This window comes from Archocentrus centrarchus, chromosome 9 (genome assembly GCF_007364275.1).
Source record: "Archocentrus centrarchus isolate MPI-CPG fArcCen1 chromosome 9, fArcCen1, whole genome shotgun sequence".
In the NCBI taxonomy this organism is placed as follows: Eukaryota; Metazoa; Chordata; class Actinopteri; order Cichliformes; family Cichlidae; genus Archocentrus; species Archocentrus centrarchus.
This window is the reverse complement of record NC_044354.1, coordinates 6756582-6900760: the sequence shown is the minus strand read 5'-3', so window position 1 is coordinate 6900760 and position 144179 is coordinate 6756582. Positions and strand designations below refer to the sequence as shown.

The 144179-nt window shown below is 40.6% G+C and overlaps 5 protein-coding genes across 9 annotated transcripts in view; 4 read left to right on the top strand and 1 right to left on the bottom strand.

Moving 5' to 3' along the window:
* The first annotated feature begins 52616 nt into the window (after window positions 1-52616).
* gpat2 (glycerol-3-phosphate acyltransferase 2, mitochondrial) lies at window positions 52617-96974 on the top strand. 3 transcript variants are annotated; one of them, XM_030737940.1, is made up of 23 exons: window positions 52617-53013; window positions 56786-56892; window positions 61163-61270; window positions 61512-61582; window positions 61677-61787; window positions 62217-62339; window positions 65482-65581; window positions 67944-68077; window positions 68272-68371; window positions 71102-71281; window positions 72492-72590; window positions 73282-73364; window positions 78407-78537; window positions 78647-78717; window positions 78988-79148; window positions 79237-79340; window positions 83086-83267; window positions 83808-83885; window positions 84382-84507; window positions 91866-91986; window positions 93176-93244; window positions 93611-93666; window positions 96446-96974. In XM_030737940.1, exons 2-23 carry the CDS (start codon window positions 56818-56820, stop codon window positions 96560-96562), a joined length of 2400 nt encoding a protein of 799 aa, XP_030593800.1. In that variant the 5' UTR covers window positions 52617-53013; window positions 56786-56817; the 3' UTR covers window positions 96563-96974. The 3 variants fall into 3 exon arrangements, with proteins under 3 accessions (XP_030593800.1, XP_030593799.1, XP_030593802.1); XM_030737939.1 differs by having other exon boundaries at window positions 52618-53037; XM_030737942.1 differs by having other exon boundaries at window positions 52690-52708.
* A 3851-nt stretch (window positions 96975-100825) lies between these two features.
* On the bottom strand, window positions 100826-108734 carry fahd2a (fumarylacetoacetate hydrolase domain containing 2A). 3 transcript variants are annotated; one of them, XM_030737833.1, is made up of 8 exons: window positions 108478-108734; window positions 106859-107130; window positions 106403-106619; window positions 104461-104520; window positions 104203-104365; window positions 102756-102864; window positions 102159-102246; window positions 100826-101271 (listed from the first exon to the last, which is right to left on the bottom strand). In XM_030737833.1, the coding sequence occupies exons 2-8, from the start codon at window positions 107128-107130 to the stop codon at window positions 101209-101211; spliced, it is 972 nt and encodes a 323-aa protein (XP_030593693.1). In that variant the 5' UTR covers window positions 108478-108734; the 3' UTR covers window positions 100826-101208. The 3 variants fall into 3 exon arrangements, with proteins under 3 accessions (XP_030593693.1, XP_030593692.1, XP_030593694.1); XM_030737832.1 differs by lacking the exon at window positions 108478-108734 and adding an exon at window positions 108431-108472; XM_030737834.1 differs by lacking the exon at window positions 108478-108734 and adding an exon at window positions 108352-108460.
* A 226-nt stretch (window positions 108735-108960) lies between these two features.
* On the top strand, window positions 108961-118448 carry LOC115785735 (putative aminopeptidase W07G4.4). Its single transcript, XM_030737552.1, has 16 exons — window positions 108961-109061; window positions 109935-109976; window positions 110065-110155; window positions 110628-110776; window positions 110891-110999; window positions 111628-111755; window positions 111829-111928; window positions 112125-112200; window positions 112298-112383; window positions 114367-114471; window positions 114720-114795; window positions 114871-114989; window positions 115074-115157; window positions 117282-117339; window positions 117677-117858; window positions 117963-118448. The coding sequence occupies exons 1-16, from the start codon at window positions 109051-109053 to the stop codon at window positions 118095-118097; spliced, it is 1551 nt and encodes a 516-aa protein (XP_030593412.1). The 5' UTR covers window positions 108961-109050; the 3' UTR covers window positions 118098-118448.
* A 2027-nt stretch (window positions 118449-120475) lies between these two features.
* Window positions 120476-123162, top strand: pcna (proliferating cell nuclear antigen). Its single transcript, XM_030737314.1, has 6 exons — window positions 120476-120865; window positions 121994-122091; window positions 122183-122250; window positions 122338-122532; window positions 122839-122962; window positions 123052-123162. Exons 1-6 carry the CDS (start codon window positions 120645-120647, stop codon window positions 123126-123128), a joined length of 783 nt encoding a protein of 260 aa, XP_030593174.1. The 5' UTR covers window positions 120476-120644; the 3' UTR covers window positions 123129-123162.
* An 18801-nt stretch (window positions 123163-141963) lies between these two features.
* kcnip3b (Kv channel interacting protein 3b, calsenilin) overlaps window positions 141964-144179 on the top strand; it is a 126375-nt gene continuing 124159 nt past the window's right edge. The window contains exon 1 of the mRNA XM_030737992.1: window positions 141964-142094. Coding sequence (XP_030593852.1) covers window positions 142089-142094 — 6 coding nt within the window. The 5' untranslated portion in view covers window positions 141964-142088. The remainder of the gene's footprint in view (window positions 142095-144179) is intronic.

Below are 144179 nucleotides of genomic sequence, written 5' to 3'. Positions count from 1 at the left end.
CTCTGTTTGACTGGATTTCATGGTTGCACCATGATTGCACCATTCTGCTACACACAGCATGCGTTGTTAAAGTGCTCAGTGTGTGCATGTGTGCGCCTATATGTCTGTATATATCTCAGTGGAACTGTTCTTACAGTTTTCTGTAGCAACACAACACCTTTAATTGCTTTCAAAGCAGCACGTTTTGTTGTGCTCTTAGTAGTTCAAAAGAGTTCAAGAGTACTTGGTAACAGAATCTGTGTTGATTTTACACAACTTTTTATAAGTTGTCAGAATAGAAAAAATCCTCAAACTGGCCCTGGTGTCAGACCTATGAGAGTCAGAATAAGTTATGAAGGACCAGAGTTTCATGCAGAATTTATATTACTTGGTCTTTCACTTCCTATTCTCTTTGGCGTTGTAGAGCAAGATGCTGAGGTATGGAGAAATGCTGTCATGGAGACTCTGTCCAGGAGCTGGGCTCAGTGTCCACTAAAAATTAATGTTCAATGATAGAATATATATGCTGTATACTGTAAAGCTGAAGTTTTAGGAAGTGGGTAGGACAAGGACCCGATCTGGACTTTTTAATGTCTGTGTGTCATGGAATCATATTTCAGTATGTGGGGATTTTAAAGATTTGTTGTCCGTGCCCAGTAAAACCGTCCTGAATGTTGTTTGGAAGAAGAGTAAGAGGAAGGGTCAAAATCTTACTGTAATGATCGCATGTATACTGTATGTGTCTGTATGTATCCTATCGCCTCCTTAACAGGCCAAGAAGAATGGGATGTCACTCAAGTTCTTATGCATGTGAAGGAAGATGAGCGAATGCTTTTGGCAATATAGTGTATATAACATTGTTATATGTATATGTCATTCTGTTAAGTTTTTGTCATCTGACTATATACAGTGGAATAAAGAAGATATTAAGAATAACAAGATAACTTAACTGTACATATCTGTGCCATACATGAATAAAGCGAAAAGGCGCTGCAAGTCCTTCAAAACGATAGAGCTTGGGAAAACAGCTTTTTGTAACACTCCATCAATTTAAACTCAGTATAATACGTATAAAGAGCTAATCATTTATGATGATTATATAGAACACCATGTTAGGTGATCTTCTCTGTCTAAAAGACATGGTAGGAATATGTTACTGTTCATCCTTAAGGCTCTAATTGGGAAGCTAACATTTTACATCTCTGCTAGGTGCTCTGGGCCACATCAACCCAGTCCTGCCTGGTTATCAATGCAAGTCCTTCAATTCTGTACAGAGCTTGGGAAAACTGTTTCTAATATCTATACTTCAACCACTTGGAACTCTTTGCAATGCATCCCAAAAATGAATTTTTTGGTAACTGTTGATTTAAATTTAAATTTAAATTCATGATTACAAACCATTTAACCTCGGTCTTTATCTGTTTTAATTTGCCTCTTATCTCTGGATTTAGTGATGCCTAATAGTGTATTTATATATATTTTTTATTAGTATTTTTTATACTGTATCTGTTATTTTCTGTATCCTTTGATTTAATCTTAAATACTAAACATAATCGAGTTTTTCCATGTTCAGTTAAATTATTTGAAGGATAATTGCTCAGGTTACTACAATATGTACAGCCATGTGAAAAAAGTACACCCTTACTGCTTCCTTAGGAATTAAGAGGATAAGTAGTAGGTAGGTGCTGCTAATCAAATGCACTTGACTAATTGGTTATCAGTGAGCATGAGCACCTTTTATAAAAGAGATGTTTTGATAGTTTGTGTGTTGGGAGCATTCGGGTCTGTAATAACGCAATGTTGCAATTTGCAGGGAAGTCCACTCCTTCCCAGCAAATTCACCACAAGGTCAGATAAAGCATATTAAATGTTAAAGTTTAGAACAAAGACTAAACAAGTATGGCTTGTCTGGAAGGGTTGCCAGGAGAAAGCCTCGTCTCTCTAAAAGGAGCACAGCAGCGCAGCTTAGGTTTGCAAAGTTGCATCTGAATGTACCACAAGACTTTTGGAACAAGGTCCTTTGGACAGATGAGACCAGAGTGAAGATGTTTGGCCTTTAGCCAGGGTTTCTCTTACATGGAGAGAACTTTAGCTATGTTAAGACTGTGACAAAGGCAGTTCAGATCCCCTCAAATGTGTTTAATGTTTATATCAGTTTCATTGTTCATCTCTATATTCATGTTAAACATTCATACTTTTGGATTCTGGCTGTGTTGTTTAATTTGACTGTGCCTCTCCAGTAATAGCAGCTGTGACTCATAAAATAAACTGCTGTACTGGTCTATAGACAAATGTAGAGCATAATGTATTGTAGTGAACTTTTGAGTTGCCTAAATATACGGTCATGCATCCAGTGTCATTGTTGCCAAACATGAAGCAACAAAATCTAATGTTGCCCTGTAGACGACCACTCTCCATAAATTTAATTTATGCACACTTGACCGCATTACTGCTGTCTTCAGCCGGTAGATTGCTTATGCTAACAGAACATCTGAACGGTTAATAATTCTCAAATATGTCACAGCCCAACAATTAAAACAATTTCTATGGTATAGAGCAAAGCTGGAAGTGTGCCAGCACCAGCCGGTGGATGTCTAGAGTGAAACGCCGCTATGAAAGAAAACACTCTCTGCATGAAAGTCTGAGAGAGGGAGAGAGAGCAGAGAGAGTGTTTGTGTGTATATAAGTAGGAAAGAAAGAAGGAGAGAGCAAGAGTGAGACCCAAAAGCTTGTAGATGATCTATAAAAAGTGAGTCAATATAGCTTCAGGGGGCATACTAACTTGGTTCCCTGTGGCATCAGTCTAATCATGTCATCATTTTATATAAACTGTGAACCCTGTCAATGTCTATTAGAGCACAGAAGGAACTGAATACACGTGAGGCACCCACTATCAATTACTCCACTGGTCATTGGATCTATAGGAGCATTAGCAAATAGAAAGGTGTTAAAGCTGTGGGGCTAGATTATGTTTGTGTGAGTTTGCCAGCATGACTGAATATTGAACAGTGGATGAAAGCAAGTGCTGAAGAATTAGCCACATTAGAGTCTGAACATTAGCCTAATGAGCTGGAATTGCATCTGTACTTTAGGGGAAATGTGACTCATAACTAGGACCGGGTAATAAGCCGGAGGTCTTTTTCTACGCTTGGGTAGAATATTGTAGTAACCATTTTAGCCTTTATATAAATGGCATCAAAATGGCATAGGTTCAGAGCAATTTACTGTATTATGCTGATGATGATGCAGAGGCAGCCCACCATCTCAGTCTAATCATGTACTCCTCACCTCAGTGAAGAAGAGAAATCTTTGGTATAGAAATAAAACGCATAATTGATTTATTTAGGAACCATTATCTGCAGAGACGAGCAGATTCTGTAGTTGCGAAACATTTTAAAAAGCTGATGGCTGTGTACTGTTGTTAAATCTTTACTGGAGAAACTTACTAACAGGACTTCAGTCTTAGTTCTTGATCTTCATCTAGCCATCGATTTATTTATTCTCACTTGTAATTTATGGCTCTTTTGATGGTAGCAGGCGTAGAACGGTACCCTCAAAGTCTTGGTCTCCAGGCTTCTCCTAGTGAATCCTAAGACGTTCCTTAGGTATGCTTTGGGCATGGTTTGGCAAAACTTTTTCCCTTAGAGGAATGAATCACTGCCAGCTAGTACAAAGTTCCTCTGAGTGATCACATTTAAACATTTCATCATAAATTTTACTACATTTCTTTCAGAGTCTGAACTAAGTGTGAGTTTGCACAGATATGGATACAGACTGCAATTTAATGACCGTAAGGTGGTTATTATAGTTGAAATTGGCGGGCGGGCCTTTATTAATGTATTCAATGTGAATGACACATATGACAACCCTACAGTGTGAGCATAGACGTTGCAGGTTCTGGCCATAAAGAAAGACCACTTTGCCTTCAGAATTGGCCAAATATCACAATTTGATTATTTGGTAAAAATAACCAATATAGAATCGATATCCCCACACACCCCAAGGCCTTAGTTTTGGGAGTGTTTAGACACAAGCTTCAAACATTAAACTAGCTCATGTATGTTAGATTGCAGTTACTGTTAACCATTATTTCCACATGTAAAAATAGCAGTCGGTATGACAAAATAATTTTTCAAATAAAGAATATAAGAATCAGACAAATATTCAGGCTTAAGACTGTTTGCCTTCAGTAGCTCAGCTGATAAAGGTCCATCATCTGTTGGACAAAGATACCTTTTTTGTAGTTTTACCTCCGTACACCATCACAGTGGATTTATAAATTAAGCAATCATTATGTGATTGAAATGCAGACTGTCAGCTTTAATTCAAGGGGTTTTACATACATTTTTCATTAAACGGCTAGGAATTGCAGCATTTCTGTTTATAGTCCCCTGTTTTCAGAGTCTCAAAAATATTTGTACAGTTTACAGTTTCAGAGCCACGTAATGCTTGTCTTGTTATTTCATGACAAATGAAGCAGACGTAATTTGTATTTTATAGCTTTTCACTGTCATTTTAAATATGAAGTGCAAAGAGATGTCAGTGAAAGTAAGGGAGGCCACCGTTAGGATTCAAAAGCAAAATCCACCTGTCAGACAGAGAGAGAGAAAACTTTAGGAGTGGGCAAATCAACAAAGCATGAATACTCAGACCAGCTGTGCAGCACACACAACAAAATGCTCAAAGACCGCAGAAGACAACTAAAATACATGAAGACAGAATTATTTGCATAGTTAAGAAAGACAGCATCACAACAGCAACCAAGTGAAGAACACTCAAAGACGTAGGTGTGTCTTTATCAAAGTCCACAATAGAAAGAACCTTCATAATTGGAAATACACAGGGTTTACAGCAAGGTGCAAACCACTGATTATACCCAAGAACACGAAGACCACATTAGACTAAAAAGAAACTTCTAAAAGAGCCTGCAAAGTTCTGGAGAAATTCTTTAAACAGATGAAACCAAGACTAACTTGTACCAAAATAATGGGAAGAGAAAAGTATGGAGGAGGAGAGAAACGGCTTCAATCTAAAGCAAAACTCGGTGGAGTCGACGTTATGGTATGGGCCCATGTATGGCTGCCAGTGGAAATGGGCCAGTAGTTTTTATTGGTGCTGTGACTGCTGATAGAAGTACTAGGATGAATTCAGAAGTGTGCAAGGCTATACTCCCTGCTCAGATTTAGCCAAATGTGTCAAAAGTGAGTGGACAGCGCTTCACATTGCAAATGGATAATGACCCAAAGCACACTGCAAAAGCAACCCAAGAGTTTCTCAAAGGCAAAGAACCAAATGTTCATGGATTCTAGATTTCATTCAGTCACTGACTGTAAGGATTTTCATCTAACTCTTAAAAAAACTCTGTAGTTTGTACAGTTACTTTTGAGCATGTGAGGACTATAAAAATGGCTATAATTCCTGAACAGTTAATGCAAAATTTTCATAAAATCTCTTGAATTAAAGCTGAAAGTCTATACTTGTTTGCTTTAAAAATCCACTGTGGTGGTGTACAGAGGCAAAACTACATTATTTGTGTATTTGTCCAAAAGATTATGGACTTAACTGTATCTTGTGGGAAAATACTATCAGTCTTGCTTGGGTTTGCCACAGGTTTTCCTGAATTATTCAATGCATGTACAGAATAGCTTCACATAGAAGCATTCAGTGCGTATTCTGGTCAGATGCCTGAAACCATGCGTCATCAATTGGTTGTACAGATGGGTGACTAATTAAAGAAAATTTCTGAATGATCCCTTGGCATCTAAAAATGAGACAATCCAGTGGCTTTGTTACACTGTGCGGAGAATTTTTCTGGCAAGGTTTGGGTCCACTTCTTCCCTTAGAGGGAAGGTTAATTGCAAATCAGCTGCAAATTGAGTTATCACAATTTATCCACAATTTATTTTAAAGCCAAATGAGATGTCTTTTGTAGGAATCGAGTAGATCCTTAGAGAATTTTAGAACAAATTTTAGCAGTTTAAAGCTGTTCTGGACCAACACTTTACTAACAGAGATGCACCAATCCAATCTTTTTTTTATTCCCAGTGTTGATATGGATACTTTGGCTTCGGGTGTCTGACTATACTGAGTACAGTTCTGATATCAGTCTTATTAGGAAGAGGGGGAGGTCTGTGTCATGTCATGACATCACAAAACACAGTTTTGTCCTTAAAAATTCATACATTATAAGCACTTATATTCCACAAGTGCCTAAAAGTAATTTTTCTGGGAGACCATGTTTCTAAGGTTTTTTTTTTCCTGCATTGAATTTTGGATACCCACCTTGAAACTGATGATTTTAAAGATCCTCTGTGCTCCTATGTTGAAATTGTGCTTAAAGTATTTTTTTTTTCATCATTGCCTGTAATCATAGCTACAACTTTATCTTAATCTGCTTTATTTGCCAAGTATAAATACTTACCTTTTCACTAAATTACAAAGTCTTCACTACATATGAGTCTAGAGAGTTATGGAAGTAAACTGCAACTTGAAGACATAGAACCACAAGGAGGTAAATCTAGCTGAGTAAGTTGCACGTTCTGGCCATGAACCATGCAGAATGTAAAGTCTGGGCAAACATATCGAACCGTTTCATGAAAATTCGCACAGTGTTTGCTCAGCTTTCAAGGTTAAACCTGTAAGGATTTTAACTGACAGAAAAGTTGGAGCTGGTACTTGAGAATTTCAGTTCTGTGAGTGCAAGTCTGTTGAAATATTGCTTGGATCACAAAGTGTTTTTAAAAAACATCGTGCTGACAAAAGATGTAATATTTTTTCAAATATTACATGGTAATATTGGCTGGCTCAGTTTCCTAACAGCTGTCATCAGTGGGGTTTCTTTTGTTTTTTTCTGGCAGCACTGATGGGCTTTGGCTTTCCAAATATTTTCTAGTCACAAAATTTGTCTTTCAATTCAGAATCTCCCATTTGATCCTTGGCCTTCGTGGGATCATCACCATCCATATTAATGACCACCAGACTGTTTTACTTGGACTACATTTCCTTTCTGTCTGATCTTCCATCTCTCTGCTCCCATTCACCTTCCTTCTCCAGCTCATCAGGTGACTTTCATGCACTGTGATTGTTGGCTGATCATAACAAGATAATTTTCATTTAGTTCATGCACTCACTGCCCAGGCAAAACCCAAATACACTGTTGCCTATTCCATATAGACTGAATTCTTTCTATGCCTTTATCCTGCTTTTTATCTCTGCTTTTTGAACAAGAGGCTAGTCCACAAATCCACAAAACCATGCCAGGAGGAGGTGAAGCTGGCCAGTTAGACACAGGTATAAGTCGATGTGTCTTAGGTCCTCATTTTAAATAAAAGGGGGAAAAAAAGACATGCGTCAGAGTTAAAAAAAAAAAAAATCAAAGAATATCAAAATGATCATACATAAATTAACAAATGGAAAGTTGACTTCCAGACAGGAAGAGATTATGTGCATCCAGAGATGATGAAATCTCAGTAAAATTCAACAGCTTGTAGTGACAACAGGTGAAATAACCTTAAGGTGAATGACTGAAGAGACTATCAGTGGGAGTAAAGGATACCACTGACATGAGTGGGTGGTAAACACATTCAATGGTTAGCTACTATTTGCTTTCTATAGAGTTGGGAAAAAAGACAGGATTGTGCACACCTATGAAAAACTAGCTTGTAGAACCACCTTTAACAGCAATAACTTAAAGTAATAATTTTCTATATGATTTTCATCAGTTTCTTACATTGCTGTGGAGGAATTTTGACCCACTCTTCTTTACAATGTTGCTTCAGTTCATTGAGGTTTGTGGGCATTCGTCCTACCACGGCATTGATGTCTGGGCTTTGACGGGGCCATTGCAACAACTCGATTCTTTCCTTTTTTGGCCACTATGCTGTAGAATTCCTGGTGTGCTTAGGATCATTGTCCTGTCTTGTCGTCAAGCCATTCTGGCATCTTCTTTGTAGGGAGGTAAGGTTTTCTCCTGGCAACCTTTCCAGACAAGCCATGCCTGTTCCTTTTTTTTTCTAAACTTCAACATGTAATAGCTAAGTGAAGCCTGTGGAGTCTGAGATGTAGCTTCTGAGGGTTTTGCAGTTTCTCAGAGCATTGCACAGTCTGATCGTCAGGTAAATTTGCTGGTATGGCCACTCCTGGGAAGACTGTAGCATTGTGCTAACACACACACCTGAATGCTTCAGACCAGCAAACTGCTAAAAGTTCTGCTTTTATAGAGGTGGTGACGCTTTCTGATGATCAATTAATCAAGCACATTATCACACCACTGTATGTGGACAGAGCTTAACTCCTAAGTGTAAATGAAGCTGAAAAGAAAAAAATATATATTGCACAGAAGAATGTAAAAGAAAACTGCACAGGATTTGTAAAATATTTAAAACAAACATCTAAGACTAGAGTAGCCTGTAAAGCTAAGAAATAATTTGTTTTTAGACAGTTTCAGAGCTTTCTAAGTCAAAAGTGTTGTGAAAAATGCTTCATGGTTATCACCGGGTGGTGGATTAAGTTTTCACCCCCATGTGCACAAACAAAAGATGATGTGTCTGTCAACAAGAGCAGATATCACTTTCCATTAACACTTAGGTGGCTGATGAAAGCCACAGTATAATACACTTGACATTGTTATCAAGTTTTCATGCTGAGTCCACGAGTCCCGTCTCCTGCAGTGTCTAAGGCTGCTACTTAAAAGGCATAATCTCTTAGCACAATGTTACTTGGTGGGGAGCTGTGTTTGTCCATGCAGGCTGTGGCTCCTCACACACCCACTCAGTTAATCCAAAGGTTACCAAACAAAGTGTTTGTTAGTTTAAATTGGGCTCATTCATCAAACTTTTTGTATTTGTACATATTGATGGTGATTCTACAAACTGTGGCAGTTCATATCAGGTAGGTACAAGTGGTATGGTAGCAGGATGCTGTCTATAAAATCCACTTGACCAGGTTATTCCTATTAAGCTTTAAGCATGAATTACAGTTGTGGTTAAAAGTTTGCATACACTCATCATCGGCATTAATGTTGTGGTAATTTTGGCCTTTTAATTATTTCTTTGAACTGTTCTTTTTTCGGGTTGGAATGACTGTATATGATACATCTTTAATGACAAGAATTGGATGTACAAGTTTGAATTTAGTTTCGATTTACTCTGATTGATGTACAATCAAAACTATACATGCAGGCATGTTTAGAACTACAAAATTAATATGGCAAACTTACAGAAATTTAAATGTAAAGAGTCTTGGATGGAAAAATTTTGCAGCCGATGTATAGATGGCTAGAGCTTTACTGCAGCCACCTTCTGTTGCTGTTTGTTTGTGGGTCTTTCTACATTCAGTTTTGTATTTAATATTGAAAACGCATGCTCTATTAGGGTGAGATCAGTTGACTGACTTGGCCATTGAAGAATATCCCATCTCTTTGCCTTGAGAAACTCTTGGGTTGTTTTTGCAGTATGTTTTGGGTCATTATCCATTTGCACTGTGAAGCACTATCTGATCAGTTTTGCAGCATTTGGCTGAACCTGAGCAGCGAGTATACCCTGTACACTTAAAAGTGAATCCCGCTACTTCTATCATCAGTCAATTCATCAGTAAACACTAGTGACCGCAGACAGCTATAGATGCTATAATGCTCCTCCACCATGTTAGACTGATAATGTGGTGGGCTTTGGATCATAAGCTGTTTCACTTTTCTCTTCTCACTATACTGGTACAAGTTAACCTGGGTTAATCTGTCAAAAGATTTTATTTATCTTTTTTTAATTTTTATTCCTCCAGAACTGTGTCGGCTCTCTTAGAGGTTTTCTGGCAAAGTCTAATCTGACCTTCCTGGTGTTGACTGTAACAAGTTGTTTGCACCTTTTTGCAAACTCTCTGTATTTACATCCACCTCTTGATTTTAGACTTTGACAGTGATACAGTTGGCTACTAAACAGTATTCTTGTTTTGGTTATGTTGTTAAGATATTTTTCTTAACATGGAAATAATTCTGCAATCATCCACTTTAGTAGTCTTCTGTGGTCTTTCAGGACTTTTGGTGTTGCCGAGCTGGTCAGTGCATTCATTTTTTTTAACAATGCACCAGATTGTTGATTTGACCACTTCTAAGGTTTTTGCTGTCTCTCTGATTGGCTGAGAAACCCAAATAAACCTAACAATGTTCTACCTCACTCGCACTAACATCTATTTAAAATTACAGTGAAAGGGTATAGAATATAAATTCAACACTTTGAATCAACTTCAGATATTATGTCTGCTTTGTGCTGCTTGTCCCATTAATTTTGAACCTCTGAAAATGGGGACTGTGTATAAAAATGGCCGTAATTCTTAAACAGTTCATGCAAAATTTTTGTAAAACCCCTTGAATGCACTTCATGCATCCAAGAGTTAATAATTTTTTTTTTTGGCTAAATATAGCAAAGAATTTACTCAAACATCAGCAGAGGCTATCATAAAGGGACTAAGCTACTGGTTTGGCAACTGTAAGATCAGTCAGCTGCAAGACTGTTAAAAGATTCTTCTGTGTGGTTTTCAGCCTTCAGGGGAAACTTTTACACAATGGTCACAGTGTCCATGTTGCAGGCAAGATTATCTGCACAATCAGTGCCTAAGGGTGGACTATAAAAGGTACCAGAATCTGTTATGAATTCAATAGCAGAACTCTTGTTATGCATATACTATAATCTAAATATGCGCCTTGAGACCAAAAGGACACAAAAACAAGCCTAGCTGAAGCCAGCATCAACTTAAAATTTATATACAGGTTGTACATCATGGCAGAAACTCATAGAAATATTATGATTATAACATTTTAAGGAAGACCGATAAAGAGTTTTCTGTATTCTAGGGACAAAGTGGGACAAAACATATAGCAGAGTTTCTTCAAACTGAAATGGTATACGATGTTCCATCTTGTGTTATTTCTCTTGACTTTGCTGAATCATTGTGTTTTATGTTTTATTTTCTCATTTTTTTTCACAAGTCCTTCCATGCATAACATTGGAAAAAGAAAAGTGATGCTCAGAAATATGGAAAACAACTCAGATCTGAGGATTTACGTGCAAGCTATATTTTTTTTTTTTTTTTTAAAAACCAAGAGAAAAGGTGTAGTCCTGCCTTTTAAATGAATAATGGATCAGTCTCCACAGCTTAATGATGGCATTTAAAAAGAGCTAAAGAAAAAGGTGAAATTCTTTCTTTGGGATCTCTTTAGAAAGTTTGAACTGTGTTCAAAAGATTAAGTTGGTGAATTTAAGGTTGTCTTAAGTTATCAAAAGCCATTGTCCTAGGACATTTCTCCGATGTCATGTCTATTAGCTCCAAGGTGAGTCTGTCAAAGGACCTTTCTAATCCTTTATCCCTCAGTCTTACATCAGCAGTTGTTCCCTTCCTTTGTGTCTTCTTATTGTCTTTGACTTTTAAGCTGATTGTTCTGTGATCCCTGGAGGCTCCTTATAGATGAGTGATGTATGCCTTTGAGTACAAAGGTCATTTAGGTATGTTCAAGAGGACTAAATGCTGATAGGGATGAGTATTATTAGAATTTTGTTAGTAACAGTATTAATACTTTTACTCCTTCTCAATTAATATTTCATTATCCCTCCCAAGGGGGGGATTTCATTAGTGCCATTTTTTTGGATGTTTGTGTCACTGTATGCTTGATAGAATTTTTCAGTCAAAATCCTTGATACTTGACGAAGTGGAGCTGGGTAAGAAAAAGTAACCCATTTAAATTTTAGTGTACTTTAAACTTGTAAAATGGGGCATTGTCTTTCCCAGCGGATGCTCTGTCAGAGAGCCCTTTTATTTATTTATTTTTTCCGCCAATTTAGAGGGATAAAAATGTACAACTTAGTGTGCTCAATTTGTCCTTTATCCATGTAATTGTTAAAAATCACAGATTGATCACTCATTATCAGTCTGAGGGTATATTACAATGTTGCCACAACAGCAGCTTATACTAGGGAAACAATGACTTTTTTTTTTTTTTAGCCATGACCTGAGGTACAGTCACATGAAAAAGAGTTTTCACAGGAGTTTATGCTGTCCTGTGCAGACCTGTGAAAAACCAAGTACACCCTTAGTGTATCCATAGGAATCAAGAGGGCAAGTAGCAGCCAGATGCTGCTAGTAAAGTGCGCATGATTAACTGATCATCAGCACCTCGATAAAAGCAGAAATTGGGGCAGTTTGCTGGTCTGGCTCAGAGAAGACTTGAATCTCAGACTCTACAGGCCTCAGTAAGCATGTTAAAGTTCATGACAGTACAGTTGGACAAAGACTGTACAAGTATGGCTTGTTTTTCACAGGACTGCATAGAGTTCTGTGAAAAAGCTTTTTCATATTATTATATATGGCCCAAAACAAGAAAACACTAAAAAAAAAAAGTCACATTTCAGAACAGAAAATTACTTAATGCTGACAGAATAATACAGCCAGATTTTAACTTTTTTGCTGACAGCACAACTTTCTGAAATTAATGTTTTGATTTACTGTCAGTATAATCTTGTAAAGATAATTACTATAGAGTTGTTTCATTTAATAAAATGTATCTAATGAGTCAGAATGAGTGCGATCTGTACACTTTGCGATGGCATTATGTAATAGAACTTTAGTAGCAATAGTCCACAATTACATGCAGTTGTTCACATATGTTTGTCTGTAGCATCTGTTACAGGCGACCCCCTTAGGCTGTCCAGTGTAACCGTCTGTATGTAAACATGACAACAAAAGAGTTGCATGACATGTCAATTTTATTTATATAGCGCCAAATCACAACAGTCACCTACAATAATTACAGAGAAAACCCAACAGTCAAAATGACCCCCTATGAGCAAGCACTTGGTAACAGTGGGAAGGAAAAACTCTCTTTTAACAGGAAGAAACCTCCAGCAGAACCAGGCCCAGGGAGGGGCAGTCATCTGCTGCAACTGGTTGGGCTGAGGTGAGGGACACAAGACAAAAGACATGCTGTGGAAGAGAGACAGAGATTAATAATAACTAATGATTAAATGCAGAGTGGGGTATAAACGGAATGAAGAGAGGTGGAGTGGAAAAGAAATACTCAGTGCATCATCAGGGGAACCCCCCAGCAGTCTAGGTCGATAGCAGCAGAACTAAAGGATGGTTCAGGGTCACCTGATCCAGCCCTAACTAACTATAGATATCATCATCCCCACACTCTGAGATTGGGTACCAAGACCCAAAAGCAGCTGGTACATTGAATGCCAGAGCAGCTGACTTAGAAGAGAAGATCATAACTAGGCTGACTGTGATCTTTGAGATGCTATAATATGAACAGCCACAAGGAACAGTACCGTCCAGACTAAGATCAAGGCAGCATGGTGGGAAGACAGTGAGCTATCAGAGCTGCAGAAAGGGGTGCCTAAGAAGTACGACAAGATGTCCATACCTGAGGCCTTAGAAACTGCCAAGCAAAGACTCACATCCTTGGCTAAACACTTGAAGAGGTATACCAGAGACATAGAAGCCAGGAGAATAAACCAGGCATTCTCCACTGAACCATCCACGGTGTACTCTCAGTGACGGGAATAATATGAGAACAGCCTGCCACCAAGGCTGGAGACAGCGCAATACTGGAAGAGCATATGGGAGAACAATGTAACACACAACCCCAATGATCAGTGGCTAGTGGACCTAAAAGCAGACCACAACAACCTCTCTGAACAGGATCCATTAACCATCACAGTGGCAGATATCCAGGAAAGAGTCTTTCATATGAAGAGTTGGACAGCACCTGGCCCTGACATGATTCACACCTACTGGCTAAAGAAGCTAAAAGCACTCCATGAGGGCCTGGTAGCACAAATTAACCAGCTGGTAATGGATAAGAAGCACCTGAAACTACTATAGGGTAGATGACCAACTATAGGGTAGATGACCAACTATAGGGTAGATGACCAAAGGCCGGATAGGCCGGATCCCCAGAAGGGACTGATCCCATCAAACCGGCCAATAACCTGCCTCAGCACAACATGGAAGCTCCTGCCAAGCTTCATAGTGGCTAAGACAAACAGGCACATGGCTCAATACATGAGCAGGACCCAGAAAGGAATTGGCAGTAACACCACAGGAGCAGTCACTTGACACTGTAAGACCAGACTAACCAATGTGTTCACATTGACTTCAAGAAAACCAATGACTCAATGCCTCACACATTGATCCTGGACAAGATCAACAGGACCCTAAGAGCTTTCATCAGGAGTTCAATAGGGATGCGGAAAACAACAGTGGGAGCACACTTCAAGCCAGTTGCACAGGTCACCATCAAGTGTGGGTTAGGGTGAGGGTTAGAGTCCAAAATAGATAGTTGTGGATGCATTACGAGGTTAAACAGTGATCTTACAGTCTACACTCACTAGATAAGCTGGCCAGAGCGTTTGAGGTGACTTGGGATTAAAACGTAAAATATATAATGAACACATATTTTTTTTATTCCTTATTTATTGCTAAGTGTTTATTATTAAAATATGTCAAAATATAGAGCATATGAAAACATTTTTATAAACAAACACTATTAGAAACATTGGCCAGCCACAGTTGTTATGGAGAAACCCAAGACAGCTGGTGGCCACTGTGGGGTACAGAGGGTTAATCAAATGGCTTTGTAAAAGAGATGTTCAGGACTTTTAAAGCTGGAGTACATTTCACTGCAGACAGTGGCAACCCATGTGTAAACTGTAGGCAGAGCCATATACTGTAAAGGAGTTAATTCAGTACACCAGTAGTGCAGAAAAATAGCTGATTGTTGCTCCTGATACAGTACAAGCTATAGATTGTACAGCTATAAAGCCCAGGAGTCAATTTCCCAGATTTCTTCACAAAGAAATGTGCTTTTAATTATCGGGTCTCACCACAATTAACCTTTGCAATGCCTCACTACAACTAAAAAACAATAAAGAGTTCCTTACTTTTATTGGCATTTTTAATGGCATAATACACACCTGAATGACAGTTTGGAAAGACTGGTTTCATTTGCTCAATCCATTTAAGGTCAGTGAACAAAACGCAGTGGGATTCTATAGTGATTAATCATTGCTTAAATTTTGCTGTGCACGTGGCAGCAATGAAAAGTGTGCTTCCCACTCACAAACACACACACACACACACACACACAAACAACAGAAATTAAACACCCAGCCAAGGCCAGAGGTACGTGCAGTGGTGGGTGTGTGCAGGCTTCTCTACTACTCTCATATCTTAAAAAACTTTGAGCAACAATCAACTCCTGGGGCTCCTGTTTGTATCGAGTCCAACTTGGTAAACTGACACACAAATCTGCGTCACTGACAAATAGCAAACCCATCTCGACAGTGCTGACCTTTGAGGGAACACAGAGCTGGAGACTGCAACATCAGGGAAGCTCATTGTCTGTATTTTACAAGGAAATTTTATGAGGCTGCACTACTATAGGGTAGATGATTAAAAATGGCATGACTGTCCAGCAGTCGGTCTGTTTATTAAATAAACTTTGTGAACTCACTTTGTTTTGTCACTCTTTGATTGACGATGGCAGCCAGGTCCTGAATGATTTATAGCATACAGTATATTCCTACTGTATTTGGTACAGTGGTTAGCATTGTCACCTCACAGCAAGAAGATCCTGGGTTTGAATCCAGTATGGGCCTTTCTGTGTGAAGTGTGCATGTTCTTTCTGGTTCTCTCAGCTTCCTCCCACAGTCCAAAAACATGCATGAAATCAGGTTCTAAAGTGACTGTAAGTGTGAATGTGAGCATGAATGGTTTGTTAGCCCTGTGACAGGTTGGCAACCTGTCCAGGCTGTACCCCACCTCTTGTCCTATGACAGCTAGGATAGCCCCCCACCCCCCTTCCCCATGTGCAGGGGCACATGTTTATATACGTTTCGCGTGGAAGACTGAGGCCAGACTGTAAGCAGAACTTGTTCCAGTGCAGCCAAAAATGAATTTTTATACTTAGATGCACATTCATTAGTGGTTTAAACCTTTGCTCTTCATGCTCTCAGCCCTTCTCAGCAGCACTTCAGCACTGCCCGTCATCAAGACTTGGACCTCTGCTAAGCTGGTAGTCAATCAGATCTGGTAGTGCTCTGGCAAGTATGTGAGATATGCAGTCTCCACACAGGGGATTTACCAGAATGCAGAAAATGCTGTCAAAACTTTGTTGTAGTGAAAGTTTCATAGCTAGCATGTATTTATTATTAGTTGCAGCTTGTTGACATTTTCTTACATATGTATAACTACAGAGAAGTTTTGGGGGGAATTTTTTTTCTTTTTTTTTTTTAAAGCACATTTTTAGGCACCATCATTCCTGTCTTCCAGATACACAATATTAAATGTTAAATACCTGAAGGTAAGAAAGCAGCACTAACACAAAACTTTAGGAAAATGTTTTATGAGTACTTTGTATTATCTAATATCTAATAGAAGCTTGCTATAAGGCTGATTACCCCCCCCCCCCCCCCCCCATTAAAAACAACATTTGAAGACCTTCCCTGTGCCCTTAATGACGAGTTTTGACATTTTAGTATATATCAATCAAGACGCGGTTTGACACCCATTAGAATAGGTTCCCGATTTTCAGAAATATTGATCATACGTCTTTACCTACAAAACACCAGTCTAAACATCAACAGTAGAGGAAGTCCTGGATGCTGGCCTTCCATATTTGAGGCTGGCCAATAAAAGGAAATGATTAATATGAGCCATGTCTCAATGAGACAAATGGAAAAAACGAGGATTTCCCTTGGTCTCTGATCCCATTTTACTACCTCCATGTCTGACGCCATAGTTCTCTCCCAGAAATCTGATTAAATTTGGAGAAGAGTTTTTAACTCAGTCAATGGAGTTTAAGTATCTAGGGATCTTGTTCATGAGCGATTGTAAAACAGAACACAGACAAGCAGATCAGTGCAGCAATAGCATTATGGTTACTGTTTACCAGTGGATCCACTGTACTATGCAAGTCTTGAGTCACCCCCAATTTCTTTGCTTCCAAGGAGCCAGACTTTATATTTTAAAGTGATCTTGAGTAATAGCTCCCCAGACCTCCTGAGGGTCTTTCTTTGGACATTGGCTGCTTTACACTTATGTTGTAGCTGAGCATTTTCAGAGGAATGTTTTTGATTGTTTGTAAGTCACGTAACCGACCTATGTGTCATAGAAATATATTTAAAAAAAGCAGATAACCTAAGGGATGAACCATTATTATCTATACATAACAGACAACTTGGCAAAGAACCAGTTTTAAATTGTATCATTTGGCACTTTTGCTGCTAGCAGCCTATCTCAAAACCAGATTTGTTTCAGTTTCTTCATTTGAATGACGAAAAGGCTGAAGTAAGGCTGAAGGCTGGAAATCAGCGGCAGTGGGTCTTATGGAGTGATGAATGCATATTTGAAATTTTTTTGTTTCAAGTCATCAAAACATATGAAGGAAGTCAGGAGAGCAATACAACAATGAGTGTTTACAGCAACTGTAAAACACAGTTGAGGTTCTGTCATGGTTTGGTGCTGACAAGTTGGGAATCTTGTCAAAATTGATGGAATAATAAACATAGAAAAGTACGGTCAGGTTTTGATGTACCATGCAATACCATCTGGAAAGTGTCTGATTGGCAACAGCTTCATTTTTCAGTATGACAATAATCCTGAACACAAAGCACTTTTCAATGCACCTATTTCTTATTTTCTTTGCCAAATATAAAGAAAATGAGTTGCGGCTCAAGACTTGTGCACAGTACTGTATGTTCCAACCCTCAGCCACGGTCATGAGCTCTGGATGAGGAGTTCAGCCATCAGGAGGGATTTTGGAATAGAGCTGCTGCTCCTTCGTGTTGGAGGGAGCCAGCTGAGGTGGTTTGAACATCTAAACAGAATTCCTCCAGGACTGCTTCCTTTGGAGATTTTCTGGACATGCCCGACTGGGAGGAAACTGCAGGGAAGAACCAGAACTTGCCAGTAGGATTATATATCTTCTTTGGCCCAGGAGCCTCTTGGGGTTTCCCCAGAGGAATTGGAAAATATTGCTTGGGAGAAAGACTATAGAATATCCTGCTTAGCCATTGTGATCTGACTTAGGACAAGCAGAAGAGGATGAATGGATGGATGGATGAATGAATGGATGGATGGATGGATGAATGGATGTCATGTCTACATTTCTTATTTCAACTCACTGAAAAAATTTCTGAGTGACCCCAAACTTTTCAGCAGTAATGTATGTGTTCATATCAGCACCACTGGACTTTGGCCTTTAGAGGAAACTCATAATTAATAAATCAGAGAACGTTGCAGACCTGCTCTATACACGAAAGGCTGGTGTTTGATGTTATAACTCCTGTTTCACTGAGAAGAAAGTTTCCTTGTTCTCGTAGCCTAAAACCACAAGTGACCAAATTAGCAATATTTAATTAAAAGCAATAGTTTAACAACAAGCTGGAGGAAAAAAGTATGAACTTGTGCAGTAGGACAGTGTTTTTGAAGCTCTCAAAGCCAGCCACTGTCACACATGCTCCATTACTGCCTGTTAAAGGAGATGCAGAGAGCTCTTCACAGCCTGCCTAGACTGCGAGCTAAAATTGAACTGCATTTTTCCTGAACCCCCAGATGAGATTCATGGGTGCAAAATCAGTTTTCTGAGCTAAGTGGTCATGCTTCGTTGTTTAAGGAGACACAAAAGCTTAAAACTATTTTTATTATTCAAATATTAGATGACACTGGCTGTTAAGTAACACAGTCTCATCCTTTCTGAGTCGGTTATATAGCAGATGGAATGCTGGTACTTGAATTATTCCCCTTCAATTAAAACAACACTCTGTCCCACATTTAGCCTTCTGATGACATTCATTAAAAATGCATTAGCGTCTGCATTCATATTGCATGTGTTTGCATAAAGTATCGGTGGGAATAACAGCAACCACAAGTTCTTCTGGGTTTGATTGTCCTCTTCCACCACATTTCTAGTACACCCACTTCTTTTCTCATCAAAGCCATCATTATGAATTTGCCATGATTCATTCTAGATTTTTTTTTTCTTTCGTGCATGGATTTATGCAATTTTAAAAATTTGGATGGCTTTCCAGGGTTGCAAACAAATAAGGTTGGTGGGAATCTGAAATAGACTGGATGTGAGGGAGTGGGCGACAGATGGGAAGCATAGACTTTGGTCTCATGTGAATGAGCTCTTGCTGGAATTATTGGTCAAATCAATCTGAAGGCTGGGGCTGTCAACCTGCAGGGCAGGAGTAGGAGTTTTATTATATCATTCACCTAGAAATGGAAAGACATACACACATACACGGATTAAACTGTACTTGCTTTTACCTTGTAAGTTCTCTGGTCAGTTGCAGTAGTAGGATTGTACTTTGAATTAGTGCATTGTTGATTTTTCGGTCAGAAAGTGTGTCTTACTGTTATTGTACAGCAAATGAAAAATTATATATAAAGGCTTTTTGCAAATTGTTATCTCCATCATTGAATTGGATTACCTTGCCTTGTAAATGTGCAGTTAGTAAATTAAGTTAAACTGGTAAAGTAAGTTAAACTGGGCAGTCAGCATTCTATATAAGGCAGTCTTTCTCAACACTAGTGCAAAGTGCAGCATCAGAAATTACCATTTACCCGAGTCAGCACAGTTATGGTAGCAGTCTCAATAAAAACCGAACATCTTCAGGTGATATGAGGTCAGGACCTGTTGTGTTTCATTAGATTGTGCGGCTCTTATGTCTCATCTGATTATTTTCTGTAAGTGTATTTTTTTTCTCTTACCTAGCTGAAGCATGCCTCCTGTCTGGTTTTTGTGCTGTGTTCTATTTACAGGAACACATGAAGTTAAAAATTCAATAATGGTTTCTGCATTTTCAGCAGAAAAGAAATGCATTTCTTCTTCTTGTATTAAAAAAGTAGCTTTGAAAATAAGTTCTCCCAACGTCTTTTTACCATTATAGTCACATTCAAAATGTTTTTAAATATGTAAATATTTATTTGATAATACAGTTCAGTGTTACTTTATAATAGACTGTTAATTAATGAAACATAGATTTACTTTGTCTATTGAAACAATCCTTAACAGTCTGCCTGTTATGTTTTTTAGCTTAGATGCAATGCTACTTTTTGGTGCTGCTGTTTTGAAACAAAGTCAGGATATGGCTTTGAAAGAAATCTTTGGAAGAATGAGTCCAGTTGGATTTGGTTTCATTCTTTGTGGCACGGTATATCTGTCATCAGGAGAAAAGAAAAACGTGTTAACAGGCTCTTCATTCAATGTTATCTTTGGCCTGGTTCTCTGTCGCTGTGTGTGGAGGAGCCTTTCCCACAGTGCAAGTTCGGCACAGAAGCAGTGGGACCAGAAAACAAATCTTGCTTCTTAAAACAAAAACAAAAAAATTCCAAGTAGCAGACACGGCTTTTCTCTTTGTCACAAGTTGTTTTAGCGCATCTCTGCTCTTTTTCCTCATCCTCCATCTGTCTTTTCTGTTCTTAAATGTAGTCACAGAGCCCTTCCCAGTTGTTAATAGACTGTTATGCTACCTAGCTAGCTAGCATTACCCAGCATGCATTCTTTAATTTTATAAATATTCAGTTATATGCATGAGTTCATCTCACATGCTTTTTGGCCACACTAATACCCCTGAAGTCTATGTCCAATGAGTCCAAATGCTCTACTGCGCTACGTCGCTGTGTTGTACATTGGCCACCACCTTTTACTGTCAGTTTTTGGGTCCATCAATCATCGGCCCTCTCACCACTGCTCTTTGGCTATTACATGGATACAGCAACGGCCGACCTCCAGCTGCCTCTTCCATGGAGCCTGCTGTACACCAAAGACATTTTCCTAGCTGAAGATGAGTGGCATCACATATGATGGTGGAAGGCCCAGACGGACATGAATGGCTACATATCCCAAAGGCCAAATTCTTGTGTGCCTTTAGATGAGTAGGCATGGCTGTGTTGCCTGCAGACTGATGGGACAATTACTACTGTTGGACTAGCCCTGAAGAAAATAACGGTATTTAAATGTCTTGACTCAATTATTCCAGTGATGGTGATACCCCCAGATGCACAGGCCTGGTTGAACACAGCATGGATGAAGTGGCGTCAGTTCACTGTTGCCCTATGAAACTGATGGATGTCCATTCACCCGAAATTGAAGTCGAAGATTGTCATGTGCCCTGTACCCCTCTATGGAGCTAGGTGCTAGCCGGCAACAATGAAGCACAAACAGGCTCTCCCCTCAGTGGAAATACACTTGATTCAGTGAGTCCCAGATCTTACTCTGTGGGAATGAAGGCGTCATAAACCAGAAGAGGTGTCATGGCATAATCGCAATTTAGATGGTATGGACACATGACCAGATGTGATGAAGATTTGATGACGGAAACTCCCTTATGCCTCAGTCCCCAAGGACAACTATGCTGAGGGAGACAAAGAAGTGGTGGATTAACTGGCTTAAGGAAGACATGCAGCATCTGAATGTCGCACCAAACTATGCCTTTGATCGGTCCCAGGTGGATACGGATGCGCAGTGCAGTGGACCCTGTGCTCATGTAGAAAATTGCTAAGAAGAAGCAGCAGTTATTAGTGTTATATTTTCTATTACAGTAATACTAATCTGGTAATCATGGAGCATTAAGGTGGAAACGAGAGGGTAATAAGAAAATAGCAGGTTATTACCACTTAATCACAATGTAGTATCCAAATAATAACCAACTAGTGAGCTTTTATCAACAGTGTTTATAGAAACACGTTTTTCAGGTCAAAGGTGAAATGTAGCAGAAACGTGTAGTTTTGCATTTTGCAGCCCTAATTGCAGGTTATTAACCAAAAGCTACCCGATGTTTCCAGGCAGTCAGCTGATTCACATGGAATCAAATAAAAAGAGGCAGTTTTGAATTTTACATTCTTGACTCCTGGTTAATGCACAAAAACTACCACGTTTTCAGGTAATAAGCCACAACATTAAACATAATATTTACGTTATTATCGTCAAAGAGGGCTGCTAGGGGCATAAGGTAGAATTAATTCCAGTTAATATGGTAATAGTATCCTATTAGGTTACATCATCAACCAGTACTACCTTATTATTAGATTACCACCAGAAGTCTGTATATACAAATTCTAATGCACAGATATTACCATTTTATTGCTAGCATGTTGTCATATTGTTACCAATATATTACTGTACTATTAATAATTGTTTTTTGCCTCATAGGCAAATGTTTGTTTCCACATTACCCCCAGTTTCTGGCCTGTTATATTTAAATGTAATACTACTCAGCTCTATCCACTGGAGGCAGTTACTGGGATATTACTTTGGTGAGTAAGAGGTAACAACTTGCCTTTTCTCATCTTCGTGTTTCCACTTTATCACCCCACATTATTAAAAAGCAGGAATAGAAAGTGTTACCAGTTTTACAAATCATCTGCATTTCATAAATTGCATGCCATGATGTTTGCCCTGTTTAGAGTTTATTGGATTATTGATGATTGTCTTATATAATTTTATATCCTTTGATTAGAATTGGGAGAAATGAGGGAGCTCAGTCAACACAGGGCCCCACTCATTACGTTCAGCAGCACTCCTGGTGGCCCCTTTATTATAATGCATTTATACATCTTGAAAAAACTTTAACATTGACTATAACTTGAACAATGTTGTCTAGGATGTTCAAATTCACACCATAGATGCATACTGTTCAAGCTAGACCCATCAAACTTCACACACTCGTTTACTGACTTTACTACGTATACCTGCGCTTTAACCCCCCACCCTTGTTATGAATCCAAAACAGTCGAGTATTGGCACCTGCTCAGCTGTGCTCTGTTTTAACTAGTATAGTGGTATCTGAAAAATCTGTCACGAAGTCAAACCCGGACAGGACTGTCAATAAACCAGTCGATCTACTTGTTTCTGTATTTTTACACTCACTGCATTTCACATTTCATTTTATTTTTAATGTATTACTGGGATAAAATGTTTACAGTACCGCTTGAGACTATCTGGCTCTTATGGTCTTATGTGGTCTATCTTGGCTCTTACATTAGTCCTGGATATTTAAGGAGCGCAATTGCGCTCGCGCACCATAGCGCGTCTAAACCTTCATTGACAAGAGTGCAAAAAATCAATCATGCTGAGTGAGTGTGTGAATGTATATCCCCCGGGGGGGGTTGCTTTAAAGGTTTGTCCATGTCCTCCGGCGTAGTAGTGTGGCAGTTCTGTGACATATTTTTCTGCTTGAACCTATCAGACAATCCAACATTTAAATGACGCGGGTAAGCAGGTGAAATATAATACAGTTGAGGAGTGTGAATTTTCACGCACCTGCAAAATATATAAATCCAGGACTGTTACATGAAAATGCTCAAATAGATCTCCCGTTTGCAGTCACTTGTTTTAAGACTTTTGTTGTTACTGTCAATGGTTATTCGATTAATTTGTCAGTCAGACAAATTGATGGTGAGCTAACCCCGACTGCAGCTTGGACTCTATTGATTAAGGCAGGATGAGTTAAATGTGCTGAAACAAGAGAATTAGACCACATTTCAGTAACAATTCTCGTATCCAATGATCGTTCAGTCTGTCAGCTCTTGGTAAGCACCAGAGTAATCCTGGGAATCTTGCTGATGTTGGAGAGCCACGGTTATTGAAGATGATTTGATTGGTACTCTCCAGAAGGAAACTTCATGAATTAGAAAGTTATGGCCTGAATATCACATAAATTGCCTATTAAATAGATTTTACTTTCTTGGCAGTCTGTGTGTGCTTGACTTATTTTTGTATGTGTGTTTGTGTGAAGTGAGACAGTCAAAGTGAGATCTATTCAAGATAACTTGCTCATCATTACTTATATCAACAGCGCAGATAATGTTTATGTGGTTCTTTTATTACCGTCATCAGTTTTATTGCTGCTGTTAATACTATGGTTTTTTCCCCTGGCGCACTAATGCAGAAGAGATGAGTGGATCAATCACAGCTAGATTGGCTCCTGGAGGAGCAATAACCAGCAGGAGGCACACGGAGAGTTGGGTAAAGTGAGCCGCAGAAAGAGATAAAAAGCAATAATGAGAGAATCAGATGATATGAAAGAATGAACAAAATAATTGAACAAACAAATGGGAAGAGATGAATAATTTGTCAGGAGAAAGGAACTGAGAGGGAAGGATCAAGGAAAATGGGTTGTGTGTCCTCTGTGGGCTTAAAAGTGATTTTTAACTTAAGAAAAGATATAACAAATGCCCACTCAAAGTTTTTTTTTTTTTTTCTTGAAAGTGAAAGAGTGAGCTTTTGCAGGGAATGAGAAGTGGCAAGACAGGAATTATAGAAAGGCTGCGAGAGCAAATAAAGTGAATGCTTTGCTTTTGTCGGTGTTGCTGAATAAAGCGCTATCAGCTCTACCAGGACCAGAGTCTCTGTCTAATATTAATACAAACTGCTGTGTGTCTCCTGCTGTACCTCAATCGTTTCATTGATGAAACCTTGGCAGAAGGCAAGATGTGTTGGATTAGGTTCTGTTCTTTGTGTTTTTGACACATCGTTTCATCATTATGCACTTTAAGTACTCTAAGCTAACATGGTCAATTCTGTCTCTCTAAGGGTTGGGAAGAACATCAATACAGGGAATATGTTTGTTTGACAAAGGGTTTTGCAAAGATTGAGACTTAAAATGCATAGTCATCAGTCTCTGTTCATTAAACCGTGTGACTAAACTATGGCAAGTTGAAGATAAACAGGAGGCTGTTCAATCTGTCGAGTTTTAGTCACTGCTGCTGCTCAGAGATAGGAATGCAAATTTAGACTTCCATGATAACAACTGATCAATATTTTAAATAAATGGGTTATTGTGGAACATTTTACTAATACTACTACTTTTGGCTGCTCCTTTATGGATTGCTGCAGAGCATCATCTGCCTCCATCTCATCCTCTTTTGTCACACCAACCCTCTGCATGTCCTCTCTGACTACATCCATAAACCTCTGCTTTTCCTCTTTTCATCTTACCTTCTGTATCCAACATCCTGTTTTTTTACCCCTGACATGTAAAAATTAAATGGCAAAAATCGACATTTTAATTCATGTTTATCTATAATCAGCCCGTAAATTTCTAAAGTATTAAATGCAGAAACCAACCTGCAGTTTTTCACAGTATATAAACTGTAACTTCATAAATATTCGTCTGTGTATGAGCTGCTGCCAACAGATGATCAGCTGTAACAGATGTCCACAAATGCAGTCACACCAACTTTTATTAATCCAGGAAATCTGTCATGGTTTACTGCCATCTCTAAAATGTTATAATACATCACTTTAGTTTTAATGTTTTTGGAAGCATGCGTAATCAGAGTCCTGCTGCTGTTCCTAAACTTCAGCAGCGTTAGCAGCTAAAGCTAATCTCTGCTGACAGAGACTAAGCTCCTGGCCTGTGTTAACATTTGAAAATCCGAGTTTAGTGTGAGCCTTGGGTAACCATTTCAACTGGACAGGGTCTCATTTGGAAATGGAGATTTAAATGGGCTCAGCCCTTCAAAATGAATCACTGGAGAGGTTGTTTTATGCTGATAAGAACATTTATTAAAGTTTGGATGCACGACTCAACAGCAACCTGTACCAACTGTTATTCACTGTAAGTTACTTAATTATACTGTATTCGTAAATCAATCAATAAATAACAGAACTTGTTGGTGATGCAGTAAGGGAGGACTGGAAGTTTAGATCTACTGCAATTCTTACAGTTTTGCAACCACACAGTGCCACAGGGTTTGAAGAGAAGACAGAAAATTGGCTACAGAAAACATGTTGACACTTCCTGCTCTTTCTCCACATTTGTAAAAGGGTGACTTATAAAACTTTGATAATTTGGAAAACCTGTGAGGAGATCGGCCCAGTATTTTTGAGAACTGTTTTATTAAGAAACTGCAAAATGCTTACTGAATGTAGTGCAGTAATGTGTTCCTGTGACAGCAAAAAGTCATGTGCTAACAGTAATGCCTTATTAAACATGATATAACTTTAAGAGCATAAATATTTGCTGATAAAATATCCGTCCGTTAAGGATCCAGTCACACAGGCCTAGAGACCAGTCAAAGACCTCTTGCCAACCACAGGTTGCTAGGGAATAATATGTATTTGCTGGCCAGTTGCAAATGGTTGCTGGAGGTTCCTGGGAGTTGCTAGGTGAAATAGGTTGCAGAATCCTCCTTGTGATTGCTTTAGTCACTAGCAAATATCTGCTGTCACCCGTAGTTACTGGGGGTCGTTGACCGGTATCTAGGCCCAACTAGTGCAGTGTGTGCAAAGGTGGCTGACGAGGCCTTTCCTTGCACAAAATGAACGGTGACTGTGTGCGCACATAAATGGTGTGTTCGGTGAACGAGGATACAGTAGATGAGTAGGCATTGCTGGCGCTAGGTATTGGATTAAAGTGAGGATGGGTTGCACTGTGCCAACCTCATTCACTCATTCAAGATGCATGGTTTTTAGAGGCAGGATGAGGTTGAGACAACAGAACATGGAGTTGGGTGCAGTACATGTCCTGGAAGCCTTACGTGCCACATCCAGCCCTGAGCGCCCCACAACGCTTGCTAGCACCACCCAGACACCCATTAGAAGGGACATCCTCTGTGTGGTAAGAGTGGTGACTTCTGGGCATGACCAGACTTTTGCATGCATGAGGTAGGCATTCCCTATTGTTTTCTGTTAGGGTTGACTCTCTTAGCCTTAGGCTATTCCTAGCCATCCATAAGGCAGTGGAGCTATTTGAGCCATAGCTGACACTGGGAGAAGTGACAATTAAGGGGCGACTCCACGCTCCCCAAAGCCCCATCCATCCATGGCTGGAGCCTTGCCACCAGATACAGTTTAATGTCATACCCAGGATCTTCCCATTTCATGCCATTATTATTACAGTGATGGATGCTCATATTAAACATGGCCAAAGTTTAAAAGGTCAGCATATGTGCAAGTAATTCCTATGAGTCTAAAGCTCAGGTTTCAGATGGCTCTAAATGCAGGGTTGGAGACTGTATTTTTTTTCTACTTGTCGCTCACTGAGAGTGGCCAGTCAACTGGAAAAAGCTGGTTTTAGGGGATGGGAAGACAAGCTCATTTCAGACAGTAGTTGATCTGAGACGTCATTATGAATTGTTAATTAGGCAAAACTACTTCAGTAGAGTCTAAGCCCCCCCTTTGTCATTACAAGTTAAAGTCAGTAGTGTTTTTAGAGTGGGTGCTTGTGCAGATTTCTGTTAGCTTCCTGGAAAAAAAAAACAAAAAAACAATCAGATATTGGATGAACTGATCCATGACATGAGAATGTTGATATGCATTGGCACTAAAAGCCTCAATCAGGCACCCTTTTTGAAAAGATGCTAAATATTGTATCAACTTCCTCGCCTAGTTGCTGTGATATGAGTAGAAAATCTGAGATGGTGGAAAAGAGGAAAGAAGACGACTGTTATTACCAGGCAGAAGATGATGGGGGCAGATAACCGACAGAATGATAGCAAGCAGGGGGAAAATATAATAAGAGGAAAGGCAGCAGATGATAGAAAAAAAGAAAAGACTGAATTTTAGAAAAGGAAAAAAACAGATGATGGGAAAAGAGACTCAATTTAGACGAGTTTTGCTCTGTGTTTTGCATTACACAAACAAATGAGGAAACATGTTTCTTTAGCTCTTTGTTGTGCTGGTTAAAATTCAAGAGAAGCAAGAAGAGAAGACTTGAGTGCCAAAGTAGTAGAGTTAGGAGGAGCAGAACAGAGAGAAGGATGACAGTAAGACAGAAGATGCTTAGGCGGTGTTTTGTGGTGTAATTAGAAGAGCTCTTACCCCGAGCTGTCATTGGGGATGTTTCTTTTCTCCACTTGAGCGCCTGGTTGTTTATCTGCACAGCTGGTTGAGAGAGGGAAAGGGGCAAGGAGGGAAAAAAAAAAAGACTAAATATGCAAGTTGGAAACCGAGGAGTAAAAGCTTGGGGTGTTGTGATTTTGAAGAAAATATGCGCACACCTGTGGAGCTGCTGTGTACACATTCATTTCACCATCAGTTGTGCATCCTAAGATCTTCTGTATATGCACATAGCTGTATGTGGCCCTATTAGCTGCATTATTGCATTTTGATAGTGACATGCACGGTAAGGTAAAAAATTCATATTAATTGAGAATTGCTAGGTCTCTTGGGAAAATGGTAAATTAGAGATTATAGAGTTTGGACCTGACATGCATATAATTGCTTTTCAGCCCTTTTTAATTGTTACAGATCTTCTTCAATAGAGTGACACAGTAGTATAACTTCAGAACCCTTAGGGCAATGGGGATTGTCTCTACAAGTCTTTTATATAGTCACATTAAACCTTTTCTTTACTTTCCTGATGGTTTTTTTTTTGTTTTTTTTTATGTGTATAGCAAAACTGGAGGCATGTTAATTGGAGCGCTGGCTGATGTTCATCGGAAGTGAGTTGACTTTGAATTTGCTGGCTGTAAGAAAAAAGAAAAAGTCAGTGTTTTCAAAGACCTGTCCATCAAAGGCTGCCAGTACCACACCACACAGTTTTCAGCGAGAGTGAACAAAGAAATGATCTTTATTCGCGATGAGCTAGAAAGACCGGCAGAGGGGTGTGATAAAGTAAGTGTCAAGTTGTTCAGATGAGAAGTATTCTGCACAGAGTAACTGAAGTCACAAAATCGCATCTTTATTTCTCATCTCAGCATCCCCTTTACCTTTATTTTTCTTTCTTTTTTTTTGCAGCAGGAAAGAAATGGAAACTGTATACAGTATAGAAACAAAGGTCACTTTGCCCTGACAAGACTGTTAATTTGTTAGGCAGGGAGCAGTGTTCATGACTTGGGTATCTAATATCTAAAGGTTATATAGCTCAGAGCACGGGGCTCACTGCACACTAGAAGACAAACCCAAACTACAAATTCAGGTCCAGAAACTCCACAAAAACAGACGTGATATAAAATGAAAATCTACTGTTAAAATTTTATAGCCAGTCCAGTGCCATACCTGCACACAGTATTGCCGGCCTTCACACAGAGCGTGCAATTTCTCTGGCTTCTCACAGGAAGCAATTTAAGATTTGAAATCGGCCGAAAAGTATTCTCATGTGGTCGGTTTTGCTGGAAAAAGATCTTTGAGGTGAAGGTATTGTTGTCCTTGCTTGCCTGTGCTTTTTCTGCTGTAGACCAAATGGTGGACTGCTCACACCTACTATTACACGCCTCCACTGCACCAAACAGACAAAGAAAATAAGGGCAGCTGACAAAAACACCTCGATGCGAGCAGAGGAGGTAATTCATTCATTTAAATGCACACTTGGGTCTCTAGGATTAATAAGTAAGTTGCTGTTGGGCAGTGAAATCCTTTTATTACAAAATCTGTAAAATCTATAAACCTGTGGAAATGTCTAATCTCCTGACTGACTTTCAAGCTTCCAGTGATCCCCAAAACACTTTTAATTATGAAAACACATTTTATTTTCTATTATCATCATTTCAAATGTAACACTAATTGGGAAAAAAAAACCTAGCATTTGACCCGATCAATGCAGCTGTGGGTAAAGTCAAAATCTATTGAATTTGGGCAAAAACCTTCAGAAGAGGTGAGACGCCTTTAACTACCTTTTGCTTTCTTTTTCAATTTCTTTGAAACTTGCAGGGACTGATTTCTAAGCATCTGTGCTGTGCTGGAGACTTTTTTACTGATCAAATGGATTTTCATCAAAGGAAAAAAAAAAAGAGATGTGTGACAAATAAGTAAGAAAACAACACAGTTGCAGGTGATACAAACCAAGTGCACTGCATGGAAAGCGAAAGACATTAATATCAAAGCAAGACATTCAAAAATTATGAGCTGGCCCAAGTGATTCAGATTTTTCAAAATGGCAAGAGGAAGAGATCAAAGTGACTTTGAAAGAGGGTTCATGTTTGGGGCAAAGGTAACAGAAGCTTTGGTCACATAGTCTTGTTCAGCTGGCTAGTCTTTGAATCGTAACAGTGAATAAAGTGACCTCTGCACTCAGATCTATGGGAAAGATATCAGTGAAAATAGTCAACAGCGTACACTCGGTGACAGTGATGCTGATGTAAGTATAAGGAAAAACAGAAGCGTGATTCTTCCTCAGGTGACTGAATACAAAAAGGGGGGGGGGGGGGGGGGGGACTTGATTAGACTGCGTCAGTGAGAACATTACAATTGGGTTATAGTGCACAAACCCTTCACTGCAACTGAAAATTCAATGATGCAAAACCCACAGAGGTCTGCAGCAATGAGTCATCCTTCACTATATTCTTGACAAGTGGGCGAGAGCATGTGTGATGCACACCAAGAGAATGGTAGAGGCTTGAGTGCTTTAGTGTAAGGGGAGCTAATAACTCTGTTAATCCTGTTGGTGATAGATTGCTGACATCATTTAGGTCCACTTGTCACCTTAGAGGGATGGGTCACTGCAAATCAAAACAAAGTTGTGAGTGATCACCCTTATGAAACATTTCTACCCTGGTGGAAGTGGTTTCCTACGGTCTATAGGGCATGAGACATCACTGAGGGGGTTTTAATGACTATAAAAAATAATGTGTATTACTAGATCTACTAGGAGATCCCAACCCCACCTGAAACCCTATAGGGCATTGTTTGACATGTTTGATAGCCTGCCTCGATAGCCGGGGATTGGTCCACCAGGCCCCCCTGCAGTGATGCAGACACTGCACCGGTCCATTGTAGTGAAGGAAGCATAAAAACAAAGTCATCGATTTACTGGTCAATCTACATCCCTACCGTCACTTATGGTCATGAGCTTTGGGTAGTGAGCTTCCTCCGATGGGTGGCTGGCCTCTCCCTTAGAGATAGGGTGTAGAGTGATGTCATTTGAGAGGGTCTTAGAGTACAGCTGGTACTCCTCCACATCGAAAGGAGCCAGTTGAGGTGGTTCGGGCATCTGACTAGAATGCCTCCTGGGCGCCTTTTGGGTAAGGTTTTCTGGACATGTCCTACCGGGAAGAGGCCCCAGGGTAGACCCAGGACATGCTGGAGAGATTATATCTGTCAGCTGGCCTGGGAATGCTTCAGTGTTCCCTTGGATAAGTTGGAGAAGGCAGCTGGGAAGAGGGAGGTCTGGGTTTCTCTGCTTAGACTACTGCCCCCATGACCCGGCCCTGGATAAGCAGAAGAAAATGCATGGATGGATGGATAGGTGAATGGATGGATAGATGGTTCGATAACCACCTTAACCATTACAATCAAACCCGAAATGAGAGAATGTCTCTGGAAATAATAAAACTCCACTGCACCAATACACGGTCAATGCCAAGACCCACTTTACATTTATGCTAGCATATGGTGGCCAAACACTTACTAAAAGTATTTAACCCCCTAGTACTTGGGGGTTACATAGGCTTTAACCTCACTTAGGATTTTGGCTTTCATGGATTATGAAAACCAGGTAACCAGCAAAAATGAATTTTTAATTTATTTTCACTACAAAGTTCTTGTTTTTTAGCTTATCTGTCTGAAGAACCAATGAGCTTATGTGAGTGCAACACATTGGTAGTTAGTGAAACTTGCACAAAATGATTTCTTAATGGTTTTTCACCCAAATTGTGCCCATTTTGTGAAAATGGACACTTTCCCATTTTCACAAAAATCACTGCTCCTTCTAGAGTACTGGTTATATGAAATAAGATCAGTTTGTCCTGGAAATGACTGTGTGCAAGGGTCAGTGAGATCTATCGGGAGGAAGTAAAATTTGCAAGGTTTTCATAGGAAGGATTATTAATGTAATTAATGTTGCCTCTCACCTAGTCCACGTTCAGTGGTATGTGACAGTTGGCTGTCAACTTCGACTTCTGAGGCACACAGGTCAGCTGCCGCCTGGGCCTCTTTGGCTGTCTGCCCCACAGACATCCTGCAGTGGTGGCAGGGGCCTAACTCCTCATATTGGGTGAACCTTAATCCATCTCTTTTTTTCACATTTGGTTTTGGTTTTGATTATATTTTAAATTTAAAGACAATCCTATATAAAACAAAGCACTTGTTAAATAACTGAGGTTTAAGTTCAGGACTAATCGTGTTAAGTAGTCTAGATTACAATATTGACCAAAATAAGTGTGATGCCTTTCATAACTCCATCAAGAAGACCTCAGACAAACTGAACTTGGTGAAAGCAAACTTTTTTTTTCTTTCTAAAGCAAGGTGTGATTTAATCTTAGTGTACAAGGCCATCAACAGCACCAGAGCACCATATAGCATTGTGTAGAAGGCTTCTGTGTTGGGTATTTACTAGGCTGTTCCCACAACCAGCAGATAAGATCATGCACTCTACAAAAAATCCCAAGTAAAAAGGATATTGATTGCCTGTGTCTTCACAAAGCCCTCCTGAATCGGTTGTTTTTACCTTATATCAGCTGAGTTTATACCCGACAGGATCACAAATACGGCAAGTGCTGGAGGCCCTTCAGGTTAGATTTGAGCAAGAAAAATCAGCTTTTAGGTGGAGTACCCTGGGATACATGCTAAGCTGTGCTACAGTGAAAGAAAACCTTAGACACAAACACGTTTAAACCTTCAAACACAACTTTTACACCCGAGAGGTTGGTCAAACCATGTTTACACTGCATAAAAGATACTGGGGCAGACGCGCTCACATCATCAGTGACGTAAAGGCGGGTGATACACAGTTGAATGCCAAACAGAAGCCTTTGAGGCAACTAACAAGGTTCAGTGAGGCCAGATTATCTGTGTACTACCTACAGGTGCATCTGCTGACTTCTTAAAGACATCTAGAGAAACATATTATGGTTATAAATCATCTGATTATTTTCTCACCTAACATGGCACTGCTTGACGTCAGTGTAGTCAGTGGTTAGTTATTTTTCTACCCTCTGGTTATGGCTGTTAATAGGAAACTTTTCTTTTGCTTGTGTGTTTCAGCAGCCCGAGTTGAAACACTTTAATTTGCAAGTTTTGGTGTGAATCATTCGCAGTTGCGTTTTCAAATTTGCTTTCCAATTACATTTCCTTGAACAAATGAAGGTTAACACATCAAATGGACCCAAGCGTGCCGTTCAGTTGAAAACCAATTTGTAGTCCTCCCCAGGTGACATCATTGGGGGCAATAGTGTCACTGACAGAACAGTCTGACTAGGCCGTTGCTTGTTTAATTTGTTTCCTGTTTTAAAAGAAACATTTGTCACTGAAATTGAAATGGGAGTGCTTGAAATGTAAGCACCCTTAGTACTGTAAAACACTTTGAAGAAAACTACCCTTTTTTTTTTTTCTTTTCATGAAATCACATGAATGCGCCCCAAAGAGTTTATATTTTGTTAGTGACACCCATGTGACATAATTTGTTTTACAGCTGTAAATTTCCTGGAGCATTCGACAGCCAGATTTATCAGTGTGTTGCCCCTACAAGCCCCTAACGTCCAAGATGCTGTGCGAATCCGCGCTGCTGTCCATTTTAGAGTATCCTTGGGGCATTGAGCAAGCTTTATACTCATTTCAAACTGCTTGTTATGTGGTCAGATAGCTTCAGAAATCTTCCACACCTTTCCAGTGTCAGATAAAGGCTTGTCAGTGTCCGATTTCTGTAATTTCACATCCTCACCCACTTCACGCCATGTTTGGCCAGCTGTGAAGAGTGAATTAGAAGCCAGGCATTGTACTTCTTCATGCTGTTCTTTTTTTTTTCTTTTTCTTCTTCTTGGTTATTTGCAGTAAATGTGAACAACAGAGCTTGAAATTTCTTCCTGGAGAGACTTTCATTAAAAGTTTTAAACAGTATCTGTTAATATCCTCAGTTCTTTGGCCAGCTTTTCACTCAGGCTTTGGGTGTCATTAACACACTTGAGTTTTCATTTTTTGGGTTTTCTTTTTTTTTTTTTTTTTTTTTTTTTGAACCACACATTTTCCACAAGTCCCATGTCTGCCTTTGGAGAATTACCAGGGTTTCCATCAGTGTATTAAAAGCCCAGTGGCCCATCTGGTCTTAGTTAACCCCTCATGGGCTCGAGCATTGGAGGCATGAAAATGAATATAAATATGTTGACAAAAGCTGCAAACATTAAGGTCACAGTCACAGAGACTAAGAAAGTAGTCAGCAAACCCTAGTTAGTCTCCGATCACTAGGGAAAAATGTGCATTCCCCAACTAATTGCCGAGTTGTTACTGGAGATTGCTGGCTTGGTTGAAAAACACCAAAAAACTCCTTGTGATTGCTTTGGCTCCTAGCAGATCACCACAGTTCCCTGTAGGTTGCATGAACAGCACCTCAGTCTACAGACGCTGCGCAACTGCTAGCTGCGCAGTAGTGAAACTTGAAACTGAGAATGTTCACCTTTAAAGTAAAAGTTGTCCCTCAGCAGTGCAACCAACACATTTGAAATGGTGGCCACAGCAATCTGTTAGTCACCAAAGCATGATAAGTGTGAAATAAACTGCCTGGTTGCACCTACGCCAGCACAGCTCAGATGTTTGGACTATGCCTCGTGATTAGCATTATAACATTATATTGCTAGTGCTATACTAAATAAGTGCAACATTAACTTACCAGTTGAAGCTTCTGGGGTTAACAGCTTTTCTAGCATAAATGGTGCTCTGCTGTATGCTGTGTTAAATTTGTTCCAGTACTCAACGTTGGCTTCACCGTCCTTTTCTTTATTTTCCATTCTAAATAAAAGTCTTATTTACTCATTATTTCCCAAGGGGCCCGCCCAGCGGATCCGCATGTTTGATTTGGCACAGATTTTATACTGGATGTCCTTCCTGATCCAACCTTCCCATTTATCCAGACTTTGGATGAGTACTGAGAGTACATTAGCTTGTGACCCCCTGAAGCTGGGTTTGTGTCTCCTCCGGGTCTCGAGCTGGGAATCTTTCACGTGTAAGGCAAACCTCTACTTGAGGGTGCATTTATTTACACCGCAGCATCGCACAGATATGTTGTTTGATTGATGTGCGTTCTCCTAGACACCGACTCCTTACTAAAAATAATTTGATAGTGACATGCACCTTATTCTACAATATCAATCTGTGGCATCCAGTGGTCTATTATTGTCAAATGGTAACTTGGATCAGTTGTCAACTAGTGTCAATACAGAGTTTTATTTCACCTTTTTATTCATAATGCTATGAACCTGTTAACCTCATAACTTTGAATCAAGTAGTTAAAATACTGAAGACTGTTGGGTAAAAGCTTCAGTGTGTCAGCAAACCACAGCTCATTTACAGATGTTACTGGTTCATGTTAATATCAGTTCATTTATTGGCTTCCACTCAGTACTGTACTTTCAGATCTCTCGAAGAGCTGCGGCTGGTCACAGATACAGAGTTGTAATATTTTAGAACTTGATGTTCTTGTAAATAAGAAGTGTACTAAATTTAATTCAGTAATGGATTTAAAAGGTTCTGCATTTGAAACATGGGTTCAATAAAATGCTGGTTTCAGTAACTGAGGGCAATTAAGGCCAGCTGGAAATAGCACTAATTAACACTATGTTTACTTACTATGCGTTGACTGCTACTGATGTTACCGCTAAATAAATTACAGGGTTTGTGCCACCAGCTGCACAGTTTAAGAAGCAATTGCTCATTATTTGAAGACTGCAAATACAATGTAACGATTTCAGACACTTCTTTAATTGAGGGATATTCGTGGATGGCTTGAAGGAGATCGGTGTATCTCTTCATGTTTTATCCATTTTTTTTAAACACATCAGATAATACACACCCCCTCACTAGATGTACTGCTCTTGCTAATTATTGGGTACAGTGTGATCAATCAGTCAATTACCTGCTGAGCTTAATCAAACTCATAACACATCTTGTTATCAGTGTAGTTACTGGATGACAATTGAAACAATCGCCTCACTTATTAAATAAGTGGCCTGCTGTGTGGCGTAGCGCCAGTGCTTGTTTTCCCTGCAGCTTAATAAGACTGATATTGTATTTCATGAAAATGTTACACTTCCTCATGACATTACGTTGAGGCAGGGTACTGCTACTATAAACGCTCAATGAAACCTTGGGGGCAGATAGGCTGTATTAACCTTTCTGCAGCAGCAACAACAGCAGCTTATTTTCCCATCCTTGCTTTAATCTGACAAAAGTAAGTTTCTCTTTTGTTTTTGTCTTTTGTTTGTTCTACATATTCTAATAAATGCAAACCTAACAAGGTTTTACACAGAAAGCATGTTGATGTTTGACAGGAACGACTCCTAGGAGGAGAAAGCTCCATCAAGACTAAAGACTAAAGTCTAATTTTAATCTATGGTAACAAAAAGCAAAATATTAATTTCCTCATGCCTCACATCTTCTCACTTTGCCTCTCCGTTTTGCCCGCCTCCTTAGTGAAAACATTTTTGTTGGGTGTTGTTTTTGTAAGAGTCGGATAACTTGTACACTGTTTTGAGAACAAGCCTTACAGGAAGGTTTGGTATTTTTCACTTTGCAGAGAAGTGATAGAGGCTGGCAGGAAGGCAAACAGTAACACCAGTGTTTTACTGAAACCATGCTTCCACAGTGAGGACGAAAAAGAGAAAGAGGGGGGGGGATAAACATAGAAAATTCACGCTTTTGGGCTCCAGTCAAGCCCACCTAATGACCCTCACATGTCTCCATCTCTCACTATGACATACAACCACAAAGCCCTCAGACCTGATTGTATTAGTTTATCCGCTGTTAGAGATGCAATCATGAGACCTTAATAAATTGCCTTCTATCTTTTTTTTTTTTTTCAGAGGTCTTCTAAGCCATGTGGCAGCATTGCATGCACATTCACATTACCCCTTTTAGTGGTTGTACATGCACACAAACCCGGCAATATTTAATGTTACAAACACCTAAAGAAAGAGGGGAAGATGTGCCGTACAGAATGTGCGCCCTGGGGCGGATGTGATTTGTGGTATTGGCTTATGTAAAGACATTTGACTTTACTTTGATATGATGGGTATTAATAGCATATTGTGTTAGTCATGTGGAAAGGCCTTCAGTCTGAGAAGGCTTCTTTTAATCTTAAATAAATTAGATCACACTGAACATAAAAGTCGAGCGAATGTGAGAATTCCCTAATCAAGGAGTTTACTTAACACTGAATAGTAGTTAAATATTTTATTATATTTTTCTTCATAATGCATACACATCTTATATTTAAAGAAGTACTGTGATCAGTAATACATCACCCTTAAAAAAAAACAGTTAAATTCTTCTCAATGTCATCTTCCATAGCATCTGTGCACGGTGTGGCGCAGGGATCATCTCAGTCCAGTCCAATACAGTGTCCTAAAAGGAAAATGGAGCACCGCTCAAAACGTCAGAAAGAGGACATCATTAGGCGAAGGAATCTCCAGGTGAATGGCGATGAGTCATTCTCCTCAACATATTCAGACAGCTGACACAGTGTGGGCCAATTTGGATTTTTTATTTATTTATTTTTTTTAATGTCAGTTTCATTGTAACCTGTAACCATTTTTCAGTTCAGTTATCCAATGGCCGGCACTTCGCGTACCTTATTTATTTATTTATTTAGTGTGCCTCTTAGGGGGGGAAAATGTCGTTCACCTCTTTTTGTTAAAATCTGATAAAAATCGCTCTGAAAATGTAATTTGTGTAAATTTAGGCAAAGTTAGGCCAAAGGGTTTTGATTCCGGGATGTACTTGCACCAAGAAAAGGTTTATAGCATCTGAGTTTTTTGTTCTGTTGCACAGCACCTCTGCATTAGTGTTTCATGCTGAAGTTTAAAAAAAAAAAATGCCACAACACAGGTTTTGATTCTAATTAACACCATTTATTAACAAAATAAAGGTCATATGTGTGATGGATGAGGAGGGAGCGAGATCTAGAGACCAAGAGGGTGAGCTGAGAAGGAGGTGAGGTGGCTTCCTATTTAAGCCTAATTGTGGACTAAAAAAATTTAATGAAGAACTCTATTCTGAAAAATTTCTTTTAGAAACAGTGACTAAACCAGCTGCAGTCAAATTGTGGGGCATGGAGCCACTGGAGGTGGGGCATGGGCATGCAGTTGTTAAAATTGTTGCCTCGAAACAAGAAGGCAAGAAGGATTTGAATCCACCAACCAGCTGGAGTTAGTGGCTTGTTCTTCTTGTTCCTTAGGGGGTACCCTAGCTTCCTGCCACAGTTAAAAAAATAAATAAATGCATGTTAGGTTAATTGGTGATATCTAAGTTGGGCATGGTTGTGAATGGTTGTCTGTCTCTGTGTGCTAGCCTTGCAGTAAACTGACAGTCTGTCCGGGCCGTACTCCACCTCTGACCTAGTGACAGTTGGGATAGGCTCCCTTGTGACCCTGAATTGTATAAGCGGAAGAGGATGGATGGATATTGCTATTGTCTGGGCCTTTAACTAGAATTGATGTTGGACCCTTGGGGGGAAAAAATATAGGGAGTGGGGCATTAACTTTTTTTGGCTTCTGAAGTGAGGAATGCTACACAAAGTTTCCGAAATGCTGCTCTAAACCAAAACTTATTCAGAACTCAACCACGCGGTCTTCTAACAAAGCCCAGGCACTTTACATAAGTTTTACCTTTGCCACAGAGGCTCCCAGCAGCTATTAGAGTTAATGGTTTGCATAACATTTGCTTAGCCTCAGCTGCTGTAGTAGAGAGCTCACCTAGGCACATGTCCTAGCCTGTGGCCTCCAATAGTCCAGTGCTGTCACTACCAGATCTATAAAAATGCAGGATGCAGCCCCTGTGCTTATTGCACAGTAAGCACTTTTTAAAAGCCAGAGTATAAATGTACCTTTTACAGTACAAACTGGCCTTCAGAGTAACTCTCCTCCCAACATCTATATCTACACTTTAATGTTTTATTTTTAATGTTGTTTCTTTCTTTTATTGCTTGTTTTGCTTTTGCTGTTGTTTTTATAATGTACTTCTTTTATTGCACCCTGATCTGCAACCAATGCATGACTTAAACTTACCTGTATATTTAGTATGCCGTTTAAGCAGTACAGCTGAAAAAAAAAAAAAAAAAAGGCGTGTCTGCACATGCTGGTTACAGTAATGCAAAGCTGTATCGTGATTTTGAGGGTATGATTTTCTTCAGTAGTTTAGCACATCAAGGTCAGCCACAGAGTGTAACTGTTGGTGATGTGCACTAGAGAAGTGGGATATCTTAAAATGATTACAACCTGCGTTTTCTTGGGTTGGTACATGAACCCTTCAGTTTAGATAAGATAAGATAAGATAGTGTTTATTTGTCACATGCACAGTTATACACAGTACAATGCACAGTGAAATGTATTTTGTACCTGCAACCTTATATACACACACATATAAATAAGAAGAATAAAAATAAAAAAAAGTAATTCACACATATATATACCACATCATATGAGTGTTCAGTGAAATTCAGTCACCCTACTGTGATCTCAGCCTTTAGCGAATTATCATTTCACTCACGTGTAACTCAGTTATTCTCTCTTAAAACTAATTACAGTTTCACCACGACAAATGTCTTCTTTGTGATGTGTTTGAGCTTTGTGCAGGTCCAGATTGTCCTGTTTCTTTTCCAATTTAACATTGCTGTCAACCTTCTTTTTGCACACCTTCCGTATAACTCCTGTGACCGTGAATACAAATATAGATAATTACACACCTCTCTTGTCTGCCATTATTCAGCTCTAGGTCAGACATCACTGAAGAACACAATGTGTGTGTGTGTGTGTGAACACACACACATATGCACACACTCAAAGATGTCCCTGCCCATCAGATGAACTCAGATTCTTAGTCTGTTCATTTGATTATTTGTCATAGTGCAATCACGCTGCCATATCTGCCACATTTATCATATCTGCTTGAGCTCTAAACCTCTGAATGTGTGTGTGTGTGTGTGTGTGTGTGTGTGTGTGTGTGTGTGTGTGTGTGTGTGTGTGTGTGTGTGTGTGTGTGTGTGTGTGTGTGTGCACATGCACGTGTCTGAGAGTGTGAGTGTGATCAATGCTTTTAAGTGTGCAGAAGGATTATGGATGTTTTAGTGATGTGCGACAATTGAATGCACTTTTATCATCCAGTTGGAGCATTCATCTGGCTGCGTGTTTGACTAATGACTCAGTTATTGAATTATACACATCATCAATAGACTAAGTGTCCACCTGAACTGAAACAAGATGGTACCGGACAACAACCACCTCACACACTCTCCTGCATGCTTTCTGAGACTCAGATTACAAAATTATTATCTCTGAGTTTTGTACTTTTGCTGAAACAGGAGAGGGCTTTAGAATATACTTTGACCTCTCCAAATGTGATGGACATCTTTTGCATTTGCTTTGCTCTGTAGCGCTGCATCACATTAGGAGAAACAGTGGTTGGAGACTGTGGTACATCCAAAATTATTGCGACTGTTTGCAGTAAACATGCAATCTCGTTGCCTTTGAAATGTCTTCTTTCAAAACAGGAACCAGGTCTGTAACCACTTGCAGTCAACTGCCATCTTCAAAGTGACTTTGGTGTGTCAAGACGGCAATAAAACAGCAATAAGACAGAATCAGTCTATCAGGATGCAACTGATTGGGGTCAAGTTGGTAATTACATGCAATTTGCATGTAATAATATGGTGATTAACAGCGATTAATCAGCAAAAATTGCAAATCTGCTGCTATCTGTTGAAAATATGTTGCTGTCTGCACACACAGAAATTCTTGTTAAGGACCTCATAGATTTCAAACAGAAATTCCTTCACAATAAGTTGTTCCAGGAGGGCAATTTAACTGCAAAATGACACTCAGCAACCTTGCTTTTATATTGGAATATAACCAGAATACAACCAGTTGACAACTGGTTTAGTTGAGTCCCCTATAGCAAAGTGACATGTTTCTCACCTGTTACACTCCTTGGTGCAAACTAACTTACTGTGATGTGTCGGCAGTTTGCCATCTAATTTATAAATGCAGAGAACTATTTGCAAACCTTTGGTAATCTGTCTGAGAGTGACTGCAGTCAGACTGAGCCAGACCACGACTGTTTGGAGACAGGTTGCCTTCCAGCAGATGGTCTGTGAAGTCCCCTTGGAATTGAAAGTGGTCACCACAACTAATTGCACTTGGTCTCAGTGCCAGTCACAGATTTATTCTAGTCTCAGAGAGGTTCCCGTCCTGTTTTTACTTTAGTGTTACTGAGCCATACTCATTTTATCTTACACTGGCTTTAAATAAGTATTCAAAAGAAAGCCTGTTTGCAAAAACAGCCAGTTATAGGTCATTTCTGAAGATAAATGCAAGCAAAAGAATTAATATGACCTTGATAAATTCACGTTTGATAAGTTGGCAGTTTTCACCTTTTACAGGAGAGTCTTGAACACTGGTCGAAACAGAAAAAAGAAAGAGAGAAACTAAAGAAAAGAAGGGAAATGTGGTTTTATTATTAACTCTGGTTTCTCAATCTAGTATGAAGACAGTTATAATATTTGAATTTTGTACTACATACAAAGCAAGGCTTGTTCACAGTATTTGATTGGCACTGAACTTATTGCTCCATGTTTAAATGTAGTGGAGCTCAGTGCTTTCTTAGCTGCCCTTAACTTTAAAATTATTCACAGCTGTGATGAGTTTTAACCCCTTAACTGGCAGCAAAAAAATCACCTGACAAAAACTACATAACGCCTTCTGGTTATTATTGGCTCTGAAAAACCCATTTCATAGCCTATTAATCGGCTGCGTCTGGTCCGCAGGCCGAATGAAGTGCATTTATATGGCAGGCTAGACCCGCCCATTTTGACTGACACCTCATTCGGCCAATAATGTTAAGAAATGGGTTTCCCAGAGCCAATAATACTCAGAGGGCGTCACGTAGCTTTGTCAGGTGATTTGGTGCAGCCAGTTACATGATTGGCCGAATGACGTGTCAATAAAAATGGGAGGGTCTAGCCTGCCATATAAAAGGGACTACAAACGGCCCGTCACCGGGCCCTTGCCAGTTAAGGGGCTACAAGAGCTCAAAGGAGTGTGCCGCTTGTCACTATTTTAATCCACCATGCTGTGCGTCTCTCTGTAATGCAGAATGCAGAAGGTCAAGCAGAAAAACTGCTCAAGAAAATGACTTGGTTATGTTGGAGAATTCGAAATGTAACTGTCCTCTCATTATGAATCTGTCCTCTGCCTTCTGTGAGAAAGTAACATGGACACTCAGCGAATGCCTCTTGTGAGTTATTTATAGGATTTGTACTCACAGTATCATGAAGTACATAGTATGATCAGTATGTTCTTTCTTTCTTATATTTCTCCACACATAGTGTGGTCTGTTGTTGCCATAGAAGCATTACAGGTCCGGGTGTTTGTTTGAAATTAATGTAAACTTTATGTGAAGTGGGTGTGAGGCAGTTGGTGTTGATCAAACAAGCTTATATTGTTCATTATCAGTGCAGCCACTGAAGACGTCTGATGTTTGACTTTGCATCAAGACATTTTACACAGTTAACTCTCAATTATTGCTTAAAAGCTGTCAAGTCTTCAGTTCATGAACCAATTACAGGGCAGGCCAGTTGTGTAAGAAATGAGGTTGCATTATGATGTTTGAAGAGGATCTCTACTGATTGTTCCTTTTGAAGTTTTTCTTCTTTTATTTACGCAAATCTGAACAGTTTTGTGAGCAGAGGGGTTAATGTGGCCTCAGATTTGTATATTAGCACGTTTTGAGAATAGGAGGAGGAACGCTTGCAGGTATTTGGCATCTTAGCATACCTCAGTCATTTCCAACCTTGCACGTTTGCTCCGGTGTTTCATATCGCACTGTAGTTAATTAAACTGCATGGCTGTCAGGGAGCATTGAAAACCCGTTTAAAGGGAGGATATAGGGGAAAATATGAAGGTGTGAACAGAGAGAGATGACGGGTATGTGACGTGTAATTAGTACTCCCGTTTTGTGAATCCATTGCGAAGTGGAAACCTTTTTATCTGACAGTATCTGATAGAAACAGCTCAGTGATCCGTATAATTATCATCAGATCCTATTAGTCAAAAACACGTTGATCAGTGTAATTATCATCAAATCCTTTTAGTCAAAAACAATCTGATCTCTGTTTTTGCAAGCCTATCTTCCTCCCCCCTCCTGTTTTCCCTCAGTCACATCTTGTACAGTTTTGTGCAAGCCTTAATGTTGTTTTTATGAAAGAACATCAAAAGTCACAGCAATTTGTTCTTATTCCGCCTCTCACACATCTTTTAATCATTCTGCCAGGGCCTGTCGAGTGGGGTCATCCAAAGGCAAGAAAAATATATCAACATCTGATAGATTCCAGTGATTAAACTGTCTTTGAAACTGTACCCAAATTATCAGCTTAGGCATTGGTGGAAATGGGCCTTTACATAATAGGCATTTTCTTTTTCCATCTGTAGGGAAAAACACAGGTGCACTTGTGTTTGTTCGAATCAAGTGGCCCAGTAAGTAGTGACAGTGTGACGGCAACTTTCATGGATCTTTTATTTTATTATTTACCCTCACACCAGTTCATAAGTATTCACTCATCTGCCTACACACATATGAACTTGAGTGACATCCTGTTCTTAATGCATAAGCTTTAATATGATGTCAGCCCACCCTTTGCAATATAATAACAGCTTCAACTCTTCTTCATTTGTGAGGTCAGACACTAATGTTGGACAAGAGGTTCCTGGCTTACTGTCTCCGCTCTAATTCATCTCAAAGGTGTTCTATTGGGTTGAGGTCTGGACTCTGTGCAGGCCAGTCAAGTTCTTCCACACCAAACTCGCTCATGTCTGTGTAGATTCTCAGTCATCCAGGTCATAGTAGTCTCTGGAGCTTGAAAATTTCTTTTTCCATCTGTAGGGAAAAACACAGGTGCACTTGAAGAAAAACTTCATGCGGTTACCCCAACTGGGCCTTCATTAAATCAGCTAAGATGCACAGGAATGAAGGCCAAACACAAACTACAGAGAATAGGAAGGACAAGAGGAACAACATTGTCATCCCATATGTATCAGGCTTGTCAGAGAAACTCAGAAGAATTTTCTCCAAGCATGACATCTCAGTATACTTCAAACCAAGTCACACCCTAAGACAAAAACTGGTGCATCCCAAGGACAAACCCGCCAAACACAAGATCAGCGATGTAGTGTATGCTGTTCAGTGCAGTGAAGAGTGCTCGGACCTCTACATTGGTGAAACCAAACAGCCTCTTCACAAACGAATGGCACAACATAGAAGAGCCACCTCGACAGGACAAGATTCAGCAGTACATCTGCATCTGAAGGAAAAAGGGCACTCTTTTGAGGATGCCAATGTTCACATTTTGGACAGGGAAAACAGATGGTTTGAAAGAGGAGTGAAAGAAGCCATCTATGTCCACTGTGAACAACCATCATTGAACAGAGGAGGTGGATTACGTCACCAACTTTCCCCCGCTTACAGTGCTGTCCTGAGCTCCCTTCCCAGACGTCTCAACCCCCATTCACACCTTTGTTCCAGTGACCTCAATAGGCCACAGGAAACAATGGAGCGGAGTCCTAAATTGGTTTCAACTGAAACCACTGATTAAATATGACCCACGCCCCCTTCACACCTGGGCACATGTGTTCACGCACATGATCAATAGAGGGTCATAACCACCTCCAGGGGACTACGCCCACAGGGGTTTAAATACCTGGGTCTCTCCACCATTTGGTTGAGAACTGAAGAAGCCTTTCGGATGAGAGGTGAAACGTCTTCGAGAAACAATAAGAAGTCCAGTCGCCTTTTTCAAGCTCCAGAGACAAACTCGCTCATCCATGTCTTTATGGACCTTGCTTTGTGCACTGGTGCGCAGTTGTTGGAACAGGAAGGGGCCATCCCCGATCTGTTTCCACAAAGTTGGGAGCATGAAATTGTCCCAAATGTCTTGGTTTGCTGAAGCATTAAGAGTTCCTTTCACTGGAACTAAGGGGCCAATCCCAACTCCTGAAAAACACCCCCACACCATAATCCTCACCATCACCACCAACAACAAACTTTACACTTGGTACAATGCAGTCAGACAAGTACTGTTCTCCTGGCAACTGCCAAACCCAGACTCGTCCATCGGACTGCCAGACGTAGAAGTGTGATTTGTCACTCCAGAGAACACGTCTCTACTGCTCTAGATACAGTGGTGGTGTGCTTTTACAGGTAGTGAAGGTGGATGAGTTTAAATACCTGGGGTCAGCTATCCAAAGCAACAGACAGCCCAAAAGAGAGGTGAAGAAGAGAGTGCAGGCAGGGTGGAGAACAGAAGGATAGCAACAAGAGTGAACGGGAAGGTTTACAAGAGATGATTGCACTGACAAAAAGACTGGAGGTGGCAGAGTTGAAGATGTTAATGTTTACATTGGGAGTGATCAGGATGGACAAGAATAGAAATTAATATATTAGAGGGACAGGTCAGGTTGAGTCATGTGGAGACAAAGTTAGAGAGGCAAGCCTGAGATGGTTTTGACATGTGCCGAGGGATAGTGGATATATTAGACAAATGATGCTGAAGATGGAGCTGCCAGGAAGGAGAAAAAGAGGAAGACTACAGAGAAGATTCATGGATGTATTGAAGGAGGACACGCAGAGGGCTGGTGTGACAGAGGAGGATGCTAGAGATGAACTGCTGTGGTGACCCCTAAAGGGAACAGCTGAAAGAAAAAGAGGACAATGAAGCTTTGAGGCAGTATTGTGTTATATATCAGTCAAGAATCTTTTAATGGCCTTGTATTTTTTTAGCTACATCACATATGCCTAACATAGCACAGCAGTTTAACTTCTTTATAATCCTCAATGTTAATATGGGCAAATTCCCAAGTAACATGATAGGATGTCCCAAATACTTTGAAATGGAGGGGGGGGCTTGCTAACATAAATAACACCAGCTGTTCTGATTAATTATACCTCAGGTTGATGTTAGGGAAAACTGAACAAATGCATGCGCCAATGGATGCACCAGCCGCTTTACCCTGTTGACTGAAATCCAATTGATTCAGCAAGTGTGAGCATCTCTATATTACTGAAGTTTTGGCAGTTTGCTGGTCTGGAGAATTCAGGTGTGTATTAACACAAGGAGTGGAGGTCCCAGCAAATTCTCCCTAAAGTCAGGTCTCAGTCAGCATGTTAAATGTTAAAGTTCATGAGAGTGCAGTTAGAAAAAGACTGAACAAGTATGTCTTGTTTGGAAGGTTTTTCAGTAGAAAGTCGCTTATCTCTGAAAAGAAAATGCAACATGGCTTAGGTTTGTAAAGTTGCATCTGAACAAACCTCAAGACTTATGGAACAATGTTCTTTGGATGGATGCAACCAAAGTGAAGATGTTTGGCCATAATCCACAGCACCGCATTTAGTGAAAAGCAAACACAGCATATCAGCGCAAACACCTCATACCAACTGTCAAACTCAGTTATGAGGGGACAATAATTGGGGCTTGTTTTGCAGCCACGGGACCTGGATCACTGTGAATTTATCTGTATACCAAAATATTCTAGAGGCTAAACTAAAGTTTGGCAGAAAATGGGTCATGCAGCAGTACAGTGATCCCAAACACAGCAGCAAATCTCCAACAGAATGGCTGAAAAAGGAAAGAATCAAGGTGTTGCAATGGCCCAGTCAAAGTCCAGACCGTCAACCTGATTGAAATACTAATGCCCACAAACCTCAATTTACTGAAGCAACATTGCAAAGACGAGTGGGCCAAAACTACTCTACAATAATGTGAGAGACTGAAAAAGTCGCACAGAAAACAATTACTTCAAGTTATTGCTGCTAAAAGTATAAGCTATTGAATTATGGGGTGTGCTTTGTTTTCTCACAGGACTGCATAAAGTCCCGTGAGAAAATGTTTTTTTTCACATGACTGTACTATAAATATTAAAAAATATTTGTTTGGTTTTTCCTGGATCAAAAGGAGGGATACATAACAAAACATGTCTAACCAAAAAAAAAAAAAAAAAAGGCATCAGCTATCAGATGCTGGCCATATTATTTTGAACATCAGAATCAGCCATCAGATTTACAATCAGGGCATTCATAGTACCAACATAACAGCATACAGACCAGTATTCACAAGACTTGTGACTGAATCTAAATGAAAAAAAATCTACTGTTTCTGACTGCATTTAAAAGATATTAAAAGTAAAATGTTAACGTTTTCTGCAGCATGTCCCACTACCTGCTACCATACAGTTATCAGCTGAAAATACATATCTATCTTTTCATCTGCAGCCTGAACCCATGTAAGCAGGTCTTTCCCATCATGGCCATGACTACTGCATCCATTGTCTTGTCAGGTGATAGCAAAATTGACTTAAGAGTGATTTCAGTAAGTTTAACCAGTAAATTGCCATAATTGAGAAGAGCACTTTTTAAATAAAGAGGCCTGTTGGGCTGATTCGTGGATGTGTAAAAGTCACACTGCTAAACAAAAGTAATTACTGGGGCGCCTGGGTGGCTTAGTGGTGAAGCTGGCGACCACATACACACGCCGCGTTGAGGTGCGGGCAGTGCGGGTTCGCGTCCCGGCCCGTCGCCAATTTGCCCGTGTGTCTTCCCCTGTATCTTTCCCCCATTTCCTGTCACTCTCCACTGTAGACAAAAGCCGCTATGGCCAAAAATGCAAAAAAAAAAAAGTAATTACTAGGTATCCAGGTGGAATAAACACAGCCCCGTGGTATCATCATGAAAACTGCTTTTATATTTGGAAAATGCAGAAGTTACTAATGTACAGAGGTTTTATTAAAGCATCCGATAAACCATACGAGAAACCGATTGTCAGGCCTTAAAAACAGGTATTTAAGTGAGAAGATTAAAAAATAGTAATTAAAGTTTTCTGAAAAGTTCCATTTTGATACAGCCGAATTAAAGCCTTTAATAACCATTTGGATGTTGCCATTGTATGCGATAAGGCCGTAAAGGAGCAAATCTTCCCATAAAAAGTGGATTATGTGGTTTTCTAAATGAATTTTAAGAGTAATTCTTGCACTGATATTATAAATTGTGCCCTATGTTGAAAGTTTTACTTCGACAAAGAATATGGAAAAGGTCATAACTAATTCAGTTATAGTGCTATTAGTTAGAGCTGCACAACTCTCTGTAAACTGTTTTATTTGATTGATAGCTGTTTCTATAAGGATTTTCTACATGTACTATATCATTACAGTGAGAAGAGTGCAGCTATAGGTGGAATGAGAGCAGAGAGTAAAGATATAGCATTCTTTTTGTTCTGGGAAATCGATGATTCTCTCTGGCTCCGTGACGCAGAGCTACTGATTCACAGATTGATTTTCTGTGCGTGTTTGTGTGCAGTGAAGCAGCGAGACAGCTCACACCTTCGATTGCATAGTTGTGTATATTTGCCATATTAGCATTCCTTTTTGGATAGCCTGGTGTTCTTGCAGACTGTAAATACGAGCCCATCACAATGATGTCCCAGCAGTGTAATCTATCTGCCTGCTCAGCAGAATCCCAGCTCCCCCGGTGGTTTATTGAAGGAGGCTCATACATGTCAAAGACATGCTGGCAGTATTATCACCAAGTACATTATGTACCACTGAATTTTTAAATTTGTTCTTTCTTTAATAAAGCCTTGCTCGAATTAAATTTTCTTAATAGCAGGAGGGCTCATTTTCTGCCTGTTCCAAATGTTTGTCACAGTTATTGTAGTTACATATTGGCTATAGATTATTTCACACCAACTATTGTAACTAAGTAAATGGTTATTTTTTGGAAAAAAGGCAAAGCAATAAATGAGTGGACCAGTGGTGATATGCAGCTCATATGAATAAGGCAGCGCCGGTGATGAGGTCCCATGCAAGGCTGCACAATAATGAAGCTCTGCAGCAGTTTACAGGATTTTTACGCAGTATGAAGGAATATGGAATTTGATAAGACATTTCCAGGTCTGTATTTTTATGTACTGTATAAAGGAAAGTCTGACAAATACATTTGTTTCCAGACAATTCCACAGTACTGAGATCAGGATATTCAAGTCAGACTGATGCTAAACGATAAACAAAATAAACTTATTATTTGTTTAAATAAAATGTGGGGTTTTTTTAGATATGTATAAATATTTTACATTTATATTTTATAGATTTTATATATGTTAATTTACTTCTTTAATATGAAACTTTTTGGCACTATTTTGAGCCATGCAATGGATTTTTGTTCTGATGTGCACCGTTTGGTGCATCGTCCAGATGACAAAATCTGTCTGTCTGTGTTGACCATTGCTAGTTGCAGATAAGGCTCATTTTAAGCTGTGTCCACACTGGAAGCAATTCACAATGACATGGCGACCAAAGACCAGAAGAGTGAATAACATTTGGTGACTTCACGCGACTGCCGACAAAATAAGTTCTGGTGAGATAAACTTTTCTCAACCTTGTGTGCGGCTGAAACAACTACCAATGAGAGTGCAGGATACTGCTGATTGATACATGGTCTGGTACTGTAGCAAATACATTAAAAGCTTGCAGAGTAAAAACGTCCATTTACCAATTATTGGTTAGTGACCTCTTGGCTAATAGGGAAAAATGTGCATGCCCCAGCCAGTTAATGAGTACTTGCTGGCTTTTTGGTGAAATCATTTGCATAAAACTTCAATTGCTCTGGTTGTTAACCAATTGCTGCCAGGGGGGCTGCCAACTCCTGTGTGACTGGCACCTTAGCTGACTTACTTGGAAAATCTATTCAAGTTGGAATCTGGATAAATGTATATAATTATGCTGAGCCTTTATTTATGGCAGATACACCTTTTAAAATTGAGTCCCTCTGGAGTACCTTTTAGAAAAAGGTGTAACTTCTGGAGCGTTAATGACAGTTTAATCCCTCACAACACTGCTGTTGACAAGATAAAGCATCCTCCAGACCTAGGGACTGGGAAATAAACTTGTAGAACTGGCAGAAATCCCAATTCAACTTCAGTACATGATAGTTTCTGGAAGTTCTCCTACAATTTCCTGTGAACAGTTGTTAAACCTGCAGCTCTACAGCAATTTACAGTGATCTTTAATACTCACTTGTGGCTCCATAGTATAGTGGTTTACCCTGTAACAAGTGAAAGATCCCTGTTTCAGTTCCAGGAGGAGATGCAAATCCTTTGGGGTTTGCGTTAGGAAGGGCATCCGACGTTAAAATCTGCCAAATCAAAAATGCAAAGCTACCCGCTGTGAAACTACTTTCAGTTGCTCCCTTGAGAATAAGGGAGCACCTGAAAGTAGTTTTACTGACTGATGAAAATCCAACTTTCCATGCACTGGGAAAGCCTGCATCATAAACACATGTCTCACTCTGCTCGCGTTATTTACCAAACACACCCGCCCAATTTGGCAGTCCAACCTTCAGAATTTCCATCTCTCTCTGTCTCTCTGGACACATCAGTGCTGCTCTCCACCACTTGCATACACCTGGAGGCTGAGAAGAGATATTTGCTTTATCACTCATCAGTTTCATATGTAACAAATTTGCAGGGACTTCAGAGCGTGAAGCTGTATCCACATGGGAAGTGATTAGCTCGCCGTGAATTGCTTTGAAACTGACGGCTGGTTGCTAGCAGACATTTCAGGGTTCGGTTGCTTTGGTAACCTTGTAATTTATTTTTTCCCGTCATTATAACAATCACCAGTATCCTGTGCTCTAACTGGTAACTGCCTCAATCACTCCCTCAAAGCTGGGAAAACTTTATCTTGGGACCTGCTTGCTTCACATTGCCAGGGTGAAGTTTTTTGTTTGTTTTTCATCTCTGGTACCTTCAAGTCCTTTAAGTCACAAATGGACTTTTTACCCCTCAGCCTAAAAATGATGATGGGTATTATCGTCACAGTGCCAGGCGGGTGGCCAACTTTCACCTTTGTGAACATGATAACTTGAACGATGTGACCTAGGATGTTCAAATTCATACCATAGATGCATCTACTATAAACCTCGGACAAGTTCTTACCATAATAACACCAATCACAGAGAGTGACAGTATTCTCGGTGGCTTATATATTATGATTTAGCATTTCTAATTCCTGGTTCTTACTTAGCCATTTGCAAGTCACTAAAGCTCATTGCCAAGACCTGGTAATTATGTGTTCTAGAACTTGCGCTTCCAGGGGAAGATTCTCCTGCCAGGAGGCCGAGGGGTAGCAGTGGCAGCTGACAGTATTTATGGTCTTTGTTTTGATCATTTCAGTCTGATTTATCAAACGGTTCACGACAAACATGCACAACAAGCTTCTCAATATTTTGGTTTGTGAGAACTCCAGCCCATATGAATGGTTGCCGGCAAAGGAGTCACAATGACAACATAATTTAATAACTATTCATCCCCACAGTCATTTTGACTCATACTGATGTTATTTTATTACAGTGCCGCTCTGTAACATCTCATTTTCACCAGTGAATCCCCAGTGTGGTAGCAATTTGTTGCATTTGCTGACATCTTTGCTTTATAAGTCTCTGTTTTCATTTCCACTCCACTGTTCCTACTCATGTAACTTTATCTTATCAGACATGGTTTAAAGTTATGCAAACTCAAAAGAAAGATGCACGATCCGGGAAGATGAAAACTGGGTGCAGGACCAAAGAACAATAGAAAACTAAGTCCGCACCAGAAATGGCTTCTGAACAGCTTTATTGTAGATCACGTGACGTTTCGGGCATTACTGCCGTTTTTAGTTTTTTATGTTTTGAAGTTATAAAAACTAACTAGTTTTTTAATGGCCACGATGTACATTCGTTGCACCTTGCTTTTACTGAGTTGTGGCCCTTTTGGCCTTCAGAACTGCTTTAGTTCTTCATGGCACAGATTCAACAAGGTGAGGAGATTTTGGTGATAGCATCACACAGTTTACTCAGATCTGTTGGCTGCACATCCATGATTTGAATTTCCTGTGCCACCACATCCCAAAGGTGCTCTATTGGATTGAGAGCTGATGACTGTGGAGACTATTTGAGCACAGTGAACTCACTGTCATGTTCAAAAAACCAGCTTCAGATAATCTGAGCTTTGTGACATGGTGCACTATCCTGCTGGAAGCAGGGATCAGAAGATGGGTACACTGTGATCATAAAGGGATGGACATGGTCAGCAACAACGCTCAGGAAAGCTGTGACATTTAAACCATGCTCAGTTGGTACTAAGGGCCCCCCAAAAAGAAAATATCTTCCACACAATTACACCACCACCACTAACCTGAGCCATTGATACAAGGCAGGAAGGATCCATGCTGTTGATGCCGAATTCTGACCCTACCATCAGAATGTCACAGCAGAAATTGAGACTCATCAGATCAAGCAATGTTTGACCACCCTGTGCGAATTGTAGCCTCAATTTCCTGTTCTTTTGCTACTGTAACCCATTTGGTTCAAGGTTCAACATGTTGTGCATTCAGAGATGCTCTTCTGCATACCTTTGTTGTAATGGGTGGTTATAACCCTTCAGGCTATAAAGGCTGATGGCAGCTGACTATTTTTGAGCTACTGTTGCCTTCCTATATGCTCAAGGCAGTCTGGCCATTCTCCTCTGACCTCTGGCATTGCCCAAAGAACTGCTGCTCACTGGATATTTTCTCTTTTTTCAGACCGTCCTCTGTAAACCTTGGAGATGGTCGTGTGGGTAAAATCCCAGTAGAGGAGCAGTTTGAGACATACTTTAAATCGCCTTTCTTCACCATTCTGATACTTGGTTTTAACTTAAGCAGACCACGTCTACGTGTCTAAAAGCCCTGTGATTGGCCGATTAGAAATCTGAATTATGGAGCGGTTAAACTAGTGTACCGAATGAAGTGGCTGGTATGTGTTAGCTTACAGTCGTTCATTGCTGTTTGAATTTCTCACACGGTGTTTTTACAACACAATTATTTTTCTTGGAAGACGGAAATCCTGGCTCTAAAAACTATCACTCAGAAAAATATCCTAATGTGGAATACGGCTGTTTTCTGGGCGTTGCCTTTGACATTTGAGTGACAGGTTATTACGCTAATTAGCTAGCAGCTGCAAAAGTGTGTCTTGCTGACTACTGTTCTGCATTACAAGGACTGTTACAGGAGAGAGGGCTTTGTAAAGCTAATTTGTATGCAGCATTGAAAACAAACAAGGTAAACAAGTTTCTACTGCAGCAGGTGAGTTTTAACAACTTGTGAATTTGGGGTGATGCTATATTTTTGAAGTTGTAGCTAGCTAACACGAGCTTGTTAACTATATAGCTGCCAGTGAAGCACCGACGTTTTTTTTTTTTTCCATCAGTAAGGTTGTTCAGCTAAATTGGTTGTATGTAATGCGGTCTGACAGCATGCAGACTAACCTTTCTATTAGTCAGGTTAAGTGTGTTAATGCTGTCCTTTTTGTATTTTCAGTTTAAGTTCTTTAAACTCTTCTGGCACAAACATACAGTTTATTTCAGTGTTTCCTTTGTTGCTTTGAAAAAATGTTTAGTTAGCCTTTTCTTAGTAGTTGGAGGAAATCAAAATGAAATGCATAGAGATTTGAGAGGAAAACCTTCATGCATCCCTCATGGACAGCAGTGTGGCTCATTCATTGCTGCCTCAAAACAAGAGAGTCCTGGGTTTGAACCTATCTAGGGCACACGTTCATGTTTCGGGCTTTTCCCCGGAGTTCCAGTTTTTCCCCATCATCAAACATTACTTGTTAATGCTGCCTATCTTGATCCTATCTCAAGAATTTCATGTCCAAGTCAAATTGTTCCAGTGAGCGTGCAGGCTGAGGTTCAAATAAATTAATACTGGCATGTTATGTTGAAGACTCCTAATTCTCTGTGTCTGGCTCCTTTTCAAATAGATAATTGAATTTAAAGTTGATCTGTTATCCATCCATCCATCTATTTTCTTCCTTTTCTATATTTAAAGCAGTGAGGTTACAAATAATCCCAAAAAGTCAGGTTTCAGACTGCTCTAAAAGCTCAGTTTCAGACAGTTTTTTTTTTTTTTCTCCTCTTGGCTTATTGAGAGTGGATATCCTTAATATGGTCATCTCAACCACACAGCTTTGGCTATGAACAGTCTCACCCACCTGCTTTTCAAGCCTTGTGTTTATGAGCGGCAGCCAAACAGAAGAAGTTATGCTTGTGGCCAGTTTGACGTAATAAAGCAGTGGCTCTCAAGCAAGCTGGGGTTTGGGGCAGGAACTTTTTTCGGCTTCTGAAGTGGGGCATGCCAGAAAACCTCAGAGAATTACTGGCTTAAAGGGAGCTTTCTGCTCCAAGGCCATGTACATATAAGATAACTCAGGATTATTTTGAGTAGAGATGCACCAATCGACCACCAATCCAGCCGGAGACTGGAATTGGCTGATTTCCGGCGTTCCAGTGTCCGATTACAAAAGTAATCAGACATTGGAACCTCTTAATGGCTATTCACTAAAGTAAACAGTTGGGAGACTACCATGAAAATGTTTATAACAGCAAATCTAATCAGACACTTAAATCACCCTCACCCTGCGAAACAAGGACAATTTAAAGAAGCTAATAAAAGCAAAGTGAGTAAAGCTATCCAGAGCTCAGCGCTAGCAACAACCAGCAGCCTCAGTATGAGAAAAGGATCAAAGCATTCACAAGGAAAACTATGGCGATAAGTTGTCCTGTTGTCCAGTGAAGTTACAAACATACTGGAAAATGATGCAAGTACTTGACATTTGTTTTGTTACTGTATATAAATCTGTTGCACCTGCTTTTGTTTGGTAAAGTAAAATATGTTAAGTTAAAGTGGGTGTACAGCAACTCATTTCTGTTTAATTCCTTTTTCCAGCAGAGCACTTTATTTTTAGTTGTTTTAAGTGAGAGAAAATCCTGTAACTTACTGCAGTTCAGGGGAAATTGTAAAGTTTATTAATTCGTTTTAATATTAAAATAATATTTTCCATTGAAAGGATGATTTTTTTTTGCTGTCATAATTCTTGACATGAAAATTGGAATCTGCAAATATCAATACTGGCAGATCACTCTTAGAAAAAAGAATCAGAATCAGCCGAGAAAATTTGCAATCGGTGCATCTCTAATTTCTAACAGTAAATCATGCAAAGCTACTCTAATAGGAGCACTATACAGCCCCCTTTAACGCCTCTGCTAATAACTGAACGGTTAACCCTACCCTAGACTTAAATCCACCAACCAACATCCCTTTGACTGCTGCCCTAAAATGATCTTCACTTTAATCTGTCCTGGCATATTTTAATGACTTCTGATGTTTAATCTTATTAATTTTTAATTCTTTCTCATCATGTGCCCACTTAGGTCTGAGCTGTCACGTTGGCAAGCTATGGCATATTAATTAGATACTATAATTGATCAATTAACTTTTAACGATAGGAAGAGCTAAGTATGCATACATATGAGTGCTCTAAAGATAAACCAGTGGACCAGATCTCAACAATCTGAATGGTTTTACATGAGTGCATTGACTTCTGTGTTGTATGTTGACAGGTAATACTGCACTGAGAAAATTTAAATCTCTTGTTTGCAGTGTTAGGTTGGCCTGGCCTTTGGCATGCCGCTGTCTCTAGCTGTTTCCATGTGGTTTTGTATTCCCTTGAGTGGCTTATATAACCCCATTAGAGCGTTGGCTGTATAATTTACAGTTTTACACCCTTTACTCCCGTTTTGCTGCCTTGTCTCCTTCATCACCTGCTACACCTGTGAAGCACTGCAGAGCCCTGGGAACCTCTTATCAATGTCTGTCGTTTCCCACAGGAGTCAGTAATGAATGGAACTTGAGCCAGTTGAAATGGAGCGTCTTCCCGTGGGGAGGGCTTAAGTTTTAATTAGCAAAGTTAATGGGGCAGAATGGGATCAACACAGTGAAAGACAGAGATGCAAAGGGAAGAGTCTTGCATTGTGCCTAATGAGACTCCTGAGTCGGGTGGATGTAGCCCAAAAAAAGGTTTATTTGAAGACAGCAGCACACATCTTCATCCTTTTGTAGTAGAATCAAAAGCCTTACACAAACCAAAGGTAATCTCTCTCAGGATGGTGGCTTTTATGCTTGCTTAGCTCTCCCTTTAGAGAGTGTGGACTTGAATTAATCTGAATTAAATCTACCTTAATTTCAGATGATTACTCACTTGAGCTCCACCACAGCCAATGCTATCAATTAGATAACCTGTTTAAGCTAGATTGTATTACACTGTGACCTATGTTGCCAACACTCATTACTGTGGTTCAGAGTGGGCAAGGGACCAGCATCAGTTACATAAGAGCTGTTTTCAGCTGATGGCTATGTTCCCTGCTTTTAATGATTTATAACCTACTAGTGAGCATTTCTGCAGCTCCACCTTTGTGTTGCTGAGCAAGGACGGCCTCGAGTTCTTGAGCATCACTAACCTCTTAATGGCAGTTCTGTCCTTGTTTGATTCCTACCTGCATACAAAAGTAAGCAGAAAACTTTAAAAGTGAAGTTTGCCACTAGAAGTCCAATAAAGGGAAACAATAGGAAACCAATTGAGTGACACTGGCTGCAAGAGGTGGATTTCCCTTAACTTGAAAAGACTCAAAGGAAGGTTGAAGAATTTGAGAGAATTTGTGATGGTGCATGGGGGGAAAGGCTTGTTAGATGGGTGAAATTGTAGCTAGGCATTGAGAGATGGGGTATGGAGTGCTGTCAAGAAGGAAGCTTAGATTGTGTATAGCTGAGTGTTAGCTTTCAATTTTCCGATTTAAGGAAACATTCTCAAAGCTCTCTGAAATTTCTCAAAATTATTCCTAAGGCTGTAAAAAGCACTGCACACTTACATTTACATGTGATCACAAGCATACCTTAAACCCCAACGTAACATCAGGATGCACCATTTTTGACTTGACTCCTTATAATATACTCTTTTTCCTACCCAATCTTTTTTTTTTTTCTTTTTCTTTTTTAGGTTTTTGGTTGTAAATCAGCAGGGGCCGCACCATGGAGCAGGAGAAGAATGACAGGATAAACAAAGACACGGTCCTTCCACTTCCAATTCAGCAGAATAGACCCACTGTAAGAACTGCCTGCATGTCTCTCTCCCACTGTCATCTCCCACTTACTCCACGGGCACTAATCTCAAGCGCTTTGTTCTTCACAATCACGAGAGAACATGCGTGGCCCCTTGTGTTTAATTCTGTTTGATATGCCAAATCACTGGATGTGATGCATCAGTGAGTCATGCAGGCCCATCAACAAATGAACATGATTTTTAAAGGAATACTGACATTATGGTAAATATGCATGTGTGTTTTATTGCAGTGAAATGAGGTCTATACCATTTTCACATCTGACTTTGTGTGTTAGATATTCAGCTGGAGGCGATTAGCTTAGATTGGCATAAAGACTGAGAGCAAGAGGAAATAGTTAATTAGCGTTCAAAAAGCATCCAAACCTCAGTTTGTATAATCTGTACAAAGAGCTTTAAAAGCAGTAGTTTGAAAGGGATACAACTATCTAACTATTTAAGCAACTGTCTGATGCTAACAGCCTCCATCCATCCATCCATCCATTCTCTTCCGCTTATCCTGTTCAGGGTCGCAAGGCAAATGGGCATGTTTCCTGTTATTGTGGGTTGCGGTATCTTTGCAGTCACCACCTGGGTTATAGAGATTCAGGGGTACAAGGAGTTGCACAAACAGCATGTAGTGCCCTCTGCAGATTTCCAGAAATGCAGTTTTTGTTGTTTTGGGGGTTTTTTTTGGTTGTTTTTTTTGTCAGGCAAAAATAAAACCTCATCGTTAGTGATTGAGTTTATTTATTTATTTCCCCTCCCTGGGGTAGGATAATTTCCAACATGCATTTTTAGCAAAGCATTTGGTGCTTTTTACGTAAAATTATTAGTACGTGCCCGTGTAACGGTATTGTTTGGTCTGTGATTTTTGGTGGTTACTAGGCAACATGACATTGTCCAAATGTATCATGCATAATTCAATTTTTGTGGATATAAATGAGATATTATCATGAAATGATAAATGCTACAAATGGGTCATTTTAATCTGTTGGTAGCTGGTTGCTAGGCAGCATAACAGAATATGCAGCACTGTGCAAAAGTCTTGAGCCACCCCTTATTTCTAGATTTAGGTGCATTGATTTATACATATAAATATAGTATATAAGGCAAAAAGCAGTTTATGCAGTTCTAACAAGCTTGAAAGTTAATATTTTATTCTTGAAATTGCCTTCAGGAGCAGTTCTCCAGGCTTCTTGAAGGACGTCCCAATTCTGTTCTTTGAAAGTCAAGTTGATCCCACACTCCTTCAATAATGTTGGAGTGTGGGATCCCTTTCAAGGCAGAAAGCATCTAATTGGGGGGGGTGCACGGGGTGAGATGCAGTATCATCTTAGACAGTCTGGCTCCTTGGAAGCAAAATAGAAAGAAATGAGTGGTGGCTCAAGACTTTTTCACAGTGCTGCATCGTGTGTCATTCAACTTTTTTAGATGTTGCTGTCGAGAAATGAAAATGATACGATACTTTTATAAGGTGGTGGATGCATAAATGCTACAAATGGGTCATTTTAGCTCATTGGTTGGTGGTTGCCAGGCAACACAATGATGTCATACTATCTGATCTGGATACAACCCTTCAAGGGCCTAAGATGTACCTGTGTGCCAACTCCTAGTCGTGTAGGTGGACTTGGCAGGCGAATGCAGACATAGATTTCATGTATCATAGTAAGATTTTGGTGTTTTCTGCTAAAGACGAAGCAAGTCGCAGTGTTGCTCTGGTCAAACAGATGAGTTGAGCCGTATGAAAATCTGCTAATTTAAATGATAAAAATGACAGCTGACACTTGATGAAAGTCTCACCATTTCTCCTAATAAGGCATCTGTCTAAGGTGCTTCTCATATGACACTGTTGTGTCATAGCTCCAATGTTCTGATGTTTTTCTGCTTAATAGAAATCCCAGCCAATCAGGGATAATTTAAATGGGTCAATAGATACATAATTCATCTAAATACAAAGGTTTTTTTTTTTGTTGTTTTTGTTTTTTTTTTAAAGCAAGTGTCGTTTGTGTACACGCTTTCCACAAAGAAAGACAGAATTGTCTAATACCGTTCTGCATGCCTTGTTTTCAGTCTTAATAATTTCAGTCTTAAGAGAGAGTGAACCTGTTGTGCTCTTGGAGGCGTTGTGCTCTTGGAGGCATTGTGCTGGCGTGATTTTTTTGTTTGCATATTCCCTGTGAGGGAAGGGCCACTGTGCAACAGCAGTGAGTAAGATAACAGCGCAAAGCCCACAAGAACAAAGATAATGTCTTGGAATGACCAAATCAAAGTCCTCACCTTAATCTGAAAGAATACTGTGGAAGGGCTAAAATTGGTGGTGTTAAGACTGTTGCCTCACAGGAAGAAGGTCCTGGGTTCGAGTCCACCTTGGCTGGGACCTTTCTGTGTGGAGTTTTTCTCCTCTCTCTGTGTGGGTTTTCTCCAGGTGCTCCAGTTTCCTCCCACAGTCCAAAGACATGTAGTTAGTGGGGTTAGGTTAATTGGTGATTCTAAATTGCCCGTAGGTGTGAGTGTGAATGGTTGTTTGTCTTTCTGTGTTAGCCCTGCTACAGGCACAACCTGTCCAGGGTGTACCCCGCCTCTCGTCCTATGACAGCTGGGATAGGCTCCAGCCCCCCCCGTGCCTCTGAAAAGGATAAGTGGGAGAGAATGGATGGATGGCTAGACAAGGGGAGGCACAGCAGATACTGAGCAGATTCACACTTTTTCCCTCATACATATCATTTTATACCTTCTTTAAATAAAAAAGACAGCCTAATATTTTCATTTTTCTGAGTTGGGTTTTTTAGGCCGTAATAATGCACAAATATAGAAGATTCCCCCAAACTCAGAAGATGAATCAACTTTTTTTTTTTTTTTGCCCTCCTTATTGCATGACTATAACCGATGGTGCATAGAAATGATTTTGTTTTGAAAGCATCACTACTTTAATTATTTCTATTCCCTGTTGAGTTTCCAAACACCACAGCTTATGAATGCAAAGCTTTGCGGCAGCTGAATAGCTCTGTGATCAGACTTCACAGCAGCATCTGAATGCACCACCAGGAGGGATTCATAGATCACCCCATGATTTTAAAACTCCATTAAAACTCCTAAATTAAGTGACTCTAATAAAATCCAAGGCACACGTGTTTCTTTATGCAACATTTACCATGTTGAGCAAGTTTCAAGGCTCTGAAGCTTTTAACAAAACTCAGAGGAGCTGAAACTTTTCAGTGATGTCATGCGCAATAAAACCACACAAATACATTTAAAAATTCCTCACTAGGAAAGACGTGATCATATAGCACCTTGAACCCAAATCCATGAACCCAGAATCATGCCAGCACAATGCAAAATGGAGCCAGTGGCTCACCTCACCATCTGAGGGTTTTTTTTTTTTTTTTTTTTCCCTTTAATTCATCTCTTGTTGTGCACAGCCCTTTTAGCAGAAGAAGTGAACTACAAAATAATAAGCCAGCAAATTAATGGGCATGAGCATCAGATTCAGATCAAAGGATTTCTACCTCCTCCTCGGAACGAGCAGACACGAGTGTGTAACTCTGGTCATCGAAGTGAGCCAGCTTATTTACACCTAAGTTTATCCTGGTAATCAACATCGCGTACTTGTTTATTTGCACTTTTCTCCTGAACAAGTGTGGCCATATAAATTATTGATAATTTGATCCAAAATTTCATTACTGTAATGTTTTGTCTTTAAATCGACCTTCTCTGCCAGTCGGCTGCTCTCGCTTCTGGAATCCATCAGTTCAACTAGAAGAAAGCGTCATTGATCTTAGCCAGGTGATCAATCTGTATGGTGTTGGTTAGGATTCACAGAGCATGATAATCAGTCGAGGGCTGTGTGTTATCGTACTGTACTGCAAATATTTGAACACCTGATCAGCAGTCAACTTGCTAGGGGAGACCTGAAGTGTGGTTGATAAGTATACAGTACACAGCCTGCCTTGTTGAGAGCATGAGCTGTTTGTTTGATCTGCACAGGGAGTGTCTGATACTGGATCTCACGTGGGATGTGTATTAATATTTATTGCACTGCTAGTAATGGCATGCCGGCATGAATTCAGAGTTAAACCAATAAGAGAGCCAGAGAAATCTTTACAAGCTCAAAAGAAATCAGGGTGAAATAAATTGAAGTGTGATAAGATAAGAAAAACATTAGGTTTCGATTTATGTGCCTAATAATTTTTCAGTTTAGTGTTATTTCAGGAAGTGGATGTGGTTGTAGTTTTTCTGCATGTGATGTCCTTTTTGTATTTGTGTGTTTCTTCTCAGTTGTCATGTGGATTAAAGATCAAGAAAAATCTGACTGTGCCTCCTTGTTTGGGGAAGTTCAGGCCAGTTGTGGGCCAGTGTTGCCACCAGTGCACCCCTGACAGTCTGGTGAGTGTGCAGCATAATTATGGATCTCTCACGAGTGGGGTGGGGGAGGGGGGTGGGGGATGCTGACTTTATATGGCATGCAAAGGTTGTGAGTATAAAGATGTTCTTGCCGCTATTCAGCTATAATATCCTCCTTTTATACAGTAAATTGGATTATGCCCCACAGGGCCCATTCGTGGTTGATGTTGACACGCAGGCCATCTATCTTTATCTGTTTTTCTGTTCTTTTTTTCTCGCTTAGCGCAAAAAGCTTGGACAAAACTATTCCCTCGGTTTCCACAACCTACTGAGTGTCACTGAGGCACAGACCAGGTAGTAATAGAATCTACCGTATTCAGGCAAAGCCACACAAATGTATTTGGTCCCAGCCGACTCACTCATGCTTATTTCTCTGAATTGTATGCAGGTATCGAGGCTGGCTGGTGCGAAGGGTGTGCTGCGCCCTGTTTGTGAGTGGGTGCAAGGTTTACAGCAGTCCTGTTAGCTGCAGGCTGGAGCGAGTCTGTCAGAGTAACAGGTACCTGAGGAGAAAGAGAGGGAGGATGACAGGAGTAGAGATGCTCGAGGGGAGTAAATAAATGATAGGCAGAGATACAGAAAATGAAACGGGCTCCTGCAGTTCTGGAGTGAGAGAATGAGAAAGGACTAGAGGAGATCAGACAGTCACAAACAACAAACTAAGGCTATCTAGGGGTCTGTAAAGTGTGAACGAAGAAAGATGGGATAACTTGAGGGCAGGTTTCACACTTCTCCCATCTCTGTCACTGTTCCTCGGTTTGTAGCTGCTGTTCTCCCTCCTCCCGTGTAATTGAGTTTAACCTTTACGTAACCTCCACACTCAGGGATGGTGTTGTTGTCTTACTGGAAGGCTGGTGTTTGTCTAAGTGTAGCACAAATGAGGCTTTGTTTTGTATTAACCCCGCTGTCCTGTGACCATGTGTTTCAGGGTAACTAAGGCACTCACAGCAGAGCATAAAGCACCTGAGGGGGGAGATGACCACAGGCCGCTAGATTGCCTCTCACCATTCCTCCCCCTCATTAACACCTGCATCTCCTCTGGCGTCTTAAGGTTTGTTTGTGTGTATATGAGTCAATGGGGAAATAGCAGGCTTCAAAGATGGTTGGTTGTTGTGTATTTATTAATACATTACATTTTGCATATTGATTCAGAGCTGTGCTGTGAGACCTTTCATTTAGAAATAACAAGTGAGATGTATCAGATCAGTCTCCCTGAAGCAAAAATATTGCAATCTGCAGTAATTTAAAAAAAAAAAAAATTTTTATATCTTTTGATGCTGAAAAGAGGAGTCTTTTGATGATATAATGATTCTAAAGAATTACTTTGTAGCCAGCAAGTTTTCACATCTTAATTTATGAGAAATCCTTTTTTTTTTTTTTTTTGTTCTCATTCATTCGCTGCGACTCCTTAATGGGGATGAGGCTTTTATTTTTCATTTTGTCAACATTAAAGCAAAATTTCTCCCCTAAAGTTTTAATTTGGTCTACAGTGCTATATACCCATATGTCTTGTTCAGACGTAAGTTGCTCAGTTTTGGAGAAATCGGCTGTAGTGATGTCTGCCTTCTCTTGAAAATAACAGAACCAGCTCACAGCATGAGTCGGCAGCCATATGCCTTAGGGCTGAAAGTTAGCGGCCCAGATTCGAGTCTGACCCATGGCCCTTAACTGAATGTCTTCCCCTGCTCTTTCTCTGTACTCTCCTGTCTACTGTTCACTGTCACTATCCAAAAAAGGCAGGGGGAAAAAAAAAAAGAAAATAACAGAACCAGATGGTACCTGCCTTGTGGTGCTCCAAGTGCCAAAAAACACATTTAAAAGAAACTCAGCACTAATGTTTGTTTTCAAAAGTCATGCCCAGGTTTCTGCACAAAAATAAAACGCAAAATACACAAATGCAGGAATATTTTTTTTTTTTTCTTTTCATTTGTACTGTCTACATTTGCACAGTGATAGAGTTGGCAGGTGTAATTCCACAAAAAGAAACTTCATGAAAACTGCATGAAACTTCTAAAGGTTGGTTGATTCCTAACTGGATTCGTAACTGTCTGCTTTCTGGAAAAAGACATTGATGAGTTTTCAAATGTACAAGTAACATTTATTGCCATTATGTTCAATAGAAGCAGAGGTATTATATGAGAGACACTGCAGTTCAACAGATTCTGAATAGAAATCTATGGGAGAATTCTGTAATGGCATAAATTGTCTTGTTCCTGCCCTCAAGCAGCCAACCAAGAACTGAACCAGGAAACTTCCACTATATTGATACAAGTGTTTGCTCATCTGCCTTCGCGCACACATGAACTTGAGTGACATCCCATTCTTAATCCATAGGGTTTAATATGATGTTGGCCACCCTTTGCAGCTGTAACAGCTTCAACTCTTCTGGGATGGATTTCCACAATGTTTAGGAGTGAGTTTATGGAATTTTTGACCGTTCTTCCAGAAGCACATTTGTGAGGTCAGACACTGATGTTCGGACGAGACCTGGCTCACAGTCTCAAGTGTCAAAACTTAAAAATATGAGGACTGTGGTAGAAAGCAGACATCTCTACAGCTAATATCTCCAAAACTGGGCACTTGAACCAAAATGTTCTAGATGGATAAATGGCCCTGCAGGTCAGTGGGGAAAAAATATCAAGTCAACTGTCCTTTTAAACGCCTACAACAGTAGAGCCACCCATCAACTGATCCTGCTAACAAGTATCATTTGTGCACTCAAGGTCTTTAAAGCTTTTTTTTTTTTTTCATTTTCATTGAGGGCCTTTCTGTACAAAAACTATTAAAAACACATTAATGAGCCATTCGCTGAATTTTTTTTAATTACAATGAACATTAACAGTGTTTCATCAATTGAACTGTCCTTGTACTTTGAACGTTTACTAGAGCACCAGATCAGTGCTGAAGAATAGTCACCAGCAAAAAGAGAAATTAATTAAAAATCCTCTTTTTAAAGTAATGTGGGTATTCATGAGTCATTTTTACTTATTTTATTACATAGATTGGATAAGTGAAAAACGTTAAGAGCTTAACTAACACATTGTTGGCGTTAGTATTTTTGCAGTATCAGTTGTCGATACCCATAAACTACAGCTGTGGTTGCTATGGTGAACAGGCCAGTCAGAAGGGGGAACATGGCTCTTATGAATATGAATAAGGAACAAAACAGCTCAAGATAATTGCCAGATTCATTAAAAATGGCCAACAATCTGAAAATGAACTCATTTATTTATTTATTTATTTTAACAAGCACAAAAATCTGAATATCAGGCTGACGGTTTAGAATTTCTGTCTTAGAAGAGTGTTTATAAATGTGACTTTATATCCAAGAAATCTTGTATATTGGAAAAGTCCCATGCTGAACAAACTCACATCCAAGTGCTTCATTAGCAGCTGTCAGTGAAGATGCAGATATCATAAATGCCCCCTTTTTTCCTTTTGGTCACTCAGCGTAAGAACAATAAGCCTTCTAAGCCCTATATCATGTTGAAGAGACAAACACAAATAGCTCATGTAGCACTGTAAGTAAGAAAGTTGTGCTTCTTGTGTGACTTTCAGATCAGTGCCTTTCCAGTTGTCAGTCATGATGCTCTTCAAGATGACTGACAGCTATTTGAGACACATGCTTGTCCATGACCAGTGGAGGGCATTTTTTTTTTCTCCCTCAAGTAGCATTTATACTGAAACTGGAGGTTATGATGCCATCATCTCTAGGGAGCATGCTCCTGTAGTCTCAGATGGTGCCAGAAATTCTTTAAATGTATAAAGTTTCTACTCCATTTCAATGTAACTTTTTTTTTTTTTTTCTTTTTCCTAAAGAAACTTTTGACTGTCTTCAAAATCCAATTTCTCCCCTCCGCCTCAATCTCCCTCATTTATAGTCTCTATCTACAGCTGTCATCCTCACACAACCTCCTCTTTATTGCTTACTGTTTCACTTCTTTGCTATGTCATCATTTTGTCTTCATTCCTTTTCCCCCACGTTCTCACTCCCTCCTGTCTCATTTACATACCATTACGTTTAACTCTGTCCCTTCCTTACTTTTTATGCTATGCTGTTTCCTAGATCATATTATTGGTGAATATTTTCTCTTAGCTTCATCTGTCCTTTAGTCCCTTGTGTATATCTTGTCTTTAACTTTTTCACCTCTTCTTTCTATGTGTCCCTCCACCTACTGTCCTCTCTCGACTAGATTCGTGGGCTGGGTGATGCTGAAGATGTTTGCTTCTGTGTTTGGCAGTATTCAAGTTAACCTCAACCATCTGCCGGCTTTACACAGAGCGTCAAAAGAGGTACAAATGTCTATAAATGCAAACATGCTTTTGTAGATAAAATATGTCATCCTGAAGGGTGGCTCTTGCTGCAAAACATGGAAAATACACTGTTTGTGTAGTGATACTGAGAAGTTTCAGCTCCGCATTAAGCTCTGTGCTGAGAGCAGTAAAAAAGCTACAGCCCCATTTATACACTTATCTACTCCAAAAGATTTCAAGGTAAAGTGAAATGTGAGAATATATTCAATAAAGTGATGTAAACAGATCTAATTGTATGAAGTCTCTTGAAAGTTGGTTTCTCTTGTCTTTTTTTTTTTTTTTGTGTGTGTAATTATTTTCATTTTTTCCTCACTCTAATTACATGGTTTGCTTGATAACCAAAATTAAATAAGTCTGAATTAGGCTTAAAGTGGGCATGGCTGAATTCAGTGAGCAGCATCTTCAGCTTAGATATCACTGAAGTGTAGTTAAGTTGTTTTCATGGATGAACTCTGGAAAATGTCAGTACATTCAGGACGTTGTGTGAAGTTGTCCTTTGTCACATGTTGCACACAGCAGTGAGAGTGAAAAAGGCTTTAGTAAGCCAACTCCAAACTATCAATTTTGTGCTCATGATTTTTAATGGTTTTCAAATACTCTGCTCAAAAAAATGAAGGGAACACTTAAGTCACGCATGGGATCTTGAACTAAATATTAAAGTTGGAAATCTTCATTATTTATAAGTCATACTTTGTGAATAATGTTCCAGTGGGATTCGAGAATGGGGAACCTGAGAACCAGCCAGTGGTATCAATACCTTCATCATCCAGGAAACTAACTGCACCCTCTGGCCACATGAGGCTGAGCATTGTCTTGTACCGGGAGGAACCCAGGGACCGCTGAACCAGCATGAGGTCTGGCAGTGAGCTTTAGGATTTCATCTTGGTACCTAACAGCAGTCAGGGTACCACTGGCTAACACCTGGAGGTCTGTGTGACCCTCTAAGGTTATGCCTTCCCAGACCATCACTGGCCCATTGCCGAACCAGACATGCTGGATGGTGTGCTCAGTGTGAACCTGCTCACATCTGTGAAGATAACAGATTGCTAGTGGTGGACCTGCAGGTCTGGTATTCTTCATCAAATGCCAATTGAGCTTCACACTGCTGGACTGTGAGCATTGGTCCCACTGAAGGATGTTGGACCCTTGTACCACCCTTATGGAGTCTGTTTCTAAAAAGTTTGGTCAGAAACATGCTGATGAGGAGCCTGCCAGAGGTCATTTTTCAGGGCTGCGGTGATATCCTTGTGTAACGGCCAGTGTCCTGATATCTCCTGTGCTGGGAGACGCAGCAAACCACCTTGGCTGTGCCATCCTGGAGGAGCTTGACTACTTGCACAACCTAATTGGGTTGCAGGTACCAGTAGTGACAAGGAGACTAGTAAAAAGCAAAACTAGAGAGAACTCAGTCAGGAGGACTGAGGTAACATGATGATAGTCAGCTGCCACCACCTGCTGAACCGTTCCCCTGCTGGGGGATTGTTGTCTCTCCAGTGCACCTGCTTTCACTTTCATTTGCACCAAAGCAGATGAATAGGATTATGCTTCCTGACTGACTTCATGGCTGCCTTTATGATTTTGTGTCATACCATGATGATCAAGTGTTCCCTTTTTTTTTGAGCAGTGTGGCTTTTTGGGCATATTAAGGTTTTTTTTTTTTTTTTTTTTTTTTTTTCAATCATGGATTTATAAAAACTACCAATGCTCGTGCTGTTTGTGTTTTTAATACTGCAGCTTTTTTATTGCCAAGCCTTTTTTGCTGTAGTGACAATATCACATGCACAGAAGTGCCATCATGTTTTATCTCCCTGCCTTGACTTCACTCAATATATAATTGAGTTTGCGATAGAAGCTCTTCATTTCCATGTCCATAATGGAAAAAAATCGCTAATGCTACTCGAAAGATAAGGGACCACAAAGCAAATAACAGAGATGTTGTTGACATTTGGGGACACACACACACACACACACACACACACACACACACACACACTCATCATCATCATCATCATCATCATCTTGTGCTTTCAACATCAACAGTTCATCCAGCCATTCAGACATGCTCACCGCCTATATTCTTAATCCTTAAATGCTCAAATGCAGAAATCAGATTTTGTGTCTTTGCTAGTTTTTAAAGTATAAAATAAATTTCTCTTCATTCCTTTCTGCTAATATTATCTGAAGCTTGTGCAGCTCGATCAAAAACTGATTAGGAAGCAATTCCATGGCCTTAGATTTAATCTGTGCGTCACCTCTGCACAATCGGTGTTTGTTTGATTATAATGAATGGCAATGTGAGGAATTTTGTTTATCAGAAGCTGCTTCTGTTCTCTTAATTCAGGGATCTCTGCTGGTTTATGTGTACGTGCGTCAGAGCGCCGTGGACTGCGCTCTCATCCCTCTCGTGCTCTTCTGTCACAGCCTCAGAGTCCCATACACTGTTTGTCCTCTCCAAATTAAGAACTCCTCCCTAAGGTACATTCATACACACACACACACAAACCCACACAGAAGCTAAATAAGATGCTGAGTTTATCACTTATTCACACTACTATTTTAGACCTTTGCAGTTTTATTTTAAACATAGTGTAAATATGCGTAAATAACTGTAAGGTTCTTTAATTTAACTAGTGATATCTGAGTTATGGTCTTCTCCATTTATCCCATAGATCAATCCTGCAGAAAGTAGGTGTAGTCCTCCTGCCACCTTCCGCACGTACTGAAAAGGATGCTGAGACGGACACTGTGTACCAGTCTGTCATGACTGCAGTAAGTCTGATTCGGAGGATAAGGAGGAGGATACGGGAGGTTCCTCATTTAAGACATCAAACCTCTGCTTGACTGCTTTAAGAAGCAATGCTAGTGGTTCTCTGAGTTCAATGCAAGCATCAGGACACTAACAGACACAATGACAGTGCTAACAAGACATACATGAGCTGGAATAGTGTTGAGAAATTTAAGAAATAAACAGTTGTAAACCTCATTCTACCACATAAAAAGGGAGATACTGACATTTGTGTTCGCTAAATGTCATATGGACCATGAAATAGCTGATGAGATTTTTAATTTTCTACCCATTTTTTTTTTACTGTTAGATCAGCAGGCAAACAAATATGCTGTATGTGTAGTCTAACCCAGTGTAATAAAAGGGGACCTATTTTGCTCTCTTCCAGCTCCATATGCTTTATTCTTGGACTCAACTAGAGAAGCTTTATATGATTTGCAGTTGAGTCTTACTTAAGCTGCGTAGTGATACAGCCCCTCGGGTGAATGTCTGTGTGAAACAAGCTGTCCTCCTTTCTCCCTTTAATATTTCCTCTCTTTGATGTCATAAAGAGCCAAGAGTGGTATGAACTATCTGAACGTGAACATTTAGAGCGTCTGAAATCTGAGCTTTTGACTCTTAGGGATTACTTCTGCATGCACTGTCCTCATTATGAGCATCCACCATTGTAACAGTATATACACTCGCTGGCCACTTTAGTAGGTACACCTAGTACTGGGTTGCACCCCCGATTTGCCTTCAGAACTGCTTTAATTCTTTGTGGCAGAGATTTAACAAGATGACAGAAACATTCCTCAGATTGGGCCGTACTGACATGATCACACTGCAGGTTTGTTGGCTGCACATCCATGATTCTCTATTGCTCTATAAAGGTGCTCTATTGTATGAGTAGAAATCAGGGCTCATCAGATTAGACAACATTTTTCCAATCTTGTCCAAATTTGCTGGGCCAGTGTGAATTGTAGCCTCAGTTTCCTCTTCTTATTTGGCAGGAGTGGCACTCGGTGTGCTCTTCTGCTGCTGAAGTGTTGTGCTTTCAGAGATCCTTGCTTGTAACAAGTAGATATTTGAGTTACTTCTGCCTTCCTGTCAGACTGAAGCGTTTTTAAAGTCACTTAAATCACCTTTCTTCCCCATTCTGATGCTCAGTTTGAACTTCAGCAGGTTATCTTGACCATGTCTACATGCTGCCATGTGATTGGCTGATAGAGATTTGCATTAACAAGCAATTTAACAGTTATACCTAATAATAAAGTGATGGTTTTCTGTAGGTTACTTATTTATATCAATTAGGCACGCCAACATCAACACATTTTAATACTTGTATCACAATATGCAAATTGCAAATGTCCAATTTTTATGGGCAAAATCTGAGGTTACAGGCACTACTTTTTCTGTGCCACAGTCATCAAAAGTCCCGGTACAAGTTCTTCATTAGCTTTGTATGTGACTTACAATGCCGCACTGGGCCCTGAATTAGAAATCATGTAGCTAATGCATTTTGGTGAAAAAGAAATCTTACAGCAGCAGGTAATCATATAAAATTGCAGGATAAACAAAACTTCATATCCTTGTAATTTGGCTGTTTAGTGTATGTGCATTCATTTCAATTCATACTCACTGACATGGAGGCACTTTTCATCGCACTACATGGCGGATTGTTATCACAGTCAGCTCCTCAATCAGAATGCAACCTGCCGCCCGACCATCTCATCCTACTTTCTCTTCATTCTCAGAATTACCAAGTAGCTTCAGTCTTTGCTGAATAGATTACAGCTCTGGAAGTTGGCTGCAATGACAAAGCAATGAGATGAGGGTGGAGAAATGGGAAGATTGGTGCTTAGTTTGATTCAGGAGCTTGGCGGGTCTGAACAAGTTGTTCCAGTTTTTAAAGCTGGCTTGCATCTGTTCCTCTTATTGTGGAGACATTCGTGGTGTGTATTGTTTGCGCCCTCATCTCGCATCTTTTATAGTTTCCCTGAGTGCTGTCTAAGTGCCTCTGTTTTTATCAATAATCATCAGCAACTATTCATTCTTAATATCTTCTGTTTATATCTAAGAAGGCAGCCGCATTGTGATCTGTATCAGTTTACCTAAAGACATTTCATTTGAAGGAGCTACTGGCTTTACTAAGATCAATATTGTGTTATACAGTTCAATAAAACAGCTCAGTCTGACGTTAGTATACAGAGACTACATCTACAGTGAAACATAAACAGGTTGTTTATGAATTGATGCTATGAGATGTTTTATTTGTTTGTTTTGCAGTCGCGGTTCATGTGAGAAAGCATATTTGTTTTGCGTGAGAAGGCAGGCTTGTTTATTGCTTGTATTTCAGTGTTAATGGACCTTTATTGTTTATTGAGTGTAGGCCTGTTTAGCTGCTGTTCAATGGTAATTGAATTTCTCTTGTCTGTAAGGGGGAAACAGGATTTGGGGTGAGGGAAGTATCTCTGAATGTCATTAAGTGTCCCCCACAGTCCCGCTTTATCTCTGCTCTTTATCCTGCCTGCTTTCCTGCATTGTGACTTGACTTTCCTCAGCTGCCCTCCGCACTCTCTCTCTAGACTACTTCTTCTTTCTGTATTTCCTCCATCTTTTGGTTTGTTGTATTGCTTATGTATGTTTTCAAAATGCATGGCAGACATTTATGTTAATTACTCCCTGAGTGCCCAGACTTTAGATTTGTGTCTTTTCCATCTTTCTCTCCTCAGCTGGTACGTGAGTTGCTACATGAGGGCCAGGCAATAAGTATTGGTGTGTCAGAGAGGTCTGGCCTGGGTGGCCAGTGGCTGGCTCGCATCAGGCAGCTCATCAAAGAGGGATCTGTCCCCGACGTCAGTCTGGTCCCCGTGGGCATCTCTTACGACTGTGTACCCAAGACCTACATTCAGGTGGATGTGTATAAATAAACACTTGCAAGCACACACACACGCACACCACACGCACACACTTAATAGGATCCATCTGTAACTGTTCTGTCCTCGGGAGCAAGTGAACAGGTTTGGTTTAGTGCTGCGTTTTCAAACTGCAAGAAGAAGAAGAAGAAACACGAGGCAGAAATACTGCATGTGGTGAAAGGAACAGGTGCTTGCTGGTGTTATAAAAACAACAGGAAATTAGTTATTGCAGTCTGGCCCATTCGTTTGGCTCACTTGTCAGCATGACCAACAGTTGGAGCAGAGCAGTTGCTTTGACATATATCTCATGGAGGCCATCAAGGTACAGCTGTGTCAAATGTGAACACAGACATTTCACACACTAGACACAGTGTCATTAAATCACAGAAAGAAATTATGCTAGTTATGACTCTAGAATTACCTAAAATTCACTATTTTTTTTTTTTTTTTTTTTTTGTGTTAAGATTATCCAGTCATTACATTTAATCACAGCTGTCTGTACATCCACATTTACTTTGTGAACAGGTGCTACTAATAGAAACACTGGTTAACAAGTGTTTTGCTGTTCGGATTCTTTCACCTGTACTTTAACAAATGTCACTTGTTGTGTCCAAATCTGAAAACCATTTTTAGCATATCCTGTTTATTAGTCACGATGTTCCAAGTATTGGACGACTAGGATGGTGATGCGTTTGGTCTCGAGTAAAGTGAAGCCAACGTGAAGAACCAAACTTTTGAGGAAAAAACAAACTTGTCAGTGATGATCCAACTTTGAGTGCTTTCACAACTGTGTTTTGTAATTTCTGACTGGCCAGCTTGGGTTGATGAGTTGAGGTTTGCATTTCATTTTTTTTTTTTTTTTTTTCCCCAAGGCAACAGTGATGATTATTAGTCTCCATTTATCACGCCCTCTGTTATCTGCACTTTGAGACAATACTGGAGAGTGGGTGTTGCTTTGGTTAATTGCAATAATAAGGTCCTTGCCCCATCGTTTCTGCTCTGTCATTCAGGCACTGTGCACACACAGTGCTGTACACACAGTTCTTGTACTCCTAAGTACACTACGAGGGCGGCTGTTTATCTTAGTGCTCGTTATAGATCCTGCTCATTAGTGGTATTCCTGTTCAGATGTCCGCCTAAATGCAAATACATCAGTCTGTTTGTGTGTCTTTGTGCAAGTGTAAATCTTTACATATCTTCACAGGTTGGCTTGAGTTCTGTCTTCCGATGGTTGTGGTCCTTTCTCTGTGAGAGACCAGAAGGAAGTGTGAGGATTCACTTGGCCCAACCTTTTTCTCTCAAGGTGCGCAGCAGGAGATCCAAGACCCCACTGAATTGTACTGTTTTTTTTATTTTGAACATGAGTTGTGAGCATTTTAAGAGCTGTTAAACAAATGTTTTCATGTTCTGAAAAAAAAAAAAAGACCGCTCATGCTATTGTCTCATGACCCCTTTTGGGACCATTTATTTACACACTGTTGCGCTGGGGGACATAAATCATAAATCACACTTTTACCACTCAACTAATTAAATTTGCTCCACAAATGAATTTTGAAATAATTTCATTTTAAATTTTATCTTTTACTTAAAACTTGTTTTGAGACATAAAAACTTGCTAGTTGCTAGCTTGAGCAGCAATAAATCAATCTGTTCATTTATGCCGCCTGTTATCTGCGCTTTGGCACAATACTGGAGAGTGGGTATGAATCAGCACACCACAAGAAAGATAATAAGTTGAATTAATGCCTGTTTGGTAGCTTTGGCTTTATAGCCTTTGAGAAAGGAGGAAAATTGCTGAGCAGTTATAACAGACTGCATTAGTTTTAGCTAGATGTACCTAATAAACTGAAAATGAAGTTACTAACAGAGACTTTGTCCAATTTTCTGAACTCTGTTAACTAGAACATTAGTTTTAAGTAATTTAGAGATGCAGCTTTAAAGCTCTTTGCGTGTGCGGTTGTGTAAATTATCCTGTGTGTGTGTTTTGTGTGTAGGAGATGTGCGAGTCAGGGAGGTGCCGAGTAGATGAATGGCTCCCTCTACAGGACCTGTTGCTTCCTGTTATCACCAACAACTGGTAATCAAAGCTCCTGTGTACATACCTACATGCATGAGTGAACATTAATACTGCATATGAACAAACCACAGTGGAACTCAGATTTGCATTGTGTTTTATCTGCATCTGTGAAATTGAAAAGTTACTTTCTCTTAAACTTTGAAGAACTTTTTCTCTAAACCTTAAATCTGGCATGGGTATGATGCAAGCACTGATGGGAGTTTTCATCCTCTTAGCCTCGGTCCAATTACCATCAACATTACACAGTCTGCCAGTGAAAAAAGATAACAGAAAGAAAATAACATCCTCACTCAATCTCTGCTTGGCTTCTGACGAGCAGTGGATTCTCCCATCATACGTTTAATTCTTCAGAGAGGGATGGAGGAAGAAACAGCCCGAGTGAAAGAGATGGCAAGTGATAGAAGAAAGAGGAAGAGATGGGTAGTTAGATTGGATTGTCATCAGCATGTGAGCAGCTTTAACTGTCCGTGTCTGCATCATAAACATGCTTGGGTACTACTCATGCTCTCTTGTCCCTAACTGCTGAGCTTTCAGCTTTACAGCATTTGGAAATCATTTAACTACTAAACATATTTAATTGAGAATGGTACACAAACACCATATCAGATTCTGTAATGGATAAATTCGTGATTTTTAAATAAATCTCAGCATGCCCAACAACTTGCTTCAAAAAACTGGGAAGGGGCATCACCTCTTATAACTACAGTATGTAAGCGTTTGAGATCTGAGCAGATGGATAGCTGTAAAACAAAAGGTTTTCTCATTCTTGCTCAAGACAGGATATAAACTGCTCATCCAGCTAAAGACCAGTGAGTTTATACAGTGGTGAGGCAAACCGTCATCTGACCGTTTCTTCACAAGTCACAAGAATCGCTATTCCACCTTGAGTGTTGGTCAGATTTTAGTGAAACCTACGCACAGTAATCACGTAATGAATCCTGACTCAATTACTACTCAAGATCAAGGTCCTAGTTGTCATTTTAGGGTACTTTCCATTTTCTCAAAAATGGCTGCTCTTTCTAGAGTATTGGTCAGATTTTAGTCGAATTGCATTCATTAATCCTGGATAGCTTCCTCCGATGGGTGGCTGGCCTCTCCCTTAGAGAGAGGGTGAGGAGTGCGGCCATTCGGACGGGGCTCAGAGTAGAGCCGCTGCTCCTTCACATCAAGAGGAGCCAGATGAGGTGGTTCGGGCATCTGACTAGGATGCCTCCTGGGCGCCTCTTGGCTGAGGTGTTCCAGGCATGTCCTACCGGGAGGAGGCCCCGGGGTAGACCCAGGACACGCTGGAGAGATTATATCTCTCGGCTGGCCTGGGAATGCCTTGGGGTCCCTCCAGATGAGCTGGTGGAGGTGGCTGGGGAGAGGGAAACCTGGGCTTCTCTGCTTAGGCTGCTGCCCCTGCGACCAAGCCCCGGATGAGTGAAAGAAAATGGATGGATGGATAATCCTGGATATGAATGCTTGCGAGCGTCCTTGATGTCTCTGTGGATTTTAATTCTCATTAGATGATGCAGTGCGACCAAACGATGATAAGAAAACTTAGAACTTTCTTTCAGTATTTCACCATTACCGAAACTTGTGAACTGTGATGTTTCACGAGCCAGGGAAGGTACACACTGTTAATTTATTCTTGGTTGATATGAACAATTTCTATCTATAAGTAACTCTCTGAGATGTCCTGCATGTCTCAAATACTAATACAGATATAGAATGCAGCAATACTATAACTCAGTAGCATCAGATAAACAGAATGTTGTTGCTTTTATAGGCACCGATGTAGTGTGACGTGATCTGCTAAACTCTTACTGAACACACTTTATTTTTGCTCAGTGAACATATTATTGTGTAATGTAATTATCTAATATAATCAGATAAGGCCGGACGAATTTTTTTCAGCTGAAGCAAATGATATCAACACTGATTCACATGATTTCTTACACAACTCCCTGGACATTTAATGCACTTTACATCAACACATTCAAATAGCTGGAGGCCAATACTGGAGGCTTTCAGTTCAGACTGTTATTCTTTAAAGTTGTTTCATTCCTTGTTTGATGAGCACTTTGGTTACTGTGGTAATTGCACTTGTGGTTTAATACACCTCCAAAGACTCATTGAGCACAAATTGCAAGGAACAGGCTGTGCCTCTGTTTATGGCAGCTCAACATTTATCTGTTTACAGTATGAAGTTTATTAATTGACAAAGTTGATTACCGTGCAGTGGTTAGCACTGTCATCTCACAGCAAGAGGGTCCTGGGTTTGAACCCACTGTCCAGCAGGGGCATTTCTGTGTGGAGTTTGCATGTTCTCACTGTGCCTGAATGGTATCTCTCCAGTTACTCCAGCTTCCTCTCACAGTCCAAACACATGCATGTTTGGCCAATTTAGAATCACCAGTTACCAATTGACCTGAGGTGTGAATGTGAATGATCTGCCTAGTGTGTACCCCACCTCTGGACCAGTGACAGGTGGGATGGCTTCAGCCTCCCTACGACCATGAATTGGATACGCACAAGTGGATGGATGGATGGATGGATGGATGGATGGGGGGGGGGGGGCAGAAATGGTCATTATCTCATTTTGTAGACAAGATAAACAATCACATGCTCAGTGCAGCAGCTGCCTCACAGTAAAAGCTACCCTGTTTTTTGCCAGTTGAACAATTTTAATGTGATACAGCTCTTATATGGAGTAAATAGCAGAGCAGAGGTTTGCATAAATCATACTGATTACAAACAGTTCACATTCACTATCTGTGCTCCTGGCTTAACAGTACACTTGATCTGCCAACTGGACTTTAGACTTTTCTGATCTTTTTTATTATTAATGTAAGCTGCTTATAATTGATTTCTGTGCAAACACAGGTAGGATTCACAGTGGCTGCGGAGCTTTATACCTGCTGTACTGTTTCAAAGTAACATGCGGCTTTTCATCCTTAACAACTGTTCCATTTTATTATGAATAAAGTAAATAACTTTTTTTCAGTTCTAAGACCTCCAACAAAGACCATGTATGAAAATACAATCTTAAATTACCAGATAATCATAAATAGCCCACTGCAGTCACATGTGGCAAAAGAGTTTATATACTTAGACACTGACATCACTGATAGGTCTATCTTCATTAAGAGAAGTAAAGCTACACTTTATTTTCCCCAAAGCTGAGAAAATTTTTGTTACAGCAGGTAGAAAGTTAAACGCAAAGTGCTTTTAATAAGTAGACATTACATTACATTTCACTGGAGGTCTGGCCATTGCTCCCACAATCTTTTAGTCAACAATGTTCATCTTAAATGTTTTACCAGGGGGCTTTATGAGTTCCTCTTGAGTCCCAATGTAGATGATGCTGACAAAGTAAAAGGCAGATTGGAATCTGACCTGGTTACTATAGAGCCCGAGGCCTGGGAGTGTTCTGTGTGTCCCGCATAGCCTGTGTAGCTCTCCAGTGTCCTGGTCTCAAACTCTGCTTAGGAGAGGCAATTCAAGATTTTACACAGGCTGCACATTACTCCTGAAGCCAGACGCAGAGTGAATTCAACCTTGTCGGAGCTTTGCACTAAATGTCAGTTTGCTGTAGGATCTTACTTTCATTGTGTTTGGAGCTGTCCCCCATGTCCAGCAGTATTAGATGTTCAGCAGTTTGAAATAAGTTTTAGCACAATCTACATCTTGATGAAAGGACTTCCCTGCTGGGATTTGGTCTTGTGGACTCCTAATCAGTGGCTGCAAGTTAGGATAAGTATCTTTCCATTTGAAGCTTTGCTGCAGCTTTTAAATGATTAAACCCTTCATATTCTACCCAACCTGGGACCCATTTGTTAACCACCTAGGATGAGGTGGGGCTTATGGATCTGGCCCTGTTTTTTCCAGGATGTAGCACCATAATTAATATGATACTGTCCTATAATATGTACTAAGCTGTCATCATGGATTCCCTGGACTCCCATAGTTATTTCTTTATTAGTAGTAGTAGAGTAGTAGTTTTATTTTCCCTGACATGTTTAATTGCCTGTATGTTATACATTGCTGTTATTGCTTTGTTCTGTATCGTTTTCACTCCCCCCACTTTCCTGAAAGGTTAAAGCATTATATGGCCCAGGTCATGTTAGGGCGGGCTGTGGCTCAGGAGGAAGAGCAGATCATCTATTAATTAGGCTGTTCCAGTCTGCATGCCAAAGTATCCTTGGGCAACCCCAGGTTGTTCCTGGTGTTCACTGGAGTGTGTGTGTGCGTGTGCGTGTGTGTGAGAGACTGTTTATATAGAAAATGATTGTATGAACAGGTGAATGAGACATGCTGTGTAAAGTAGAAAAGTTCTACATAAGAACCAGTCCATTTACATACAATTTTTTTTCCATCCATCCATTCACTTCCACTTATCCTGTTTAGGGTCGCTGGGGGGCTGGAGCCTATCCCACCTGACATGGGGCAAGAGGCAGGGTACACCCTGTACAGGTCGCCAGCCTGTTGCAGGGCCAACACAGAGAGACAGACAACATTCAGGCTCTCATTCACACCTATGGGCAATTTAGAGTTTCCAATTAACAGTAAGTGCATATCTTTAGACTGTGGGAGGAAACCAGTAAACCCATGCAGACATGGGGAGAACATGCAAACTCCACGCAGAGAGAGGGAGGAGCCTGGGCCAAGGTGGAATCGAACCCAGGCTGTGCCACTGTGCTGCCCTTTTGTTAAAAAATTCCTTAAAACTGGCTGTTTTGATGACAAAGGTAGCCTAGTCTAGGGTTGGCAGTCTCTCTCTCTGGGCAGGTAATTTGAAGCCTCTATTTAAATAAATGGGGAACCTTAACAGTAATTTCAGTGGTCAGTATGTACAACCAATAAAGTGCTTTTTTTTTTTTTTTTTTTCCTGCTCCAAATCCAGAACTCTTGTATATAATTTTATGCAGGATACTTTGAGCGCTATGTCCCTTTTTTGTGACATCTCTGGTATAAGTTAGTTGAGACACCCTAAAATAAAAGAAACTCTAAATTTATGCTGATATTCTTCACTTGTCATCCCCTTTTTTTCTTTTAAGCGCTGGCAGTGCATTCGGGCAGAGGAGTATGTCCTGGCTTCTGCCTCCTTCTCATTATGCATCTGAACTCAATGAGCCAAGTCAGTCAGAGAGAAACCTCAGCATTGCCATCATCCTCCACCTCATCTTCTGTAAGTTCAGGATTATCGTTCCTGCTGAATAGTAAATGAGTCTTCATAAGCTGTTGATTTAATGGTATGCAAATTGTGCTGCATAATCTGTGTGTGTATGTGTGTCTAGCTGCAACTTCCTGCATGGCCGTGATGCCCACCAGTCTTGTGTCCAGTCTTCTGCTGTACAAACACCACAAGGTTTGTGTGTCGGCCCCCATGTAGATACAAGTAAACTTTCCCTTGCTGCTGTGAGTGTTAAAATCTGCCGCTGCCCCTCTAAGGCTCCATCAGTGCTCCAAGCAGCTCATAAACAGAATTTTTTTTTTTTTTTCTCGTGCGAGTGTAGTAGAGTGTGACAGTGATTTTCTGAGTCATACCCACCAGTCTCTAACTAATGTCAGCAGATGGTTAATGTTCATGTCTGATTTTTGGAATTGGATTTCTCGTCTTTCTTCCTCTCCTCCGCAGGGTGTGAGTACATCTGTTCTGTGTCGTGATGTGGCTTGGCTCACAGAGGAAGTTTTATTCAGGAACAAAGACGTCGGCTTTGGGGGACGTTTGACAGACATTGTCCACTATTCCCTGTCTCTGCTCTCCCCTCACCTCCTTATAGCTGCTGCACCTTCCAGGTCAGTTTCCTGTCATAAAAGAAAAAACACTCATTAGCATTTTCTCTTTTATTATTCTTCAATTTAGTCCACACATCTCCTATTCTAGGAAAGACCCATTGATTGTTCCCCATCCTTCTCTTGCTGCCACACTTCACCTCTCCTGCATGGCAAAGGCGGTCACACACACCTTTATATTGGAGGCTGTTGGGGGTGAGTGAATTTAAAGGCATGCTTTCTATGTAGCTAACATAATTTTCGTGGACATTTATGTATCTATCATCTTGACCATGTGTTCTCCAGGCACCTTATTTTTCGTAGGAGGCCTTGGCAGTTAATCTGTTGGCATGTCAGCTTGGAACATCAGTTTCACAGATAACATTTTAAATTATAAGAAGTTATTATGCATGACATTTAGGGAGTAGCAAGTATTTAGCAGTGTCAGGGGAGTGTACACACAAGATTTTTTTTTTTTCTTTTTCCTCCAGTTTTTAAAAATCAGCAAGTGTCATCAGTGGAATCGCAGCTCTTTAGCTGATTTGAACTGTTTGTGTTTGGGTGTTAATGTACTTTCACTTGCAGCAAATTGAAGACACCAGACTTGAACTATTACAACATATCCAGACCTTTTTTATTTCTTTAAAGCTTGTTGTAAACACCAAGAATTCATGTAGATCACAGGGATGCTAAACTTTGATGTTCATGCTCTGATCCATGATGCCACTTTATTAGGTATACTAGTACTAGTGCTGGATTGGACCCTCTTTTGTCTTCAGAACTGTCCTAATTCTTTGTCATGGATTCAGCAAGGTGCTGGAAACATGTTTAGGTCCATATTGACATGATAGCGTCACACAGTTGCTGCAGATATGTCAGCTGCACATCCATGATGTGACTCTTCCATTCCACCACATCCTAAATTTGCTCTATTGGATTGAGATCTGGTGACTGTGGAGGTAATTCGAGTACAGTGAACTGTTCAAGAAACCAATTTGAGATGATCTGAGCTTTTTTGACATGGTGCATTATCCTGCTGGAAGCAGCCATCAGAAGATGGGTTCACTGTGGTGACGGAGGGGTGGGCATGGTTAGCAGCAGTACTTAGGTTCTGATATTTAAACATTTATAAAATGCACAGGTGATACTAAGAGGTCAGTGTGTCAAGGAAATGTCACCCCACAACATTACACTACCACCATCAGCCTGAACTGTTGATCCAAGGGAGTAGGAAGCCATGCTTTCATGTTGTTTAAACCATACCATCCGAACACTGCAGAAGATCTCAAGATTCATCCGGCCAGGCAAAGTTTTCAGTCCTCTATTGTCCAATTTTGGTGAGCCCATGCAAACTGAGAGGAGTTGCACTCAGTGCGCTCTTATGCTGCTGTAGCTCATCTGCTTCAAGGTTCAACATGTACATTCAGAGCAGCTGTTCTGCATATCTTGTAACCAGCAGGTATTTGAGTTACTGTTGCCTTCCTATCACCTTGAAAGAATCTGGCCATTTTCCTCTTGGCTTCTGACATCAACAAAGCATTTTTGCCCAGAGAACTGCTGCTTGCTGGATTATTTTCTTTTTTTGGACCATGCTCTGTGAACACTAGAGATGGTTGTGTGAGAAATCCCAGTAGATCAGCAGTTTCTGAAATACTCAACAACTACGCCACGCCACCCCGTTCTGATGCTCAGTTTGAACTTCAGCAGGTTGTCTTGACCATGTCTGCATGCAAGTGAACTTGGACATTAAAGTCACCCCAGCGTTTATGATTGCAGCTATAATAACTCAATCTTGTAGCGTATTAAGGGTTGCCGACTGCAAATGAAAGACATTTGGATGGAATGCATGAAATTTAATCCAACTGTAAAGCACGTGTTGCCATTAAAAATCTCTTCTTTTAGTTGCAGACTGGAAATCCCTGGTTTAAATTTGATTGGTTTTTCTTCTGTGTAAAATTATAATAATGGGCACATACTAAAAGTTTGTCATGACCAGCATATGACAATCATATATGATGATTGTGTGCTTTACATTTTATTTTTCCATTATTCCTTCAGGAAATGGATGTCCTGGATGTGAGCGGGCAGGAATAGAAGTGTGGAGGTTATGATTGCATACAGCATACAGTCTGCCTTCTGACACAGACCTGCACTTCATTTTTCTTTTAATATCCACAGCTATATTTTTTTTTCCCCTGCGCTGTTTTTGTTTTCCAAAACTACACCCGAACTAAAGAGACTGCAGAAAGCAAGAATTTCAAGAATATTGATGCTGAACATCATCCAGTGTTTTTAAGTTTACAAAATCATCCAATTTCAGTGTTTTTCTTCGGTGGTTGGGAACACAGCAATAATACATAAGAGTAATATATGGTAATTGTCTATTGCCAGGAATCCTAGATCCTAAATCCATACCTTACCAAATCCTTGAGCCCAGAACTATCTGCTGAATAAATCTTACTTTCATGCTGACAGGCAGACGGGGATGAAGCCATAGAAACTGTAGCCCCATTTTAGCATTTCTGGTGGAGGAAAAAATAATGTTTTAGAGTACAGGAAGCTACTTCTCCTGCATGATTCACTGTTCCTGCTTGACCTCTTTTGGTTGTATAGGAAGTGAAACTGGTGGGCAGTGGGCTTTGTACTGCTGAAAGCCTCTTTGTGTATTCATACATGGGCGCTAACCTCAAGGGGTAAAAATAAGTTGCGTCAGGTCCAGTATACAGTATACTGGATGTTGTGATGTTGTAGCAAATCAAAAGAGCAGTGTTAGGAATAGTCAAAGCTCCCCCCGCCTCCATAATGGTTTTTGTTTAAAGTGGTGGTATTATGGTCATTTCCTGCTTCGCATTTTTATTCTTGGACTCTAATAGATTAGCCTTGCGTGATTCGCGATGATGCATCTTATACAGGGCCATGGTGCAATCCTTGAATTCATTCTCTGCCTGCAACAAGTAGTTTTACCTCCTTGCAAACAGAAGATTTAAAACGAAATGGCCGTAGTAGGAATATCAACTTTCATTAACATCGTCCAGAGCCAAGAGTAGAAAAAACTGTGTGAAACGGAGCTTTTCGAACTGTCTGAAGCCTGAGCTTTTGGCTTATGTGCACATACTAGTGATGTGCACTCAAGGTGTATGCTGCTCGCTAGTTGGTACCAGAAATACTAGTCAGTTAAAGAAGTTTTTTTTTTTTTAAGAATATACAATGGCAGTACCCTGTCATCCAGGAGGTTGCGATGCCACGCGCCGACAGATAACAGCACCTTCTTTCTGTGGTGGGAAACTGTTAACAAGCAAGGTGAAATGCTCCATGAATGAGCACCGTTCTGCTGTGATTTGATGTAGAAAATAAATGGCTGTATGCTGACAGTGTCAGAGTAAGATATAAAATATAGAAAAATAAGTACTCTGCTGGAGCAGTGGTTAACCACACTGAGTGCAGGAAGTTCAGTGTGGATGTTAACTTGCAGCTGCCAGCACAGCTAACATTAACCACACTGTTAACAAATCTCGCATTTTGTCTTTGTTTTCTTACTTTTCAGACTAGATAACCAGTTAATGAGTAGTAAATTAGTTAGCAGGAATACCTCAAGTCAAGCACCGTTGGTCCACTTTTGTCCATCAGGTTTGATTTTTCTGATGTGTGAAGGCTGCACAGTTTGGAGACAATTAATCTGGATGTCAAACTTTCCCACCGGGACATGAAAAAGCAGGATATTTGGGATTGAGAATGTAAATAAAGACATAATAACACTTTAAATGGCGGAAATCCCAGCTCACGCTTATCAGCGAAATCTCATCAGTTCATCTACCCTCCAAAGACTGTGTCTAATGTCTAACAGATTTCATCCAAATTGTGACCTACTCAGCTGTAATAAACAAAAATCTGTTTTGCCACACAACACCTGTGTTGCACATTTGTGCTCGAAGCGCAAACAATAAAATGTTTGTTTTGCTAGCGTGTGCGGTGTCAGCCATGCTGTGCGAGGTGGCTCACAGTGGCGTCAGCAGCAGTGTGAGGAATGACGTGGAGGGAGAGGTGGTCAAAGGTGACACGGAGTTCGATGGGGTGCGCTGTCAGTCCGAACTGACTGAAAGAGCCTTGCAGCTCTGCCATCTCCTGCCTCCGGGCTTCATGCAGGTGAGTTTGAATTCATATCACATACACACACACACTCACACCCCACATCCAGTGTCTCGCATTCAATGGATGTTTAATGGAGCTGAACAGCCATTCATCCTGCTCTGCTGCCTCTGTCTCAGCCAGATTGAGGTTTTGAATTGTATGCATGCACTGTGTATCTGTGTGTGCGGTAGTGTATGTACATGCTCCATCAAAATGACTTCAAGGGCTCCGAATCTGAGCCAGAAATACTATTCCTTTTTGTTTGCCCACCTTTCATTTCGGCAGCTGCTCTTTCTTGTCTCTGCTGCTTGCAGCTACATTTCTCTCCCCATTCCTCACAGAAAATCTCTCTCCTGCTCTCATTCCCCTCCCGGGCACCTCTTATTCTCCTCCTATGATCTGTCCTACGTCTCTACTACACACCTTATGCTCCCTGTCAGCAGGCTCCCTCTGCACTTCTTAGATATGTGATTGGCTGAAGTTATTTGTAACCTAACCCTTTGTAACCTTGCCTCACTATTGAATCATTTTCGCGCTCTCACTTTCTCTCAATAGCCTTGTCAGTCATCCCAGAGTTTCGCGCTGGATGCCGTTGACAGTCTGGTTCGCTGTGGCATCCTCATCCAGGAAGAAGTAAGAATAACTTTTAAATAAATTTTAAAAGTTTTGCCTCATTGGTATTGCATAGTTTAACTGAACTGCTTTGAAATCTTGGCTTAAAGGTAGCTTAATCAATTAAATATGTAATAGATCTAGTGTGTGTTTTACCTGCAGATCCATTTTAATTGTTACCTTCAACTCTTTAGTGGGTTTTTCTTTGTTAGAATTTGGTTATAAAACTATTTATTTATGTTACTCTGTACTCATCAGACACTTTCTGTGATTTTACCTTATAAAGCACTGACATTAACTTATTTTAAGGGGAAAAAATGAGCAGCACTTGCATGCGTCTACTGTTGGACTCTTTGAAAACAAGGAAGGATACACATGCAAAAGAAAAAAATTGAATGCGCTTAATGCATATGTGACAAAAAAAAAAATTATTTTTGTTCCTGGAAAAATGCCTTTACAGTAACCAGAGCTCAGCTTAGGTCTGGACTTGGTCTGTTCTACCCACTATCCTATGTAGGTTCCCAGGGATGTTCCCATCTGTGATTTCTGGAGGAAAGAGAACGGTGCTCTGACCTGGACCACTTCTGATGACCCTTATCACAGCGACTCTGACTGCGAGGAGCCGGACCTTTACTCATATAAGGTACAGAAGAGCATTGGCTTTGCTGGACCTCGCAGCTCTTTCATCTCTCTTGTGTTGTGTCTAATATAGAGCCAGTTCTACAGCTTTCCACTGAGGGGGGAGGGAAAAGACTGGATATAGCCAAAAAGTTGCATTAAAAAAGTTGAAATGACTCATTTCAGCATCTGAAGTGAGTAGGCTTCATAGACACTGAAGTGACAGTTGAAACTTAAGGCCCACATCTGTGATGAAGCCTTAAGATCTGGTTGGTCATGATTTACTTCCCACGGATATTTAACTCATCTTTCTCTAAGTAGCGCTACTTAAAATTCAGTTCTCCGATATCTTTATTGTGTTAGCTGGTTTTCAAAAGGCACTGTTGTGAAACTGGCTGTGCGCCGGCCCAAACTGCATACAGTACAGGCACAAAAATACCAGAAACGCCACATGAAACACAACTTTGAAGTGACTGAATCTCCATTATAATAGCACCTACATAGATAGATCCCACATCCTGAATGCCAACTGGCAGTAATGTGTTAGATTTAAAAGAAGTATCGTGACTGTTACATGTCATTTTCCAACCCCCCCCAGAGCAACGCAGGGCAGTTATCCTACTTCCAAGGGGTCTCAAAGGTGCAGGCTTGTTAGTCATAATCACTGCAGAGTAACTTTTGAGGTGACAGCCTCAGGAATCGTGACTCTACGCATGTAAAACTGCACTGAGAAAGAGCTGCAGATCCGTCACGCTGATGTGAGTAGGCATACCGTTCACAGATCTGCTGACAGCTATGGATGGATCACTAGCATTAATCAGTTAAGCATGTCTTAAATATCATCTTCATCATGCTAGAATGCAGTAAAGATTCACAGATCCACATGCTTGGAAGCATTTTGTTCGTTGGATAATGGAAAAGGTAGGAAGCTGCAGATTTGCTTATTGCACATTAGAGCTATACTGGCTGTGGGTGCTGGTATCTTAAAACAGCTTTTACTGTTTAAATCTTGTACAGTGTGTAGCTGTATAATACTGTGAATAAGCAAAGCTCAGGAGTTTTGTGATACCAACATTTAACATTGTGTTTTGCATTAGAAAGCATTTTCAAAGCTGTCAATGTATCAAAATATGTGGTTTAGTTTTTTTTTTTTGTTTAAAATATGTAGGGCATCCAGTTATATGTGCCCACCACCTGTCTGTTTACAATAGGCAGTTCATATATAGATTTGGTGCTCGCTCAAGTCTGCCACTGAGCTCTGCGTCATCACTGCTTCTTTGCTTCCAAAAATGTATCACCCTCCACCTCCCTGCCCCCCCCCCTGGTAATAGCATTTAGTTCTAGGTACATTTTAATGTTTATTTGTTCATATTCATTAAAGGTTGTGTATCCCAGGCTCTGTTAAGGGTGCTGTTGTGAGGTCAGTGTTGGCCTGTGTGTGTAAAGTCATACAGCCACACACAACTACTTTATGCCTACACTTACAAATGAAAAAGAGTCGGTGTACTTCAAACTCTCAAAAAAAAAAAAAAAAAGTCTAATCATGTTACATTTTAGCTTCAGGGGTTTTTTGTGTTCCTATTAGATCATTTTAGGATATGGACTGATAAATGAACTGCAGTTATATAGGGCTTTTATCAAAGCGCTTTACAATTTGCCTCCCACACACCCATTTGCGCACACACTTGTGTTTCCATTACCTCACATTTATTTCCTGCAAACTTACTGACTACAACTGCCACTTTCTGAACTTTTTTGCAGCAGAATTTAAATGGGGACAAGATACTACCCAACCACGGTGGGTAATTGGGGTCTTAATCAAGTAGACTTCAACATGTGGGCAGGAGGTGTCTGAGATCAAACTACCAACCAGCTTGATGACCCTCTACTTACTGAGCTGCATGTCATAATTGTGGGTAGCGCTGTCTTTCTGAATATAGCCTGTGAATGATTGCCAAGGGTAGCCTTTGAAAATTCAAAACCTGCACTGTTCAGTGTGGAGACTACTTTTGTGCTTCATAGAATCCATGTTCCTGATTCCTGGAGATACATGCCCTGCTTCTTTTTTTTTTTTTTTTTTAAACTTAGCATCAACACTCAGCAGAAAACACATGCTTGTGGCAAAAACAGTCATAAGAAAGTTGTTGGTTGCCTGCAGTAGTCCGGTGCCACCCACACCAGCATAACTCGTTCCTATTTCAGCTTTATCCACCAAAGAGGTGCCGCACCACTGTTTACAAAACTTGGCTCTTTCAAACGCCGCCATCTAGCTCTCTTCATCCAGCGCACTCACTTTTCTTTTTCTGCCGCCTCTGCACTGCTGCTCTCAGTTCAGGTGCTGAAGGAGGATTGCATACACCTCCGTACAGACAGAAGAAAGTATTCCCTAACCTCAGGTTGCCTGGATAGATTCACTTTAGTTTTAGAAACCAACCTGGCAAGAAAAATTCACTGCTTTGTTTCCCCAAATGTGCCTTTTTTTTTTTTTTTGTTTATTTGTGTATATTAGGCTATTTATTTATGTTGCCTCAGTTACGTGAATTTAAATGGCAAGATGCAATATAAATAAATCAATATGTTTGACATTTCAGTGTCTATCGGATTCTACCGTGTTCCTTTGGGTCCAACTTTTTTCCTGCACTGTAAATCTTCTTAAATGGCTTGTGCAAACATTATGAGGCAAATGCATTTTTTGTGTCATGTCTTTGCCAAGCAGCCTCTCTAGGCTTGTTTATACAACAGCTGCAGTGTTGACCTTTTTGTTGTGATGTTTTCACTGCTCGTACAACTCAGTTAATGATTGTTATCTGACAGCTCCCTGTTTTCCTCCTGAGTTAAACTTTTTTTGTAATGTTTTAAAATGGTCTTCAGCAATAGTTCTCCAGGCTTTCTGAAGGTCTTTCAGAGGTTTTCTTTGGACATTGGCTGCTTTTTCCATTTTTCATCCAGTCCTTGTACTGGACCAGTTCCATTTTGTGAATCATTGAGGGAGCCTGAGTCAAGGGATGAACCAGTGTTGTCTGCACCAAGGTTATCATTGCTAATGAAAATGAACGAAATACTGAAATTTAAAAAACATTTTCGTTAACTGAAATAAATAAAAATAATAATTAAAAGGAAAAAAACAGCTAACTGAAACTGTTTTATGAATTTACAAAACTAAAACGAACTGAAATTATAGATAAAATGACCTTTTTTTGTGTGCGTGCGTGTGTGTGTGTGTGTGTGTGTGTGTGCGCGCGTGTGCGTGCGTGCGCGTATGTGCGGCAGCAGTAAAAGTTGGGAGAAAGCAGCAGAGTCTGAGTACGACAGCGACAGAAACAAGTGTCTTGTTGTGGATGACGACAAAACGTGTGGAACACTTTTCAAGCGGAAAAACCACCAACCTCAAAGTCCACCTGAGAAACACACACAAGGCGGCTACAGAAACCTTCTGAACCTACGCAGTAACCCACAACATAACTTGACGCGCACCTCTCGAGAAATGTAACTACACGTCGGGTTCACGCAGCCCGCAACAATTGTGATTGGCCTGTTTATCAAGGTAATTCCCAAAAGCTATTAGTAAAAAATTTGGCATATCTCAGCGTGGTGTATAGTGTGTCCTTAACTGGACTAGTGGAGGACAAAAGAGGAAGTGTTCAGGCTTCTTTATGGCTGGACCCAGAAAGCAGACTCTGGCGTGGCGCTTAAAAGGTTTATGTACACAAAAGAAACTTTCTACTATAAACTGGTTTAATCACAATAGATGGAGGAAAACTTAGGCGGTGGTCTGGTATGGTCTAAAAAAAGAGAGAAAATGTATTAGCGATGACTGGCAGGAAGGAGGCAAATGCAAAGGCTTATAGTGTGGCTGAGGAGTGTTCAGTGAGTGGCTCTTTGTACTCCAGACTGAATGGCAGGTGAGTGGTGGGGATCAAAATCAATGAAGCGCCATCAGATTTTGATCCACCATGCAATACCATCTGGAAAGCATCTTGTCGTGATTTAAGTGGACTGCAGATCCAAAGATGGACTTAAACAGAAAACAAACCTTTGTTTAGGTGAAGCAGCAAACCCAAGTGCTCCAAATAGGAAAAACATAGAGGGAAAACACACAGGTGGACAAACTGTACGACACAACAAGGAACGAAGATAAACTGAGGCTTTAAATCCACTGAGGGAAGGGGAAACAGGTGGGGAAAAACAAACACAGCTGAAACTAATCACGGTGGATGAGACAAAGGAAGTAAAATTGAATACAACACACAAGTGACAAAGGCAGCCAAAAAAAAAACAAACTGGAAGTAGCACAACGCAAGAACATCCTACAAAAGGGAACTAACATTATCTGTAGCTAAAACTGAGGGCACGAATAACAAAAACAGTACGGAGCCAATACAACACATTGGAAGATAACTCGTAAGCACAAAGAAAAGAGAAAAAAAAGACAAATCACCAACATACAATATAATAATTCTAAACCGTGGGTCTAAAACCCACTGAAGACTGGAAACAGCTTCATTTTTCAGCATGGTAATGATCCCCAACACACTGCCAGTGCAGTGAAAGCATACCTGGATAGAAAAGCTGACAGTAAAACGCTTATCAGAGCCCGGACCTCAATATTATTGAAGCGCTGTGGGATCATCTTGACAGAACAGAACAAAAAGCAGAAACATCCAAAGAAGAGCTTTGAATGTCCTTCAAGAAGCCTGGAGAACTTTTCCTGAGGACTGCTTAAAGAAACTACAGGAACTCAGAGTTGAGGCCGTGTTGAAGAATAAAGGTGATCGTACCACAGATTGACTTTCAGGCTCATTAGAATTGTACAAAATCTTTGGTTTATATTCTGTATTTTTATATACGTTTGTGCATTTCAACAAATCACTGCACCTACTTGTGTTTTCCTAGCAAAAACATAACGAAAAATAATGGGGGTGGCTCAAGACTTTTGCACAACACTGTAACGTAGACCAGAATCAACCTAACATGAGCTGCAAGCTGTTCAGTGTGCTGTAGTGTAATAAGCATCCATCCCTTGAGAGACTAAAACATAATGGCCGCGCGCAGTTGTGTAACGTCCAAAGAAAAGCGAACGTTTTACGGGAGCAGCTGAACTCCATAATTTAAAGTGTGCTCTCATATTTTCACATTACATGTTCATAATGTCCCCACACATTTTATAAAGTAGTTTCATGAACCACCAGTTTCATGGCCCCTCTCATTATCGGATGTACTCATTAACACAGTCTTTATAGCAAAGTTTATGTTCTCAGAAACTGGAAATAAACAGCATTTTATAGAGGAATTATACAGTGTACCCAAAGTCTGAGTGCACAGTTAAAGCCCTTAATTTCAGGTAATGGAGGATTCAGTTTCAAAGCATTTAAGGATGTTTTAGAGAGCAGTTTGCTTCCATTTTGGGGGGGGGTGGAGGGCAGTCATGTTTCACTACTACAGTGCTCCTGTGTTTAAAACCTAAACCTTAAAGAAGTGCTTTTCTTAGTCTGCTGTTCATGAGTTTCACTTGCTGAATCATAAGATTCTCAAAGTTTGGTTTAACAGCTTTAAACACTGTTGATATCTACCCAGCTTCAGTTATCAGTTATTTTGGACTGAGGTAGTGTTGATATATAGGAAATGTAGCCTTCAGCTGCTGCAGCAATTCATATTATGGCAAGGACTGCTCCGCTAAGTAAACAGAAAAATTTGTTATTACTTTAAGACACGAAGGTCAGTCAGTTTGGAAAGTGTAGTCATAAAAGCTATCAAACACACAATAAAAATGGCTGTCGTGTTGTCTGGTTCAGGAGAGGAAGCCCAACACTTCCCTCTGCCGCAGAGGATAACTTCTTAGAGACTCAGAAATGAACAGTTAACGGCCGCTCCGATTAGAGCCCACATCAGCGCTTCCCAGAGTTCAAACAGCAGACACGTCTCAATATTGACTGTTGAAAAGAGTGTGTGAATCAGGCCTTCATGGTCAACTCGCTCCAAAGAAACCTCTCCTGAGGAAAACCAATAAGAAGAAAAGAACCGCTTAGGCAAAGAAAAAGGAATGGGAATCAAGAACTGGTCTTTACATTGTCCAGTTCAATCTTTTCGTTTTAATACTGCCGTGTTTTTTCTTTTTTTTTCCTGGCAGTTGTAAAACAGTAATGTGGAGCTTTTTTCTAAAGCTGGAAAAAAATCTGTAATCTATTTAGTGAAGTTTTTCCTCTTATACAGAAACTGATAGGAAACCAGTGAGGAAAACAATAGAACAAAACCCTTTAAAAAGTACATTACTGCTGTTTGTATCAGTCAAACTGTTATCAGTATCCATCCCTATAAAGAAACACAAGGAGTCGTCGTCTGGGCTGTGATCCGAGTCGAAGATTGAGAGAAGTTTTTGGTTCAGCCCATTGTGCGACACAGAGGAGGTGAAAGGATGTCTGTCTTGCCATAAAGCATGTAGGCAGGGTTGTGATGGTTGGTGACACTGTGGGGGATTTATCCACAATTGAAGAGATCTAAACAACATCCTGCAGTGACAGAGCATCCCATCTTAGCGACACCGTCATTTGTTTCTAAGCTCTGTAACAGCTGTTCGAGGATGTCTAAACTTTAGTATTGCAGATGAATCTGTTTAGAGTCTGTGTGAAGGTTTTACTCCTTGATTGGTGTTTTTCTTTGCTGGTCTTCTACTTAAATGCAATGCATTTAAAACAAGGTCACCCGAGATTGCATACCTCTTCCGAGGCTTAAAATTACCACTGCACTGTGTGTGAATTGAGGAATTCTGTGTCTGGATTAGTTTGTTGTATTTTCTTAATGACGTAAAGAGATTTCCCCCTCTTATTTAAATCTGTGTTATTTAAATCATCTGTTTGTGAAGATGTGACACCAAATGTCTAATTTTGTTCCGTCTCGCAATGGCACAAAAAAACCTTCCAAAAAAATCCTTGAATTCAGATCCAGATCCATATCAACTCCAAAAGTTAATCACTTCTAAGTTGGGCCAAGCCCCACTTTTGTGAAGTTTCCGTGCAAATCTGTCCAGAACTTTTTGAGTAATCTTGATTTAAAAACAGCCAAACAAACCGAACCAATCACACAGCTTCCTTGGCAGACGTAATCACGCGCCTTCTGTTGTACCGTTAACACTCTTGGATGTAATTATTATCCACTGTGCTTTCCTTCTACAAACAGTACATCAGCAGCACTCACATAAAAATATGTTGCTTTCAAGTGTTGAAGCTCCAGTGTTGTCAACCTAAACACTTTTTAGTCTGAGTATCACATCCTGCAGCCGTACATGGTGCTCATTGTAGTGGAAAATAGTCTTTCGCTGCTTCAGTTTTCTGATGTGTCCTGTCATGGTCTGCTTCGATTTTTGTTTTTTTTTTCTTTCTCTTCTAGATAAGCCAGCCGAGTCACTGTCCAGAGATGCTCTTCTTCCTCTGCAGAATGCTAGCTGGACATCTGAGGGCACTGTGCTGGGCCACTATGGGGCTGGAGCTCATAAAGATGCCTCTGGCTGGTATGTGGACTGTGTGTTTAAGGGACAGTGGTCATCTTTGATGTGGGTGTGTGTGTGTGTGGGGGGGGGAGACACGGAACAGGTCATAACTTCATTTTGTGGTTACGAGTATCGTGATCTAGTACTGGGGTAGCTCTTGAGTCAAGCGGTACTCTAGTATTGATGTGTATAATGAATGCTGATGGTAGTCTTCATGTCTCATATTTATGCTTCACTTTAAATGACCTGCAGTGTTGTACAAAATGTGATGAAAAGGTTCTGTAGCTCAGGTGATAGAAACCAAAAACTAGGCCTGATTTAAATTTTCCTGGTGTCACCCAACTGAGATTCCCATAGTGTGGTCTGCAGCCCCCTAGTGGCCATGTAGGTACTGCAGGTCAGCTGCAGTACGACATTTATGATCAAAAATTTTACAATTAAATATTCACAATTAAAATCATTTCAAACTAATAAAGCAGTGACTTACACTGTGTTATTCTTCATTTATATCACCAATTATTTTTCATCCAGAACAATTTTATTTCTCTTGGATCAGTGGCATAGAAACGGCGCGGCGCGTAAACAAACACAAGCTTTTGATGAAGGATCAGCATCAACGTGGGAAATCCCAGAAGAGCTCAATAGAAAGTAGTCAGTTTGGACCTGAAGACATCTTCGGGTTTTGTGTTGTTTAGAAATGTAATTAAAGGTTTGGTGAGCCACACAAATTTTTCAGCTTCCAAAGTGGACCGTGCCATTCTTGTGGCTTCGGTGTCTCGTGGTAAAGCACTGATTGCGTCACCTGGAAGTCCCATTCTGACCATTGCAAATTTTCCACGGACCTAAAACCAAAGAGCAAACTGACCCCCACTCCTTCTGTGTTAAAAACAATCACCAGTGATCCTCTTCCTCTTAAGTTGAAGCATCACCTTATGTGGAAGTCCTCATGGAAGTTGGACTTCCACAAAGCAATCTTAAAGCAGCAGCACTTCGGAAGTGACCAAGGAGAAGACCTTGAAAGGGGATGCCAGCCAAATTTAAATGAAATGGTTTTTGCTTTTCACAGGAAGAATGAGAGCTTTTTTTTTTTTCTAGTAACTTGAACAACTTGTATAACTTGTATAATACAATACGACTCTATCTTAGCAGCCTGTCCTCACTTTGTTTTGTTGGAATAATTGCCTCCATTTTTATGTCTTTCCTGCTGCAGAAGCTGAGTTTGTGGCTCAGATCCACTCACATCTGTGTGACACAGCAAATAAGAAGAAACAGCACTATGGTGAGCTCAACCTGACATCCCTTCCCAAAAAAACACTCAGAGATCTTCCATTTTTGTGTCAAGACTTTAAAAGCTTGTCACTTTGTCTTTTTTTTTTTCCTGATTCAGTATGTGTTGTAACAAAGGTGCATAGACCAGAGAAGAAAAATGGCTCCTCTCACTCACATCACATGCTATGCCCTTGTTAAAAAACACACACACAAAAGATAACCAGAAAGTACCCAAATGATACCCTTCAATAATGCACTCTGAAAGAATTACAGTCCCACTGGTATAGCTTTGTTCTCTTATCCCAACCTGCTTTTGCTATATTGGATATCTGTCTGTTCTTTTGTTTCATGTGCGTCTTTTTGCTGTATCTCACAGAGAGCTGCTCAGAGGAGGCGGCACACACTGCAGTCAGAACACTAATAGACCTGGGGGTGAGTGACAGCCTGTGTGTGTGTGTGTGTGTGTGTGTGTGTGTGTGTGTGTGTGTGTGTGTGTGTGTGTGTGTGTGTGTGTGTGTGTGTGTGTCTCCAAATCTGCCCGTCTGCTGAGAATTATAGCTCCACTCAAGACTCAAAGTTGAAGCGCAGTCCAACTCTCAAAAAGTTGGCTTCTAATGTGAATCTGGAATCTACCCCAGATCTCAAAATCACTAATAATCAGACTAGCTGCATTTTTTTCAGCAGAAATCCAACCTGATTTTTTGATGCAACAGTAAGAATCTCTTGGTTAGCACTGTTGCTTCATAGCTGTAAGGTCAGGGTTCGATTCCACCTTGGCCCGGGTCTTTCCATGCGGCTTTGCATGTTCTCCCCGTGTCTGCGTGGGTTTTCTCCGGGTACTCTGGTTTCCTCCCGCAGTCCAAAGACATGCAGTTACTGGGGTTAGGGTAATTGGTGATTCTAAATTGCCCGTAGGTGAGAGTGTGAATGTTTGTCTGTCTCTCTGTGTTGGCCCTGCGACAGGCTGGCGACCTGTACAGGGTGTACCCCGCCTCTCGCCCTATGACAGCTGGAATAGGCTCCAGCCCCGCCCCATGACCCTGAACAGGATAAGCGGAAGAGAATGGATGGCGTAAGAATCCCTGCCTGACTGGAGCCGGGTGTGTCCAGTCATGTAATAGGGAGAAATGTCAGTCCATAAAGAGGAGCTCACTGGGCCAAGGACACAAGTTATTTAAAATGAGAAATTGGAAAAGAGGAGTGCAGACAGGTTAAGGTCTCTTAGCTGTGACAAAGTAGTTCACATTTGACATTCAGGTCTTTAACCTTTTTCCATGCCGGCGGTTTCTGTGCCGGTGCCATTTTTCAAAGGTTGATGAGCATGAGGTTCAGCTAGTACTTCTACTACAGTATCACTGAAGTGACTTTTTTTGTTGAGCTCTATTTATGTTTCATCAAATTTGGTGGGGTTGCAGTTGAGTAGGTTCAATAAGATCAGTGTTTACAGGCTCATATTCATAAGTCTGTAATTTTACTCTCTAATTCACAGTTTTGATTAAGGAGAAGTAAAATAATCAGTACTCACTCTGGACTCATGATAAGGAATAAGGAGCCTTATTCTCCAAAGTGCCTCTCATTTTGGCCTCACAGTAGCACCGGGCTTAAACGAACCTGTAATCCTGTTATTACTGCCTATATGTGTTTTACATTTTCTCCTATCAATAAGCTGAATTTGGATTAAAGTTTAAAACATTTTTAGATCTCTGCAGATTACTCTGTGGGATCGATGATGTATTACTTTAAGCCTTCCATCTCAAAACTTCCAGTATTGTAATTTTCACTTCACTGCATTCATTTCATGGCTGTAGTTACGTTAGACTTTAAAATGTGATTTATAGCTTTTTCTACCTAGCAAATTTTAAAACTAGTTAAAACTCGCTAGACTCCTTTGAGTAATAATAACATAACCTTGGAAAGGCCAAATGTTCTGGAGCCGCAGTTGTGATGATTTTAACAATGAAGTATCGCTGATTTTACTGATATTGCTGCATATTTTGCTGGAGTTACACGAGGCGAGAAAATTTATTTTTGAGAATTCCTCTGTGGCTCATTGCTCTTTCTTCCTTTTGGGTTTGAGATGACCTGATATGAAAACACTCCACCAGGGTACAATGAACTCAGGATTAGACAGAAACTTTGATGAGACTAGATAAAGACCTCATGTATATTGTGATAGATTATCATGGAGCTGCAGCTTTCAAGTCTGTGTACTTTTTTCCTTTTTTTTTTTTTAAATGAAAGTAGGAACACAGCAAATGGTTTGTCTCGCAGAAGAATATGAACCTCTGTTATCTCCATCTGCGCTGATCCTGCAAACAGCAGCAGGGAACATTGCAAAAGTGGAGGGCGGCCTCGCTGACTCGCACCAGCTTTATCACTGAACTCTGACCAGAAGCACTGTTTGATTTCTTATGAAGATTTTGTTTTGTATTGCTTTTATTCAGTGGCTTTTGTCTGTAGAACGCACCACATAAATGAATCTTATTTACTTTAACTTTCTATTGTAGGAGGTAAGGTTTTAGAAGACAGAGCAAAGACACAGTATTTTTATCCCAACTTTACTCCACCAGCCTTTCAACTCAGTAGGCAAAGTGTCTGCTCCCATCAGTCTTCTCTCTCACTCTGCGGGTTGGGAATCGCTGTCTTTAAAAATAGAACATCATTGACCCATTTATCTGCAAACATCTCAAGAGGCAATTATTAAGTTTATTATCGAGGTTATCAGTCAGAAACGGTCCTTATCTTCATCGTAAAGCTCTGACAGCGAGTTCCTCTCCCTCATGTCGAGACGGAGTGAATTCTAAGATCTACAAGTTGAAGCAAACGAGAAACGTGCTTCTAGTTTTTATGAAACTTTAAAACAAAAGGAAGGACAGCACAGTTTGAAGTTTGGCTCTTTAATTTGGCCTCATTATTTCAGACCTTGCTAAGTAAATTAGGTGCTGTTTATATAAAAATTCTATAGCTTTATTTTTCCTCTTTCATTTTTGAAGCACTGCTGCTTTGGGAGCTTTTGTTTTTATCTTATTACCTCACTGTTTTTTTGTTTTTTGTTTTTTTTTAATTCGGCCTTGTGCAGGAAGCGCACTGACAAAGATCAGAAAAAGCTGTGCGCTCACTTTGTTCAAATAAAGGTTACTAAATAATAATAATCACTGTGGTTGCGAGTCTTCTAACATATCTGTGTTTCTGCTCGTTATTTTCAATTCAGGTCCTCTTGGAGGAGTGGCAGAAAGAAGGCGTCTTCCTGACTGTTAGTCCTTTGTTCCAGTTGTCAGAAAACAGGCAGAAACTGCACCGCTTCATCTCCCAGTATCTCTACAATTAATACATTTAACTGAGCAGCATGACTCAGGGCCACAACGCGGCTTTGTTTCCTCGCGGAGTCTGACCTCATCGTCTGTTTGCATCAAGGAAGCTTGTGTTCAGTTAAAACGATGCATGCTGAGCCAGGACGCTCATGTCTTTAGGTTAATTGCATTTTGATTTTTCAGTGATGAGACATTGATTTTAAGTTTATCTTTAGTAATAGCATTTGCATAAAGCCGCAGGAGAGGAGGATTATGAAGTCCCTGTAATCAGTTGTGAGGACTCGCCGTAGGATGACGCCACTTGTGCGTTCGCACACGTTTGTGCTGTAACGAAGGCTGCATCCAGTTTTGTTTGTTACATGTGAAATTGTTTCAGTTTGGTTGCTGTTCAAGTTAAATAATGTTCACGCTAAAATAAATGGTTCTGTGTCCTGGTATTGAACACTGGTACAAAGCGGTTCACTGCACACAAACTAAAGTCCTTTAAAGTAGCACATTAGTTATAATCTCCTGCACACAATTCATCATTCTGAGCAGCTCTCCTTCTGAATGTAGATCCTTCAGTGCTGAGTCAGACCTCTGGAGAAGTCTGCATGGCTCACATGGACCTTTTGACATCAAGATGCAGACGAATCGATGCCTTGCTTAAATCGGGACTCTGAGCTTTTTTCTGACAGGCGTTTGCATTTTGGTGTTTACAGCTGATTGTTTGTACAGTCACATGTCAGTGCAGCTGTTTTTACTCCTTCAGCGAGCACAGAGCAAAGCCGCAGCGGTTCAGCTGTCATCGGCCGTGAGAATCTACTGCCATCCAGTGTTGAGGTGAAGATACTGAATCCTAAAAAGTAGTGGAACAGGACTCCAGTCATAGCCCGCTCAGAACGGCAACTAAATCAGGAGGTTTAACAGCTGCTGATACTTAAAACAGAGGATTTGCATATGAAGAAATATGAGTTTTTAGAGTGCTGTTGAGGGAGTCTCCAGAGGAGCTACTCTCACATGGAAAAAATTTTAAGAGGGGGGGGTCATGAACATCTTTAAAAACAAACAAAAAATAGGCTAAGGATTGATTGGCTGTGGCATTTTAAAGTCACTATTCAAATGATGGAAAATGTTTTTCTGTGTTATTATAATTATTACACGGTTGCCAGTGGGGGTGAACTGATTTAACATTTTTTCCTTGAATATGCAAGTCTGATTTCATATTCAAGGCATTACTTCAGGCTTCACAACGAAAAACAAGAAGAGGGCTGAAGATTCCTCCTGCAATGCAACATGAATCAAGGCTGTGGATCCAGAAGGATAGATGGAGCTGGGTTAGTTTGTTTCCTCGAGAAAACCAAAACGGCATCTCAGAATTTTCCTCACATTCAAGTTTCCCTGATGTCACAATGGTAAAGTATCCTTCCAGAAACTCATGGATCCAGATTTGGATTTAGATTAATGCCAAAAGTTTACTTTGGGCCAAGCCAGTATTTTCATGCAGATCTTTCCATAACTTGTTTAGTAATCCTCTTAACAAACAGACAAACCAAACTAATCATGTAACATCCTTGGATGAGATAAAAATCCCCTCATGTGACTTTGAGGATTGCCTGAAGCTGAGGTTTTAGTTGGGGTATTGTAAGGTTAACAAGATAGAGCTGCAAATGACTCCTTTGCACCATAAATGTACAAGAAAAGAGAATGTAGCTTTATGCAAAATAATGTGTAAAGCCTAATTTTAAATTTAAATATTTCACAAGAGATTCGTCACATCAAGCTGCTGCAAATGGAAACAGGTACATTGAATTACTTCCTTAGATTACAGCAAAAAGCGGTTACATGAGTGAAAGCACAGTTCGAAGTAATTATAGAGACTTTTCTCCCGGCAGTAGCAAAAAAAAAACCAAAGTGGAAAACAGCGTGTTTTAATTTGATTTATTTCTACATCACCAGTAATCTTTTTTTTTTTTTTTTTTTTCTTTATGGGAAAGTTATTTCAGTATGTCTTAACCTGTTAACTGGCAGGGCCCGCCCCCGGGCCCTCTTAGCGATTTCCGACTTTGAAGCCTCATAGCGTCACAGTAACGCTTGCCGTTCGCCCTCACGATGCTTTTATATGACAGACTAGACCCTCAGAATTCGGATTGACACCTCATTAGCCAATCATGTTATGAAATGGATTTTCCAGAGCCAATAATATCCAGAGAGCGTCATGTGAAATTTAAGGGACATGCCCCCAAATGTTCTCCAATCGTTCTTATTGAGTCAACTCTAACCTGAAATCTAAAACACAGATGGATAGCCAATAAAATTCCCGACACGTGGGTAGATGGCACGATGGGGTGTGTTTTCACATGAAGGCATAAACTCCCGTGCGTATTCAGTGCGTATTGCGCGTCCTCCATGCGTAAACCAAACAGGAAGTAGGACTATGCGCTGACGTGCATAAACAGTATTACAATGTTTCTCGGCAATGGATTGTCAGAATGCATCAAAAACAGACTACATTTATTCAACGAAGGACTACTGACTCACGAAGTGGATTATTTGTATTAGAGAATGTCGTCGCTGATTTGACCAGTTTATCGCGCAAATGAACACCTGTTACTAGAAGGGCAGAAGGTAGTTTTATTCTCAGCTCTCCTCGTATTATGCCGTTCTGATGTAAATATGTATGTAATGCTGAGCTTGGCATGCACCATTACACAGAAAATATAACCGTGCGCCGCTGTGGGCCCACTTATATTGTGTTTTTGCGTGGGCGCTGTTAGTGGTGTGATTTACGTATTGAAATGTGCCAGGTGTTTGGGGGTAGGAAGGGGTACTGTAGTATCGATTGGGGGTTCGCGGGCTTCTCTATTACGTCAGCATCACCGATAAAAGGGCAAGGTGAGGTGGACAAACGTCTCAGAGAGTTTCATTTGAGATTCGTCGTGATCCTGTTGTTTTGGAGTTTTGCGAAATGGCACAGCGGGCCGCCGGGCAAGACCAAGTTCAGCGAGGAGGTTGTGGAATTGCTCACACGGAGAGAGAGCGACATTCAGCATCAGACTTTTGGGTTCAACTGTATGATCCAACATCAGAAGAAGATTTGTTTTCCGATGGAGATGACCAGTAAGTGTCTAAAGTTTACAAGTTGGGGGTGGGGTTATGTATGGGAGGAGGTGTACATTTGTATCAGACAAGGACTACTGGAGGATGTGTGGTTTTATTTTATGTGTGTATGCACTGTCTGCATTTACTGTAACTTTTTTTGATATACAATGTATTTTTGTGTGTGTAAGGGAATCACTGAAAATGACGGGTTTTGGTGCATGAAGGCTGAATTTCCTTCGTTTACAAATAGGGGAACCTCTGATCATAGTGGCAGCCAGCCAAAGAGAAGATGGTGAAGAAGGCTTCCATCTGATGAAGAGGATCTATGCCGTTACAGCACAGGCCAGAAGGCCATTGCACCACATGTGACAACATTGTGCTTTGTCCCAAACAGAGCTGCTATAACCCATGGCACATTGAAATTCCATGTAGGGGGGGTGGGGTAGAGCAGAATAATTGTAAATAGTTGCAGTTTTGCGTCTGTGTTTTTTTTTTTTACATTACTCTGAAAAATAAAATAGCATTTACAGAAATGGTGATTTGTTTTGTGACTAGTTTTTTTTTTTTTACAATGTACAATAGTGTCATCATAATTATTGGATTAATATGACTTTATTTATGATTTATTCAGTAATTTGTGTGTAGTACAGGATTCCTCAGGACAGTATCTTTGATTAGACCCTCATTGATGACTGTATGTTGAAGCAGTGAGGAGTTACAGCCCTTTAAAATTTGCATGTCAAAGGGGCTTAGATGCGCACTTGGACTATCCAAATGGCACATGAGAGAGAGAACGGCCAGGGCATCAATGCACAAAAACCTTTACAAAACAATAGGCTTTGTGCTATCTTGATTAAATTCGAAAGCACGACAAAAAGACTTCATTCTACAGCTCCAATGTATTTTCCAGTCGTTACCTTCTATATTCAGTGTGTAGTTTCTTGATAACAATCAGGAAAATCTAGGCGAGGCAAAAATTGTCTACTTTTTTCTGTGTTCCAAACTTAATAGCTACAACGTCATTACAGTTACAGTTCTTTTGACTACATAAATGAAAAATATAGGTTGTTCTGCTTCGCAAAGACACTAAACTTTTGTGTGTACTCCAAAGAGTTCAGGAACAGCAGCTGATTTGATTTGGGTATGCTTTTTCTCAGGCGTTTTTTTGTTTTTTTTAGCCGCCAGTTAAGTGGTTAAGTTGTGTGCACAATCATTCATCCTGAATATAAATCATAATTAGAAATTTAATATTTACATAGCCAAAAAAAAAAAAAATTAGGAGGTTCACAGTTTCTTCTGCACAGCGTGAGTGGGCGGCTGCTGACGGAGGGTATTTTTACAGCCCGTGATGACTCTGAGGTTGAGTCACATAATTACAGTGTTTTGTGTTTTTTTTTTAAAAAACACATTTTCTCTCCTCGTAATTACTAAAGTATCATGATTAAAAGAGTCTCACAGTTTTACATATTTCCTGTTGGGGGAAAAAAAGTGAAACACTTGAATGGTAATTAATTGTGAGAAGCAGGCGAGCGTCAGCGCAGTTCAGCGGCTGACGTTCATTCGGGGATTCTCCTCTCAGGGTTTACACCACTTTATTGATTATAGAACCTAATTGTTGTATCCGGCACTCCACGACGTCCCCTTTCTGGAAGAAAGAAAGGGGGAAAAAAAAAAAAAACGGTTAAAACATTAAGAGACACACTTCAAATCACAGCCTTATCCATAATTACTTGAGCCTACTAAAGTTGTGTTGCATGTTTCACAGTTTATTTTTTCAGTCTTATACTGGGCCCTGGTGCAGCCCCCTCAGTTCATTCACAGGCTGAAACGAGCCATTTTAGCTTCTTTCAGGAGGAAGACTTGCAGACTTCCAGTGACAGATAAGTATTCAGATCCAGAGTTTTCTCAACTGTGAGGCCAGCTTTAACCGCTGGCCCCACAATAGATGCCACTGATCGACATATGAGGGAACGGTAAGTACATTAGAGGGGTACCTAGGCAACCAGAGCCTGGAATGACCACTATTGACCAGCTGTCGTCTACAAAGCAACGCAACAAGCAAATCTGTTTATGTGGATGGGACCTAAGGCAGCTTTATTCTGATTGGCTGGCCTTTGTAAACAGAAGGTTTTAAGGAGTAAAGAAAATCTGTCATACATCCAAAACTATTCAGATTTTTTATAGTTGGGACTATCACCTCTAATGACTTGTGCCCTGTCCACACTAACTGCTGCTAACCACCTTTGAGACCACACAGAGTCAAGAGTAGGAAAAAAGTACTGTAGCAGTCTGATACGGACTACCTGCACATACACTGACTTTACTATCTGATACTTTTGGCATGTTTAATAAAGGCATAAAGCATTGTAATAATATACAAAAAGTAAGGAAAAACAGAATAGGTCCCCTATAACTCTGTGTCCCTAAGTTCCTTTGGATAAAGTGAAAGTAAATCTGCAGCTGCAGGCACACAAACCTGTCCAGACCAGCTCTGCGTGCTGCAGATTAACTTTTGTCAGGCTATGAAATCACCTTGAGAAAGACAGGTGGCTTTCTGAATGCGCCCACGCCTGGAGGAGTGCCTGTCAGAAACACATCTCCTGGAGTCAATGTCACAAACCTGTCAGGAGGGGGAAAGCACAGAGTGGAATAGCTGAAAAATTACCATCAATTCAGCAAATTTAAGGATTTTCTTTCTCATGGTCATGTGGTATAATTTTTGTATTAATTTAGATTAAGCCAGAGCATGCAAAACAATATCCCCTAGAGATTATTCCACTGTCTGCACAGATCCTGTGAAAGGTGCTGTGGGCTGACATTATCAAGAGAACCCCCCACAGGCATTCTCACCAGTAAGCTTAAACGCTCAGAGAACGCTCCAGTTGGTCAGGGTGCCAGTTGGGGTGGATAAGTCTTAAATGAAGCGCATAATTTTATTTCAGCGTGTGCAACGAACGGAGGACATTTGTCACTTAGATTTACTTTTAGAGGAATTATTTCTTAACTCCTTGGAACGTTACTCAAGAAGAAAGAAGTAGTTTGTACCATGTAAATCATGTAAAGACTCCGTGGGTGAACTTCTCGGGCACAGAGACTGTCATCATAAGCAGCAACATTTAGGGAGCTTACTTTGAGACCCACGCAACAAGAGCTGCTGTCTTGAAGATGATCTGATCCGTGTTGCTGCTCTGGACCGGCTCTCCATTAACCAGGCACTGGATACTCAGGTTATGAGGATCTGAAGGACAAATGATACATCAAGTCGATGATTCACCTCATTTGTCCCTTTTTGGACTTTAGGCTGTCATTGTGTAAGTTAACCATTTTCAACAGTTAAGGATAAAGAGAACTTTCCAAACTTCTCATTTGTAATGTTTCCCTCTGAGGGGACAAGTGGACCAAAAGCATGCATTTAAAACGCCCCCGGCAGCCTAACATAGCCACCAGATCCCCTCACCCTACGGTGATCTGTGTTGTTCCTTTAATTTGTCACTCATCTGTAGAGGTTTTTAATTACTCAGACGCCTTTCATTTAACAGCACGTAAATAATCAATGTAAGAGGACAGCAACACTTGTAGAGAGTAATTACTCATAATAAAATATGGTCATAATTTCCGAACAGGCAGACAAGCACACTCAACCTTTATAGAGCTATTTTTATTTGAACAAACTTAGACTGACATGTTGACACTGACTGTGTTGAATAATCAAGTGTGTTGGATAAAATGAAAGCCTCGTATTGCTAAAGAGAACAGGTCAGCACAGCTTAGTTCTGCAATGTGGCATCTGAACAAACCACAAAACTTCAGGAACAATTTCCTTTGGACGCATGAGACCACAGCGGAGATGTCTGGAACCAAACACAGCACATCAGCACAAACGTCTCGTGCCAACTGTCAAACATGGAGCTGGAGGGGGTGATGATTTGGGCTTGTTTTGTAGCCACAGGCCTATTTAAATGTTGCCTTCCATAACTGTGGGGCCACACTGATGCTCTGCTGTGCTCCTGTGACGGTGTCTGCACCATCTCTGTACATACATCATGTTTACTACTGAGTTTAATAAGTCTTTATTCAGTTAGTGGCGTTAGCTTTTCTGTGCTGCCATTTCTTAATCATTGGCCAAAATGAACATCCATACTGGCATATTTGCAATAACCTACCCTACCATAATCTAATCAATCAGCCGGGCTCTGTGATCATTGCTTGTCTAAAGTACATCATGGAAATTTTTTGTGTAAACATCTCATCTTTGAAAATGGACATTATGTGATGCAGAAAGATTCTAGTCTGTTTCCAACAATAGCAGAAATTAAACCGTAAACATGATGGCCCACATTTGACAAGAATGTTTTCAGCCTTTAGAAATCCTAATGGTTACCATTATCATGTGGCTGGGGCTTTCATGCTGCTCCCATCAGTTACAAAAACAACACTTCCTCAGTGAATTGCAGCTTGTTAACTCGGTGAAGCTGCTGGCGCACGAAATCACAGATAATTGCATGAGTCACCAGATTGTCTTTAATTCCCCCTTTCACTCTCGCGCTTCCTGCTGCTGTTTCTCGTTCTGTCTCACCTGTCACAGCATCAGTGGTTACTAAGGCAGGGCCGAGAGGACAGAAGCTGTCAAATGTTTTTCCTAGAAGCCACTGCTTCCCGTTACGGTTCATCTGCCAGTCACGAGCGCTGACGTCATTGGCCACAGTGAACCCGGCCACGTAGGAAAGCGCGTCTTCTTCCTAAATAGCAAGAGGAGTGGAAACTGAGATGAAACGGCTGCTTCGCCGCAGCGTGAAAGCGTCATGGCCGTCATTGGTGATGTGGTGATGCTGACCTTGATGTGTTTTCCTCTACGTCCTATCACAAAGGCCAGCTCCACCTCCCAGTCCACCTCCTTCAAACACACAAAAGACCGAGATGATGCAAAAACAGTGTCAAGAAGCATCACGTGTGCCTTTATCTCCATAATTATTTAAAGTGGCTTTTTAGCACGTAGTATTCAAAACAAAGTATACTGTTTGCTTGCTTGTTTGTTTTTTAACGTGAGTATCGTGTTGCTGCTCATTCTTATCCTGCAATGCAAATAAAGGAAAAAGAGGCACTGTTGGCATCTACCAAAAGCTCTTGGGAAACAAAAGATTAATTTTATTGGTTACATTTTAATCAGACACTAAACATATAACATGTTGCAGAGGCTACTTTTAATGCCAACCTTAAGGAGTCCCCAGAAATCTCAAACTACGTCCCTTTTTTTGTAATGTTTTTGGCATTTTCTTGAAGTAACCTTGCATTTCAGTCCACACCAGATTCCTACTTTGAAAAAAAAAAATCTACTATACCTTTAACCACTAATGTGAAAGTATTTTTCTATTCCCATTAATACATGTATTAATGTGAGAATTTACAAAGCATTTGAAGCTCAAATGCAAAGCTACAAAGATGCACCTGGTTTCAGTCTTCCACTCACTGTAGCCTGACATCACTATGTAGGCAGGCTGCCGATTGGCAGAACAGCTCACTTGCGGTGGACTGCAGTCCGTCTGCAGTGGTCAAAGCTGTGCAGACTTGTGACTAACAGGCACTGCTGAGGGTGCACTGACTCTCCCTGATGACCTACAGCAGCTCAGTGCATCTGTATCAGTCCTGGTGTTTCAACTAAGGAACATTATGAGATCTAAGAAAAATTTTGGAAAATGTACCCTTTATTATCTGCACAACATGCTGCCTTTACCAGAAACAAATGTTGATATATTACACTGTTTTTAGCTGTTTTACTTTGGCCCTCTGTCATCTCTAAAATTACATCAGACATCATCATAAACCCCCATCTCTATTAAAAAAAGATAAAAAAAAACCCAACAATCAAAATGAACCCCTATGAGCAAGCACTTGGTGACAGTGAGAAGAACCGGAAGAAACCTCTGGCAGAATAAGACTCAGGGAGGGGCAGTCATGTGCCACAACCAGATTGGGGTGGGGGGAGTGAGACGGGACAAAAGACACTATAGAAGAGAGCCAGAGATTAATAACTGATTAAAAGCAGAGTGGGGTATAAACAGTGAAAAGAGGTGAATGAAAAAGAAGTACTCAATGCATCACAGGAACCCCCCCAGCAGCCTAGGCCTATTGCAGCATAACTAAGGGATGGTTCAGGGTGACCTGATCCAGTCCTAATTGTAAGCTTGATCAAGGTTCTGCCTCCCATTCTACTTTTAAATATCCTAGGAACCACAAGTAAGCCAGCAGTCTGAGAACGAAGAGCTGTATTGGGGCAATACGGTACTATGAGGTGTTTAAAATAAGGTGGGGCCTGATTGTTCAAGGCCTAAGAAGAAAGATTTTAAATTAAATTATGGATTAAACAGGGAGCCAATGAAGAGAAGTCAATATGGGAGAAATCTGCTCTTTCTAGTCCCTGTCAGTACTCTAACTGCAGCATTTTCATTTTCAGGCTTTTCAGGGAGCTTTCAGGACAACCTGATAGTAATGAATTATAATAGTCCAGCCTAGAAGTAATAAATGCATGAATTAGCTTTTCAGCATCACGCTGAGATATTGGAGATATTGCACAAATGCAAAAAAGCAGTCCTACTGTACATATTTATTTAATATCGTCATTGAAGGACATATCCTGGTCAAAAATGACTTGGATGTCTTTCAATGCACATATTATATAACTTTTACTTATTTGGATTTAGCACTACTCCTTTTCTCTTCCTGTAAAGCACTTTGTCAGTTCTGTGCAAGTGAAGTGAAGTTGGCTTTCTTGCTCTCACCTGGCTCTCCGAGGGCAGAATGATGTCATCGTACGGCCCCGTGATAGCGCTGGGAAACTTGCTGAAGATGATCGGTTCTTTGGGGATCGGTGCATTCTGCTCCAGGCAGTGGTCACGGTAGTTCATACCTACACATACCACCTTCTCTGGGCCCGTCACGGGGGACAGCAGCTGGATGTCTGCTCGATCCACCACACACTGACCAGATGCCACGGCTCTGAGGAGAACGAGGAGGAGGACTGGTTTATCAAGATGTGGGGAAATAATGATGATGTGGAAAATAGAAGTTTCAGGAAAGATGACCAAGCTTGTTGATGCATATGGGAAAGAAGATTGTTTTAACTGAGAAGATTTATGAGGAAGATGAGTATAATCAAGGGACCTGATGACTAATATGTGTCACGAGCAGAAGAAGCATAAATCAACTGTATGACTTGATGTAAGAGTTTTTGACACCTCTGTGCACACTCCAGGCCCTCGCCTTCCAGCTCCAGCAGCTCCCTCATTGTTGACGGCATGGAGGGGTCAAACGCCTTCAGATCCACCACACTGAGCCCCTCACCTTGCTCCACGCCCACCCTGATTCTGCCTCCATCATCATCATCATGGCGTTGAAACTGCACCAGACGCATTGCTGCACCGCTCAGTCCTCGCCTCTGCGTGTCTGCCGCTTGCCCTCGAGCAATTACACTCCTGAAGATGCAAAAGGAGCGAAGAGGAAGTCTCATCTGTCGATGTGAGAAGAGGAGGAGCAGGGAAGAGATGGGAGAGGTCACACACGATCCTTCAATGAAGGCAACAAAGATGCTGACACCACTGAAGCCCTGAACATTTTTAGATGTTAGATTCAACTCATTGTCATTGCGCACACAAGGCACTGATCGTTCCAGATCACTCATCCAGAGATGAGCATCTGCGGTCATGCAGCCAGAGACCGGCGCTACCGTTGAGGCAATGTGGTTCAAGTGTCTTGCCCAAGGACACAACGCAGCACAGGGACAGGGGCTTGAACTGGTAACCCTCCGGCTGCAAGGCGAGCGCCTACCCACTGCGCCACTGCCACTAAGGAATTACAAAACAATCAAAAATGTTAACAAGGTGCTGGAAACATTCCTCAGAGACGTTGCAGTTCCTGCAGATTTGTTGATATGCTTGAAGAGAATCTCCTGTTTCATTGCATCCCAAAGGTGGCTGAGTTCTGGTGACTGTGGAGGCCATTTGAGTACAGTGAACTACTAAGAAACCAGTTTGAGATGATTTAAGCTTTGTGACATGGCATATTATCCTGCTGTAAGCAGCCATCAGATGATGGACATGTTCAGCAACGATACTCAGGTAGGCTGTGGGCTCTAAGCAATGCTCCTCACTGGATTATTTCTCCTTTCTGACCACTCTGTAAATGCTGGAGATGGTTGTGCAGGAAAATCCCAGTAGATCAGCAGTTTCTGAAATACTCAGACCAGCTCCTCTGGCACCAAAAACTATGCAATGTTCAAAGTCACTTAAATCACCCCACCCCCTTCCGATCTCAGTTTGAACTACAGCAGGTCGTCTTAATCGTGTTTACATGCCAAAAAACTTTGAGTTGCTGCCAACTCGACATTTGCCACTTAGACATTTGCATTAAGAAGAGTTTGTAATGCAACTCAACAGCTCCGGTATCCACATATGAAAAACCATAACTTCTTTTCTAATATTTCCCATATTCTCTGACTTTTAATGTCTCATGTCAACTCTTAAACTCGGGATGAAAATCAAAAAAGTGAAGTGAACTCGAACTTTTCTGACAACAGGCTGCCAAAATGGATCAGTGCAATTAAGTCCGCTAGTCTGCACAAAGTAATAACCAGTAATTATCTTTTGCTGTCACATGATAATAGAGCTATAAATTATAACCACGGTGCAAAAAAAAAAAAAAAAAAAGCCGCTTCTGTATGCAGAAACTGTACCTGCAGCCTGAGGAGATCTGCTTATCTCAGATTTCTTAAAAAAAACATTTTAACGTTCACGCTGTACCCAAACACTTACAGAACAACCGTGACACCCACTGCTTCTAGCTCGACCTTTGTACTCACCTCCCCAGTTTTTGCAGCTCTGTACAGAAAACAGTACTTTCAACTACCTTCCGGTAGCATTTGTAGTCCATTAGCTCAGTCCCGTCCAAAGCGAGACAAATCCCTCAACCCGCGCCGAGCTGCTACGACTGTCTTTATAGCAGTGCTAGCAGTAGTTGATACTGATATATTTGTTAATATATTTGTGATATAATCCTGTAAATGGAGCTTTTGGCTTTTAACGAATCAATATGGAAACTACAATTCCCTACGTTGTCCTTCTTGTGTCTTAAGGTACAGTAGGAAAATCGTTGGCCCAGCCACCTGAAATTTTAATTTTTGGACAATAAAGCATGAAATAAATTCCGAACACACGATTTTACTGCTTAATTATATACTTGAGGTAGCTGCTTGGTGTCACAGCTGCCTTTATTATCCTACCTAGCTAGCATTTTATGACTGAGATTAACGTGTTGGTAAGCTACGGAAGTCCGTGAAGGCAGCACGAGCGGATCATGTGACCAATTCTTGACCGGTGTAGGAAGGATCGTCTGCCTCTTTCACGCTGAACATCCCGGAGGAAGACGACGGAAAATGTGCACCAGGTACGATTACCTGTTTATTTTAAATTAAAAATAAACCGCTGCTCTAACGATTTAAAGGTTTCCTGGCGTGTAGCTTTGTGCGGCATGCTAGGAACCGGTTGCAAGTCTAAATTTTACATTTTTATTCACAAATATCAGACCACTGGAAATAAGTCTCCTTTTTGGGGGGCATAAGAAACATATATATGTGCACCAAAATCATGTAATATGTTTTACTGTAATATTAACTTAATGCATCAAGTCATAGTAGGTAATTGTAGCCAAAACGTAGGCCATGTTTACCCACTGTATTTCATATAAAACCACTTTAAAGTAATTAGTCGTCTTTATTACAATTAAACAATTGTTTAATTGACTTTACACACACCTGTACTGGATTAAACTGGTTGTTTTAGTTATTTATCTAAATGCTGAACATTCATTGTTCAAAGGGGTTAAATCTGAGCCTCCCACACTGCTGTAGATATTTGTTCATATCTGAAACACTTTCACTTGTTGTTACTTCCCTCTTCTAAGCGTCATATGATCCCAGAAGTATCTGACTCATGAGAAATGAGTTGGTCTCCTGAAGATTTTGTTCCCTGTAAAGCGCATGCTGGGTGCAAAGTCTGAAGACAGTAATTTCACCTCAGGTGCACAGATTTCTGGCACAACTGCACCTGCCTCCAAGGTGCATGGAACAGGAAAGGCCAAATGTTTTGACAGCCACAGAAAATATATTCTGCGACATTCTGGAGCCTTCGCAGACCTTAGAGGACTTTGACCCGGTTTGTTATCATTAGCCTTCATTATAAAAGAGCCTGATTGTATCACCCTGCCATCTGAGATTTCTTGTTAGACTCTGCTGACATTGCAGTTTGTTTCTCTCTCCAGTGTCCAGCCCATCGAGTGGACCAATGACCTCAGGAACCAGAAGTAAGTATCAGGCTCTGCTTCCTCTTTGACTGTCAGTTTTCATGCTATAGATTTTTTTTTTAACGGGCAGTTTATGTCCTCTTTCTAGTTTTGATGGTATCGTCTTAGTGACCCAGAGCCATGAATCTCTGCCCCCTCAGCTCGAGTCCCTGAAAGCCCCGCTGCAGGACTACAGTGCTGTAAGAGTCCAACTCCTATCTCACCTGTTTCTTTTATACAGTGTTATATTAGCATGCACTTATGCCAAAGATTGATGCAGAAGATAAATTTAAACAGGTTAAACAAAACAGGATCAAATGAAAATAAACAAAAAAGGATGAAATAATCAGGTGGTCTTTTTTTTCTTTTCTTTACATTTCACTGAGTGTTTCTTCTTCACTCAACTCTCTTCACTTCACTTGCATTCATAAACCACTGCTGCATTTAATCATTAATCACAAGTGATTAGCCAAGGAGAAAAAAATGACCATCATGCAGTCATTCTGTTATGTTACTGTCACAGTAAGTGTTGTGACCAGCTGCAGTGAGGGACCTGAAATCATTAGTCCTCCAAAACTAAAGAACAGTGTGACTGCAGTTGTGGTACTAAACCTGAACACCAGCAAGCCCTCTATTGATGTGCTTTCCTGTGTGGTGACACTTTGTGTTTAGGTGGACGGCGGTCTGGGAGAGGAGGTGGTGGTCATCAAGGTCCCTGGCCTTCCTGGTAATCGCTTGGTGTTTGCCTCCACCGGCCCTGTGAACCGCGACTACGATGACATCAGGCGCTTCAGTGATGCAGCAGTCAATGGCATCAAGCGGTCTGTTGACGGCAGCTGATTTTTTTTTTTTTTTTTTTTGTTCCTTCTCTCTCTTTGACTGGAATTGCTGGTTTAGAGTTTTCTGCCTCATGTGTTACCCATTTGTCCTTTCAGTGCCTTAAAAGCTGGCATGCAGCGCCCCCTGCTGGTGTGTCCTCCACATGCAAACTATAGAAACTGCACATTGGCAGCTGCCCTTGGAGCCCTTCATGCACTCTACATGGTGAGAGAAGATCTCCACTGATGGTCTGCATGTAGTAGCTTTGAAGCTTTTGGTGACATTGCAGGAAATCTGGTGTGAGGCCTTTTTGGAGTATTGCACAAAACTTCAGGCCATCTCAGCTTTGAGGTGGACACATACAGCTGCAGATACCACAGACGATAATAAACAGTCACTCTACAGACGTTTTTCCAAAACATATTAATGCCGTGGCCCATTTTAAAAATCTAAATGTTTTCTGTAGCTAGAAGGATCCAGATCAGGAAGCACTCCAAAAGTTAAGTATTGCTAAGTTGGGACAGGCTCCACCTCTGGTAATTTGTTATAGTTGCAATTTCTTCAAATTCTGTGGCTTAATTTTAAATATTTTATGTTCATTTCAAATGTAACTACAAAACTGAAAAAACAAACAACAAACATTTAATTTACCTTTTGTGCAGTAACTCTTGGGAATCACTTCTCTGGACACATTTAATGCACATTGTGAAAAACCGTTCTTCAAAACTGAAACGCAGCACAACCCTCTTGTATTCAGATTCCAGGTTCTCTGGATGGAGCCATTAATTAAAAACAAGCAAAATGTATAAGTGTGTAAAAAATACACTCATTGCATTCTCTTTGTGCCCAAAAGCCCCTTGAAGTGAGAGAGAGCAACGTGAAAAATAGTGAGTACAAGGTGTGTGTTCTGGGACTGTGGGCAGCAGAGGAAGCTCAGGGAAAAAAGCTGGTGGAGCTAGCCAATGCTCTGGAGAGTGGGAGGTGAGTCAGATACTTCATTGATACTTCATTCTCTGCACAGATTTCCTAAACTGACCACATTTTGCCCCCTCAGACTCGCGTACCGTGACATCGGCGGCTCGGACCCTGAACGTATGGCTGCTCCTCGTGTGGCTGAATATATCCAGGAACTCTTTAAGAACAGTCCTGTGCAGGTTAGAAGGACTATTGTTAGATCCATACTTTTGTTAGAAGAAATCAGAATTGGGAACTTCTGTTGAAACATTTTCAGTCTAGGACATTTTTGTAGATCTTTGGGTCTTCTGTAGCATTTTAAGCCACCTTTTTTTTTTTTTTTTTTTTTTTGCCCACCCCAAACATAAACACAAGTCTGTGTTTGTTCACCCTCAGGTTGAAGTGGTGAGCAACCTGAAGACTCTGGAGAAAGAGTATCCGTGTTTGGCTGCAGTCAACCGCTGTGCCAACAGTAGGACAACACAGACTCACAATACTGTTAAGAGCTGTTTGTTGTTGTTTTTTTTAAATAAGTATGCACACTTATTTATTGTTTCCTTCTCCTGCAGCTGTACCTCGTCACCAGGCCAGAGTCGTCAAGCTGCAGTACACTGGAGAGGGGCCGGTCCAAAAGACGCTCATGTTGGTGGGAAAGGTGAGATGATGCTCTTCCATGTCTGCCCTTGAACCAGTTAAAATCAGATTGGATTTTAACTAAACTAGAAGGGGGGGTAACTAAGTACCCACCCCCTTCTAACAGTATATGATAATATATAATAAATTCTTTGAACTGTTCTTTGTCCAGGCTGGAATGATTGCACAGCGTACATCTTTTAATTACACAGGGTCAAAAATATACATATGAACTCTATATGAACTCTACCCATCTTCTTGGCAGAATTGGTAGAGTTCATTTAAATTGTTTGGCATCGACCTGGATTTTAAGCATAGTTCACAAATTTTTCAATTTTCAATGGGGTTGAGGTCGGGGCTTTTGGGAAGGCCATTCCAGAAGTTTAATATTAGCTTTCTTTATCCTTTCCCAAACCTGTTGCACTATGTGTTTGTCCTATTGGAACACTCAGTTATATCCAAGGTTCAACCTTCTAGCTGTTGAATTGAGGTGAAGTTGAAGAATGTGGAGGTACTCCTCCTCCTTCCTTATTCCATCCTCTTTGTGCAGTCTACCAGTACCACTGGCAGTAAAACAGCCCCAGAGCATGATGCTACCACCACCATGTTTGACAGTGCACAGTTCTTAGATTTGAAAGCCTCACCTTTATTCCTCCAAACATACCTCTCATCATTGTGGCCAAACAGCTCAATTTTTGTCTCGTCTGACCATAAAACCGTTCTCCAGAAGGCATTTGGCTCGTCCATGTGGGCAGCTGCAAATTTCAGTCAACCTTGAATCTGTCGATTTTGGAGCAGGAGCTTCTTTCTTGGTCAGCACCCTTTCAGTCCACAGTGAAGTAAAACTGGCTTCACTGTGATAATGATGCAGGTGCTCCAGCAGTTTTCAGTTCACAAGAGGCTTTGAGCCTTGGTGGTTCCTGCGTTGTTCCTGAACATCCTAAACAATTTCCTCTCACCTGAGGGTCACAGTTTGGGTCTTCTTCCAGACCTTAGGAAAGCGGTAACACATCTGAATAACTTGTACTTGCATACAGTTGTTTGAATTGATGATCTTAGAATCTGCAGTTGTTTGGAAATGGCTCCAAGAGACCTTCCCAACCAGCATAAATCTGCAATTCTCATCCTTCATTGAGTTTCTTGGACTTTCCCATTGTTCTGAGGATTGAGGAATCCAATGAGTGCTACCAAACAAATTTTTTTCACACCGTCAAAGAGAAACTAGCAGTTGATCAATCTAACTAATGAGAAGTTAATAGGCCTTTGGCTTATCAAGTTAAAAGAATGTTCAACACCACTTACTACAAGATTTAAGTGAGTATGTATGTATGTATGTATATATTTGAGCCTGTATGTGTATTTTTGACCCTGCGCGGATTAAAGAAAATCCAAAATATATTCAAACATGTGCACCCAATTTTCTTGCCTTTTAAAGTAATTAAAGATGTGTGCTGTACAATCATTCAATCCTGGAAAAAGAACTGCTCAAAGAAATAATTAAAAGCTCCAAATTACCATGACATTCATGCCAAGGGCCGCTCATTATCGGTGAAAATTTGGTCGTAATTCTTGTAATTTAAGGGTTTTAAAGATATTTAGTTGTGTGTTTTGAATCAGGAAGCTTGTATCAGTGAAATCTTTCAAACTTCACCAAGCTGTACTTCTCACAACACCTGACAGGCTGCAAATATCCCTTGTTGACTCACTATTATTTATGTTGTGTTTTAAAGTCTCTCTCTTACTGCATGTTCAGAGAGCTAAGATAGTGAAGCACATCTTCAGTGTTACAGAGATAAGCTGAACACACACCGCTTAAATCGGTTGTGAGTTCCCAGGTTGTGTTGTTGTTGTTGTAGTGTGTCGATTGTGTATGTTGACTACATTACGTGTACACCCCAAAGCTCAGATGTGTGTGTTGGTCATTCGTAATAGTAGCAGGTAGGTCTAAAAATAAGGGAGAAACCAGACAAAAATGGCAGATGTGTCTCTTATGTGGTGTTTCCAGGGCATCACCTACGACACCGGTGGAGCAGACATCAAGGCTGGTGGTGTCATGTCCGGGATGCACAGGGACAAGTGTGGAGCTGCAGCTGTGGCCGGCTTCTTCCAGGTGAATAAACGCTTCTTTGCACCTGAACGATAAACACTTGGAATAATATTCATCGCTTGTGACTCGGTGATAAATCAGCACTTCATGCTGCTGAGTACTATCAACAAAAGCTTCTTAGGTGCACAGAGATCAATTATTTCCTCCCTGCAGTCTTCAGAGGAATGCGATACATACTGAGATTTTATACGTTTTAAATTGGATAGTGAAACTTGAAATTTTCTCTTCCCTACCTCCTCTTGCATTTTTAGATTGTAGCCCAGCTGAAACCAAAGCACCTGAAGGTTGTTGGCGTGATGGCCATGGTCAGGAACAGTGTGGGTGCAGGTCAGTGTGCTTCACTTGTTTTTCACAATATTGCTCTTGAGTCCTGTCAGCTGACAGCGTTTTAATTTTTCTCAGATTGCTACGTAGCGGATGAACTTGTGGTTTCCCGTGCGGGCCGTAGAGTGAGAGTGGGAAACACTGATGCCGAGGGTCGTATGGTGATGGTCGACCTCCTCTGCGAGATGAAGGAGAAGGTCAGAAAGCCTCATTAGAATCTTGAGGAATTTTTTTCCATTTGCACCCCTTTCCCAGTGTGACCTTATCTCTGCTCTCCGCAGGCAGTAAATGAGATTTCTCCTCAGCTGTTTACTATCGCCACTCTGACTGGTCACGCCATCAGAGCCATGGGACCCAACTACTCTGTGAGTACGGCTGAAGCTCAGACAGTAAATACGCAGATTAAAGGGAACCTGGACTCTACTGCATTTGTGCAGTCCCTCAAGCTGTTTTAGCTCCTCCCCCTTTAAACCAGCTTTCTTTTGATTGACTGCCTCTTGCGAACAGAAGGTTTGAACAGCAGGTTAATGACACTCTGTACTCACAGCCAGAACAGTATGCCTGACATGAACATATCGAGGATATCTGCGCTCACTGACATACAGCCTAAAGTAAAAAAAATTAAATTAAATAAAGCAGATTGTTTAAAGCACTCTGAAGATGGAGCTTTTGGCTCACAGGGTTACTTATACAAACACTGACCACTTTAGCCAAGTATCAAAGTCTTTTTTATTATATTTTATGCCATAATAAAATGCAATACAATACAAAACTATATAAACCAACAAAAAAACTATTTTAACACATTTCTCAAACCTCTCCCACCCTGCCCTTAGAATTCCAGATCAAGGATATGAACATAGTCAGTCACATAATGACCACCTTTTTCACCTTTATTGTGTTGGTCCCCCTTTTGGCTGCCAAAACAGCCCTCACCCATGGACACATGGACTCCATTAGATCCCCTGAAGGTGTGCTGTGGTATCTGCACCAAGATGTTACCAACAGATCCTTTAAGTTCTGCAAGTTGTGAGGTGAGGCCTCCATGGATCGGGCTTGTTTGTCCAGCACATCCCACAGATGCTCGATTGGATTGAGATCTGGGGAATTTGGAGGCCAAGTCAACACCTCAAACTCATTGTTGTACTCCTCAAACTATTCCTGAACTATTTTTTATCCATGTGAACCCAGCTATCACCAAGAGGAGCTGTGTGACGTAAAAGAAAATGCAGTTCATCACACCAGGCCACCTTCTTCCATTGCTCTGTAGTGCAGTTCTGATGCTCACATGCCTTTTGATGGTGGACAGGAGTCAGCATGGGCACCCTGACTTATCTGTGGCTATGCAGCCCCATACACAACAAACTGCAATACAATGTGTATTCTGACATCTTTGTATCATAACCAGCATTTACATTTTCAGCAATTTGAGCACACGGGTCAGCCTTCGCTCCCCACGTGCATCAATGAGCCTTGGCCACCCATGACCATGTCGCTGGTTCACCACTGTTCCTTCCTTGGATCACTTTTGATAGGTCGGGAATACCCAACAAGAGGTGCACTTTAGGAGATACTCTGACCCAGACGTCTAGCCATTACAATTTTGCCTTTGTCAGACTCACTTAGCTTCTAGCACATCAACTTTAGGGACAAAATGTTCACTTGCTCCCTGATGTATCAAACCCATTAACAGGCGCCATGTTGAAGCGATAATCCGTGTTATTAACTTCACCTGTCACTGGTCATAATGTTATGGTTGATCTGTGTATTTACTCAGTCATATATGAAAATAACTGGTCATTGTCACATACATTCAATACGCTAATAATTACATGGCACGTGCTCAGTAACGACAGCTGCCGTGCTTTCAACAAAGGATATGAATGGCTGTCAGGTAAGCTTGAGTTTCCCAACAGATCCTCCAATGGTGTGTCATGCTCGCTAAGAGACCTGTCTAATGGGACCACCCCAGACAGTGAAATGGATGGTGATGGATGTACTGTTTGTCCACAAATTTTAGAAAGTCTCAAAAATCTATTTCCAAAATCTGTTACTTTGGGCATAACTAAAATATATGCAACAGTGCAGCTGGGGCCCCTTGGCATCAGTCACATGTAGGATTCAGGTTTGTCTGGATTTTTGATAACTTGTCCTTAGAGCAGTGAAGACACTGTACTACAGAAGCTCTCAGGCACACTGCAGAGGTGTAAATCCTCCTTATAATGGAATAGGTTCTCCCAAATCAGTTTCCTGTTTGTATTTAAGATATTCTAAACTGGTCAGTTGAGAAAAGTACAGATTTCACTCAATCTGTGTCCAAAATTGATGTGGGAGTACATAAAGGGTAACAGTCTGAATTAGCTCAAACAAAACATCTGTATGACAGACAATAAGTAGGACCATAGTATGTCCACTTTGAACATCCAGATATTTCAGTGCTGTAATCATCATTGTGCAAACTGAGCTGAGTTTGGAACTTCTTGTTGTAGATCATCATGGATAATGGGCCGGCCCATCGCAGCGGGAACGCCGCTCAGTGGCAGAGAGGTGAGAAATATTTGAAATTGCAGATCTACTTAGAAGGCTTTTCTGCAGCTTTCATCAAGCCCCTTATTTGATAAAGGGAATGCTTCATTGCTGCACCTTTACTTAAATTAATGCATTTGATTTTAATATTTAAAAAAACTCAATCGATCTTGGGTTTTATGGTCAAACCAATTGGTGCAAATTATAAGGATGTATTCAGTGAGGCCAGGCCTACTGGTTCATTAGTTTTGTAATTTATGCTTTCATAATGTTGCAATACCACAGGTTTCCCAGCAGATGGTGCTATTTAAACTTGAATGCTACAAACTTGAAAACAATATGACGCTCTGCCTTACAGCTGGAGAGGTGCTGGGTGATTTGTTTGAGGTCTCCACTATCAGGCGAGAGGACTACGAGTTCCACAAGGGCAAATCTGAGTACGAGGATATCCTGCAGTCCAACGATCTGCCATCCTCGGCTACACCTCGAGGACATCAGACACCTGCAGCTTTCCTCATAATGGCTTCTGGGCTCGACAAGGTGCTTACACATCAGCAGAATATCTTATTTATCTGTTATTCATATGGAATATGTGCATTTGTCTGTAATAGCCTGTTTTATTACCTTGTGCATGCCCACTGCAGCACGGCGTGGATTCTGAAGCACCTCTGCTGTATTCCCACATTGACATCGCCGGGTCCAGCGGTCCTTTCCCAGGTGTCCCAACAGGAGCCCCCATCATCACAATGGCAACCAACTACATCCTGTCTGATCTCTAAACAGAGATTCAAGTCAAATGCTGCACAAATTTCTAACCGTCCCAAATACAGAAGAAACGCTCGCCACAGCACGTAAACTAATCTTTCTAGTCTGACATTCCTTAATACTGCAGGGCGCTTTCCTGTAAGACTGTTCTTTACTTAAAGGCTGAACTGAGTGTCAGACCAGCCTGTCATGTGGCCTGAATCAGTACATTCTCAGGGGTTAAAGGGCCGTGTAAGAGTAACATCCTTTTATATGTGTACCTGTATGTGTGCAACAGACCTCGGGCGTGATTTGTGTGATCTGTGACACCATGTGGTGGTCAAACCAAGTACTTCTCATTGATCAATAAAAAGCTTTTTAAAGTCTTTGCGTTCTCTCCACATAACTTGTTTTCTTACAGGAAGGAAACCCTGTTTTTAATGACCAAGTTTAAAATAAAAAGTGACAGAATGGGCACTTGCAGTGAACTGATGAAAAAAAGATTAAATATGTTTACCCAAATATTGGATATGGAAACTTTTGAATATTTATGTGATAGCTACAGTTAATCTATACATTAAGGATACAAGACCCTCATATTAAAATGATAATTCTCTATGATAAATAATCTCTCATTTGTAGAGAGCTAAGTAATTTAGGGATGTAAAGGTTAGCTCCCACTTTTAGTGAGTTAAATTCTTTTTTTTTTTTTTTTTTTATATTGAGCATATTCTTAATCAGGACTTCATGGTGGTGCAAGCTGAAGGTGCCTTATAAGTTTATTTTATGTTAAGGCTGTGATAAGTGGTGGCATAATGGACTGTTAAACTGAAATGTGTTCCTAATATGTCCATCTGAGACACAATACGAGGCTCTGAGGTGACGCTGCTTTAATCACTGAATAGCTTAATTTGAAAGGTAACTATTAACTGCAGCAGCAACTTCAGCAGTGAGGGAAAAAAAAGTGGATTAACTGCACATCATTTCCCCTTGAATACATACAAAGAAACATCAAATCAAAATACTTAAAATGACTTTATAACATTTGATAATGTATTTGGTCATTATTTACCAAACAAAAACTGCTGGTAAAAATAAGTAAATAAAGAATATAACAGAGCACAAATTGACTGAAAAGGTGTATTCCTACCCTTTATAGGGAGCATATTCTAAATTTCAAAGAGCAAAGAAAATAATATAAGCTACAAGATATTTCTGTAAACTCACTTTCCTATAGTTCATCCACAGGTGTGCTGTATGCGCTTAATAAAGAGATCTTCACTCTCTGTATTTAATGCGTATTAAATTGCATAAGATATGCTCTTGTGCAAACATCATCATACATTATCCCTCCCAAAAGTCTATTTCATAAACTCTATTTCAGCATAATTTGTCAGTTGTAGTGGGACTCCACTTTTACAGACAGTAACTGTTTTTAAACAACTTGTTTATTTTTTACTCTGTGCTTTAATTTGATTTTGTTTTGCCGTTGACAGCACTTTAATTTCTTTTACGATATTTGTACTAATTTTCCTGTACAGTGCTTTGTGACTATATATACTTCAGTAACTGCATGTAGTTTCTATCTGCTTTACCCCTTAAACCAGCGATGTCAAACTCTTTTGACATCATGAGCCACATACAGCAACTTTGATCCTTAGTGGGCTGAACTAGTGAAAATCCCCTTTGATATCCCCCTGTGAGATCTTAAAATAAGAATAACAAGTTCAGTCTCAGCAGTATGTCTCAGTTTTATACAATACAAAGTCTGAAGAAGGGCATTCCAGCCCGAAATGTTACTTCTTTTATATACTGATGGATTAACAATTCTCAAGGAGCTTTTTGGTGTGTGGACCTCCTCCTTTTTCATTCAGTTTTTATACATGGCAAAGAAACACTCTTGTAGTAAACAAAACAAATCTGTCAGCACTACTCTTTGGGCTTAAATTATAAGAAATAAATATGTAAAACTGGTAGCTCTTTTTGTTGTGTAACCATTGTAAAACAAACAAACAAACATAAGTTCCATTCAATTTTATTTATATAGTGCCAAATCATAACAGTCGCCTCAAGGCGCTTAGTAGGTAGTGAAAAAATAGGAACTTTTTAATTGTTTATCTATTTACTTAATTATTATGGTGTTGTATGAATAGCTATGGGGAGAAGCTGTAAAACGTCTTGAAAACACGGTTAAACTTATGCCCTCTATTGCCGGGCGATTCTGGGCCCCGGGTCGTATGTTTGTCACCCCTGCCTTAGATTGTATTGTATAATACTCTAAGTATTAACAAATGGAGTAAGTTTGTATCCAGGTTACACACTTGACCTCTCCAACATGGCTGAAATCATCATCCACTTTTTTAGCGGTTGTAAGGGGCCGACAAGGAAACGGAAATGACGCCATCGTCCCTCCGAATCATTAAAAGTGGCGGTTAGCGCGCGCTTCCACGCGAAAGTCCGCGCTGCTGTGAGAGTAGTATCTGCGTGACGCCTCCGTGCTCCCTATCAACACAAAACCTGACCTCTCAGAGGAGCCTTTCCCATCTTTACATCCGCGCAGACATAAAAGCTCCACAGCCACCATGTTCGAAGCTCGCCTGGTCCAGGGATCCATCCTGAAGAAGGTGCTGGAGGCTCTGAAGGATCTGATCACAGAAGCCTGCTGGGATGTCAGCTCGTCCGGCATCTCCCTGCAGAGCATGGACTCCTCTCACGTCTCCCTGGTGCAGCTCACTCTGAGGCACGACGGCTTCGACTCGTACCGCTGCGACAGAAACCTCGCCATGGGGGTCAACCTGAGCAGGTGACGCACACAGTAAATATTTTAAAGAGATTTTAGCAAGATGCGTATTTAACAGCGTTTGATCGCAGCCTGTTGCGGTTGGCGCTTAGATGAGGAGGGTTTCTGCTGAGTAATGAAGCTCTGAGCTGACAGGGTCGAGTTGTCAAAGTTTAGCGGTTGTAATGAAAGTTAAAAATGGCTGCTTTGTTTGCCAGACAGTTGCTAGATTTCAGTTTGACCGGGTCTCACGGCCGTTTTAGCGTATTTTACGTGCGCTTTTTTTTTTTTTTTTTTTTGCATCTTTATGCAGCCTCTGATGCTGACAAAGAACAAGGCCATCTTGGTGCAGTTGCCCGGGCATGTCTCCTGAACCGAGTTAACTCTTTCCTGTCCGGGTCTCAAACTCTGCGTTTTCTACGTCGTATTTTTAAGGAGGGGTTAATCGAGCTGTCTGCTTGACATTCTCTGTTTTAGCCTTTAAGTTACATTTGTAGCAGCTTTGAGAGACATCTGCTGCTTCGTATTTGCGCGGCGACGTCATTTTAGCGCCAAACTGTGCGCCGGCAGGGTTGGCGGGAATTGTTGTTGAACCCGGGAAATACCACTTCCGTTTGTACGTCACTGCCTGTGGAACTTCAGCAACGTGCGATGGATGTTTTAAGTGTTTACAACACTTGTTTGGTTTTTTGGCAATCGATAAATTAAAGTGTTTCATTTATTTTAAAGGGAAAACAATACTTAATCGCGTAACTGCAATAAAGGAGAAACCGCATTAATTTTTTTTTAATTACCACGTAATTCCTGGAAAACAAATGTTCATTATGAAAAACTGACTAGTTTCTCAGGTTTTCTACAACTTACTGATATTTTGGTGCCGATTTGCCAAAGTGTTTTTACCCATGTAGTTTAGAGACTTTGTTGTCATATCTAGCTGCAGGTCCATCAAAACGAGGATAAATAGACTAATGAACAGTTTTTTATTTTAAATCAAACACTTACTGAAATGCACCATGGCACTTTTTAGTTATCCCCTGACAACTTGTAATTATTTGTTAGGGTGTATTTTACTGTGTGAGTGTACCGCATGGTATTTCTTCTGAGGCACCTGCAGGAGTAGCACTAACACTATTTTATGTCTTTCCCATTCAGTATGTCAAAAATCCTGAAGTGTGCCGGAAATGAGGACATCATCACCCTCAGAGCAGAAGACAACGCAGACACGCTCGCCCTCGTGTTCGAGACTCTCAGTGAGTTTTAACTCTACGTTTATTCAGTGAAATCAGCTCAGCTGGTGGTGGTCAGGTGGCGCATTTACACCTTCTCTTTTCAATCTTGCAGACCAGGAAAAGGTGTCGGATTACGAGATGAAGCTGATGGACCTGGATGTGGAGCAGCTTGGCATTCCAGTGAGTCATCTGTTAGCTGTCTGCATGTTTCATGTCCAGCAGAGTCGATTCTCAACTGTTCCCTCCCTGTCTGTCTTGTCCCACCAGGAGCAGGAGTACAGCTGTGTGGTGAAGATGCCCTCTGGGGAGTTTGCTCGTATCTGCCGTGACCTTTCGCAGATCGGTGACGCCGTCATGATCTCCTGCGCCAAGGATGGAGTCAAGTTCTCCGCCTCAGGCGAGTTGGGCACAGGAAACATCAAGCTGTCCCAGACCAGCAATGTGGACAAAGAGGATGAGGCCGTGAGTATTTCACCTTGCTTTTACTGGCACCTGGTAGGATGTAATGTACCAATACCTCCAGAAGGTGGCAGTAATACACTTACAAGCTGTTTGTCAGCAAATGCAACACAAATAGAGTGGGCAGCTAAAGAGCTGTAGTGTTGAGATGAAACATTACTGTACAACCAAAGAAATGAAAATGAGGTCCAGTGTGAACTGTATCAGGGAACACCTGCACGTCACTGTTGCAGTTTTAAGGCACTGACTTGACATTAGATATTCTGATTAATTATTCCGTTAAGTTTTGGCCCTTTACCTTCTGTTTAGGTTACGATTGAGATGAACGAGCCCGTCCAGCTGATCTTTGCCCTCAACTACCTGAACTTCTTCACCAAGGCCACGCCTCTCTCCAAGACGGTCACCCTCAGTATGTCTGCCGATATCCCCCTCGGTAAGTGCACCTGCTCTCTCCTTAAACGACTGCCAGGTCTTTGTTTGATGTGTTGCGGCTCAGACTTTGACTGTTTTTCTTTCCCACAGTGGTGGAGTACAAGATTGCTGACATGGGGCACATCAAATACTACCTGGCACCGAAGATCGATGAGGAGGCTTCTTAAGATGTTTCTAACAGACCAAAAAAGGGAGAATAGAGAAAAGCGAGACGACTGGGACTTTTCCTGAGTGATTGAAGCGCTGAAGTGATCTCATGGTGGTCGATCGCTCTGCCTGAGGTTTCTGATCCGCTGTTCACAGCGGAAGGTCGGCCTTTTATAAGCAGCCAGCTGTCAGCTGCGTGAATGGTGCCATCTGTGTGATGCGATGAAGCCTCGGAGCAGCTGGCTCTGGCCCAGACATCCCCCAGTATAAATGTCAGCACTTGCTCAACCTAAATTTGAGTCGCTCTCTATTTTTGCCTGTTTTGGGAAAGCAGATTTAAAATATCCCATGTTGTCATTTTTTTTGTAGATAACGCATTTGTAAATACTTCCTGTGGTTTAGCACTGTCAGTCAACCCACAATGTTTTTTGTATTCATTGGTTCATTCCAAAATAAATGATTCAGGCTGTTTCAAAGTATGTTTTTTTTGGATGTGTTGTGATTAGGCTTTCCATATCTATCACAGTTCTTACAGGTCTAAACTGCTCAAATCCCCATTTTCAACAAATCACCTGTTCAGGTATGATTAGACTTTAGTGGGTGGGTTCTTTGAACACGGCAAATGCATCAGAGATGCCAGCAAATCTGATTTAAATAGAAAACTATAAAAACTCTGGTCCCTCTTGTTACAGTTGTTTATGCCTGGAGGTTTTAAGCAGATGATGAGGCTTTCTCTTTTGTCCTCTCACAAAACTGAGGGGACAACAAAACTGAAAGAGTATGGGATCCTTCTCGCCTGTTGATCATCATGGGAACAAATGGAGGGTTAATTTTATAACTTAACATAAACATCTGTATTCAGACTTCAATGCAACACAGACCAAAACATATAGTTGGAAAAGTAACTTTCACTGCGCTCAGGTTTCTCAAACCTTTTCTGGCATCCAGAAGCTTAAAAAAAAAAAATCAGGTGTCTCACTGCACAGTTTTTATCAATCACAAAAGAGATTAAAGTTTATGTTTATCTAAACAAATACCAATAGCATCAACAAATGCTTGCTTGTTTAGTTTTCCCTAAAAATGCCATTCATCAATCCAGCTTTAAGGTAAATTGTTATTGTGCAGTAATCAGACATGGCCACTAAGTGGTGCTCTTTTGCTACTTCCCATTATATTTATTTGAGTTGTGACATTATCAGAGCTGTTCTTTGTTATGGGTCTGAAATGGGTCTTTTGGGTTGGCAAAACTAATTGAATATTGTTTTTATTACAATTTTGGCGATTTTCTTCCTCAGGGGAATTTTCCTCTGCAGGAAAGTCAATGCACAGAAGATCTTCATTATCCCAGTTTAAATTTCGCAGTTTTTAAACAATATTGTGGTTTGTTTTGCATTTAAATGCAGAATGTATCAACTACCCTGCATCATTTTCATAATCTATTTAAACCCAGGTAACTGTTACCTAACTGTATTTCAATTCAATTCAATTTCAATCATATTCATTCAACCAAACAAAGGGGATTTTAATGGATTTTTCCCAGAATCAGAAACATCACAGTTAAGCTGTTTAAGCCGGGGTCCTCTGGAGCTTCAGATCTGTCCTCCTGCAGGTCAGTAGGCAAACTGAACAAACTGCTGAATATTCAGAGAAATCACATATCATTCAGCTAAAAATACACCAGAGAATCAAGTGTGTGTGTGTGTGTCCACAGCTGGTTGTGTTGCTGTGTTGGAGGGCCGTATGTGGTGTAGAGTGTTTAATCCTCATAAAGCTTTAATCTGACTGGCAGACACATCTGGCACTAGCCCGTGTTTGGTTACACAAAGCAGTCTGCATATGACATAACTAAAATCTAGCTGGTAGCACTAGAGCGTCCCAAATGTGTGTGTAAAAAGTTAGCAGTTTAGCAAAAGTAAGGGAGCAGATTTTATTTCATTGTTTTTTACATTAGCAAAAAGCAACCGTATGATAAAGAGAATAAAAGGCAAAACTAAAGAATTTAAAACAAATTTCAAGGGAGGAAAATGATTCGGGCTGGATTTTAGTTAAACTAGAGTGAATACCAACAATTCTGCTTTGTTTGTTTAAGAAATCATATTCATTCAACTAAGTTTCACTCATGGATATTATAAAAGATTTACGTAGCTACCATCACCCACTGGTTCATGAGCTCCCATTTTGAAGCTCTAAGATGAACTTTTCCTCCATGGCCACCTGTATTTTGATGAAAGGGGGGGCGGTCTGACTGTGAAACTGCATGCTCATTGGCTACTGATTTGTTAAGCCAATAAACATACCTTGGATAATTGTCACAAAATTTACTTAATTTCTCATTCGTGACCCAAAGAGATTGACAGAGTTTATAAACTCATCAGGAAAGTGTTTACAGTGGTCAAATTGGAGAGCTTTTTTCCCACAGACTTCTGTTAGACTGGGAGTCTTTTTGAAACCAGTGGTATCACCCCCTGGTGGCCATTAAAAGGAATGCAGGTATATTTCCCGTCATCCTCCAAGACCCACCTCTAGTGATTCTGAGCCCCACAACTGGGGCCCACCCTGCAGTTTAACAACCAGATTAAGGCTTTAGTTAGCTCAGCCTAACTTACAAAAGGGACAAAAGCTGTAGTTCTATAGCTGTAGTTGTAGTTATCTTGGTTTAGGATACAAACTATATCAGCTGGTTTCCCAGTCATGGATTAAGCATGGTCCTAGACTAAAAGGAAAAAGTCAGTGAAGACCACAATGGGAAAAAGAATTTAGTCCAGGATTAGACATAATCCAAGTACGGGAAACTGGGCCTATAAATTTAAATCTATACTCAGCTTAGCATAGAGAGAAGAGAAAACTAAGACCATCAGCAGACATGCAATACCAAATGACTTAGCTGTGCACTTTCTGTACATCATATAATTTTATAATTTAATTTTATAATTTTAAGGCTAAACACATATCTTTAAAGTGAGGGCTAGGTTAGCTATACTAAAGTTGGGTTTGGGGCTGGCCTATGACCAGCTGCTTCTTCGGTTTTAAGGTGGTGTGTCTTGGATTGCCGCCCTACAGTAGGATTTATTCTGCATACTCTATCCAAAGGTAACAGTCCAATCATGGTAATGCATCATGTATCTTTAATCCATACAGAAAGCTGAAGGATAACTCCTACTTAGCAGTTGCCAGGAGACCAAGAGAGAGAGATAGTTAGTGCTCACTGGCAAATTGTTTGTTTTTTTTTAAGCTTCAGTTTATGTGAGGATTAAACCGTACATCATGGGTTAATTGGTAAGCTTTAGAAGTGGTGGCAGAAGGATTTTTGCTCTTTTAGGAGTCTCTGGCTGTCTGTGTGTCCAGTCTCAGTGACACGCTTTCTACCTGGTATCAATCTTCTCATTGTTAACACACAGCAGCAAAGTAAATATCTCCCAAACTTTTTCCTTTAAGAACATTACCCCATCAAAAAAGAGCTTTCTCATTTTCAGGCTGTCAGTGTGCGATCTGACTTTGCTTTTACTTGTTCCAGTTGAATAAAGGATGAAGGCGGCATGAGATAGGGGACAACGCAGATTATAACCTCACAGTAGATTGCCTGCCTTTTTAATCCCAGACTCTATCTGAATTTTTCTGCTGAGAGGGCTGAGCTTTCACCCTGCACCAGGAAAGAGGATTTTTTTTTTTTAATGGATTCATTCATGTCAGATCCGATGAGATGTGTTTCATAAATTCTAGTACATATACGTCTAAATTCATTCCAGCCCTCACCAGCTTTTTACCCTCTAACAAAATGTTCCACAGAGTCATGTGTGCAGCTGTGCTCGCAGTGTTTTACTTTCTAAAGTACATTGTGTCTACCTGATAGAGCCACTCTTTCAGATAAGAGGAGAAGTGCGTGTCTCCAGATGCAGAGCGGTGAGGGAAAAGATGGGACTGTCATCTTAGGAAGTGACCGATAAAGCAAAGCGACAGCGCGGCTATTTAAGCTGCCTCAATATTTAATTAACCACTGCCATCCAGGTTAAGATTAATCACGTCCTGGAAGAGAGAGAAGCAGGTTCAGCCTGATTGGGGTTTCCACGCCTGAATTGGCCACAATTTTAAACTGCGTTATCAGCCGTGCTTCATAATAATGTCAGAGCTGTATCTCTGAGTTATACTTAATGGTCAGAGCAGACAAAATCAGGCCATTCAGATAATACGTCTATGACTCAGAGCTTCACAGCAACTGTTTGACTTTAGTGTCATGTTGACTTGATTTGTTGGAAATCTTTTTTTTTTTTTCTTGTATGTCTAATTAAATTACAATTATTCTATTTTGTGTTTTTAACAGATCTAATCCAGAGGGTGATAATTACCATCCAGTCTTCAACAGTGATCATTTGTCTTAACGAGCACAATGAACCTCTTATTATCTGGGGCAATACTTTTTAAAAATCTTCTTATTTAAACAGCTCAAGGCAGCACGACTCAGAGGCACATTTCACATAAACACAGGGATTAGTAGAGTCTATTTAGACACACTTAGGAGCCACTTTATTAGGTACAGCTATTCACTTGCTTGTTAACACACATATTTAAATAGTCTAAAATCACATAGGATTTAGGCATGTAGACATGATCGAGATGACTTGCTGAAGTTCAGCTGAGCATCAGAAAGGTGATTTAAGTGGCTCTGAATGTGGCATAGTCGTTGGTGTCGGATGTGCTTATCGAGTATTTCAGAAACTGCTGATCTGCTGGGAATGTCCCACACAACCATTTCGAGGCTTTACAGAGAATGGTACGAAAAAAAGAAGAAAAAAAAAAATCCAGTGAGCAACACAAAGCTCAAATCAATCGAAAACAGGGACACGACAGTGAGTTCACTCAAATGTCCTCCACAGTCACTGGATGCTCCATCCAATAAACCACCTTTGGGGTGGTTGGAACAGGAGAGTCATCTCACGGATGAGCAGCCAACAAATCTCCAGCTGATGCTATCATGCCAATATGGCCCAAAATCTCTGAGGAATGTTTCCAGTGCCTCGTTGAATCTGTGCCATGAAGAATTGAAGCAGTTCTGAAGGGAAAGGGGGTCCAACCCAGTACTAACAAGGTGTACCTAATAAAGTGGTTCCTTATTACACATAATAACATCAACACATTATGACATATCGTAAAGCTTCCACCTCATTAGGAAGGGTTTTAGCTAGGGCTGTTTGTGTATGCCCAAAATAATAATCACAACTATTTTGGTCAATATTGACCTCATGATTATTTAACAAGTTTGCACACAGAATTTATAAATCTAATGGATTTATTGAACTTGCCTGGCAGGGAGTGAATTCTAGCTTTTAGAGAGGGGTGGAAATAAAAGAAAGTGAAGGCTAAAAGGTAGAAGGAGAGCAGAATGTCTGACTTTAATCAACTCATTTATCGTGCTTTAGTAATTGCTGGAAGCCAAATTCGATTAATTACACACCCCTTGCCATTACGATCACTAACATCCAAACAACCTGAATGCAAATTAGCAAACAGAGCTTGGAGTTTACAAAGCAACGTGCTAAAAAAGTACCAAAGATGCCCAGGCACCTGCAACTGAAACAAGTGCAGACGATGTATGATGGTATGTGGCCGACAAAAGAAACGAATGCAAAGTCCATTTTTTTTCTTGTGCTTGCTGGCAGTGACAGCAAAAGATTATCTTTGGACTCAGCCAAGCTAGCTGATTCCTTCATTCATAAGCTAACCCTCTGCTGGCTGCAGCTTCATATTTACTGGATGGACATGAGTGGGGTATTGATCATCAGCAAATAAGCATATCCCTCCCCAAATGTCAACCCATAAGGTGGGTTGTGTAGCTCTAATGGCGACTCCTGAGGGGGGGCACTGTCCTGTCCACAATTTAATCAGAGTGACTCTTCACAAAGAAATGTTTGAGGACACATTTCTGTGGCTTTAGGGTCACCTGACCCCTTGGACTTGTTTCCAGTCAGCCTGTTGATATTAGATTTTGGTCTCAGCATTGGCATGAGTTCAGAAACACAAAATTATACTTAAAATATACTCAAAACTATGATAAAATGCTCATATTTTTTATAACCCATCTACAGTTGTTAATAGATGGTGTTCAGATGTATTTGTATTTCTCTGTTGCATGCTTTTACGCACTTCTCCAGGATGCGGCCTGTTGTGTTCAAGTCAACCAGATGTCTGCTGGTTTATCATGAGGCTGCATTCCTGCATCTCTCTTCTGTCTCTGTCTGGCCTTTAAATTACTTTCTGGAGGCAGGGGATTTTGGCCAGGAAGATAAGGGGAATGGGATGAAAGACTCTCCCTGGCTGTCTATCTCTGTCTTCCTCTGCGAGGCAGGGGGGAGTCTACTGACAGTGACGCGGTGCATTTACTGAGACAGAGAAGAAAGCGGGTTGTTCTCGGTCAGCGAGGCTGAGGAGATGCCGGCGGCATCTTTCAAACCCGTTTCACACCACTATCGACCTTATCAGCGATGAAGCAAACCGCTTGTGGATTTAAAGTGTCAGGTCATACAGTAGATTCTCACTGAATCTGTTGCCTGTTTTGAGACCACGTGGATGTGAAGTGCGGATGCTGCAGAACAGATGAAAGCCTGTCCGGTAAACAGATTTATGTTGTCGTGGTTTTCACTTCTCTTGTCAGCCACTGTCTCTTGTCAGGTCCCCGAGGGTCAATCCCAACTCTCAGACCTGACACACACTCTTACATAAGCCCACAGTGCTCATCTATCTGTGGATAAGAGCAGGCTGCATGGATTATTGATGCCAGCAAAGAGCAAACAAGGCTGCACATGGCAGAGACATGCCAGTCACACACAACCCACGATCTGCCTGCTTTCAAACCCCTGTCTTCAGAATTTCAGATGTTTTTCAGTGTGATGATTTGCCTTGCGTGGATGTGGGGATTCCCACAAACCTACCACTTCAGCTTTTATGTACCCCATCCACAGTATGTGCATATCCACCTCCTCCTCCCTGAGCCCTGATTTTGCACAGTATGCTTCATAGCTGACACATGTGTACTTCTGACTATGCTCAGCGTGTTGAAGTCATCCCTGCATGGATTAGCATATTAATGGGATGTCCTCTCTATCCCTGTTTTCTGTCACTCAGATTTCACAGCAGCAAAGGAGAAGAAGAGGCGATGCGGATGGGAAGGAAGATGCCAGCAGAAGCTTGGTAGCCACATCTGGGTCTAATGAGTTCAGGTGGAACAAATAATCGATGTGGTTGTTTGATCTTACTGTGTTCACATGACAATTGTGTGTTTCCTAGATCAGTTTATTCCACAGAAACTAAAACACAAAAAAACACAAACACTCCTATTTGACAAATATTCAGATTTTTAAAGAACGCAGACAACTCAGGTTTTGGAATGACTGATTTATTGCAGCAGTAGAATATTATTAGAGTTTGGCTCCGGGGGTCACATTTGCAAGAATGTATGGACTCAAATGCAAGACCCAAAAGAGCAGTGCACGTTTTAGCTCATTATTTACACAAGCGAGAATGAAATCAGGATTCAGGCAAGTTTGATTCTGGTAAGTACTGCTGCACAGAGACTGAGCAGGGGAGCTTCAGAGGATTAAATTTTCCTTGAGAATTTGCAGGTGATGGAAGACAGGTGAAGTATCCAGGTGGCAGTGATGGTGGAAAGTGGACAGGCAGGGAATTCACAGGTAAGTGAAACAACTGACGGCCAGCTTAGTTTGGCTGGTGAATCCTTGATTCTCATAAGAAACAACTCAGAGTTTTCTTGGATTGAAAGTTTTATTCTTGATCCAGCCAGAGCTCGCACTGGAAGGTGAACTAGAACTACAAATTCAGATCACTGGGAAATACTAAGGCAAGTTATTCACAGGGAGTTAAGCACCACTACGGTAGCCCTGAGAGGCCAAATGCACTGCAACTTAAGAAAACACCAGCAAACAGGAAAAATGCATCAAAAGTGACAACAAACTGGTAGAGACTGGAGGTTTCATCCAGCCTTTTGAATTCCACAGTAATGAGTAGCTGAGCGACAGGTGTGCTGGCAGGAGCAAAACCAGAGCCCTGCCCAACTCCACCTGAGAGCAAAGAGAGGGACACAAAAAAGAGAGGAGCAAAGAAAGATATGAGCAGGTGCCTGTTGGAATCCTGATGCTCAGTGGAGAGAGTGGTGAATAAATATACCCACAGAGTCTACAGGAGAGGTTCAAACAGTGTGGGAGAGATGGGAACATTTGCAGTTAAATAGACGTTCATATTGGGAAGGTTTGTTTCTGTGATATCTTTATGCTAATCTTCTGTCTAATCTTTCCTCTCACACACCAACCAGCTGCCCCTGAGGCTCATCTGCTGGAGGTCTTTACTTGTTAAAAGTGAGTTCGTCCTCTCCACCATCACCAACTGCTTCCTCATAGGGGATCCTCTAATTGTTGGGGTTTTCTATTATTGTAGGATATTTACCTCACAGCATAAAGCGCCTTGAGATAACTCTTTTGACTTTATGATATATGATGCAGATGCAATCTGCATTTCATTGCGCCGCACTTGTGACATATGCAATGACAATAAATTGAATCTAATTACTCTAATGTGAGGAGGAGGGGTGGGATGTCACATGTTTATGACGCATTGCAGCTCAAGCTGCCTGCCTGAACTTGCACACGGGCTCCGCTGCATATTTAATCTTCATTTGCACATATCACAGCACAGAGAAGATGATTATTATTCTTTACTGAGAAAAGCAGCCCTGTTTTCAGCTTTGTGATGATGCATTTTGATGCATTTTTTTTAGGTAATCTGTTGGCTTTTATGCGATTTATATAGCACAGACTGCTTAAAAAAGTGCATCTTAACCTGTGGGAAAAAAATTGCACTCAACAAATTTAAATATTAGAGCCTAATAGATTAATTGATTAGTCAGTCCTCAGAAAAATAAACTATTTTTATAGTCAACATGAGTGGCATTGTGGTGCAGTGGGGAAAAAAATGTATTCCCCAACTGGTTGCAAGTGGTTGCTGGAGGATGTTGATAGTTGCTGTTAAATCAGTTGCTCCCAGTCTGCAGGATTACTTGTGGTTCCTAGAGCTTCTAAAAGTAGAATGGTAGGCAGAACCTTCAGCTGCTGGGTCCCTCTCCTGTGGAAACAGACACTCTCTTTACTTCTAAGCTTAGATTTAAAACATTCCTTTCTGATGAAGCTGACAGTCAGGGCTGGATCAGGTAACTGTAAAGTATCCTGTAGTTATGCTGCAATAGGCTCAGGTTGCTGTGAGACTCCACACGATGCACTTAATGTTTCTTCTCTACTCCCCTTTTTCACTCCCCATATGTTTATACGCCACTACTGCATGTCATTAAATTTTGTCTACTCGGTCCCATAGTTTGTTTTGTGTGAGTCTGGTTCTGTTGGAGGTTTCTTCCTGTTAAAAGGGAGTTTGTCCTTCCCACTGTCACCAGGCGCTTGCTCAAAGGGGGTCATCTGATTGTTAGAACAATGAAATTAATCTTTAGTTGCTGCTCTGTTGGAGATTTGTGGTTTTTCATGGACAGTGATGCCGCAGTGTATTGCAGCAAAGGTACCTTGTGAAATTTAGTAATACGAGGAAGTGATCTAGCGCTCCTGCATCTTGTTTCCCATCACAATCACATCTCTGTTCCTTTTCCGTCCGGGAAAGCCTCGGTTTGCTCCTTAGCAACTGTTTCCACGGCTACAAAGTTGCTCCTTGTTTCAACCCCATCTCGCCTCCACCCTAAGTCGTTGTGGTCCCTCTGCTGCACTGTGTCCACTTCCCAAAGCCTGGTGATGAAGCGAGTGTTGTAACCGGGACACTAGTGAAGACTGGCTTTTAGTGTTATCAGCTTAAAATGCTGTGAGGAAGGATGTTATCACTGAGCTTTATAGAAAGTATAATGTTGAATGTGACAACCTGGTGCCTATTATGCTCAGGCACTGAGACCATACAACTCAGCAGTAATGTCACTGAGACAAATTACACTTCATTGTTTGCAGTTTCCTGCTAACTGTTCATATTTCTGACTGCCATTCAAGAACACATGCTCGGGAGGAAGGCAGATGAATCTATGGTTGTGTTTTATATTAAAAAAAACAAGTCCACAGGGATGCATGGGTAAGAAAATAATATACAGTAAAGGCTTGGGGGGATATTCACACAAGAATCCAAGCATTGGAGCTACAGAGAGATCTATTTATATCCTCCTAAAAATAGACATTCTTCTCCATAGAAACATGAAATCCTTCTGAGGGGCAAATTATTCTCGGGCTGCTGCTGTTGTGTGTGTCTATGTGTGTGTGCATGGGTGTGTGTATCTGTGTTTTTTCTTCAGCTTCTTTCAAAGGTGAAGGAAAATTACCAGCTGTATGACTCCAGCTGTGAGGCTCTTTCTTGGGGAATCTCCGTCGTCCGCCTGCAGCAGGCAGGATTTACGGCGCTTTGATGATCAACCCCCATCCATCACCTCTTCCTGCCTTCGCATTGACGGGCTTTAAGCCGACAGGCATGGCGTAAATTCATGCACATTAGTTTACAGTAGCAGAAGGGGGGGGTAGGAGGGGATTGTGTGACTCTGGCTAATCTGCTCTGAGAGGGAATTGTCTCGTTGCTGTTTGAAAAATGTCAGTTCAATGTTTTTATCTCATTTGAGCAAAAATGCTCAAAAGCCAAATGACCCTTGTGTAAAAATATCTGCATTTAATTGTGCTTATAAAAGCTGATTGTGTTTCTCAGTACGTTCTCTCTGTGATGCAGCCTTGAGCTTAGAAAATAACACAGTAGTATCACCCTCACCTGGCTGATGTTCACTATAAGCACATTTATCACTTTGACATCACCAGCCAAAAAATAAATAAATAAAAAAGCACAGTTTGAGCTCAGGTCAAAGTCAAGCTCAAAAGCGGCAACACCAACAGATCAGCTGATCTCAGAGTCAGCCTCCATCACTCAGTGACTCAGCTGATACCCTGCTAAGCATCAGATTGGCAAATCTCATATAGGACATGTTAATTAAGCTGCTTTAATCTGCAAGCTGCTTTGCAACCCACCTCCACTCCCAGATCCTCCTTCCATGCTATTCATGCCATTTCTGATTCAATCAGTGTCATATCTGTTGTCACTCATGCCTGCTTTGTTCTGCACTAGAGTCTTGCTGCTGATTGCAGCATTATGTATTTATGAAATGATGGGGAGGTCACTGCACCAAATATAAATGACTAAAGATGAAAACATCAGGCTTCTTTTAAGTATAGTAGTCCAAGCTAAGATGAATTTCCCTGGATGCCAGAAAAATGAAATGAACTCAAATTCTGCTACGTCCTCAAAGACACATAAATTCAGAAAAAATGAGCAGTCAATAAGACTTTATAGTTTTGTTTCAGATTGGATTTATTATATAGTCGATAACTTCACTCATGATGCACTGTGTCGTCTTTTGTGTGTTCTGTGTTGGCAGAAAACCGACAGGGACCACAGACATGTCACAAATTAATGGGACAATCTAATTAAGTGACTCAAAACACAAAAAAATAAATGCTGTTGCTTTAATGCCGTTGTACCGCATGATGCAATTAAGCAATTAATGTCCTCTGTGAGCTGTAAACATGCTGAGCTGGCCTCAGTGGATTTTGATTTAAGAAAAAATTATTGGCCACTGCAAAAGATTTAAATACATTTAAAGGTGGCTCAAAGGGCGCCCACAGGGTATAATGAGTCACTGAATGCTTGATGAGCAGAGAAGTGACATAAATCATTGAAGCAACTTGTCACACAGAACTAATGTGTTATTTTTAAGAATCTGGGAGCAGTGAAAATGTTTTGGAGGTTTCCAGCATCCAAACTCCTTTTTTTTCCTCTTTGTTGTTACCGCAAAACTCATAAATGTGCATGCAATCACTTTATTCTATTCAAGTTTTTTGTTTTAACTGTCCAAGTGTAATTTACCTGCACAGTGCATCAGCATCATACTTGTAGATCTGCATTGTATGGCTTCCTTTGCTATTCCAGTATCTCACCTCTGTTATCACGGAGCCTTTGGTGTCTCTGTTGTTTTAGTTTTGAATTGTGTTTTGGTTCCTATCTTTCATTATTATTATTAATAATAATAGCAGTAGCGCTAATCTGCTTGCACTTCCCTCTGTCTTGTTTCCATGTTTATGCTTTGGCCCCATGTTGTTGTATTCAGGTATTTTTTTACACTGTTTTTGTTATTTCCTGTTTTATTTTGAAAGTCAGTCTTCTTTCATGCTTCCTGTCTGTCCTCCCTGATTCCCTGAGTGTTTTCACTTGTTGATTCTATGCACCTGTGTCTGATTTCTCTCACGTGTCCAATCTCTAATCAGTCCTTTGTGTGTGTGTGTGTGTGTGTGTGTGTGTGTGTGTGTACCTGTGCAAAGTCCTGTCTTCTATTTGTCCTGTTTTGCTTCCCTGTGTTGTGTAGAGTTAGAAATAAGTTATTAAATAACTTATTTTTTGTTTTTATCCTCTGCCTCCTGTGTCCTGCATTCTGGCATCACCACTTTACTCTGCACATTATAAACAGACTGTACTTATAGAATGCTCTTGTACTCAATTTGAGCATTATGCTATGCCTTTCTTATGCTTTTGTCTAACGTTCACATGCACACACTCTGATGGATGCGTCACAAGCAACACTAGGTTCACTATCTAGGGGACTAGGGGGGCTAGGGGAGCCAGGGATTGAACCACCAACAACAGGCAGGAGGTGAAGTGAGTCCTAGGGTTTATCCATTCTGTACTAAATAAATGGTTCCCCAGACTTAGTGTAAGGACCAAGGGTACCAGATTCACTTCAGAAATGATACTAGGATTGAGGATCAAACCATAGACTTTACTGAAATAAATAAAGAGGGGTCACCGCAGCCATTATTGTTCATTTTGTTTTGCTTTTTTCCTGTCGGTGTTGGCAACTTGAGGTAATCTCTTCATAACAGGGGCAAAATGTTAACAGCTTAAAATATATTAGCATGACAGGTGAGACATCTTTAAAATTAAAAAATTGTGTTTTGTGCTGGTTAATGATGCAGCAGTGTGTCAGATATTTATTTTGGGAAAATACACTCAAAGTTTGAATTCAAATATTCTTCCTTTTGTTTTTGTTTTTATTGCTCATACAGTGATCTAAGAAACAAACTGGGACAGGGAGAAAAGTTTCTGGTGCTCTTGGTTAGGACTTCCAAACGGGGCAATGAGATGATAGAATAGAAAAGAATGAGAAACATAAGCTCATAATATGTAAGTCAACACTTTTTACTGTACAAATCTAATTGCTGAAAAGATCAACTGAAAACAGCCTAAGGAAAAAAATCCCTCCATGGTCGAAGCTTCTGATATGATAAGATAGTGACCATAGACTGTATATAAAAGATGGATGTGGCCACTTGGCCTGAGTGCTTTGACTGTCTCCATCTTGATGCTTTGAAACCGGACTAGACGAGTGAGGGATGGATTTGACTGTGAGACTGATGAATGCTGGACACTCGTATAGTCGTGTCTTTTTAATCACCCTGTAAAACATACCCTGACTTTTAAAATGCTGAGATCATAATGTACAAAATTAACAGCATGCAGTGGTCACCATTAACTAAAAAGAGTGATAAAGAACATAAACACATTGTGAAAATGTTTACTGAGGTCATAGATCAAATGAATCTATAACTTTCTCGATTACTTCTCTACAAACGATTTCTTTTTGCAAACTCAGGATTTGCCCCCTGCTGGCCATGAGATAGATTGCAGGTCAAAGGCACATGTGCATTGGCGTCACTTTTCAAACCTGGAAGCTGTATCCCTCTTTTACAGTCTGTGGCCCTACATCACATCTCCCCAACTTTGCCTCCACATCTGTGCACTCCTCTCACAGGAGGTAATTTCTGTGTGTGCAATGCATTTTTCACTCTTCAGCAAAGACTATGTATGTCCCTGGGGGGGACGGAAGGGAGGGACCAGCAACAGATTGAAACAACTTTTGACTCAGCCATCAGATAGACCTCCACCGCTACCCCCAGGGATCAGAGAGCAGCTGTTGATCTTCAGCAAGAGTGGTTTCTATCACGCTTATTCAGTGTGAGCTGCTGGAGTTCAGCTGTAGCTGATCTTTTTCCACTGATTGTTTGTCTGATGGAGCCATTTTGTCCAATAACTGCTATCCTTCCTTGCTGAGAGGAAGACAAACCAAATGCTGAAAGTGTATCTTAGAAAATAGCATCTTAAACTTGGATGGTTGAGTAAAACAAAGGAGAAGAGACTTCCTGTAAAAGTGTTCCCTCACTCTGTCACTTAAACATTAATCTGCTGTTTTCCTGGCCTCTAAATGATGCTCATCCAGTTACAGAAGACGAGGTTATTTGTGGGTCACCCGCTGTGAACATGCTATGTGGTTGTGACTGTGTGTCACACAAAGTAAGTGAGACAGAGGAAATATGAAGAAGAACTCAAGATAATGTGAGCTGACAGACCTGAGACTTTGTCAAAAGTAATTTAGAGATAACAGCTCAACTCCGAGAGTTATATCTTTCTGCTGACCCTCTCACCTTTCCACTCTGGAATATTTGCATGTCTTCAAAATATTTACAGTCAGCGTTGCATCTTTTTCCATCACACTGCAGCAAAAATATGAAGACATGTTTTTTCCATGAGAGGACAAAATAAGCTCTGGTGGTGTAAAATGAATGCTGTGGGATGTCTGTTCACCCCATAGCACTGGAGTTTTGCCTGCGTGCATGATACACCCACCAAAACATGAATATTGTATCACTGTGGCATCCATTAATTTTTTTCCCCATGCAATTTTAAATCTGTTTGAAGGCTTGCCTGCCAGAGAAGTGATGTAAAAAGAAGTTAGCCTATTTAAAGGAAAAGTCCTGTTCTTAAAACAGACAAAAGGCTGAGCTCCAATAAACAGTTGAAAGTCATCCATAAGAAAAAAAAAGAACAAGAAACATGGGGCCAAAACATAAGAGGGATTAAAAAAAAACTCATAAAGACACAGTAAACAAAACACGAGGAAATCCCTGGAAAGCTTTCCTACTCAGAGCACAAAGACAATCTGTCAAGTGGCGGGGGGGAAACAAGAGCATATATATATATAAACTTGGGAGAGTGAATAACTGGTTGGAAACAGGTGGTGCAGAAAAACTGGCAGGAAAAAGAACAAAAGATGGAAGTAAAACTAAACAGAACGTATGAAAACCCAAGATTACAAAACAAAAGGGACAAAAGTGACAGAAGAGAAACCTAAACACATGGCAATGACTTGGCAGTGAGTAGGAGTTCCTAAATAACTGAAGTGAGGACTGTACCGAAGATAATGGTGAGTTATTAGAGATCAGACTGGGAGATGCTAATGAACCACAGTGATTCATGTATAAATATCCACAAAACACTTTCACTTTCTTTAAAATTAACTCTGAAAGCCGCAGATAAAGAACCACCCATTCATTACTAACTGCTTAATCATTTGTTACTCCTCTTCTGACACATCATGAGTGATTTTATGATCATCCAACCACCACTTACTCCTTGTGCCCATTAAAGTAAAGTATGACATCATCTTACAAATTTCATTTACTTTTTTACTTGAGAATTTTAATTTGCATCCTTAAAAACAAACCACACACAAAGCAGCATAAAATGCATAAGTAAACTGTGAGGATAAAGCTCCAGCAAAACCGGCTCTATGTAGAATAACTTTATTGTTTGTCTCAGCATGCCAAAAAACTGTTATTGTTCAATATATACTGGAAGTGTTGCTGATGCTTTAACCTCTTCAGACTTTATACTCTTCTCCATGCACCTTGGAGTGGCTAAAATTGTGCCATAAACCACTCATCTGGGTACATTTCTTCTGCTTTAAAAGTTGATAAAATAGATACAAAGTTACCTCCACATTTCACTTGCTAAAAAAGATTGTGTGATATGACTGAGAGCTTCAGAGATGACCTTGAAGCAAAGCCATTTTTGTCTGTTTTCTCTGATCAAATCAGTTGTTTGTCAGAGATGCTGCCAACATTAAAGGCACTTTGTTTAAACCTCCCGGGGTGTTTAATCCTCCTGTTAAATTCAACTCTGTGTGATGGGATTCAGGATACTTTACACAAGGATTTTAATCTAAATAACTGAGACTCAGGTTTATTAAGTTGTGTCCATGCCAGATTAGTTTTCCGTGTTGAGATAACACCCAGGGCTCAGATCACTCCCAAAAATCAGAGGGTACACCACATCTCTTTCTGTGTTGAAGAGATTGTCTGCCAAAATATTTGCCTTTAGTGTTTTATTGATGGAAATATCAAACCATGGGCTTTTCTTTTCTTTTTTAATTTATCATGAACAACAACATCCCAAAGCTAAGTCAGTGAAATGAACAATCTTGGTCCCTGTGCATCGCAGACAGCAGGTTAACAAGTCTCCATGCTGCCATCACCGGGTAGGTGACCAAGTGTCCCAGTTTTTGTGGGACTGCACATCTTTTTTATCCCTCATCCCACTGCCCCACATTTTAACCAAATGCCCCACATTTTGATTGGCTCTAGTTTACAAAATTCAACAGATTAAAAAAAATGCGCTCACCAGCCATTTCAGAAGTTAGGAGGCCATTTGAGTGCAGTAAACTCAGTGTCATGTTAGACAGACCAGGTATCCTGCTGGAAGCAGCCATCAGCAGATGTGGTACACTGTGGTCATAAAGGAATGTACGAGGTCACTAACAATACTCGGGTAGGCTGTGGCATTTAAACAACTCCAGGTGGTACTAAGAGTCCAGAGTGTGCCAAGAAAGTATCCCTTCACACCTTTATACCACCACCACAAGCCTGAACCAGTGGTGCAATGCAGGATGGATCCATGCTTTCATGTTTACACAAATTCTGTCCATACCGCCTGAGTGTCCAATTCTGTTCAATTCTGGTGAGCCTATGGGAACTGTAGCCCCAGTTTCCTGCTCTTACCTGTCAGGAGTGTCAGATGGTGTGGTCATCTGCTGCTGTAGCTGGACAGACGGAAAGGTTACAGTCAACAGGCACAATCACAGAAGAATGGAGGTCATCAACAGTCCTCCAAATTAATGAATTCTCCATGATATTCTCTTTGTTCTTCCTTCTGTCAGTTGCATGTTGGTATTGTAGCTACTTTTTACGTTTCTTGTTTAACACTCGTATGTTGAACTGTGATTAGTATACAAGATAAATATGACTGAGCAAAGGGAGGCTGTTTGCGGATAAAACACATTTTTTGTGAGTTTAGGAAGTTGCAGGCATCCCCCCCCATGAAACACGTCAGCTGCCTCAGGTGATAATGACACTTTTCTCTCAGCCTAGTACATCAGGTATCACTTTCTGCAAGCCTTAGTCAAATACTCCTTAGAGTAGTAAATATACAGGGAGCTAAATGAGAATTAAGCTCATTGTGAATGTGTGTTTGCACAGGAAAGCTTCTCATGCTGTCGTGATCCTCTGCCAGCATGTGGAATCGTGTCTTCAGCTTTGGTGGCACTTTTATTACACAGATGGCCTTTCCTCATTCATCCTTCGGGCTATTTACATTTCCTGGCTGTTCATTATGCAATCAGCGTGATGTGTGAGGATGCTTGACCTGGCTTGATTGCTATTTAGCATCTCGTTACAGTCTCCATCTCCCTCGCTCTGTCTCCCTCTCTCTCTGCTTCGGGCAGCTTCAGAGAGCCAAGGTCGCCAGAATTGATTCAGTTCCTCACTGAGCGCACACTGATTCTCCACTAAGGCTTTAATTGCATTTCTGTACCAATAACTCTCGTGACAATCACGTACTTTATACACACACACACACACACACGCACACACTGAAAGGATCTCCCTCTCGTAACTTGGCACATATAAATTGGCTGCAGTGATGATAGAAGAGAAAAGAAATGAATGAAACGACAGAAACAGATGTGACTTTTTGGTGATACTGCGTTCAAACATTGCTGTAACTCTCAGTACCATCCATTATGTTATTAGAGAGAGTGAAAAAGAGAGAGAGAGAGAATTTGGCACCCCTTTCTCAAAAGGCATATTTTTTATTTTTAAAAGAGCAATTTTGGACATTAAAACAGACTTTGTTAATAAGAACACAGGAACTGGCAGATCAGCATCAAATTTATTGAAGAATCTGCAGATATAAGTCCAATAAATTCTTAATTAAGTGTTCTTAAAATAATTAACGTTGCAGCTATAAATATTATTGTACTTGTTAATTGATTAGGCTTCCCCCGCCTTCCAAAACATTATTATTAACCTACTATTTATCAGTTGAGAGCAGCACTAGCAATTAATTACTTGCATACTGTAGCACACTGCAAAATACACGATGCATACTTCACTCGATAATGTAAAAATGTGGACAAATATCTTAATATAGGCTTTGAACATCCTCGCAGTTTCACTGCCTATATACAGTAAGGTGCGTATATTCTGCTTGTAAGTGCGTCACAGACAGGATGTCAATCAGTCCTCTGGAGGGACCGGACAACCAAAAAGTTAATTAATGCCTTCTATAAAACATAATAATGTGATGAAGCAATTAGTTACGACTTGAAAACGGCAATGCAGTAGCAATACTATCAACCCCAAAGGAAAAGGCATGTAGAAAAGTGCATGCTATCACAGAATGTGTCTTAAATGTTCTGCATATGTATTGCGACATTTTATGATATTTAAGACATCAACATCGCAGCAGAATTAAACCCCCCGCCAGCCTGTTGACTTCCCATCGTCAGGCTGTACGTCCACTTGTTTCCTCCGGGTGCACCCCTTATTCCACCCCCTCCCTTTCCGTGGCTCACTCTGTGCGTGTGTGTGTGTGTGTGTGTGTGTGTGTGTGTGTGTGTGCGCGCGCATTCCTTCGCATCCAGAGGAGCGGCAGTCGGAGGTTGAGGGTCCGCACGGAGAGGACACACTCTGCAGAAATCAGCCATCATTGGCGCCGTTACAACAAAGGAAAGCATGCAGGTAAGACATAAATGCAATGATCCGTTTCTTTTTTCGGGCATTTTGACAAAGCAAGGAGCTGAAAAAATGATTTTCTGCAGGTGGCAAAAGCAAAAACGCGTCTTAAGTTGAATTAACGCGCGGCATCTCCTCTCCCGGCTACTTGTTGGCTTGATTGCTTTTTTAAATGAAAAATTTTAGCTTTCTCCGCGGTCCTCATTGGCTCATTTCCTCTCACTTTTGCCGAAAGCTGAGTTTCGGAGTGAAGTTATGTAATTGCAGCCAAGGAAGCTGCCTGTGGAGGAGACGCTTCGCTTTTTAGCGCGCAGCAGAAATCCTGCAGACAGCAAGTGTCACTTGGCATCACGTCTCCCACCGCGACTTTTGCTCCCTCTCATCATTTTTTTTTTTTTTTTTTAATGTGTGGTTTACTTATGTGATTATCTGTGTGCGTGAGATGGACAGACCTCTTCTATGTGATTCACTCGTGACTTCAAATCTAATCTGGTCTGCCATAAGATCTGAAGGGTCTGCCTCAAATCAGGGATTCTAACAAGAGAGTGAGATTGTGTTTGTAATTCTGCCGCTGTGTGTTTTCCTCCATGCTGATGAATCAATTTGGGAGCTCAGACCTCAACAACAAGCAGCCTCTGAGTCTAAATCCGAGGTAATAGACTGTAAAGTGAAAGCCCAGCCTCCCCAAAGTGACTTCCACCACCTTGCAAGGCAGTGCTCATTAATTCTCCCAGAATGAACAAGTTTCTCCCTTTATGAATCTTTCTTTCATGGTGGGCTGGAAAACAAGGGCAACCTGACGGTTAACCATCCTTTAAGAAAGGAAAGCAGCTCATTTTGACTTAGATGCACATCATTCACCAGGAGACAGAAAGTTGCAACATCTGTGTAATTGTTTTAACATAAAATTCTGATCATGTGAGACAGCAGCTGATGGTAGCACACAAACGCCTCACATCTGCAGGAGCACATACAGCTCTGAGTGGTGAGATTGTGATTGGAGGTTGGAGTAAAAGCATGAGGACAGTGCAGAGCCTCTTTGAGATTGATGATGCTCATCGTTGGTCACTCAGTGAGTCAATAAGTAAGTAAATTGGTCAGTGAATCACACAAAAATCAGATGGAGAGCTGAAATGTGTGTGAATGGATGCATTTTTTTTTTTAGATGAGATGAAATGTTCAAGATGAGAAATATCCAATGTAGTGACACAAAATGCAAAATGCAAAAAAAAAAACCGACCCAAAACAAAAAACAACAAATTCTGACATTTCATTAACAAAGCAACGCTTGTCTTTTTGCTTTTTTTGCATTTATCTATTATTTGCACCAGTGTGGTACCTCCTGTAGGTCAACTGATGCAGCACCGCTCCATCATCATTTTGATCTCTCCTTTCTCTCTGACTATTGACACGCAGGTGTTTTAAATTAAATCATGCTGTGCGGGAGCTGGATGCCTGGTGTTTCGCTGGCTGACTCACTTCAGTTTATTATTTGTTGAAGAATGACTGTATGATCAATATTGGTGGTAGTTGTTTTCTCACTGAGTCACTTTCAGTAAGACCAGAGTGCCTGTCAGAAAGCGTGAGCCTGACATTTTTATATATTTTATGCCACATTACAAATTTGATTTTACTTTTTCTTGTTGTTGTTTGGTTTGTTTTAATGCCGTTTTTTATGCCTGAGTAATGTTTGCTTAAAACTGACATGGTCTGGTGTTTTAGGAAATTATCTCAGTATCACAGCATTAAAAATGTTTTGAACACCATTTAAAGCTTTATATACATTTATACATTTGTATTTAGTTGAAAATAATATAAAGATGATGCTGAAACTGAGAAACTCTGGATGTTTGAAAAATATATGCACATTTTGAATGTGATTCCACCACTAAATTAACAAAAAAAGTTGTGAAATAAAAACACCTGGTGGAGCATATTTATTGCAGTTAATTAATAAAATGACTGGGTGAATAAACTTGAGGATATTGTTATCTACAGTACAGAGACAAGGCTGAAAACCAATATAAACTGGCTGTAATCTTTAGGACCTAAGACAGCGCTGCATTTAAAACAGACATGATTCTGTAGTGA

Coding starts and splice junctions, on each gene's coding strand:
- gpat2 (XM_030737940.1), top strand. CDS start 56,818: ATGGAGCAGGAGAAGAATGACAGGATAAACAAAGACACGGTCCTTCCA. Junction 91,987..93,175: donor CATAAAGATGCCTCTGGCTG/GTATGTGGACTG, acceptor TTCCTGCTGCAG/AAGCTGAGTTTGTGGCTCAG. Junction 93,245..93,610: donor TAAGAAGAAACAGCACTATG/GTGAGCTCAACC, acceptor TGTATCTCACAG/AGAGCTGCTCAGAGGAGGCG.
- LOC115785735 (XM_030737552.1), top strand. Junction 112,384..114,366: donor CGCTCATGTTGGTGGGAAAG/GTGAGATGATGC, acceptor TGGTGTTTCCAG/GGCATCACCTACGACACCGG. Junction 115,158..117,281: donor CCATGGGACCCAACTACTCT/GTGAGTACGGCT, acceptor TTCTTGTTGTAG/ATCATCATGGATAATGGGCC.
- pcna (XM_030737314.1), top strand. CDS start 120,645: ATGTTCGAAGCTCGCCTGGTCCAGGGATCCATCCTGAAGAAGGTGCTG. Junction 122,533..122,838: donor TGGACAAAGAGGATGAGGCC/GTGAGTATTTCA, acceptor CCTTCTGTTTAG/GTTACGATTGAGATGAACGA. Junction 122,963..123,051: donor GTCTGCCGATATCCCCCTCG/GTAAGTGCACCT, acceptor TCTTTCCCACAG/TGGTGGAGTACAAGATTGCT.
- fahd2a (XM_030737833.1), bottom strand. CDS start 107,130: ATGAGACTTCCTCTTCGCTCCTTTTGCATCTTCAGGAGTGTAATTGCT. Junction 104,366..104,460: donor GTAGAGGAAAACACATCAAG/GTCAGCATCACC, acceptor CTTGCTATTTAG/GAAGAAGACGCGCTTTCCTA. Junction 101,272..102,158: donor AGCCACCTGTCTTTCTCAAG/GTGATTTCATAG, acceptor TCTTTCTTCCAG/AAAGGGGACGTCGTGGAGTG.